Below are 121,896 nucleotides of genomic sequence, written 5' to 3' on the forward strand. Positions count from 1 at the left end.
TTTCACATAGTACTTGCAGTTGGTCCGTCTGTGTTGTATGTTTTTGTCTAAACAGTTTTCTAGCCTTTACTCACTTTGGCTGTGTAGTTTTTGTGTACAAACTCAAGAAACAAAAAGTGTTTAATGCTTACAGAATAAAGAAATGCAATTCTCTGTATATGCTGACTCAAAAGCTCGTGTTCTCACAGGGATTATGCATATTGCTGATTACTAAGATATGGTTTGTTGTTATGTATATACACACTTATTCATCGCCCTCTTTGTATTCTTTGATTAAGGTCAGCTACGTCCAAAACTTGGCAATGAGGATGAAAAACTTATTGTAGCCTTGATCTAAGGCTGCAGAGGCCTCTCTATTTGTTCTTCAGACAGCAGAGTCAAAGGAATTTCTTCTCACTTGACCTTGTTATTAGCAAAATATATGCAGTACTTTTTTTCATTACTGCTGTGAATGCTGAACATCATTTAATCTGATATTTGAGCCTGGAGGACCATACTTGTGTTTTTGCATGTTTTAGTGCATTTACTGGAAATAATGCGCAACTATTAGGAACTTTAGCACTTTTCCTTTGCAGTCCTTATTGTTCCTGTGGTCAAGTGTCAACCCACTGCACGCCAGTTCTTACCCACCACCCTTGTATTAGTAAGGAATTATTACTCCTACACTCCAGAACCCATATCCCTCTGTTTACTCCCCTCTCTGCCATGCATCTGTCATAAATTTCATTTGTAATATTGTGTTTTTGCAGGATGAACATTTGTGGGAATGCTGCACACTAGAATAATAAAAATAGCCTGCCTACATAATGTGATCGTACTGCTACTCTTATGTTTTTATGTTATGTTATGATATGTTTCAGTGTACTTATTCAGGGAAAATGCTAGATATTGTTTTTATGATCACCTGGATGATAAAAAAAAATAGAGAGAGAGTTTAAGATTAATATATATCATTTTGGGGTTTTGGTGGTTTAACAACCTGTGCTAAGTAATGGACTCTTGGGCTAATGCATACTTTTTCTGCATTTAACCATTCCAGGGGAGATGAGCTGTGAACTCTAATTAGTACAGTGCTGAAGACTGAGGAGGGCTGAGAAACAGCAGTGAAGAAGTAAGTTTGACAAATTTTCTAATATGGTTGTCTTATACTGTACAGGATGGAAATTCAAATATACCTTGAAAATGGACTAAGAACCCATATATATTGCAGAAACCACAATGAAAAAAGGGATCGACAACATTTCTTAAAGAACAATTCAAACACTGATGACAGAAAGGAAAGCTTTATTGAGTACAGAAGTCAATACAAAACAAGGTACACAGTGTTTGTCTGGCCTGTGTCTAGCTAGTAGATGTGTCATCTCAAGGAAGATTGTTGTACTGTAATGTATATTACCTTATATACCTCATGTTGTTGGATACAGGAAGCAAAACATGATTTTCTTTACCAACAGGAAAATATTAGTTGCAAATCAGGAGTGGAAACTATGGGACAAGGGTACACAATCTCTTTCCTGAAGAAAGAGTTGAAATGAAGAAAATAATGGAAGAATGCAAAGAAATGGGAAATTTCAAAAAGAAATCAATGGGAGGTTTATGTACAAGACATGCAGCAGGTGGCAGGTGGATTATTTCTTCAATGTGACTCTTTCTCTGTGGTCTGTCCAAAGCCTGCACCACTCAGGAGGTGGTGGATCCAGCAGTGTGTATGCCTGGAGGCTGCAGTATTGCCTTTGTTAGCAAAAAATTCTTACCTTTGGCTTTTGAAGGGCAGTGTTTGAAAAAGAGACTAAAAAGTTCACAGTCCCTTCCTCCCTGTGGGGCAGTGGGGGGAGGACTGTGAAGGGAAGGGTGAGAGACTTAGCCAAGAGCCTGGTTTTCATACCGAGCTAACAAGGGCATGTTCATTATTTATGTCACCCAGTTTCCCACAACATTCCTGTAAACTATTCTTTGATTATTTTTGCATTATGGCCACCATAAAAAATCTGAAGGCCTGGCTGAATGCGCAACACTAAATCACAGAACAACATTTAATCTATAATCAACATTAATCTTGTCTTTATGTTGCATGGTTTCCATTTGACCACCCACACTAAACATCTGCATGCACTCATGAGACACCGTAAGGTGACTTGAATAAAAGCATATCCTTTAAATGAGATAATTCTTGACTAGAAGTTCTGCTGTCCATAGCAACAGAGATAAGACAGATAGAATCACGAATGATGTAATAACCTGGCCCCAGTGACTCCAGAATGGTTGCACTGACTTTACACTTACATTAAACAAGAAGGTACTGGAGATATGCAAGCTTCTCATGGCAAGGTAAATTATCATCTTATAAATCCATTTACTGATTGAGATTTTGATCATGCTGACCTAGGTATCATTTACCCTGTGGTTAAATAGGTAGTAATAAGTTATTAATATGTATGGACCTCAGATCTGACAGTGTAGAGGGACGGCTGAATCAAAATTCAAATTGAACACATTTTTTAAATTTTTATTTTGCCAGAGGTTTTGATTTAAGATATAAGTTTGGACCTGCTATAGGAGCTTAACTTGAGTTCCCCATGTATTTTGAGGCTGTGAAAGATTGATTTACATTTTAAATGCTTGTGATCACCAGAGCAAAATATTTGCATATGGTTCATTTTGTGGGTGCATTAAATTTCCTCTTTCCTCTCAGTAAATAATCACCAGTGTGAATATCCTGTGCAGAATTTAAAAAAAAAAGGGTGGTCTAATAAATTCATACATTTAACATAAAGTGGGTCGCTGTACGAAATGAGTGCTGTATCTCTTGTATCAAGTGTTTAGGCTTTCATGTGCGTCCAAGTGCACACCTGAATGCCACACATTTAGGGACAGAGTGTTATTACAATTACTATAACTTCACAGCATGTTAGTGCATATCAACAGTTGGTGGTAGTGATGCAACATGACGCAGGAATGCACCAATGAAAGAGAAGAAGAAGAGGACAACAAACCAATGAAAATATTGCAAGCTTTGAAAACAAAAATCAAAAAGTCTTTGCAAATGTTTTCTCATGTAGAACATGTATTTACCTTTTTAAGCCTAAAGGGGACACAGTGTGTTTTAGTGAGAAACTAAAGTGAAAAACTAAAATTTGTGAGTTGGGTCAATTATTCTGTAGTTTAGTAACTGTAGTGAATTCTAATAATAATTCAGACAATATTTTCTGACACTTTAAGACTCACTTCTTGATTTCAATGTGCTTTATCTGGTTTAGCATTAACAGCAACTATAAATAAGCAAGATTACAGTGTGTTTCACTTTAAAAGTTTAGTTAATCATTTTTACTTATTATTAATTATGTTACTAGGTGCTACTGGGATAAGAGCATGTGTCTCTTTAAACATCTGACTTGTTGATTTTGTCCCATGTGGTCTAATAACAATTCAAACGAAGGGGCACTGAGCGTTTGCCACTTTAAGAGTCGGTGTTTTTGATTTTAGTGGAGTGTTTGATTTGCTGCAGTAGTAACCGTGTAAATAAGTGAGATTGCAGTGTGTGTCGCTTTAAGAGTCAGTCTTCGGGTGGCTTCTTGATATTAATAGAGCTGCTGTGTCTTCCTCCTCTGACGTAATGCCCACAGCCTACAGAGAGAGACAGGCAGAGAGGTCCTGTCACAGCAAAGCGATAACACTAGTCTGAACAAAAAAAAAAAAAAAAAAAAAACAGATAACGAGCTGCTCTGCTTTGGTTTGCTGCGGCCAGCAAATCCGGGCTCTGGGCGGCTGAATAACATACTATAACATCGGAATATTGCAACACCAGAGCCAAACTCACTCACTCAGTAATCAGTCGGTGTTAGCCTAGTTTAATGTTGTTGCCGTGAAGCCTTAACTATCTCTCTTTCCCTCTCAGACCAAAGAAAAAAAAAAAAAGAGAAAGACAAGCCAAGACACAGTCACCCCGTCCGACATCATCAACAAACAAAAACCCCTCAAAGAGACGAACCAGCCAGCCAGCCAACCAGCCAGCCAGCCACCATCTTAACAGGCTGCTGAAAGAGACACACACAGAGAGAAAAGAGGCTAATGCTTATTTTGATCAACAGGTAAGCAGCACCAAAAAGAACACTAGCAACACAAATGCACACCATGCATACAGCCCTCTCTACTAGTTGGTGCAGTGGCATTGTAAACGGCAAAAAAAAAAGAGAGAGAAAACGCATCGGCGATGCACGGTTTGGAATTGTAGATGGCGAAATGCATGCTCTCGGACAAGTGGGAAGATGAAATTTGTTCGTCTTAAAAGGAAGCCGGGCTATCAATGCTGCGTTTGGGGGACAAAATAACGCTCTGTTAGGCGTTAGTAGTTTTACGACGGGCAGCAGTCGGTTTGCGTCTTATGTAACTAACGGCCTGAGCGGCGTCGGTGAGGAAAGAGGGATCTGCTGAATGAGAGGGAGGAAAGAGCAGCACCGCTTTGAATTCACATGGCAATTTACATTTAGGTTAGGACACCCAAACGCTACACAAATACAAATTGGGGGGCTACTGGGGGACGGCTACTGCTTTGATTTAAGACTGAGTTTGAAGCCAGCAGCAAGGGGACGTGGAGTGACTTAGTCGCCTCAAGTAGGTTTGTGTTTTCTATAAGTTTTGTTTCTTGTCTCTTTTTTTGGACACCAGTTCACGATAAGTGGCATCCTGACTGAGCTGCGAGAAGCCGGTGGCTTGGCGTAATTTTGTCGCCACAGTGTAGCGCTCCCGCAACTACTATGAGTTACTTTTTGTTATTTTCATTGATAACTTTTTCGATACTGTTCTAACTTGCAAACTTGATACTCAAGTTCAGATTTCTTGGTGACGCACGTCGTGGAGTGAGAGAGAGAGAGTGTGTGTGTGGGGGAAAGATGTTTATGCTGAAAGCTGAACACAGTTAGATGCTTGTAGTTTATTTGGGCTAAAAGTGGGAAACTGGTGTAACTCTGGATCAAAGAGACTGTGTTTATTAGGTGGGTTTACAGCCGATATGGCGCTGTTTTTGCACCTCTTTCATTGTTAGGAAGCTCGAGAGCGCATGGTGATGTGAATTGTCGTAAAAGATCACCGAACATCCTCTCTTATCAACTTAAAAGGAAAACCAAGTACTTATTAGGTCAGACATCGCTCGTTTATTTATTTGTTGTTGTTGTTGTTGTTCAACTTTTCATGAGTGATGCCGGGAAGCCTGAGTTGCATTTCCACTCGACTTTGAAAAAGTCCCCCCCCCCCGGTCGTAAGAAACTGTGATGTTCCTTTGAGATAAGGGAGCTGGGTAGGCATGACAACTCTGTGGGGAGAGCAGAGTATGTGAAGCCAGTACAATGAGGCACACACTGCAAGGAAGCTTTTTACATAGTCGTTCACAGCTCTCCAGTTCTGGCCCCCAAAGAACTGCTTATGTGTGGACCGACTTTTATTCAGCAGATAACCTCAGAATTTTTTTTTTTTTTTTAAAGCAGAGCAGGCCCGAGATTCTTCACCGTGACCCCACGATTGTGCACATCTGTTTGAAAAACCTGACACTCTGTGTTTTACTAACTAATTAATTAATGAATTCATTCATTCATTAGAAAATCTTGTGTAGCTGTAAATTTTATGCTGGCTATTTCTACAGTCCTTCAAGCAGAAAGCATGTCTATTCCAATGCCAAGCAGAAATTAGTACAAGCTATTTCACAGACTTTTTAAAAGCACTTTAAAAAGTAAACTTACGTCTTGGCTTTTAATTTGATATCTCAAACACTTAGTTAAAGTTCCTCCTTCCTTTGTTACCTTTAAAGTTTTTCCCCGACAAGTAGTAGTTCTTTTGCAACTTTTGCAAGTTTTGTGTCCTTGGCCACAGCAGCAGGAGGAATTTATGCACGCATCTCTTCAATTCATAAAACTGTGGGGATCGCTTGAGTTAAAATACAAATGAACAAAATGATTTATGAAACTTTCAAGGTGTAGTTTACTTTGCAGTTTTGCAGTCAGCATTCCAACGCAGTCTACCTCTGAAGCTTTAAGCACGGAGTATTTTTTTCGAGCACATAACACCACTGAATCTTAAATGAAGGATAGACAGGAGTGTAAGCCACATGTCTTCTGTAGGATTTATGATCATGGCATATTGTTATTTTTATGAGTTCTTTGAAATGAAAACACTTTACAAAGTCACAAAAACTCTGTCAGCATTTAATCAAGTTTCTAAAGTTTTGCCATGGACGTTTTGGATATTTGTCTCAGTTAGAGTTCAGTATATTTGTGACGTGTGTAACTTTTTCTAACAGAGTTTGAACATCTGCTTTGCATGCATAATGGTGACATATTTCTTAATAGATCCACAAAGTCCTATAGATGTAATCAAGTTTTTCTGTTGCTTTTTTTATTTTTTGTGATCTAACATAGATGATATCGATTCAGTAGTTTGATGCTGATCACGCCATCTCAAGGCACTCTGCAAGTAAATCAGGATCAAGTGCCTTTTAACAGCCATCCACTTTTCATTTAGTCGGGAATAGTTTTTTGACAGCGTTTTGCTGCCCTGTTCTGTCCGTCTTGCCCGTTAATGTTTTGTGTGATATCACACACTCCAGCCTTGAGTGTAGTTGTTCTTAAGCTATGAATGGTTGTATGTCCAAATGACACGTTCTTATATCTAAAGATCATCATGCATGTAATATGCCTTTGTTAAACTTTTATGAAGTTTGAACAAGTTTCTATAAAATTTGCAAAAAAAAAAAAAAAAGATCTAGCAATGTATCAGTCTAGCTCTGTAACTTTTAAATTCTCCTCTTTCCAGACACTGGATATTATTGTATCTTATGGCCTTGTTCGTAGCTGCTATTAAACGTCAAAACAGTTGACGACTTCCTAAAGAGAACCTCTGCTTGTAAAACTCTTTCCTGTGTGTGTGTGTGAGACAGAGCGGGAGAGAGCACAGCACTTTTTCCTGTCTGTGTATGCGTGTGTGTGTGTGTGTGTCTCTGTATGGGCTGTGGAGACAGCCATGGCTTACTCATATGGCTGCAATATGTGAAGTCTCTGCGGTGGAATTGGGAAGAGAGAAAGTTTTGGGAGAGAGAGAAAGAAACGGAACGAGAGAGGGAGCGAGAACACATGGACTGAGGGAAGTCAGAAATGTCCTGTTCAACTAGCTGGAATGTATCTCCTGTGTTTTATTGATGGTTTGATGTTCTGTAAGACATGAGGAACAACTGTAGTGATTTTGTGGGCTGCCATGCATTTGTCTTTGGTTGTTTCAAAGTAGTACCGCGTTACACGGGAAGAAGGCCAGTTTGAGATGGAGTGTAAAAGGAGACTTCAACCCAGTTTAAGCTGCTTTTTTGGGGGGAAAATTGTAGTGATTTCGTTGGTAGACACGTGATTCATTTTGCTGCCTCAAAGTCGTGAAGGGATTTGAAAAAGAATGAGCCATGGAAATGTTTGTTATGCACCATAATTGTCTTTAAAAGTCTTTAACTGTAGTTGTCATAGTTGATAATTATCTAAGAGTTTGCTTTTTGATTGAAGACTTTCTCTGGAAATTTGATTAATATCAGTATAAAGAGGCAAAGTTATCTTATATTTAAAAAAAAGGGAAATAACTGTAGTAACTGTATAAAATAACTGTAGTTAAAGTATATATAGTTTGGAACACAGACGTTTTTGGTCGGTCAAGATTTAAAGATGTTGTAAAAACCTGATGTGACTGTGAATTTTACACAGTGAAGTCAATAATCTGACCTACGGCAGATAAGACCCCATTCATCAAAAAAAAAAAAAAAAAAACTTAACAGTTTGTAAAAGTTTTGCAAAACCTCTCCTGTTTCTTCTCTACATCATCCAGTAGAAGTATTGGAGTGAGTTGAGGTGTGTATATATATATATATATGTATATAAAAAACGGAATGCACTGAATACTTCCTGCTATAACCTTTGCTAGGTTGTTGCTGTTTCTCTCCTTCTGGTCCAGACTGACGTGTGTCCTTTCTCAGAGCTTTTTGTTTTATTCCATCTCTTTAAAATGCATGACACAGCATGAGAACTGACTTCATCTTGGCTTGTTATTGCTGTCACATAATAACTGGTATTCTGTAGGTAGATTGGATATTTAGATGCTAGAAAATTAAGTAATGTCATTCACAAGTCTGTTGCCCGCCACAGATCAGTCTTTGAAGGAGATAACAACCCTCTAAAAATCTGTTGAGCTGAATGATTAAGACAGTTTAGAAATGAATTGTTAGTTACTACTGGAGTGACTGAGCTGGAATCAGGAGCAAGAGGTTTTTCAAATCAAAACTTTGATTTTACTGTTTAAGTTTTGAGTGCTACTTTTGACTTTTTTCTGGGTACATTTTGATGTGTCTAGTAATTAAACATATGGAAAGCCTTGCTTAAATATCACAGCATAAGTGTTCACAGGTGACATTTATTTTACATCGCCATGCCTCCAAATTAACCATATTGTTTAAACACAAGAAGATCAGATGAGGTAGAATTATTTTCCTCAGAGTTTTCTTTGCTTTTTATGGACACAGGAATCCTATTTATTTTTAATTTCTAATCCCATTTATTTTTAATAAATGTGAACTGTCTTAACTTTCACTGTTTCCAATAAGCAGGAAAAGATAGCATCTATTAGAGCAATCAGCCGTTATTCATCTCAACCCTGCCTGCAGTTCAGATAAAGGAAAACATCCATTTGTCACGGATAGTTTATTTAAAGAAAAAACCTTTTTGCAAGGCTTCTGGGTCTCTTGGCTCATAGCTCTGTAGCTAGCGCTCCTTTATTACCCGGTTTCTTGTTTTGCTCATATCCCAAGGACACAATTGTTTTTAACTTATTTTACTGTCTGGACACATTGTTTTGGCTCTTTCATTGCTCTATATTAGCTGCTTGTAACGTCGGTGATACAGGGATTTGAGCTTATTCTCCTGTTGCAGTTACTGGAAGTCAGTCTGGAAAAGAGTGTCTGCTAAATGCCCAAAATGTCATCCCCACTCTCTGTCTGTGGTTAGTACAGCCTTGTTTAGGCTTGAGTTTGTCTCTAATGTCTTTGGTCTATTTTAGACTTTTAAGTCTGTCTTTTAGACAGCCTTCTTCAGATAACGAGCACATGGTCCTGGTTTAGGGTGAAATGATTCCCCACCCCCCCGCCCTTTTTTTTTTTTTAGCTTTTTTGGGGACATACAAATCCTAAATATGGGACAGTTTTTCTTCCTTTGATCTGAGAGAGCAAATAATCCTTCTGTCACGATACAGTGCAGACTGATAAAGTGGTGGTTGAGCGGATTTAGGCATATACCAGTAGAAGGTGGTGACACAGGCAGCAGTAAAGCCTTGTGGTTACAGAGACTCTCTTGTTACCAAAAGGTTGTATTGTTCAAACTGCACAACACTAGCTTGCTCCTTGTAAATTACTGAGTATCCGCTAAATCCCTAAAATGTACAGTGGATAACATTGTTTCTCAAAGGGCACATATTGTATTATATGATAGCAGATTTTGAGACCATTTTTAATCTTCATTTAACACAACTTTGGCTTCTGAGTGAGTGAATGAACGCTCTCTTGTCTGAGAAACCTGCTGGCTTGTTATGTGATGTGTTATGAGTTGCGAGTTCTGACTGCTTTGACTCAGCAGCGTACCTATCACGCTGATGCTTCCTGTGCACCCAGACATTCAGTTATCAATCACTGTGCATGTGAGTTTTGACCTTGTGTAAAACACAGTGAATGATTTGCTCCAATGCTGTGTTCAATTAACTTTCAAATAAATCATGTCCTAATTGAAAATGAATCAATGCTCATTTGCACAGTTGTGAGCAAATGAATTGCAGTTGCAGTGAGAGAACTGTCTCATGGAAAGATCTTGTCACATTTACTACACAGTAGTTTTTTCTCATGTTCCATGTGTTTGACAAATTTGACTTTATGCTTTAATCATATAGATGTAAGTTGCAGATTTTCCACAAGATCTAGAGGTTGCGTGGCTTCGAATTGCGGCATGTCTTTCTCTGTGCTACAGGTGTTGTCGCAGGTTTGAAAGGTTTTGCAAAGGAAAAAGAGCTCAAATGCTGATGACTGTTTGTCATTAGGAAAGAAATGTGGCTTTTCTATAAAGAGTTGTCAGTGACTATCTTGAAACAAAATAGACAGAGTGCAGTTGGTGTTAGAAGCAAGATCAGATTAGTGTGAATAAAACAGACTCAGATGTGTTTTGCATGTTAGCATCACAGAGACCTTAATAAGAAAAGTTTAGAAGCCCTGGGCTCTTTGTATTAACTCTGCGTTATAAGATGATAGTAAATCGTTTTTTATTGAGACTCTGTAAATATAGTCTGTCAGCCTATTTACTCTCTGATGGTGCATTAAAAGTAAGTTTGATTTATGCTGTCCTCTGGCATTGTAGGTCTTGTTTTGATAATAGTCAATAAAACTTTCCACTTAATAATTTCACCTTTGAAAATGTGGTTCCACATTAAAAGGTAAAGGCCAATTACAGTAACTTGTGACAATATATATTGAGCCAAAACCTGCAGCAAAAATCATTAAGAGAGAATCAATTTTACATTGAGGTGAATTATTGGCGAATTGCCCTTTTTAAAGTTTTAATCCTTGCATAATGAATTTGAATGAGCTCCAATATTGCCTTTTCTCATAGCAATGGTATTTTATAAGACCGTAGTTGGTAGAGTAGACCAAAAATGCTTCAAGCTGTCCCATCAAGACCTTGCCTCATTTTTGAATTTTTTTTCACATTTTCTTTTTTTATCATTTGATATTATTTAGATATTTTTTGGTCCATACATGCAGAGTAACCAGGGTTTTTTTGCTTGTGTTGTTTCCTTAAATTGTTCGCCTGGTTTACAATACTCCAGGTGGTTTCAATAAACAGTCACAGTATCTCGGAGCTTGTTACCTTCAGAAAAGAGTCACTTGAAGTCATTTATTTTTTCACTGTGTATAAAACATCTTGAAATGACTTGAAAATAGTCAAGAGCAAGATAATCCATCATTTTGAGTTTTGCTTCATTGTGCCAGTTCACTGTTTACCTATTAGAGCACATACTGTTTATTATGTGACAGTTCGCCTGGTGTCAGTTACCTGACAGCAGCAGGGAGATGTGGAGCTGTGTGTCAGGATATAATAACCCAGAATATACCTTCTTAAAAACTTTATCACATTTGTATCTTTATAATTGGCATGTCGTTGTTGAAATGTTAAAAATGCAAATGGCATGCATTTCTAAATGACTGGGAGAGATCAGCTAGGCATATTAATGAATACATTTCTCCTTTTTTAAGAGGTCCAAATGTGAATTAAGAATTGAGAAGATGATTTTTTCAATATTATAGATATGTACATTCAAAGGCCGTTGTAGACACACAATTTTGTATACTTACTCTATTTCTGTGGTAGATCAGACAGTACAGTAATGAAGAGATGAAGAAGAGATTACAGAGAGTGTGACTGCGACATGCACTACAAGCTGTTAAAATGGATTTAAACTTGTAGCGTTATGAGTGCATTTGTATACTGTTCTCAAGTGTTCCCATGAGCACGACTCCATCTGTAATTTCTTACAGTTTTCACACAATACCCAGCAGGCAGACAGCGAAAATTAGCCACGGAAAATGTGACAGTGGCATAAGTGGCATGAATTTGGACGTGATTTATGTTGTAAGATTCTTTGTGTTGAAGCTGAAAAGGCTGTGCAACACACAGATGGAGAGAGTACTGAACCGTTTTCCTCAAGTACTGTATGCTTAATTCAGTGAGACTTTTCTCGAATAGAAGTGGTAAGGTTTTTTTTTTTTTTTGTTGTTTTTTTTTGGAGAAAGCTACTTGGACAAAAGTTGTCTCACTCCAAAGTGAGGACACAGTCGATTGATTCCAAATGAAATAAAGTCACTTGATTTTACGTGAACCACTGTGAAACAACATATCCACCTGTTGTTTTGCAGTAGAAAGTTGTAAGATCAAGCATTTTGCACTTTCCGTGGTTTCGCATTTGTATTCTATCAGCAAGTCATAACATGCACAACAGATGAGAGCTAAAATAACTATGTTTCATATAACATCACATTTCACTTAAGCTATTATCAGGCCTAATCTGAGTTATGAGTTTTCTGATGCATCATTATTTGGGTATTTTTGATGTGGCTGTTGTCTGTTCACAGGTCATTTGAATTCTCTGTGGTTCAATTCTTTTAAATCTTTTAAAATCAGAAATGCGCCACTTCTCATGGTTAGACTTTCAGTATTGCAGTGTTGGAGAATATTCATTTCCAGACAGCAGAGCATTGTTGATAGATTCTTATCAGTTATTCTAACAGTCTATCAGTACTTATCTCCCTTTGTTGAGGTCAGATCTGTCTCATTTTCTGCTCGGTTATGACTGAACTGACTCACTGATTGTTTATTTCTGTACTGAATGTTAACTGTCTTTCTTGTCACTAGTCAAACCAAGAACCTGCACACCCTTGCACACAGATTTCTGAGCTGATGAATTTGTTGCTTTCTTTCTGTCTATGTCACACTTTTTCCCTTTTCTCTTTATGGGCCTCTTTCTCTCTGTCTTTTTCTTTATCTCTAAATCTCTCTCTCTTATACTGTTAGCGTCACGTGTGCTTGATCATAGTGTAACCACTGTCAAAATACTCCATTTGCTTGCTCAGAGATTGCAATTAAGTTTCATTTCAAGTGTAAATACACACTGACATTTGTTTGCCATTGTGATCTTTCTCAGTCACAATAATATTTCTTCCAAGGTTTGATGTGGCACACTTTTCTGTAACAAACGTGCCTTTTCCCCTGTGCATGTCTTGCACTCATGCAGCATTATCACTTGCTAATACCTCTTTATTTCATGCATGGGTGTGTTTTCTGTGTGTGTGAAATGCATTTTTATATGGTCATGCAATATTAACCCTGCCAACTGCGATGGGTTTTAACAATATTTTATGAAACTGTCCTTTATATTTAGATCTGTGTTTTCTCTGTGTGTGTGTGTGTGTGTGTGTGTGTGCATGATAAAGTGTGAAATATGAAACAATTTGTTTAATTTCTGAACATGTACATGTAGCCCATGCAGCCTTGTTATTACTAAATATGTGCAGTAGAAGGGGACCCATTTTGGCTGCTTTAAAAAGCACTGCGCTTGCTCGCCTTCTCTCTCTTGCACACACACACACGTACAGCCCCATTAGTATTGTAGTCTGGGTTCTGGCTAAAACATCTGGTGGCTGAGTAACTTTTCAAAGTAGTCTTTGTCCTCACTCTGTGTGCATGCATGCGTGTGTCTGTCAGTGTGAGCTTTCGTCTGTGTGTTTGTATGTCTGTGTATTAAGGGGCAGACTTTTTACGGCGTCCCGTCAAATTAAAACTGTGATTTAAATGACTAACATGTACATTCTTTTTTTTCCATCTTGTCCTAAAACAAATAGCCTCTGCTGATTTTTTTTTTGCGTGTGCCTCTGGTTGTGTGGACTGTTTAAAAAACATTAGAATAAAGATTAAGCATGGATATAGTAACTGTAATTAATGAAGTCAGGCCCCTTGTGTTTTATTTTATCCATGTAACCCTGGCTGGGCCGCTCCATAACAGGGAGACAGCAGAAAGAAAGCAGAGGCTCCTCCACCTTCCCTCTGGTCCAGCTTGACATTTGTGCCCGAATCTGAAAGAACCAGTAAAATCTAGTTTGATACAGTGAAACTGTCTCACCTGTTCTCTGCAAGATGGGGCTGGGCTCGGTTACTCATACTTTTAAATAATCCTGCAGTTGCAGCTTTGGGCTTTGGAGGGTACAGACCTGCAGACAGTTTTAGCTGATGCCCTCAGGGCTTCACTTCAAACCACATAAACTTAGAAAGGAGCAGGGATTCATCTTCTCTTAGAGCAGTTAATTTTCTCTTACGCAGCATTTTTAAAGGTGTAGCATCTTGTCTTGGTGCAGGAACTTTAGTTTAATGTGTGTATCACATATGATGCAGGAAATTCTTTGGCGTAAAATGAAACAGTTGACTTTGGGCAGAAAGCCACAACCTTGGCTAGGGGGCCAAGGTAGATTTTATTTTTAAATTCAGTGGCACTCAGTCCTCAGATTAATGCCAATGATGGGGTTATCTTGGTGGTTGCATAACACTCTTGAATGGTTTCGAAAAGTGATCAAATCACATTTCGACACCTTCAGCCCTGTGATGAGGTGTCACTGTGTTGCAAGGAGGGCTGGTATCAATATCAAGTATCAGTTTTGTCTTAGCAACACGTGCCCCAATAATCAATTTATGACTTTGTGTTTGTGATAAAACACAACTCCATGAAATGTGACAGTTTCCTAAAGCTCGAGGTTTGGGAAAGAGTGATGGGTATTTTTCTGTATTTTGTGACACTTTATAGACCAATGAATCAACGAAGTGAGAAAATAATCAACAGATTAACTGATAATCTTTTTTTGCAGACTCTCACAGTGGTCCTCCTATATATATAAGTCATAACATTGTTTTTTGTAACTTTTTGATAATTTTTTTAAACCTAGTTTTTGCAGATTATTGTTTAAAGTAGTAAACCACATACTTTTTATAACACTATCCAAGTTGCCTGCAGTGATTATCTCCTCAGAACTCACCTTTGGGTCCTGAACCAGCATTTGAATACCACAGAGATTCATGATATTTGTTACCATCAGCATGTTCCTTCTTATGGATAAATAATACATTTTTGATGGTCAGCATATTTTTAAAAAGTGTCACTGAAAGGGGAAGTCTTCTGGTTGTACTGATAATATACGACCAGAAGACTTAACACTCTAGCACTCTCCTTTAAAGGATCAGATAAGTGACATTTGTCATGGTTAGCGTGTTTTATATTTATATATATATATATAGTCTTTCATGAGAAAGGAAAAAGTAAACTTGCTGATATGTGTTTGTGTATGTGTAACAGTGTGCTTTTGAAGTGTCTGCTGTGTGTGTGTAGAAGTGGATGCATGGATAGATAGATGATGGAGGGAGGGAGATGGTTCTTTTTTGAAATGGAAATTAAGGGGGCACACATCTGGGGGTCTTTGAGACTTTTGGAGGTGGGGGGGGGGGGGGGGTAAGGTGGGTGTCAGAGGCCCACAGTCAGAAGTGTGTATGTGTATGTGTGTGTGGATAGTGGGGGGTGGTGCTTTAGGAAGAATGGATGAAAAAGAGGAAAGGGTAGTTTCTCATTTCTGGAGAGATAGGAGGGAGGAGATAAGGAATGGAGGACAAACAGGGGGTGTCTGTGGTCAATCTTGGCCTGTGGAGTGAGGAGACAGAAAGAGAAAGTGAGAGAAGGGAGGGGTGGATGGATGGATGGATGGATGAAAATTTCACAGGAAGCAAAATAAAGGATAAGGAAAGTTACTGAAAAGAGGCTGTGACAGAGAAGAGCAGAGACGGAAAGAGCATCTGAAACATTTTCAGGCAAACAATGAGGGAGCATGAAGGAAAAAATAAAGTCAGAAAGGAAGTGTAGAGGGAAGGAAGGAAGGAAGGATAGATGAATGGACAGAAGGACAGACGAGGAACTAATTTACATAGACACAGGAGTGGGAGGAGGAAAAGTGGAGAGAGAAAAGGGGGCAAGAGATCACTTGCTATAGTCGAAAACTTTACGGCTGACAGTTAAATTTACTTAGGGCCTGTGTGTGTGAGCGTGCTTGTGTGTGTGTGTATGTTGCGGTGGGTGGAATAGCACAGTGGGGTGCGTGGCGTTTGTTCTGCAACATGGCTTTTGGGCTTTTTAGTGCTTCACACACAAGTGGTCTTCTCCCTTTTCTTTAGAGGCTGATTTCACCTAGCTGTGAGAACCTCTCTCACTCTCTCACACTGTTTCTCTCTCTCTTTTTCTCCCTCTTGCTCTTTTAGACGAGTCAGGGGGTGAGTTAAATTATTAGTTTAAATTCCCATCCCATATTAAAATATCAGTTTAGTGTTGGGACTTTATTGGTTGATCTTGTGTTTTTTCAGTTGTGAACAATGATAACAACTTTTAAACCTGTGTAACATAATAGAAAGGTGTGCTCTCACATACGTGACATGCACTTTATTCACCTTTACCAAATTTAAATAAAACCTCAGGGGATGTGCCTGTTGTGAGATAAGATAAAACAAGTGCTCCTCATATTTTTGTTTTTCAAACAATAAAAATGTTCAGGATTAGTTGTGAAGGAAGAGAATACTGTAGATTTGTCTTGCCAGGCACTTAAAACAGCCTTAAAATTGGAGTCATGTCTTGAAGGATAAGATAAAACAAGTGCTTCTTACTTTGCTTTTCAAATATATTCTGGTTGAATCCCAGTAATATTGCACCATGGGCCAACGACGTCCCTTAGACTATACATGTGGGTTTATGAAGCAAAATGTCTCCAAGAGTTCTGAGGATGTAAAAAGTCTCTCCTGAATAACACTTTGGAGTTAGGCAGCTTTGACTGAGTCCAATTTTACACATGAAAATGGAGGAGATGGGAAAGAAGGAAATATGGAAAGAAAAGAGAGTGAAGAAAAACAGCATTTGGTGTGAGAAGTGACAGATCTTACCAGATGAGTTAGCAGCAGTGATTGAAAAAGTGGAGCACAAATGTTTGGGGTACCGCACTGTTCTTAAAAGTCACTACAAACCATCATGTAAATGTAATGCGTACAGTCATTAATGGGTTGCTGTGCTGCCAAAATCTAGGGCAGATCCTTTTGAATAGATTCAATTTTCAGGTCTTTGCACATTACCTGGAGATCGGTCCTGTGCTTTAGAAAGAGGAACATTTAGAAAGGATCTAGAGTGATGAGGTCTGGGGCACACTGCTTTAGTCTGAGCCTTCTTCATGCTGTAATATCATACTACGGGGTCCAGACTGCTGCTTTGTATGTGATGCCTTGTTATTCTTTGACCAACAAGCAGTACTTCCAAATGTATCGGATGACTTTCCCTACTAATGCGCACACACTCCTCATAACCCTGTTGTGTGCCGTTAAGTGAATATGAACTGACTATGATCAGTGGAGAATTGAGAGTTCACAGTTAAAATTGGTTGTTAAATTTGCTGCAGGTGTGTTTTTTAAAATGAGTGGTTTGTGGAATCTGAATAATAAACCGAGATTATGTAAGGAATGATATGGCTCCAGGGCACTAATTCAGTTTCCCTATCTTTTTGCAGCAGTCATTATAGAAACCATTCCTTGCTACAGTCTAGGAAAGTGCGACATGCTTTGGCATCAGTCACAAGATCAGTTTTCGGGCTTTACAGAAGATTCAAATCAAAGGAAAGTTAATAGCTCTTAGGCACTACGAGTATCTTTGATTGTGACACTGAGAAATATTAAAGCGTGTATTCATTGCTGTGAAAATTGTGCATGAAAGAAATTACAGTGACTCACTGTGATTCTATGATCGTATTTGGCTTTGAATTTTGATTAAAGTCCAGTTTTTGATTGGAGCCCAGCCCTGCATTGACATCACTGAGGCCCTGAAACCTCCTAGTCCTGCTTCCCGATAGTGTTCAACAGGGAAACGCTGCTTCACTTGGCCAGTGTGCCGATAGAAGGGCTCTGGAAAGGAATATAAAGTCAACATTGTGGGTTGAAAATGTTCCGTTGTGTGTCTGTACGCAAACGTGTGTGTGCGCGCGTGCGTCTTAAGTTTGTCCAGACATTTTTCCCGTCGGGCCAGCCGCTCGCAGGAAACGTCCGATTCTCCAGGAGTGGAAAGTGTGTGTGTGCATGTGTGTGTATACACTGCCGGTCAAAGGTTTTAGAACACCTCGATTTTTCCAGCTGTTATTTAAATTTGCATAATTCAGTGTCTCAGTGTTTCTGAAATTAAAGCAAAGAACAAATAAACAATTGGAGATTAGAAAAAATGGAATCATGGGACCTTAAGTCCTAAATTTAATCTAAATTTTTGACCCATCCAGCAGCTGAACACCGGCGCGGCATTCTTTCTACAAGAGAAACAAATATTATTCAGAAAGTTTGTCCAGCCACTGTTACAGAACTTCCCGAATGTGTTCCGCTTGCAGCCTTCACTTTCTGTCCAGTTCATCCCAGACCAGCTCCGTGGAGTTTAACCCTCCTGTTGACTCGAAGACAACAGGAGGGTTAAGTCCGGACACTGTGCTGGTCTTCCATCGTTTGAAGCCACTGTCTAGTTCTTTTCTTCTAATGCTTTGGGTGATTATCTTGCTGTAGGATGAACCCTTGACCAACCAGTCTGTCTTCCTTTGTTAAACACCTTTTTCTCACCATTCTGATAGCAAAATATAAAATATTACTTCCTGCAGTACAATATTGTCCTAATAATGCATCAGAGGGTGCAGTAGCATAGTTTGTTCCAACACTGCCTTTGTACAGACAGAGGGTTTGTATGTTGGGGCACATATAATACTTGTTTGCATTAAGCTTCAAAGCTTCATTTACTCCCATAGCTGTAGGAAAGCTGTAAGCTGTAAACTAATTTCTTTAGCCATGAAAAAGGCCTGTTTTCTATGAAATTTACATAATTTTCCAGTTTTTGGTGACCCAAACTTTTGGGGAGTTTATTGCTTACCTTATTGAATTGAACTGCCTACATTAAAAAAAAAAAAAAAGGAAAAATGGGAGTGTCCTAAAACTTGACCGGTAGAGTACATGAGCAAGAGTTGTCTTGACTTGTGTGACAAGTGTGTAGCAGTGTGTCCATGGCCTACTGTATCAGCCTGTTTCTTTCTGTGGATGTGTGTGTGTGTGTGTCTGACTGACGTAATGTTTGAGCTTACCCAGACACAGACAAACCAAACCATCAGACACACATAGGGGTGTGTGCATGCATACGTGTGTGTGTTTAGAATCATCAGATATGTCTTGCAGACTTGGGCAGGCGGGTGAGATCTATGTGTGTGTGTGTGTTTCTGGCAGAGCTGTAGTTTGTTTTCCGTATTTTGGGGAAAAAGACAGCTAGGCAAGAGTCAACAATCAACATGTTGATTTATGCAGCTACTAGTTCCTTCCATTACGCCTACAACTACCACTGAAGCAGAGTTTGTTCTCCATTATTTTTGATGTATGAGAGTCTTAGCTGTGGAGAGCAAGGTCAAAATCAACAGTCCCGTGTTGATTTATGCAGCTCCTGGTTTCCTGCTACTATCGTACATCAAGGCAGGACATTAACACCATCCACAGGCTAATGCAGATATTGTCTTGACTGTAGTTGGTAGGTTTGTCTCCTCTGTCAGCCACAGCAGCAGTTTACCAATCATCATTTTGGTTTTACTGTAAAAACAAATTTAGATTTGAAATCTTGTTTGCTGAAATTTCCTGGATTTAGCACCAGCCTTTTACCAGCAGCCCTTAAAGTTTTCTTTTCTGGTTTGCAAATTGTAAATCTTTAATAAGTCCTTTAGAGATGTATTTGTTCCATTGCCTATATGTGTGCAGTTTAATTGAATGAATATACTGTAAAATAACAGTTTTAGATGTGCAAATTATGATCAGAATACAATAATTGTTGTTAAGCATGCATAATTGTATTCCTTGCACTGTTAGGGTTTCAAGTGGAAGCGGACTGATATTATTCCTTTGATAGTTTATTTAAGAACGAAGAGGAACATATCATTTATGGGGAAGTGGCAGTGTGTCAGTAACTTTCACGTGCATCTGTGTCACAGCAAAACTTGAAAGTTCTGGGCGTTGCTTACAGTTATGAATAGACAGACCGCTCCCTCAGTTTTAACCTCCTCATCTGAAAGATCTGGTTGATCAAGGTTGCTGACTGACGTTCCTGTGAAATCACTGACATGATCCTGTTATGACAGTGTGTCCTTGTCTCGTGACAGACTTGATGAAGAAGTTTCTGCTTTGTTCTGTGGTTGTTCATCCCTTCTGATGCACAGGTAGCAGCAACTTAACATGACACCAGCCAACCAAATCTGTGCGCACAATGTTAGTTGGATAAAAAAAAGTATATAGAAACTTATATAATTACAAATGTAGTTACTAATTGGAAGGATGCACAACATACAGGCTCATTTTATGAAAAAAAGAACTGACAAAATCACTCTACACAAGACAACAGTTGTAGTGTGATTTCGGCTTTATTTTCTTGTAAAATGATCGCTCAGAGAAAACTGGAAGCTCATTCACTTCTATGTCAGCTGCCGTGTGGACAAATTGAATGGGACCATCTCTGTGCCTGACCTCACTCTTGGGGCAACACCTGTGACTCTCTTCTATGGAAAGTAGCTAAGGGTTGTCCAAAAAAATTGCTAGGTGCTTCTTTGAAAAAAGTCGCTAAACCCTGTAAACGCCTTTAAACGCCCCCTCAGTGACTGTTCACACCAGTTCATTTTGAAAGAGCAACAGCCAATAGGGAAACTCCAACACTCAACCAGCCAACCAGTGGCGTAACTTCATCAGTCAGCCAATCACTCAGCGGCTGACATTTGCGTTGTTTGCTGGCCCAGCTGTTGTGATCCGGCCAAAAAAACAACCAGAACTCCAAAATATTCAGTTTCCTATCAAAGAGGTCAAAGTAAAGCAGCAAATCTTCACACTGGAGAATCTGGAACTAGTGCATTGTTGAAAATTTTGCTTGAAAAATAACTTAAAACAAGTAATCAATTGTAAAAATTGTTGCCGACTAGATGTCTGAGGATCAAATGTGACTCTAAACTTACTGGTGACTCTAAACTGTGAGGTTAGAGTCATTAGACAAAAGGAATTCATTAGGAACAGTGAAATATTCTGGATGTAATCATAGACAGTCATCGGGACACCGTTTTGACACGGACATCAGCAGTTAGTGTCAGCTGCTCCTCAACTGCTCATAGCAGGGTCCGTTTTCTGACATGTCCTCCGCTGGGAGCTATCATGTTAGTTTTTTCTAGCCAAGGGATAAAAACCGTATTGTTTCATTTATTTCTGCTTCATCAGGCCATTTCACAGAAGGAGAAGAGGAGTTGTCACTAACTGACTGGACGTGGCATCTGTGTCACGCCTGGGGGACAGTATAATAACAACAGACTTGGCTCTTCATGAAGGTGGGGTTAAACTGTAGTCAATTTAAGAATAATTTAATATTTAACTTTTTTTTTTTAAACTCATAACATCAGGCAATTTCAGGCTCATTTTTTAAAGGCTTCTGGTAATTAGATAGTATGTTTAAACGAGGAATGAGGAACAGATGTATCTCCTTTTCCTGTTGTTTGCCTGCTCTTTTGTCTCTTATTCAGCTTTTGACATTAAATCCAGTAGTGATGAGTCAAAAACTAGGAAAAAAGAGACCTGTTTTCTGTCTGTGTATCCAGGGCGGACATAGTTGTGCCTTAACTTCAATTTAGTCATCCTATTTTTAGCATTCAAAACATAAAAAAACAATTACAACCAGTTAAAAACTTTAAGACATTGTTTACAAAGGGAAATAAATGCAAATGTACTTTTATTAGCTGCTATATGTGTTTGGAATGTGAGCACAGTAGGTGATGAATTAGTTAAATCATGCTATTTTCAGATGGTGTTTGCTGTGCGGTTCAATTACTTTACTAGGTCAAAGTTAACCCAAAATTTTATAACTATTATAAACCATTGAAAAATCTGCTTGCCAAAGCCGTCTGTTTGCTTGTGTTATCTGATTTTCTGTCTGTCTTAGATATTTCTGAGAGCTTTTGAACATCACACTTTGTGAATTTAAAATCTAAACGACCAAAACAACAGAATAAACCTATAATTTTCAGATGTAGCTTTTGAATAAAAAAAAAACATTGTGGTTTCCTGTCTGTCCGATGTGTAATTGATGGAATGTGGAACTAAACTCAGTCTACATGACATCTAAAAACAAACCAATAGGCATCAGAAGAGGCCCTCATATCTGTCTGTTGGCCAGTCTATTTGTTTGTGTTGATACAAGATAGTTTTATTAGTACATGCGAACATCAGCGTTTTGTATTTTAAATCCAAACATCAAAACTGACTAAAATAATCCATTTCAGATGGAAGAGTTGAGTTGGGTTGAATATGAAACAATGTGTTCTCTGTGCTGTAATTGGTGGAACATGGAGCTTAACTCTGTCTACATAATGTCTAAAAACGCAGTGAGACACATCAAAAAGGCCTTTCAAAGACAATCATTTTCCCGGGGACAGAGGGGAAAAATCACTGAAACACGAGGAAGAAACAAGCATAATTAGTTTGACCACCATGTCATTTGAAACGGCATTAGCAATAACAAATCAAAAAACAATAAAAGATGAGAACAATGATAAATTAAAGGGCTTGTGTTTCATGGTAAAAATGATTGAGAATGAATTTGAGTTTGCCTGGTTGTGAGTGTGTGTGTAAAGTATGTGTGTGTAGAGTGTGTAGAGTATGTAGAGTGTGTGTGTGTGTGTGTGTGTGTGTGTGTGTGTGTGTGTGTGTGTGTGTGTGTGGTTAGGTGGCGATGAGACCGCTTCACATATGTATTGGTACTGTGACCGTGTGTATGTGTGTGTGAGTGAGGGAGAGTTAGCGAGTGGGTATTTGTGTGTAATCATGTACGTCAGGCCGTCATGAATGGTGTGTTTGAGACAGAGCGGAGTGTGGAGTTCCTCGGGCTGGACCAAATTGGAAACAGAAAAACAAACATTCCCTAGGAACCCCCGCTCTCCACCCCCACCTCCGCCACCCCCCTCGTCTGCCGGCTAGTGGAGCAGTCCAACCTGTCTGGGACAATGTAACGGTCTATAGTCGGACTGGACCACACGCATTCGTGCAGGGGGGTCGGAGTGCAGGAGGCAGCGGCTGTGGTGGGGAGAGTTGCAAGGGGGTGGGGGGGCTCAGCCACAATGACAGTTGGAAAAACAGACAGAAGAAGCATATGAATATGACAGAGAGCTCAGTGATGGATTGATGGGAAAGATGGAGAGATGGAGGGAGAGAGAGAGGAAAAATGAGATGGAGAGTTTAACATTGATGGACATGAGATGTAGAAATGTGAGTTGTAATAATGAGAAAAAGAGAGTCGGGAATAAAAAAATATGAGATAAGTCATTGTGGAGGAATAAAGAAAAAAGAGGAGGATGAGGAGAAAAACAGAGGGGCAGGGAAAGACAGTGATTGAGTAAATGAATAAGCAGCAGCTCCACTGAGTCAGAGTTCCACAGGGAAAATATTTAGAGTCACACTCACCCTTTAACTAAAAGAAAACTTTTTCTCCCTTCGCTTTTCCTGTTGTGAATACTGCTAATGAGTAAGCCGCCCTCCAGTTTTTCTTTTTCTGTCTTTCATTTCCAAAAAGAACTTTCTTGTTTTTTTTTTCCAGCTCTAATAGCTAATGCTATTATGTGGTCAATCATGTAATAACCGGAAGCATGTGTGTGTATGTGCTGAGTGTAATTTCACAGTTAGAATTTTACCGCCTGGAGGAAACATCAGAATGTATAACTGTGATCTTTGTGTTTGTGTGTGTGTGTGTGTGTTATAGTGTTTTAAGCAAGGGATCATTAAAATCAGTGTTCATTTAAAGCAGAGAAATATCAGATCTTTCCATTAAGGACACCTCAATATTACCTTGGAGAAATTTTGGGTTACCTGGGGGAGATGTGACAGTTTCATCCCAAATGCCTACCTGGAAATCATCAACCACTTTTTCAAAAACATGTTTATATTCTCAAAAACATTACTGTTTTAGATGGGAGGGTCTTTAAAATGACTCATAATTTCAGTAATGACTCATAATGTTCTTTACTCCTCATGCCAGCAATCTCTTTTTTTTTCTTTTTAAACAGCAGATATCTCTTTTCAGATAATGATGCACTCAAGTTCTCAAATGTCTGTTGTGTTAATTTTCTGTCTATAGTCCAAACAAAGTTAGAACTGCATGAGGATGTGGTCGGGACCTCACTGGGCCAGGTAAACCACTGAACAGGTATCCTGGGATATGAAAGCCCAGTGTGTCTCCCAGGCTGAGGAGTCAGTTGTGGTGGTGGGTAGCGCTGTGTGTGTCCGATGTGCATGCAGAGACTCACACAGTTTAGAGGGGGAGAGTATAACTTAGGTTATTTTCTGTAGCTGCAATTTACAGATGTTTCCTAAAAGCCTCACATGCAGACTATCAGTAGACGCTAGAATTTACAGATGTTCCCTAAAAGCCTCGCTTCCAGACAGCATCTGTAGACTAGGTAGGTGGCTGTGCACAGAGAATCCTCTATCCCCTGCTCAGTCGGTCCAGTGAACACAACTCAGACAGGTGTGTGGCCAAAAATGTGTTAGTTTGAAAAGAGAGAAATACGGTGTGATGTGAGATTTACCTAAACTGAAACCAAGTGATTTTATCTTCCTGGGCGGGCCGCCCACGTAGAGCTTATGTATGGGAAATGCTGTATCTATTTCAGCTTTTTTGCTCCTTTGCTTTTTTTTACATACATTTAAACTTCAAGCACAGAAGTGAAACTCATAGTGGGAATGTAAAAATAAGTAGTTCTGTTACACTCAAAGAAAGACGGGTTAATGTGCATGGCCTCAGCCTGTCTACCTTATCAAAGAAAATGAAACAGTGGCTTTATAAGCAACTACGATACAAGTTCCAAATGTAGACTCTGCTCTGAATTGTGCTTGTGTGTACGTGTGAAGACTTCAGATTTCTGTCTTATCCTCCACTGATACACGCACACCTACATGCATACACACACTAGACAAACTGACCCAAGGAAGCTTTGTATAAATACAGACTCAGATTTAGATTTGCGGTAAGAGGGAGAGAGAGGCAAGATGGATGGAAAGAAGAAGAAGGGGTGGCAGAGAGAGAGAGAGAGAGAGAGAGAGAGGAGTGGTACAGACAGAGAGGGTGGAGTGATTTTTGTGGTTGGGGCAACAAAAGGGGGAACTGAGAACTGGAGAGTCTGACATTTAACACTAGAATTACCAAATAAAGACAATATAATTGTCAACGGTTAGAGCCACCGGATATGTGATATGCAGTCATTTATTTTATTTATTAATACCTGGAAATTGCTTAGCAATGACTCCTTTGTTCTGGTTTATAAAGTGATCGATTTTGAAATAGAGCGAATAATAATTGTAAAAAGAGAGAAAGAGATTTAATGCCAGTGCCACTGATTGCCACCAAAGTCTGTAATGGGTTGCTAATTAATTCCTTGTGGTATTATTAGTGGCTTTTTTTTGTCACCAGTGTATTGGCAGCAAACTGTGCTGAATACTTTGTTCAGAGTATTTTTTTGCTGACTGTGTGCGTTACTGATATGCTTGTTTTATAGATAGCTGTCATTAGACTGTGCCCACTTCTGTAACGTCCCCTTCCTTCCACACACACACATACTAGAGGTATTTGCTTTTAATTGTGCCCCCTTGAGCATGGCCTTCCACACTAACTTTTTTTTTTTTTTTTTTAAGATGGATGGGACACAGTTTTCAAACAAATTTGTTTCACCATTCATAATCGCAGATTTTATTGGAAAATGTGAAAGAAATAAATTGCTAATGCACTGATGCCAGTTGATAATTATCCTTGTCAATAGCACACACATTTGGTGATGTGCATTATCAGTGGCTTGACTTTATCCCAGGGCCTTAAAACAATCTTCACATGTGAAATGTATTGTCAGCTGTCAAATCTGGTGATAAAACAAAATTGGTACCATTACAGTTTGACTGGCCAAGGTCTCAGGAGGGCACTAAATATTTTTACTTATTGTGTAACTGAATAGCTGGTCAATTTGGACATTTGAAGTCTGGATGAAATTGTTCCCTGTAAACGTTAAATATGGACAAAATGAAGTCAAATAGGTTCCAGTAAATGTTGCAGAATGTGCTAGTTTCTAATGTTATTTGTCTTTCTGTCATTTTCCAGGTTGTTGAGGTGATGGTGACAGGGAGAAAGGCAGCCTGCATTATACTTGTTACACGGATCTACAACACGCTTGATCAAACTCAAAACTGTGCTGCCCAGCTGTAAAGCATAAGAGGAGAGACAGCCCTGGACCAAAGGTAGCTGATGCTACGTGGAGTTTAAGACCTACTTAAACTTCAGTCAAAGAAGCTGAAAAGTGGCCTGTGGAGTTAACGTGGACCTGATAAAGAAATGGAGGGATATTAGTTTGGACCTGGCGCCTGGTTTCTGCTTTCCATTACAGCGTGGAGTACGGAGGGCCAGTAGCCGAACTGTGCTGCTGGACGGACCGTTGCGGCGCAGGGTCGAATCGAGCCGCTTCAACAGAACTGATGCCAAAGCGAGGAGTCAGCCATGATGTTTTTATAACCTGATGATCAGCAGAGGTAGGACATATTTATATTTTAATCCATCTAGTCATTTCTGTTCTCATTAATCTCTCAGTATGATGGTTAATTTCCTGATTAAGTAATATCCATTGCTAGGATTATATGAAATAAATCACTTGACAAAAAAAACAAAACAAACTTTTAATGACTTTACTGTGCATAAAATACAAAATAATTTATAATAATTTATTTTCATGTGTTAAATCTTACATGTTTAAGTAACATTTAGTAATTCGATCATAACCCTTATAGTGTATTTTATTAATACTTTATCATTAATTATTATTTTTTAATATATTATTTTTTAGGTTTTTAGTTTTTTTTGGGCTACATTTCAAAGTCTTATTCATCATCTGAGGGAATTTGAGGGAATACCCATGTGTGAGGGAATACACACGTGTGCATTTTTGTGTGGGTGTGCATGACTATTGTTGTTTAGTTCTGTGAGTCATGATTTTGTTTAAACTAAAAAAAAAACAAATAAACACAAAACTACATGCATAGTTGCTTTAGACGAGAGAAAAAGGTTTTGATCAACATCCCTGCCTCTTAAAGTCTCGACCAGTTTGTGGGTCTTGGTAGATTAACGTTATTGCCTTAAGCCAGAATGTGAACAGGGGGTAGTTTACTGAGACTGACTGCTGATGAGATGGCGTTTAGGCAGAGAAACAGTGCTCTGAGAAGTATTATAAGAACTGCTCTTAGTCATCACAGTTGGAGGAAGTGACTGTGTGTTGCCTTGAAATACTACCCATATGCTGTGGTCGTAAGATTTAGCTGCTTTGCTTGTGAGGGTGCTGAAGAATGTCTTGTGTGTACATTGTGTGACATTATGGAGCGACTGAGTCTTCGCCAAACATTACCTGCTCCTCCATCGTGCCTACTTTGTTGCACTCTGGTTCAGTATACCTCATTAGCAGAGCTCATTAGTTCCTCACACACATTAAAGTTTAGTGGTAGCAACTTGGTCAGTTGTTTAATCGACTGGGTAAAATTATGTAAGTAATTGTTACCAGCCGTGTCTTGTTAACCGAACCTTTCTGACATGACTGTTTTGATTTTGCCTTTCACATTCTGTAAATACACTGCTAAACTTTTACTCCACCACTACAGTGGTAGTAATGTTGGTAAGTACTAGTGGAATAAAAAACATTGCTGAAGCCAACCTGCTACATAGACTGGTAAGGGTGAGCCTGCAATTACAGGATGATGATGTGTAACTGGACATTTCTGTGTGTGTGTGGAGTGAACGCAGGATCGATGTTTTTAAGTGTTTGAATGGAACAGGCCCCTTTTTCTGTTGCTGCATGCATTAACCCATTCAGGAGCGGCGTTCACACATATGCAGCAAATGCAAATACCTACAGTTGAGGTTATTATGTAAGCGTACGTGCAAACTGCAGTGGTTTGTGGTGTGGGTACTTTACAATTATAACGCTGTGAATATGAAATTGTGTGCATGTGTAAAGGAAAAGTTTTTGTGAGTGGAGTCATTTTGTTGAGTCCGTACTGTTAATGCAGAATCCTTATTTATGTACTTGTTGGTGTTTTTGTATGTATAAGAAACAGGGACTGACTTTTGATTTTAGTAAAGTAAGCAGTTGTATATATAATATATACTGTATCATCTGGTGATGTGTAGTATGGTTCACTTTGCACTGTATTGTGCTGGTTCAGGGTTATTGCAAAACTGTGCATTTAAGGTGCACACTCATACACAGACAGGTTGAAATATCAGAATTTGTTCAGGCCTGCATCCATTTTTCCCCAGTCATCAGTTGTACAAAGTACACACACACACACACACACACACACACACACAAACAACTGCTGTACTCTACTCCTACACCTGTGTCACCACACATGCTGAAGAACACGGTTTCCTTTTTCCCACACACACACGCTCATTCTCGTTTTTTTTCTTGCTGTCTCAACAGTTTTCATTATGAAATGTTTTTACCGAGGGGGAAAAAAAGAAGACTGTCCACAGTGAGGGTTCTGTATTATCTGAGTTATTGGGACGTTATTTCTGGAAAGATAAATTTGGTAGGGGGGAGAAGAATTAGTGGAGAATTTCCCCAAAATCCCCTCCTCTAAAATTTAAAGGCTTTAACATCAATCGGACCAAGTGGGACCTTTTTTTGTGTGTGTAATTGGGTAAATATACCCTTTAAGAACAAATGCAGAATTTATCTGTTTGTGTGCGTCTGTGCTCATGTGTGTATGATCACTACACGGTATCAGTTAGCCTGTTACTCAAATGTGTTCGTATAGCTTAATGATTAGTGCAAGCTTTAGTAAATGGGACTGGGTATGTACATATGAGGCCTTTTGCGCACATGAGTTCATATGTGTGCGCTTGTTTATATATGTGTGTTTGTGTATGTTTTTCATTATGTGGTATGGTGGCTTTGCTTGGTGATGTTATTCAGCAGGGCGGATTGCTTTGAGCTGCTTGATGCTTTTAGCTGTGGTCTGTGTCTGTCTGTGTGTTTGTGTGTGTCCAGCTGTGTCTTCACATGTTCATGTTTGCATGCTCTTCAACTGCGTATATACACATATCCATGCGCGCACGCTTGTATGCACGTATGTATGTGTTGTGGTATTATGTAGTCTTTGATGTGCTAGTCAGATTTTTTAAGAGTTTTAGAAAACTGAGGAATGTTGAGTAGATACAATTCATTCAGGCCCACAAGCAAGTTTGACTCTCATGCTACACACAAACACACTTACACACACAAACACACACATTATGAAAAGATTCAGAAGTTTATTTCTGTGATGTAGTGGCCCACAAATGAGTTTCGCTCCTCTGAGGCAGTGAATCCTCATGTGTCTCAGTAGATCTCTTTCTCTCTTTGTCATCCTCTCGATGTCTGTCTCTGTGTGTGACTCTGGCTCTTCCTCCACACACACACACACACACACACACACACACACACACACACACACACACACACACACACACACACACACACACACACATAAATACCAAAAGTCACAGTAGAACGCAGCTCGGTTGAAAATGTGTGAACGTACATATACAAGCTACGTGTTGACCTATTTGCCCAAAATGGGTCACCCAGTAGTTCATTGTGTGTGTGATGATCTCATCTTCTCACAACTGTGCAACAGGATGTACCACTATTAGTTTTCATACTCAGACAAACAAGCACATGCACACACTCGGGTTTTTGTGTCAGTGTTTCAGTTTGCGTGGGACAGTAACAAATACCCATTCATCATTCTGTACAGAGGGTATTACACCTCTAACCCTCCTACAAACACACACACACACGCTCACACATGCATACAGCAGGTATTTCTCTTTGTCCCCCAATTCCCAAACAACAATTAATTCTAATTAATTCCAATTAAGGCTTATTAATTATGCAGACAAATATTAATAAAAGAGGTGTCACTAGCTGTCATGGCAACTAATGACTTAATTTGTTAGTTTGTTAACAATCGACTTGTTTAAAGGACATAGAATCAATCAAAGATCAAACAGCTGTGTCTGTCTCATTCTCTGTGTGGGTTTCTGTGCCGTGTGTGTCTGTTTGCATCCTTTTATTGTAGTTATTTGTCACTAGTGCGACTCTGAGACAGCAAACCTTTTTGGATCATCACTATTATCTCATGTTCTCTTCATCTTAAATTCAATCTGCCACAGGTAATTCTCAATGGGGCTTTAAATCAGTGTGACATCACTAATTAGTGGGTGGGATATAGTGTTCTGTTTTGCTGTTAACTGATTGTTGATTGCCTCTCATGCACTGATTAAATTTGGGCTCAGCACTGAGCTATATTAGCAACTAGCTTCCAAACCTGGCGTTGGTTTACAATAATGCAGTGCATCATTTTTATCACTGCCTAGTGTTTATCAGTGTGTGACACATGTTTGTGTCTGTGCATAGTGGGAACTAGAGCTCAGAGAGTAAAATAATTGATCTTTCAGTTGACAGAAAATTAATCAGCTTATATTTTAATTATTACTTTATTGTTGCAGTCGTTATTAAAAGTTTCGGACTGGTTTTCTCAGCTTTCTATGAAAAGAATCTAAAAAAAGAAATATATTTGGATTTTGGAGCGCTTGACAGAATCAACAGAAACAATCAGATGACGTGACCATGGGCTCTGGAGAGCTGCGATGAATAGTTTTAAATTTTTTCCTTACATTTTATAGACAAAACAGTCAGTTCATCAAGAAAAATATTTGACAGATTGTTCAGCACTGAATGCAATCATTAGTTGCAGCCCAACGAGGAACATACCCTGAAGATCAGCTTTTTCACTCTGTCTCAGTAGATTCATGATAAATAGCTATTCAAGTGATTGGATATTTTGATCCAAGTGTGCTCAAGCCTTTTCTGAATCTTGGGTTATTCCATTTGCACTTAAATTTGAACTTAAAGCTACCCCCGAGCACCGCTACCTGGAGCTCGCTCTCTGTCCCAAGTTTGCATCCCCAACACCTTGTGTGATCTGGCAGCCATATATGGGCCAGACATGGCTCATAATGTCTGTGGATGGAACAAAACTGAGTACACCGACTCTCAGCCCAGTTGGCCCAGATTGGCTTCTGATTTGCTCTGTGACTGATGATCAATCAGTATAAAGTTTCAGTAGCTAGTTAGCCAATATTAGTCTCTGGCTTATCGTCTAATAGCATAGCGTGATCAAGTGAAGCCACTTTGCTGGCTAGATGACATGTCAGCACTAATGGAAGCAAAATTGCACATACCACACAATTCCAGAAAGATAACTGTAAAAAAAAAGGTTTTGGAGTCGTACATATGTTTTGATTTAAAAACAAAACATAAACTTTTCATTATTTGTGTAGCGATGTGTATAGAGAAGACAAGTTAACGCCTGATAGTAACCAAAATGTGGGAAACACTAAATCAGATACTAAGCCTGAGCCTGAGTTGACCCTGCTGTCATGGCAGGAACTTAAAAAAAAAAAAAAAAAAAGGTTTTATTGCGAGTTTCATTTAAACACCTCTCAAATCCACCTGTCAGTGCAGTTTGTCTGCTGGGACAACTTTACACAGCCAAAACTGACTAGCATTTGTTGGCTGCTTGGTGTGTTAATTTTCCACTGCTGGTTTCAAGAGTGCTTTTTTTTGTCCAGTCGTTCTGAGGAAAAAATCCATTAATCAGATTAAGAACGGTAACCAGGCAAAACAGGGGCAATGGGCCCAACCTAGTTTTCAAAGCTTCTACCAATTTATCTTCCTCTCTGTCTGTTTCTGTGTTTGTAGCAGAATTGGGGTTGAAATCCATTAATCAGATTAGGTTAGCAACTGACCACATAGCTAGAGGGAGACCAGACCCCAACTAGTGGTTCAGCATTTCAGTGTTATGATACCACAGAGTTACACTCCAGGCCTGTGTGTGTGTGTGTGTGTGTGTGTGTGTGTGTGTGTGTGTGTGTGTGTGTGTGTGTGTGTGTGTGTGTGTGTGTGTGTGTGTGTGTGTGTGCCTGAGCCTGAGGAAGAGACAGCATCTGCATCTATGTGCATATGAGACTGCAACACAGTTGATATACAAAGTGCTTAGGTGTAATACCACATAAGTATTCAAACACACACACACACATGTAAATGTACATCACCAGATCGAGTTTTTGTTAATTACTAACACACATGCTACTTACTCCGTATCAAAAGCTTTCCCCCACTGTTTGTCTGTGTGCATGTTTGTGAGTGCTTTCCAAGTCATTAGACCTGCGTGTGTGTCACTACTTGCTTCCACAGTAACCCGCGCTGCAGCCATTCACCTACGAATTTACTCTTAAAGGATGTTTGCTTGTGTGTGAGGCTACCTGTTTTTGTTTGTGTGCATGCAGCTTGCATGTGTGACTATGTCTGGGTGTGTGCAGATGTGGGTGTGTGTTTTTTTGTTCAGTTTGGCTGCAACTGAGTGCTGTAGCCAAGTGAACAAGTGTTAACAAGCTCTGTGCAGACTGTATTTATTTAATCCATATGCTGGTGAACTATACAGCTGTGTGCTGCTCCTGGTATGTCTGGAAAGAAAAATCACTCTGCAGTCGCAGCCTTGTCTGAGGTACTGAAATTATTGTTAAGTCAGCTTCAATGTGGCTGCTCATATTGACAAAAGGTTGTGCTGTGATTTTTTTTTTTTTTTTTTTTGGCTTAAAGGAGTGATTTGCTGATTTTCTTTTAACCATGTATTAGTCACAGGGGTGACATACATTTACTGGCAGTACTTGTGGATGCCATCTGTACCACTGTGGCCAACTCTAGTAACTTTCACCCTTCACTTATATATTCTGACATCATAGAAATTTTGCAGCCAACTTAGACTTAGACATAAACAATGGATTTTATGGGTTACCTCACATTTTATAACATGTTGTCGGATTGGATTTTCAGAAGTGCAGCAAAGAAAGACAGAGGCTCAGGCTGCTGCTGATAGCACTGCTGCCAGGTCGGAAGCAGCAGCACCGCTACCCGAGACGATAAAGACAGAGCTGCTGGGAGCCGACAGGCTAGTGGATAGTGGTGGTGCTGCAGCTAGCATCCAGCTCGACCAGCTGAACCAGCCAGGGTGCCTGGCAGCGGCAGAACAACTTGCCAGAACAATAAAAACAGAGTAGCTGGGAGCTGAGAGATAGTTCCAACTGGTAATTTTTTTTAAGTCCAGGTGCCCACCAAAGCCAAACGCGAACGACTCAGTCACCATGCTGCAGTGGGTTTCACAGTAGACTGCTGTGTTTGTTTGGCTGTGCTGCTAATGCCAAAGCAGAGGGAATGATGGTGTGTGGAACAGTGCCGGCACAGCATTGTCATCAGAGATGCACAGGAAGGAAAACAACACTGCCAACAAGGAACAAGAGAGATGTTGACTGAGTATTTCTGTAAACATATGCTGTGTCTGTATATGTCCAGTAATACATTGTTTGTTGATGTCATAATGTTGGTTGTTTCTTTGCAATACGTAGGGATGATTTCAGCTCTTGGGGACAGAACGGGGGTTTTAAAAGAGTTGTGCTCACTTTGTTGAAATTAAAGCTAAAGATATTTAATCCATGTTGTAAGGCATCTTAAAGATATTGTACTTAAAATTGTCTGCATTCTATTAAGGCTTTTCCATGCAGACATGAGGATGGATGGTTTTGCTGATAATATTGGTCAGTGTCCATTGTGCACTTGCAGGTGCACCTTTTGTACTTGAATGTAAATGAGTGTGTTGTCTGGTGTGTATGATATAAGATTTCTGTATATTTAATTCTCTGTGTTATAACTACATTTCACATTCAAGTGCTGTTACATTACTGGACATACATAATGTAGATACATAGTATGAATTCCCATTACTTACAGTATCAGTTAGTGGTGTTGTCTAGTGGTACATCTAATAGCACATTAATTCAGAAATACAGACTAGATTAATAGATTAATAGAGTAACTGAAAATGAAAAATAAATGTTACTTTAGTATTTGTGATGCTAACTTTTATATGCAAGAGAGACTGCTTTAGAATAGAATAGAATAGAATAGAATTTTATTGTCTGATACAAGTGTAACAGAAATTTGCCTTTGACAGGGCTCAGTAGCACATTTACAGATAGTAAAAACACATAGTAAAAAACTCACATACAGACATACTAAGACCACATAAATGTAAAAAATAACTAAAATCCCGCTGATAATAAAACGTGATCAGGTTATTGCACCTTTGCTGTTCAGGGCATTGACTGCTGTTGGGATGAATGATTTTTTGTGGACTGTTTTTCTGGCTAGTGGGACTTTGTATCTCCTGCCAGATGGAAGAAGACTGAAGGAGTGGTGGAGGGGGTGAGAGGGTTCCTCTGTGATCAGGGTGGCTTTCCTGATCACAGAGCGTTTGTACAGGTGGGACAGTGGAGTTTGTGGTGATCCAATTATTTTGCTGGCTTGATTTGTGATCCGTGACAGTTTTGTCTTCTGTTTGCTAGTGAGGAGGTTGTACCAGGATGTGATGTTAAAGGTGAGAATGGATTCTATGAGTGACCTGTATACCATGGTTAGGATTTTTTTACTGACATTAAAGTACCTGAGTTTTCTAAGGAGATGGAGGCGCTGAAGCGCTTTATTGTAGATTGAGTCCGAGTGTGTTTGGAATGATAGGCGGGTGTCTATCTGTGTCCCCAGATATTTAAAACACTCCACCTGCTCAACCTGCTCCCCGTGAATGCTAAGTGGTTTAAAAAGCGGGATATTTGCAGCTGTATATTTGCTCACACAGCACAACTCCTTTGTTTTTGAAATATTTAATTCCAGTGATTTCTCACTGAAGGTTTTTACCAGGTTATCTACCGCTGTTTGGTACTGTGTGACAGCCTCCATACTGACCATGTGGGCTACTAGGGCCATGTCATCAGCATATTTTAAAAGACTCATTCCCTCCCTGCTACAGGTGATGTTGTTGGTGTAGACAGAGAACAGAAGGGGAGATAAAACACAGCCTTGTGGAAGACCTGTGCTTAAAACCAGTTTACTGGATTTAAAACCATTTAAAAACACCTGCTGTGGTCTGTCTGTTAAAAAGTCTCTAATCCATAAAAGCATCAATGGGTGGATCTGTAAGTCCAGGAGGCAGTACAGCAGAGTGTCCGGGTTTACAGTGTTAAAAGCAGAAGAAAAGTCCATAAATAAAATCCGAGTATGTGGTTGTGCAGAGTCCATATTTTGTGCAACAGTGTTTAAAAGAGTCAAACTTGCATCCTCTACACCTCGTTTGGCCTTATAGGCAAACTGGAGAGGATCTAGTTTTCCTGAGATTGTGTGAGACATCATATTACACACAACTTTCTCCATGCATTTGCAAAGCACTGATGTGAGGGCCACAGGCCTGAAGTCTTTTGTGTCTTTTGCATGGGCCTTTTTGGGGATGGGAATTATGGAGGACTCCTTCCATTGACTGGGAACACAGCCGCAATCTAAAAGAAGCTGAAACAGCCTGGTGAAGACTAGACCCAACTGTGCAGCACAGCCTTTGAGCACCCTGCCCCTGAGCCTGTCAGGGCCAGGGGCTTTGTGTGGGTTCACCTTCTGTAAGATGGAGGTCACCAGCTGCTCATCCACAGTAAGGGTTTCGTTGTTGGTCTGACTGTTAAAAGCAAAGTTTCTTGGTGTTTTGTCTTGGTTGTACCGACTGAAGAAGGTGTTCAGTTCTTCCACAAATGAGGCAGGGTCTGTGCAGCTAGTTGCAGCTGGTTTGGTGGCACGGCCCATCATGATGTTCAGTCCTTGCCATGCCTCCCTCACATTCCCAGATGTTAACTTGTCCTCTACCTTTTTCCTATAATTGTTTTTTGCAAGGGCAGACTGTCTCCTGAACTCCCTCTCCAGCTCTCTCACTCTCTGCTTGTCCCCCTGAAGAAATGCTTTTTTCTTCTGGGTTAGGCAGAGTTTCATGTCTTTGCTGAACCATTCTTTATTGTTTGGGTAGATGGTTATGGTTTTTGTGGGAGTAACAGTGTCTTCACAGAATAAAATATATGAAGTCAGGACATCTGTCAAAGAATTCAGATCCCCATTACAGTCATTAAAAAACAAGTCCCAGTCTGTGAGTTCAAGGCAACCCCTGAGTGTGTCTGTTGCTTCATTATTACTTGTATATTATACTTTCAACAGTATATTATATGTAATTTCTTCCCTGTTCTTATGAAAGGAGGCTTTCCTCTGAGTGAGATGACTCGTTGCTCTCTTCCTCTGCGTCATGTCTTGCAGAAGTCACTTATGTGGCCTTAATGAATCAGTGCTGAGTAAGTAGAACTGGAAAATCGGACGTTTTTGTCTCCAGCTGCTTTGAGTCCCTCAGATACATTTGACTGCAATAACAAACACTGGTGAATTTGACTCCTGAATCCTTTCAGGGCCAATTGTCAGTAATGGAACATGTTCCATGTTGTTTCTTGTTCCATATTAAGAGTATCTGAGGACCTGCTGTGTCTTTGACTACATGAGGAAAAAGGGACATTGAGATATTGGCAGAAAAATGGATTTAACTACTGTCAGAGAAAATAAAGCTGTGACTCAAAGATTGAATTTTTTTTTTAAACATTATTACTGTTAATTAGTTCCAAAGCATTGGCAGTAAAATGCAGTGATAGAAATGCCAAGAAAGACTGCACTGAGTTGAACTGAGAGTAAGACACAGGAAGAGAGATGCAAGACAGAATGTATCACCATCCGATTAATGTTATGATGATCTCAGCGCAGACTTAATAAGGAGGTGCCTGTGCTTTGTTTAGCTGAGTTCTGCTTAGGTTTGGCATGTGGTTCTTCTTCAGAGCTGCTGCTGCGTGAGTTGTCATATTGCGATTTTTAACTCTAAACTTTGCTGTTGGGTCACTTTTTATTGTATACCTGCTTGTTTAAAATTTTGAAATCTCAGAGTGGGAGATAGCAATCCATGATGACCCTCAGCAAAGCGTACTTGCCAATTTGACTTGGCATAAGTGTAAAAATCAACTTTACCAGTTGTTTATCTTGTTGCCTAGCATGGTGCTAATCGTTCTATACATCTATGAATCTATAAATATTTCCCTTTCTCTTTGTCATACTATTAGCTAATCACTGCAGATCCCTGAACAAAGATATATTTTCATTCTAAACGTAGGTCCCACTTTATCAGAGCACTGCGAGCAGAAACAATTTGAAGAAGCACTGGGAGCAGACCAGTCAGGTGCTGATAGAAGTGGCGTTTAGCTTTTGATAGCACTGTTGTCTGATGCCAGACAAGTCAAATATTAAATTAGCCAGTATAACTGGTCAAGCTCCATTCTGTGGTCCTGCAGTGTTCCAGCTTTTCGCAGACATCTGCCCCAGCTGCTTAAAAGAGTAGATTTATAACTGCCTCTGCTGGAATATTAAGTTGAATACCTACTTTTAGAGTGGGGAAAATAACTAACCTCTCTAATGGATAAGTGCCCTAGAATGCTTAATGCTGAGCTTTTGCGTGTGTGTGTTTGAAAGTGTGTGTATGTGTGTGTGGTAATCTTCATGGCAGGTTCCTTGCCATTAGTGCACTACTGAACAAGGCAGCAATTCATTCAGCAGATTTAACTGTCTGGTGTGTGTGTGTGTGTGTGTGTCTGTGTGTGTGTGTGACAGAAAGAAAATCTGTGTATGTGGTGTGTGTATGTGTGAGTACGTGTGGCTGTGTGGCAGGTTTCTAAGTGCAGAGTGTGTGTTGTTTTTAGAGAATTGTTTCCGTGCGCCTGTCTGCACCATATGGCCCAATGTGGAAAAAGGCCCCTTTAGGGGTCTGTGTGTGTGGGTATATGTATGTATGTATGTTCTTGTGTGTGTGTGTGTGTGTGTGTGTAATATGTGTATATGTTCGTTCTGGTCTGCCCAGAGTGAAGCTGTAAAAACAAAAACGTCTTGAGAAAAGGAGCAAAAAAAGACTTACATAGGAGCAGTGATGTCAAATACTACCCCATTCTGTCTCTCTCTCTTTCTCACTCACTGTCTCTCTCTTTCTCATACACACACTGACAAATGCATGGCCTCTGTCGTGCTGTTCTTTCTTTTCAACTTATTTGACCTCCTATTATTTTGTTTCTCTCCTCTGGTTTTGAAAAAACAGTTTTTTGTTTTCTCTTCCTACTTTTGTCATTTTTTTTCTTTTTAGTTGTGTCTTTATTTGTATTGGTTCTAATTGTCAAGTCTAATGTGGTCTTTTACCCCAGTGATCTCTACTTTCACTTCAGTGACACAATGATAACTTTCTTTTCAGCAACTGTTTTCTGACTCTCTAGAGTCATTTTAATGTTTTTTTTGTGTGTGAAAATAATCTCTTTAATTTTTCTGTCAGTAATCACTTTCTGTTTTCTTCTTGTTTTTATTTGTCTGTTTTTGTTTTTCGCTTGTCGTTTGTTTTGACTAATTGGCACAAACCTCAGGGCTGTGGTAATGACTTCTGAGGTTAACGAGCTTCTGCTAACAATCACTCGCTCACGTGCATGCGCGCGCGCACACACACATGCACAAGCGCACACTTATGCTGCCATGCATACACTCGTGCACTCTTAAGTAACCATGTATATACTGTACCAGTTTCAAACACATTCAAGGATGAAAACACACACAAACACCATCAACTTTAACGCACAGTTTTGAGACCACCTTATGAAATCTGCAAGTACTAACATACAAAAAAAAGCTGTCACATTTGATTCATGATACGTGCTGACAGCTTAAGTTTGAGTGGGATCTCAGTTGAGGTGTCATGTTTCAATAAATAATGCGTGCTGGCTTTTTCTCAAACATACATACCTTCATTCTGAAATACCTCAGCTGCAAAATCAGGTTCATAAAAAGATCAACATCACTGTTTTAAAGTAGAACGAGTTCATTTGAAAATCAAGGAAGGATTGACTGAGAACAGGAGAAGAAGAGTGTTTACCAGCTTTTTAGGTGTAAAGTTCCTTATAAAATTGGCTGACTAACTAGGTCACCAACATCCAATCACTTAGCAAAGACAATAGGTTTTGACTTTCCCACTGCTCTGATTCAGGCCTCTCATTAGCTTCTTCTACAGCTGAGAGCTGAAATAATTAAATCTAGTGGCCTTAACATTATGTTACTGTAAATTTATCTATGAGACTTCTGTGTTTTTATGTTGAGGAAGAAACATTTGAACTGAGAATTAAGATTACAAATGTCTGTAAGTTCATTGCTGCAACCAGGATCATCGACTATCCTGTCATTTTAGTTCTTTCCCTAAAAATAAAGCAGGAGCATCTGCGAGTATTGAGTTGCCACTAAAATGTTGGCTGTTAGCATGAAGCCGTGAAGGGACTGAGCTACACAGGTGTCTGATACATCCCACTGATCAGTCTTCTCAAAACTTGGTGCATTCCCTTAAACTCAGCAACACATTTAGGATTTTGGATGTATAGCCCCGAGATGCTAAATTCCACTAAGCCTTATTGATGACTGGAATCTGACTTGAGTCTTGACTGCAGTCTCCTGCTAGTTCTCCTGGTGTGAGCTCTTTAATCTCTCTCTCTCTCTCTCTCTCTCTCTCTCTCTCTCTCTCTCTCTCTCTCTCTCTCTCTCTCTCTCTCTCTCTCTCTCTCTTGCTCTCTCTGGTATCTTGATATGGTCTGTGTTCTGCAGGGACTTCTAAACATTTACATTTCTGCTTTCAAGTGCTGTTTATATATGGCTCTTATCTGCTATCTAGCACACACACACACACATGAGCGCACATTCAGACGGGGACAGGCGGTGAATCAAACCTTTGGTCGTCCTGACAGTAACACTGTTGCTATGTCCATAATAGGACAGGAGGAGAGAGAAAGAGGAAGGCAGTAAGAGAAAAGAGTGCCACATAGACAGAGGGAGGGGGAGGCAGATAATTTGCCACCAGAGTGTTTTGTGGTGAGGTGAGGCGTGGAACTTTGGTGACTTTAGCTCACAGGCCTTTTTGTGATACTCCACTGATCCCCTGTAGTGAAATTTCTCTTTTCATCCCTCCCTTAGACTGCAGCCTCCACTACAGTCCCCTGGGACTGGCAGGGGTTCGGTGTCTTGCTCAAGGACACTTTAGCAGGGCGGATTCTTACAGTCATAAGGGAGATAACTTGGCCTTCTTGATGAAGGATGCTTTAGTCGCCCTGCCACCCTGCCCTGCTACCCTTGGCTTGTGTGCTTGAACCCTGCCCTATCTTGATTAACTCTCGACAACTTTCCAGTGTGGAAAAAACACCTCTCGGACCAGTGGCTCCACCCTATTCTTCACTCTGTAGGACAGGACAGAAAAGGTACCAGCTTCTCATTTGTGGACATTTTATCCCTAAAACTTAAAATATTTGGGTTTTGGGCTGTTATCCAGACAAAACAAGACGTTTGAATACGTTGTGTGGACCAGAGAAAAAAAAAATTATCCAGCAATTCATGCAAAAAGCAATGATTAAACAAAAAGTGAAACTGAAAAAAGAAAAAGTAGCTTTCCTCTCCTGTTAATCATCTTGCCACCCCCTGAGATTTATCTTATGACCCATGATCATTTTAAAGGACCAGCACTGCACCTGGTTTAAGAGTCAGCTTCTGACATGGCTTTGAGTATGTCACTGAGTCCCTGATGGCTCCAAAGGTGCTGCTCAGAGCTGACCCTGACATTTGATCTTCCCTTTTGAACCAGCCAGAGATGAGACAATTGTGCTACAGGGATCAGTGGAGTATCACAGCAGACAGGACTCCTTTTCATGTGATCAGCAAGTGACACATTGTCAGATGGCTAGAAATCGACAGTGTGTTTGTTGCTAAGTCTATTTGACAGCTCTAATCTGTTTTCTTTTATTGAGGTTAGTTGAATTTATTGCTTCAGGGAGATGCGCCATGAATGGCAGGATGATAGAGCAAGGAAGGCTTGGGGAGAAGGAGAGGGAGTGACAGAAGGCCTTGTTACAGTGAAATTATGGTGAGAGAGTAGAAAGGGGTAATGCATTGAGAGAGTGAGGGAGAGAGACGGGAGAGGGAGGAAATGACACATAGGTGGAAAGAATCTCATCCCTGCTTCTGTCTCACACTGGCTTTCTCTTTCTCTGTCGGTGACACATTTGCACACTTTAACACGCACAGGCACACACACACACATGCACACCATAATTGAACAGTAATTGAACACTTCTTATCTGCTTATCTGTCCAAAGAGGTTCAAAGTAAAGATTCATGAATCATGTGTGTGCGGGCGCGCACGTGTGCATGTGTCGTCTGATTCTTATCACACTGTTTGACTCAGAGCTGCTTTTAAGGCAATGAATTCACATCTCGTCCTCCTTCTGTCTCCCCATCTCTTCCCTTTCGGCCTGTCTTTCCAAATCTCTCCCATTCCCCTCCTGTGTGTTAATCTCCCTCTTTTCTCTCTCTCTCTCTCTTTATGTCTGACTCCCTGTCTTTCTCTAAAGGCAACATTTATTGTCCATTTTCATTGCCAGAATGAAAGACAGCAGCCGCAACAACAAAATGTGACTAAAAGATGTTCAGTTTTCTATGTGACATAAAATGAAACCGAATGAAATCTGTCTGTCTGTCTGTCTGTCTGTCTGTCTCTCACATGGTTATATATTTCTGTAGAGACTGTGCCTGTGTAAATTTGTGTCCAGAAACATGTAGAGTTTCAGGTTTGACAAGTTAAAAGATAATAGATAACAACTTTGCTGGTGAAGACTGCAGGAGTTTATATTCTTCCCTGTCTCTCTTTGTTTTGACATTATGAAGTATGTTAATTTTTGGACAGATCTGGGCAAAGTTTTGGGAGCTTCTCACAAGGCACAAGACATAAAGATGAGTTGATTAGACTTTAGAGGTGATAATGTCTCATGTCAGAGACCCTCAGGCCACCTGCCAAATAGCCTTGATGTTTTCAATGCAAAATCAGTCCCAGAGGATAAGCTGGTCTGAATTGTCAAGCACTTTCAGAGTTTTTAGTTTTGCATGTCTTCAAGTGCTTGAATTGGTGCCAGAATTGTGGTTTGTTATGTTTGGCTCACGCTTAACTGGAGTTTAATGGTGCACGTACAAATATTGCATAGAGACAACAGGTATTGAGTGATGACGCTGGGGATAGCCGAGAGGCAGATAGAGGGGAACAGTCAGTTGTACCTCTGGCTAAATTACCCATTGATGTCCATGTATATTTCACATTTTACAATATGCTATCTGTGGTTTGGCCCCAGGGCTCCAGAAACCATTATTGAACATGAAGAAGACACTTTATGCTGTCAATTGTAGTAAAAATTGAACATGGAAAAATGGAAGAAAGTGTTACAACACACCAGGGGTATGGTGTTTGTTTTTTTTTTTGTCTTTTTTTCTTTTTTTAATGTCATTCATCAGTGGTGTAGATCAGAGAGAGATTAGAGAGAAGAATAAAATGAGATGAAAAGAACAGAACGACAGAGGGAGGGGCTGAGTATAAAATAAGAGATGAAAGGATTTAGGGTGTAGTAACAGCTAGATAGGTTTAAGCACTAAACTCTTGTGTGTTTGTGCACGTCCATGCTTGTATTCGTGTGTATGTATGTGGATTTTTAAGGGTGTACCAGCAGTTAGATGGGTGTGAGAACTAAAGATTACATACCTGTGCTCTTATTACTGATCCACACCTGAATGTCTTGTAAATCTTTGACCTACTTAAGGTGCCCTGATCTAGAGGAGGTCGCATGACTTATCCTCAGCACGCACTTTAGAGAGACTGATAAGTTCTGACAGAACAGGCAAGATAGGGTGTGTTAAGCTTCATGTTTTTCTAACGTGACCATGTCATTATTTTTAGGCCTGGCGAGCTGATAGCTTACGCATACTGGATGTCACGCCCTCAGAATAAAGGCCTCCCTAGATGAGATGAAGAATTCTGCCAGCGTCATTGGAAATCACGTGCAAAGACTTGACCATTCCTCTGAGTGACAGACAGTGATTCATCAGTCATTTTTCCAGATTTATCTTTGGATTTTTACAACTAACAAACACTGTATGTGGCTATAGTTCATATTCAGGATCCTAATTACTTAATTTGATTGGTAAGATAAATATACAGGAATACTGAAAGAAGGTACAGACACACACAAAGGGCTGTTTTGACCTTTACATAGAGCCAAAGCACAGTAAAACTGTCAGAGATCTGTATCTGTAATCCTACATGATGAACTGAGCATGTTATGTGTATTAGACAAGGCAGGTGTAATGGTGTCTCTGCCTGCAGGTCAGAATATGGTAAAAACCTGACTCAAGTCAAAAGTGAATTTCCAGAGCAGGTGTTTACAGGGGTCTCTGTTTACATGGCCACCGCATGCTCTTTTTTTCAGTTGTTATCCAAAGTGCATTGCAGAGGGGATGCTGGCGCCTGCTCCACAATACACGATCGATACCATTCTGTCGATACTTCAGTCAGAGGACCCATGTAAAGGCAACACTCGCCACTTTCATCCCACTTACAAAGCCTCTGCTCCTCTCTCCTCCATAAAATCATCCAGAACATGTCGAGGGACATAATCACAAGTGATTGATTTCAGTTTATCACGTTGAAGAATGCAGAGTTAGATGAAATCAAAGTATGTTATGTTCACCTACTTGGTGTGAACGATCAGCTGTGCAGTTTGATGTACAGCCTACGGTAACCACATCATTTTAGGCGAATCCAAGGTAACAACTGAAACTCAAAATACATGAGGCAAAACAGCCACACTTTCTTTGGTGCATGCTTTCAGAATATTCAGAAGTTATGTATATGCTCGTCTTATGTGTCAAGCTACTGTAATGTGTTTCACTTTGATGCGTTGCTTTTCCTGTGGGTTTAGGAAGCTGATTGTGTAATCATAACAGTCTTGGTTCGAGTCTCGGGATCTTTGTTTCGTATCATCTGCCACCCCCCTCCCTTCATTTTCTGTTAATTCACAACTGTCTACTACATGAAAAAAGACTGAAAAAATAGTCTGCAATGATGGAGAAAGTTAGTGACAGATTTTTAGCTATATCTATTGCAAATTTTAAGATCTCTGGAAACTACATTAGCTGAATGTGTTGGTGGTGCTGTTGAGACTTTCTTTTACAGTACAGCTACATAAGTGAGGAGGCGATACTTTAGAGCACAAGCCTGTTTCATGTGTTAAGAGCGTACATTAGCTGCTTTACTTCGATCTTAACTCACCCACTGATTTTGACTATTATAGGAACATTACCTGCCCTTTAAAGCCAAAGAGCATTGGAGTGATTGCCTGGATGGTTAAAGTGATTCAAAAATTTATTTCCCATCCTGGCCAAATTTTTATTTAATTATTATTTAGTTGAGTTTTTAAACAAGAAATCAAATGTCTTGTCCAGGCCTTTAACCTTAAAAAAAAAGAGGCAGATAATGATCTTCACCTCTGCAGTGATGTGTAACGATGTGTGACATGTTTGACGTGTCTGTGGGGCACACACACATATCAGACACTGTACCTCAGTGCTTTGAAAGAAGTCATAATGCGGTCAATTTACTCATGATTATAATGGTGTTGGGTTTACTTGGTGTAGGTGTATGTCTCTGTAATCTTTTTTCTGTAGAAAAGACTGACTTCATTGCATTTTGTTTACACACCGCTGGAATTCTCAGTACAGCAGGATGCATATACAGATACATATGCTAGTAACAACTCTTCTAAAAGAATTATAAAAATTCAATTTATTCTTAAAAACCCTATTATGATAAAAATAAACAAAAGTCTTCAACTAAATCCACAATGTGTGTGTGTGTGTGTGTTTGTGTGTTACAGAGTTTTTATCTCAGACTCTGATGTCGCAACGACCTGCAACTTCCCCTTGCACAGGAAAGCTCACTGTCTGTGCGTTAGACTTTGTGTGTGTGTGTGTGTGTGTGAGGAAAGTAGAGATGAAAACGAGAGAGAAAACGATGTGTGGCTGTAGTGCAGGAGAGATGGATGTGAACTCAGAAAAAAAAAACTCATGGGCCTTTTTTTTTTTTGGCAAACCTTCTCCATCACTGTACAGCTGGGCGACAGAGTAGCAGCTTTAATTAGGAAAAGAACTTTTATCGCTTCTAAGAGGAAGAGAAGATGATATTCCTTAAAGTTTCCTGAGGTATCTGCCTTGTGAAAAATGTTACCCCTGCTCTTGTAGAAAGAGTGATAGCCTGAAGTTATAACAAAAACTTGACACTTCGTAAAGAATTTTAGGTGCCTTCAGACTTTGCCTGACAATTGAACGCCACTCTGTGTCTTCTGCTACTCATAGAAATTCAAAGTTAAAGCTTTAGGTATTGCCTTTTTAGCCCAAAAGCTATAAAATGGATGCACAGTGATTTGCCTTTTGGTGGTCTCGCATGCATCATTATCATAACATTGCAGGTATTACCGTTTTAGCCCTAATTGTCGCAAAATAGTCATAAAATAGTTTCTATTTTGTTAGTGCTGTAACGTTTCTAGTTCATTTTCATGCCAAGCAAAATGATTACTTCTCAGTCTGTCTTGTTGAAAAGGCTCTTGATTGTTTTAGTGCAGAATGGGGTTGTGTAGTAATTCTCTTAGAGCTAGTTGTCTACCTCTGTAGTCCCTCTGGGCAGGCCAAAGTCTCATAACCATCCGCTCTCTGAGTGTATCTGTGTGCATGTGTATCTGTCAGTTGTTTTGCAGGATAGAGGAAATGAAAGCTCAGACTGAGCCCCAAGGCTTTCTAAACTGTCTCAGTGTCCTTCACATGCATGTGCTTTTGTCTGTGTGAGTTTGTGTGTGTGTGTGTGTGTGTGCGTGTGCGTGTGCGTGTGCGTGTGCATGTGCATGTGTACGTGCGTGCGGGGCTGAGCACATCTGCTGCCATAAGTAAGTGTGTGAGGAAACACGAGTTGGTGCCGAAAATGAGGAAAGAACACACTAATTTGCTGTCACTGTCCTTCTCTGTTATACTCAAGTGATCACTTGAGCGCGCGCACACACACACACACACACACACAAATACATATGCATATACTATATTCACACAGTGAAAGGAAGTGATTGAATCTCAGCTTTTATTGTGAAATACTGGGCAGTGCTGCCACCTCCTTCCCCTTTTTTGTTCTTTGTGTGTGCCTGTATGTGTTCTTTAGCTAAAGTTTGTGTGTATTGTGTATGATTTTAAACTCTCTTCCCTAGAACTGACAATTGCTTACACTGTGGACACAGTGTGCAATGTATTACATCATACAGGTGCTAGCTGTTATTACTTGTGTGTGTTGTAAAGTAATATCTTTTCAACGAAAATGTCAGTATTTAGTTAAACAGCATTTTACTTTAAGGTTTTTCTATTCACAGACTTAAAAACACATTTATTGATTGTTCAGTCTCCTCTCATTTAATTCCTAAAACAACCCTGTTTGTGTGTGTGTGTGTGTGTGCAATTTCCTGGTTGTCCCCCAGCAACCCTTGAGCTCTGATCACAGGAAGTTGAGAGGAAGTTGTCGGGTCTCCGCTACACAAACAAACGCACGCTCACACACACACATGCGTACGTCTACCTCCTCCCACGCTGTCACACCAGTAGGAGATATGGTGGTGGGGGGAGAATATAAGTGAAGAGGAGTGAGAGAGAAGGGGAGGGGGCAGTGTTCAGGTGTAATAGTCTTGTTTTCATGTGGGGCTCTCTTTCTTTGTCAAGTGTGAAAAGTATGTTCGTTTCTACACCACCATCTCACACGCTCACATCTTTTCTTTTTTGCTCAGTCCTTCTCTGTGAGGCATCTGCTACTCCTCAGCAATCTAAGAACGTGTATTTTAAATACTCTTTAATAATCTGGTTATTTACTGGTTATTTTATAATCTGTTCACTGCCCGTGGCCTGATTTGTAAAGGAGACAGGAGAAAGGCATTAAAAGAAAACCTGGTTAATAAAGGTGGATCCCTGCTGGAGAAACGTGATTTTGTGGCCACGTACTATGTGGTGAACTGAGTTTCTGATAGTGATTTAACATGTACACATGCACATGACAAAGACCAGGACCAGGGGAAATATTACTTTGACAGCAGCGTGGTGGGATGAAAGGAAACACACTATATCCACACTAATTAAATCCTTAAAAAGTAAGCCAGTTTCCACAGCTGAACTGCAGATAATTTGTAAAGTCCAACAACTACAGTTGCAGTTGTCTGTGGTGCAGGAAAACCTGTGCCACAGACATGATATACAGATTTGAAAGGCAACTTTGAAACAGCATCCTGTGTTTGTGTCCTCAGTGTGTACAGCCAAACGCTTCCTGGCTGTTACAGTCAGTGTTTGTTAAGTGTGTGTGCCCTCTCAGTGTGCCAAATTAAACTGTTTCTGATAGTTTCACACTAAATGAATATTCTGAGACAGACTCCATCACTCTGTCGTTGAAGACAAGCAGAGAAAGTCTGGGCCTCTTTTGAAACTTAAAACAATATCGGGTTACCCACTAAAACGGTTGTTTCAGGGGATTTAGATATTATAAGTTGTGTGTCCTTCAGCTGTGCGTAATCGTCAGACCAAAGTACAATATGTATATTTGCATAAAAAGGCTAATTGTTGGCTGTTTCAGCAGTTGTGTGGTGTGATGCTGATATTGTGGTTTGTTCTTTATTCTTTTTTTTTTTCCTACAGCTGTGGTTTTGAGATGTGTAGTCTCCATGGACATTTTCCTCTCTCTCCTCTTTCATACATACTTTGTCCTTTTTACTCTTTGTTTAAAAAAGGCTTTTCAAAACAGACACTTCTTTAATACAATATTTCTAGGATTTGGAGGACACCTTTTAATTTTTTATCAGACACTGCTTTTGATGTACTTTTCATTTGTGTGTATATGATGCACTTGTATTGTGTATCTCTGTGTGCTGTCAGTGTGTTTACTTTGGTATTAAGGCTGCGATTTAATACTTTTATCATAGCGTTTTTTTTAGTTTGAAGAATTGCATTTCAGCCTATTTCCCCAGAAACAAAAACCCCTCAGTTTATTGTTTACTCAGTTTGCTCTAGTACAGAAACAGTAGATTTCAAAGTGGTGAGTGGGGGTTGTGTGTGTGTGTGTGTGTGTGTGTGTGTGTGTGTGTGTGTGTGTGGTGCTAAGTTGATGTGGAGGAAGAAACTAAATGAGGATTTAATGAAGTTGGATTATTTTTAAATAATGTAAATGATTAGATGCAAATGGTGGAACTAATCTTCTAATGTGGTCATATTACACTGGTTTTTATCATTAATTATGATCGTGTATAAATCAGTGAGATGTAATTGTTCAGTTGATCAATCTGTGTTGTAGGATTGTGTGAATGTGTGTGTATATTTGCTGAAGTGGAGGACTTGTTTCTTCATGTTTATGTAAGTGTATAATATGTGCCTTTACAACTTTTTCTTTTTTTTTAAATCTCTGTGAGGCTCTTTCTTGTAAAAGTAAACTTTTAAAAATATGATTTTGTATTTTGACATGTGTTTTTGCTTTCTGTGAGTGTGTGTGATCCATAAGGATCTTTTCTCATTGCCAACCTCTGTCTCCTGAAAGCCAGTTTAACAATAAGTAATTACACACACTCCTCGCTGTCTGTCTGTGTGCGTCTTTTCCGTACTCCTGCATATGTGAAACCGTCCTCCCTCATGACAGTTATGTGATTTAGCCCTGAACTTATAAATGAGATTTTACACACATACCCTCACAGACACACACAACAAGTAACTGTTGACCACAATTTGCTCGCCGCAAGAACTGGTTGAGGTGACGTCGTCAGTGATGGTGAGAGATCCATTTTTAAAGGAGCTTTCTTAGACGTGACCACACACACATGGTATGCTCCACACACACATTCACACACAGACAGAGTATGCTCTAAGGACCATAGCTGGGGAGCTGTGTCTGTATCTCAGCGTGTGTGTGTGTGTATGTGTATGTGTGTGTGTGTGTGTAAAGTTAAAATCCAGACAGCCATTCCAGAGGCCAGACTATTGAGTCTTATAAACTCTCAGGTCACAGATTATTGAAATAGCAGAAGAGATATATAGTCTGTGCCTGTGTGTGTCTTCTGTTCCACTATTTCACTAAAACATCACAAATTGCTGAGAAGACCCAGAAATCCAGACACACAAATGAACACACACCTGCACATGTACATATTTATGGACATATGTATGTATTTAATGAAATAACATAAGTGTGTGTGAGATTTGGATGTAGTTGTGTATGCCAGTATTTCAGCCTGGATATGTGTGTGTGTGTGTGTGTGTGTGTTGTAATACTGATTTATTTCAGCATCATTTATAGTCCCATTGGGAACAGAACCAGCAACCTCCTGGCAGCTATTTCATTATAATAGTCTAAAATACACACAGACAGTCTTTTGTGTAGGCTCATCTAACAAAATGTACCTCGTTTTAACCTGTTAACCTCCCGTGATTTGACAAGGAATACTTTGACAGCCTAATAAGTTCATACTGATTCCTTCAGAGAAACTGAGTAACCTGTTTTTATACTGCTCTGACCCACCTGTGGGCCTTGACACACACACTTCAAAATAAAGTTTTATAGACCGTGGGTCCCAGGGTGTTACCCTAGCACTTTCAGATTTGCCTTTGCAGATGAAAACAGCTAGTTTGTGTCATGCTGCGTAAGTCACAGTTGGAAAACTGGGTTTCTGTCGCTTGTTACCTTTTCTGTTTGAGCGGCTTTGTGTGAGTTGTAAAGTTTAAAGAGTCAATTGAGCTTGAAAGCAAAAATTCAGCTGTTTCAATTTGTAGACCAGTTCAGAGAATCTCCCTTGGTGACTTGAGAAATGCTCTTCTCTTTATCTCAGTAATGTCTAAGGTGCATTTGAACAGAGGTCTGAACCCCAAGCGGTTCTAAAGCGAAAGGACCAGTGTTATACTGGACAGCTCCCACTTATGTGTGTGTGTGTCTGCATGTGGTGTTAACCAGTGGTCTTCTTTGACTTCCTTAAGGGGTAAATAGCCCTCCTGCAGAGAAATACACACACACACAAACAAACACAAAACCACACGAGGAGTACAGTGCTTCCCAGACCCTGTGTGGTGCAGTAATCCAATGTAGTTATTCAAGGTCAGACTCCCTTAATAGACTTTTAATAAAGTTTGCGAGGTGGGGGGTGGGGTGGGAGTGTGTGGGTACGTGTATTTGTGTGCATTCAGGATAGATGCGGCCATCTACGGGGAGGGGGTCTGTGCATTTTTTGTTAAGTAGTGTGTCCAATGCGATTTCTGCAGAGCAGTTGTGAACATTGTGTGCACAATATAGCTGTTTCTTTGTTTTCTTTTATCAAATGGAAACATTACCTCTGATTTGTGACAGCCACGTGTCAAAATAAATAAAAACAAATCAACCAAGCTACATATAGTAGATGTTTGACTTGTTGTTTGCTTGAATGAGAATCTGCAGGAGTGATTGTGTTTCCTGCTGCCATGCTCACATGGTCATCAAAGTCAGTGTTGTACTTTGTGAAAAGTGGTACCGATGGACTGTGGAATGTTGTTATGACTAGACATATGGTTTTTGATCAGCCTTTAGAACATGTTTTTGGAAGTTGTATTCAGCTACACTTTAAAATATTCAGAGAAAAACCTGGTAAAGTGACATCTTGCAGTAAGAAATTGAGTAAATTTGAAGGAATAGTGTGATGTACTATTTGAAAGCTGTCTCTGTGAAGAAGCTAAAATGAAAGAAAATAGCAGCTTTTGCTTCTACACTTATACACACTGGCACACACACACATGCTTGTTCAATTTTTTCAACATTTCTTCACTGTGATTCATGAATAGATATCTCTCTGTCTGTCGTGTGGAGTGATTGAAGCTGCGCTTTCGACGCCTTTACATACACACACACACCTACAAGCACATCAAGGTTCATGTAAGGATAAGGTTAGAAGTAAGGGGGGCAGCGAAATAGAGATTGAGAAGACGACAGAAACAGCGAGGAGGGAGGGGAATGGGTGGATGGGAGCGAGAGATTAATTGACGGAGAGCTAGATGAAAGATGGACAGATAGGGAGAGGAACGGAGGAGCAGAGCGGGTTCATAACATCAGTTTGGTGTGTGTGAGCAAGAAAAGAGACCAATATAGAGACTAGCAAGCAGAGGGAGGGAGCTAAAGAGTGAAGGAGTAGAAACAGAGGCAGGGAGGCTCATAATGAGAGAGAGGTATTGAAACGTGAACCTCTGATTAAGTTTGACATTTAAGATGACATATTTTGCATGCTGTTACCCCATTACAAATGAGTCCTACACTCTGGGAGAGTGTGTCTGCATGTGAGTCTATATGTGTGTGTGTGTGTGTGTGTGATTTGCTTGATCCGTGGCAGGAATGAATTGGGCCCCCGCTACACAGCAGATGAAGTGTGTGTGTGTGTGTGTGTAAGTAAGAGCTCTGGCATTGATTAGGGGCCTTGCAGGCAACTGAAAGCTTTTAGTCTTAAAATGGCAGGTGGACTCAGTCTCACAGTGATTTTATGTTGCTCTCCTCTCTCTCCCTCCTTCTGTTTCTCTCTTGACCCTACGTTCAATTAGACTCCTGCCTCTGCAAAATCAATTCCAAGCTGTTACTCGTCCCCCCAAAACAGAAATCCTCTCTTCAGCTGACTCTTTCCTTCCCCCGTCCCCTTGTTTCGACACACCCGTGCTCCCATCCAGCGCTCGGACTGAGCACCACATAGCGGCGTGTACTTGTGGCCGGTTCCGATTATAATCCCACCACCCCGAAATAGGCTTGGTTTCACGGACTGATCTGTTTTGTCTGTGTGGGTGCTCAAAGGGTCACGTTCGCGCTTTCAGTAATATTTTCTTCATCTGCTTTCATTCACTGATTCGTAACCTAAAGCTACAAGCCATTTCGGCGTGACTGCCATTTTGTGCATCAGTGGCCTTCCTAGAGGTAACGATCTGTGACATTTTCATATAAATAAATGAGTGCTGAGTGAAAGCTTTAACATTTGCACCAACAAGAGCTGGTGTCTACCTGGTCTTTCCAGGGAAGCTCCTTTTATAGATAAGGAAGTGACGTGTTTCAAGTTTCTGGCAGCTGCTTCAATGGTATTTATTGGGAGTAAATAAAAATGTACTCAAAGAAGATTAAGTTATTGGAAAATCAAATTAAAATGTGCCACAACCACTTACATGATGGATCATAACCCATTATTCAAGTCATTTTTCAAACAAAATGACAAACATTTGGTGATTCCTGCTCAAATGTGAAAATTTGATGCATTTTTTTCATTTCAGTAATATCTTTGGGCTTTGAACTATTTGTCTGACCAAATAAGCAATTTGAAGTCATGGACATGGGCTTTGGGCATTGTGATGGACAAAGTGTAATTGAGAAAATAATTGAAAATTAAAATTATTAGCTGCAGCCCTAAATTATTTCCTTTTTTTGCCCTCCTGCTCACACATCCAACCTGTTCATTAAGGAGAATGTAAGGAGGAATGTTGAAATATGTTACACAGTCAATTTGCTCTCACATTAATTCAGCTACTTAAAGTATTTTATACTTGCAGTGAATTCATTTAATTTAGCACAGGGCCATTTGGTCAGGACAGCTCACACCAACATGTCCACACTCACTGTCAGTGGCTTTCTCTCTTCCACTTCCCCATCACCTTAAAAGAAATTCAGAACATGACATCTGGTAAAGAACTGTTTTATTATATTAGTCACAATAAACCAGGAACCTCACTGTGGGTGGCAGAATTGGTTCCACCAGCTATTATACTGCAGCTTTTTCAATGGACAACCAACTGGACGCCTGACCTGGCGCACGACTCATTCACCCAAAATGTGCAAGAATGTGCTGAAGAGATTTAAATAAAAGGAAGCTTAAAGAACATTGTTTTTTCCAATGGAAATTTGCTATAACAGTAACTTTGAAGGATGCGAAGAGGTTAACATGTCATGAGGTGACATGGCCCCTCTCCAGTATCTCAGTTTTCACAAATAAACACTGTGTTTTTCCCATTTTCCGTTTCCCAATTTAAACTCTCTTTGGACATTTGGGGAAGTTTTAATGTAGATCAAACACAAGTCATCCTGTTTTTTCTGGATTACTTATTAGTATGTGCAGCTTATCTGCTCTTTGCCTTCTGCCTTTTGTCTGTCCTTCTGCACTTTCTTCCTCTGCTCCTTCTTTCAATAAGAGAAAAAGTCTTTTCTGTTTAAAGAAAGAAGTAAATGTATTCTTTCCTTGATAAAAAACAAAGGTCTTCTGCGATCCAAAGTGCCTGTCCTCCTTCCCTCCTTCCTCTTACCCCCTCACTCACTGTCATTATTGGGTTTCTGGCTAGACCATAACAGTGGGGCCAGTCCTATGAGCGTGAATGTTTGCCGCTGACTGACTGAGTGATGAAGTTACACCAGTGGTTGGTCGGCAGAGTGTTTCCCTATTGGCTGTTGCTCTTTCAAAATGAACAGGCACAAACAGTTTTTATTACATCATCAGACGGGCATTTACAGGCATCTTCTCTTCTTTGCTGCTAAATTTACCGACTTTTCAAACCCCTTTAGTGACTTGTCTTTTTCACAAATGCACCTAGTGACAAATTTAACAACTTTCAAAAACCTTAGCTACTTTCTGTAGAAGGGAATCAAACCAGGAGCGAGAGGTTGGGCTTTCCCTCCACAAACATACCTGTCTATGGTTTTCATTCAGCTGACTGCACGACAGGTGACAAACACATCAGTAAGCTTCTAGCGCTCTCTCTGAGTGATCACTTAACAAGTAAATGTTGCCAAAATCACAACTGAAACAGAAAAAAAGCGTGTAAATGAGAGCAGCTTCACTGGGAATTTAGCTTTCTTAAAATGCTGTGTGAGTGAGCACAGAAAGCAGGAGAGAACCAAACAGAGGGCCTAGCTCGCGTTGACGTGATGAATATGCTAATTAGTGTGTTACATCGTTTAGCAACATTTAGCAAGTTTTTGAGCAGGTTCTAGCTACTTTCCACTACATGTAGTTGTTTACACCGGTTCCACAACAGTTTTCAACTACGTCCTCAGTTTTGCACATGGAAAATATGTGGTCCAGCCATGTCCTAGAGTTTGACCTGGTCTTGTTTTTGTTAGTTACAGGTTGTTCTTAGCTTACTTTACTTTTGTTCTCACTCCTTCTCTCGCCCTGTCTTAACCATACCTCCTCAGTGTACCCTGAAGCTTCTCAAACTTAAAAACAACACAGGGAATCAGAGGCAGAGAGATGGCAACAAAAGAAAAAAGTAAGGACAGATGATGAGGAGCAGGAAATGCAGGGACAAAGACTGAGAGGATAATATGAAGAGACAGAATGACGCAGATCGAGAGAAGAGAGAAAAGTCAGAGAGAGATCTCTCTGTAACAAGACCTTGCCTTTAGCATTATTTCTTCATATGTTGCACATTAATTCTTTGTTTATGAAAGATGGAGATGCCAACTACATGTGTCCCACAGGGAGGGGAAGAGCACAGATATCTGAAGAGAGCAGAAATATGTGGATGTGTTTTGGTACCAGTATCAAACCCATCCATCACATCGACTTAATGATAATAAGACAGTGGGTAAAACAGTTGACGTGTTACCCGTACACATCAACTGTTGTTTTCCATTAGTGAGATCTAACTTTGTTCTCTGAATGAAAAAAGACTTTCTCTGATTTCTTTTGACTTACAGGAATGTCAGAGTCATCTGGTGTTAAATGATGATCCTGTACATATCATGTGGTTGAGTTGGAGTAACAAGTTGCTCGTAAACACAATATAATCAACACATCAAGACCCTTATAAATGCATGATGAATGACCGGTTCAACATCCTTTGTCGTTTATAATGTTCAAACAATTAGTCCATTAATTAGGTCTGTGTGTGTGAGTGAGAAATAGAATGGAAGAGTAAAATTAATTGGCAACAATTTTAATCATCAATTAATCACTGAAGTCATTTAACAAGGAAAAAAAAGTTCCAATTCTCAAATGTGGAGATTTGTTGTATTTGTATGTGTTTGAGTTTTGGACTGTTGGTCAGTTAATCTGAACTCTGTGAAGTTATGATTTTTTAACTTTTTTTAATGATATTTTATAGACTTAATGATACATTTAATAAACTAATTGATAATAATTTCCTTAATAACTGATATGGAAATATACATGTGCATCCCGGTCAGTTGCTGGTCATAAACACCAGCTGGTTTTATTAATAAGCAGAAGCTGGAAAACCACTTGTTGTGATAATGAAACGACTTTTCGAGGGTTGATATACAGTTCGACTGAATGAAAAATAAAATTCACAATAAAATTCTTTGATAAAATTCATATGGTAACACATAGTAAAATTAAAATTCTCTAGTATAGTTTCCCCGTCTCCTCCCTGCCTGTTATCTCCCATATACTACAGACACTTACCATACCACTCTCGCCCGTCCTTCAGCAGTTGTCTTTGGGTGATAATTGACAATTTCAGATAAAAGCTCTTCTGGCGTTGGGGCTAATTGTAGTTGATGGAAATGATTAACTGTCGCATTTATCCTCGCTGTGGTATTGAGGCCATTGTGGTGTATAGGGGCTAATTGTAGCTAGTAGCAGTAGTTGTTATGCGGTATGTTGTGGTGGGTTGTACCTAATTGTAGCTGATAGTAATGGTTCCAGCCTGTGTATACAGCCTGAAGCAGACAAAGGCTTTACTGCGACACTGAGACACACTCACACACACACACACACACACACACACACACAGATGCATACACTCAGAAACAGACGCACACAGTATAGCCTTTTAACACACACACCTCTTCTTCTTGCCCACATCCTGGAGCATGCAAGCGCGCCTAAAGTATGCAAATGAACAAGTGATGCCATTCTATATAAATAACATGATGTTGGGACCCAGTGATGTTATAATTCCCGATCTGTTGATTTCTTACTTCAGCCAAATTATTCAGAATTTTGTTATTGTCATTTTGATTAACTTTTTAAGTCACCGCTGAAATCATACAGGGCAGATGGAAACACAGTTAGGTCAGTCAGTGCTTCTTAGGTTGGGATTTCAGCTTCATTGCTTTACCACAACGATCTGTAGTTTTCCACTGTGTGTGTGTGTGTGTGTGTGTGTGTGTGTGTGTGTGTGTGTGTGTGTGTGTGTGTGTGTGTGTGTGTGTGTGTGTGTGTGTGTGTGTGAGAGCGTGAGAGCGTGAGAGCGAGTGCATGCGTGTACGTGTGTGTGTATATATGTGTATGTGTGTGTGCGTGCGTTTGTGCGTTTGTATGTGTGCTAGTGAATGATGAATTCTGACTGGGTGTGGTGAACATCAGATGAGATTTTCCTCTGCTCCCTGCACTCTCTCACTCTCCCTCTCTCTCTCTCTCTCTCTCTCTCTCTCTCTCACACACACACACACACACACATACGCACACACACACAGACACACACAGTGAGTGCCAGGGCTGGTCTAGGCGTGGGCCCTTGCAGACATAAATTGCTTTATTTTAATAGTTGTATGGTAGAGAAAGAGGGAGAGAAAAAAATGGTAAAACACTAGAAAGGCCATAGAGAGAAAATTGGATTCAACAAAGAAAGCAGGTTTCTCTCTGTGTGTCTTTTTCTTCTCCTTTTCTCTGTGTCTGGGTTTTATTTTGTCTTTCTTCCTAATCCTCTAGAATACATTACAGGGCTGTTAAAATATGGCCCTTTTAAATCTGTTTACGTGTATCTACATGTGTTTGTTTATGGTCATTTGATTATCTGTTTTCAACTACATTCCCTTTTGCTTCTCTTTCTTTAGAAGTGTGTATGTATGTGTATGTGTGTGTGTGTGTGTGTGTTGATTCCCTCATAGTTTACGTGTGTGGTTTTCTATTGCTATCACTAAATAACAATAAGTATAACAAATTTATCTCTCAGACTAACAGACTTACTTGCTGGGGCACATGAGTGCTATCTCTCATGCTATCTCTCTTCCACACACATCATCAAACTGCATTATCCACACACAAAAACATACAGACACACACACACACACTCACACATGCTCACACAGTGTCTTTCCCCTCATATTGCATTGATCTAAAAGTGATCAGAATTTGGCGTCTATCAGACGTCTTTTTGGTTTGACTGTGTTTATGACCGAAGACACACACACACACACATACAAACACAGCGTATGGGTCAATGGGTTGACTGTGTTTACGACTGAATATGAACTGAACGACCACAAATAAACACACGCTGGCACGCGCGCGCACTCACACATGCTCGCAAAAACACACGCAGTATCTCTCTGTCACGACTGTTGTGAACAGAACGACCACAATTGTTCTCTTTTCAAACAAAAGAAAGATTATGGTTTAACATAAAACACATGGTTGGTTATTTGATGGCTCTGTATAGTGATTATAAGGGAGGGAGGGCAGGGATGCTGGGAGAGGGGGAACGACAGGGGGAGGGAGAGGGCAGGATCAGAAAGAAAAATTTTAATGATGGAATTGCTTAAATTATTGTAGCAATTATTCTTGCATGTGAAAGAGGGCAACAGAGAATAAAAAAATGCAAGGGAAATGCATTGATAAGTGCTTTTTTGTTTGATACAGGTATTTTACACTGAATACAAATGAACATGGTGGCGAGAAAGACAAGGAAAGGGATGAAAGGTTGAGGGAGAGAAATAGGAGGTGTGTGTGTGGGGGGGGGGTGTCAAAGTAAAATGGGACATGAAATGAGAAAGAAAAGCAGACAAAAAGAGAATAAAGAAGAAGGAGGACACCAAGGACAAGAGGTGACGCAGACAGAGCGCAAGAGGCAGCGAGAGATGGGAAAAAGAGATTTTGGGAACCAGAAAATAAATGAAAAGCTCGCAGAAAGAGATGCAAAAGAGAAAGAGAAATTCGGAGTGCTGGAGGGGATGAATTGCAGCCTGCCGCCTCCCTCATCCATCTTTCTGATATGGGGTGTGTGGTTTGATGTGGTTGAGTGTTGGCCATTCTCCCTGTCTCTCTCTCCTCCCTCCGTCTCCCCCATTTCTCTCTGTGCCTCACCCTCTGTCTACCACCCCTCTCAGTCTCTCTGATATGGTTTGGGTTTTGATGTGGTCATGTGTTGAAGATTCTCACGGATGGTTTCCATAACGATAAAAAGATTCACTCCCTGGATTGAAAAAAAAAAAAGGCAAAAAATCGCGCTTAAGGATGCAACGAACATCCCAACACACAACCCTGAAAAATCTCTCACAGCTAAGATGTTTCTGATTTGTTGGGGCTGTTTTTCTTTGACGAGGTTTGTGGTTGAGGATCGTCACAGATTTCAGCGTTCAAAGAAGTTTATAAATTGAATCAAAGCTGCTCTGTACACATACATCATTGTAAGAAAATTATATTTGTGTGCGTGCATGTGTGTGCGCATGTAATCCACAGTATATCATTTGTGTCCTGCAGACACCTTGTATCTCTTAATGTCTTGATTTTAAGGGATTATGTAAATCTGCTTGATATTTTCGTCTCCCACATCCTGCATCTATTCATACGCAATACATAGTTTATGTGTTTTAGATAATCTAATCATATCAGTTGAACAATAAAGTAAAAACTAGTGTGCATGCAAAGCAATGCGCCACTAATAATAAAAAAAAACTTTTCTGTCTCTCTCCACACTCTTTTCAGAGATGGTGAGGAAGAAGAATCCCCCTATCCGGAGTGTGGGAGGTGAAGAGGAGGAGGAAGAAGAGGGGAGGAGGCCAGCAGGAGAAGAAGAAGAAGAGGGAGAGGAAGAGGGGAGAGTAGGAGCAGAGGCCGAACGAATAAACCGACCCTCTGAACCAGAGTCCTCCGACCGGGTCAGAGGTGATGAGGAGCAGGAGGAGGAGGAGGGAGAAAGCGAGTGTGTTTCGTCATCCGTCTCTCCCTCATCAGTTGGTGATCGCTACAGTAATGAGGAGAGAGGGGGGAGGAGAGGAGGAGGGGGGAGAGCCAAACAAGGAGGAGCCGCATTGACTGACAGACCTGAGAGCCAGTCGGACCCTGAGGATGGGGAGAAGGGGGTAGAGGATCATCTCACTCCTCCTCTCCTCTCTGCCACCCACCTCCTCCCCAGACAGGAAGGAGGGGAGGAGTCGGCAAACGACACCCCTGCACTTTCCTCCAGCCCCTCTCCTAAACTTCAGGACTTCAAGTGCAACGTGTGCGGTTACGGCTACTATGGCAACGACCCCGCTGACCTGGTGAAGCACTTTAGGAAGTATCACCTGGGTCTGCACAACCGTACACGGCAGGATGCTGCTCTTGACACACACATCCTGGCCCTTCACAACATGGCCCCCCAACACACACCTCTAGGTAAAACAGCTCTCAGATGAATGTATTTGAGTTAATATATTAAGTGTGGCTGTGTACCTGACCCCTTCTTGTATTTCTGCTCCCAGACATACAGACAGGACAAGGGCAGAGGAACCAAGCCAAAGAGTTGGGGAAGACAAGGCCAGATATGCACAATCAACAGCATAGGGCAGTTATGATGAATGGCACATATGACGTACAGGTAAGAGCATACAAATATGTAACAAATATGTTAAAAAGATTTAACATATACATAACACACACATGCCATACATACGTTTGAAAGAAATAGACTAAAAAAACGTGTAAAGAAGCAGTAATAGTCACCTGCGATAAATAAAGCTACAAAAAGCTACACAAAGCATTTTGCAGTGAAGCACCCTTGAGTTAATTGGAAGGAAAGCAAAGTTTTTGATGGGTAGAACAAAGACTTACCAGTTCTGCAAACCTTTCGTTTTATTTCCTCCCCAGTCCTTTGAAAAGCCTGCCTTAAAGGACCCGATCCTCCTGGGTAGTAGTCGCAGTTTGACGGTCCTTTTTTTACTGTCACTGTCACCATAACTGAGGGTTTCCACTTGGGGCAGTTGCTGTCTGATTATTTATCCATCAACCTTTTTCTGTAAGAGAATCATGTTCTCAGATTTGGTGAAAACTCATCCTGTCAGCATCACATTTAGCTGCCAACAGCCTCTGTGTTCACTGGAGTTCATGGTCCACTGAGGCCAAAAGGGCATCAAAATTCACAAAAAATAGACATAATGGACCCCCCTGGTGTCGCCACACTGGTCTCATGGCAACAGAGTGCAACAGGAAAGGTGACAGGGTCCACCATTGTTCAGTGCTCATTTTGAACGTATTTGACTTAATGTCAGGGTTCCCATCCTGGCTCTTGTTTCAAGTGTGCAAAGAAGCAATAGACAGTGTGTGTAATCTTGCCTGTCTCTTTTTTTAGTACTTGTTACTTGTCTGTGTGTATGGATGTCTTGGCCTTTAGTCATCTCTCTACACTGTCTCCAAAGCACACTGATACTGTAATTTTTATGTGATTTATGTCTAGAACTCTGATAGGTCATGAATTTTTCACTACTCTTATGTACTTCTAGCTAGAACGCTGAAACTTCAGAATGTTTCAAAAGGTACATTACAGATCTACAGATGTAGATTCAACGGAGTACTAATGCATGTACTTTTGCATTAGCTTTACATCTTTTCATCTTTCACGAAAAGGATGTGTATCTCTAAGAAAGAAAACCTAGTCCATTCATTTCAAAGTTAAAATTAAACAGACTTATGTACTTCTGAAATGTATTGAACATTTCCAGTGATTCACATTTTTTATGTCTGGGGACTTTAAAACGAGTATTCACAGTATTCACAATGCTACAAGAACTTGACTACTGCAAATCTGACATTGTGTATCAGAAAGGTTTAAAGTCATCAGTCAGTTAGAAACTTTGATCCAAAGCAGGTAACACATTGATGTATTTAACAATGCACTTTAATCATTAGTTGTAAATTGTAAATTTAGGCCCATAACTGAACTGAATAATTTATTGGGTTGAACAATCTGCTACTAATTTGTAACTTAGGACGTGTGTGTTTTGGACAGTGAAGCATTGTGTTGCAAGTTATAAAATTTTATAGACCGATAGATGGATAGACACAGAAAAGGAGACAAATAGGGCACCTGGCAGTCAGGCTGCATATATGTGTCCATGCGAGCTGAAGCACACACAAACAGGTGGGTGTACTGTCTGTTACACACATCACAAAGGCAATGCATACATGCACACACATTTGCATAACAGTATTTTAAATAGTGGCTATTAAATACATATCCTGCACTAATCCCTCATATTCGGTGCTCAGTTTGTAAAAATTTTAACAAGGACTAACATCTGGTGGGAGCTAAGGAATTGAAGGATGAAGAGTTCGTAATCCCCCCCACAAGATAAATGTTGTTCACATACTTAAAGATGATTGAATTTTACCTTGTATTTATACACAATCAGGGGACATTAAAAAGCCTGATGTAATTTGCACCTGTAGTCTCAATATCCAATAGATCAGCCATTCAGTTTGAGGATAAAATGTCTTTAGTTACTTAGTTTTAATGAATTACACTTTAAATCAGGAGATACTAATCAGAGAAATGAACAGCTATAGCTCGGCATTGGTTGGCTGTTCTCATTATACTACACATTAGCTTCAGATACTCATGTGGCAGCTATGTTTACTTTGAAGGTAGTTTGAGAGGCAGTCACATAACTCAGAAGTCACATTTTTGAACTGCCAGTATCCCGAACAACAAATAATTTTCCCTGCACTGCGATTCAATGAAATACCTAGAAATAATTTTGTTATATTTCAGATGTAATATTTCATTCATAAGGCATATTTACAATACTTCTTTTAAAAATGAATGTCAGTCATACTCATGCATGTTTTTTAAAAAAAAGCTCTTAAACTGTAATTTCGTCATACTTGATTGTCTTTTTCTGCATTATGATTCCAGTTTTGGTAACAACTGGGTCAAGGATTAGGACTTTTAGTGTGCAGGAACAGAAGGGTTTTGTCTGGAAGCTTTGAACAAGATGATCTAATAAACGTGTGTGTGTTCGAGTGTGTATGAGGAATTGTCAAGGAGTTTCATTTCATTTGAACCAGCAGTCTGTAATGGCCGTAAGTCACGTAATGGACACAGACACACACATACACACAGTAGTCAAACACACATACACACCGAGTCAGAAATAGAAAATCCAGTGGGCTTAAGTCGTCATTATGAAGAAAAAGTGAAAGTAAAAAAAAAATCGAATGAAAGGGGTCTCTATTCTCTTCATCCCTCACTCGCTTTTCCTCTCTCCCGCCCACGTTTGGAAAATTCCATGTTGTCATTTGCTAAGACAAGGTGGCCTGTCAGCCAATGAGATTGCAAGAAAAAAGACCCAGGGAGGAGAGGGACGCTGAAAAGAAGGAAAGAGAGATAGAGATTGAGGAGGAAAGGAGAGAAGGGAGTGAAAGAGACAGACAGGGGAAGGCTTTGAAAGCAGTGGTTATAATCAGCTGTTATGCAGTGTAATGAAACAGCTGTCAGACATATTTAACTTTCTTTGTCTCTCTCTGTTCGCCAGTTGTCTCTCTCATCATATGTCTTTGTCTTCACCTTCACGTCCAGTCTGCCTTTTTTTAAATCTTTTCTCATTCCTTCTGAGTGTAATCCTTCTTTTCTCCACCTTCTCAATTTGCTTTTCATCTATGTCTCACCTCTTTCCTCTGCCCACCACTGTTCCTCATCTGACACACTTTTCCCTCAACTTGTCCTCCTTGCCCTCTGTCTCCTTTCCATCCCTCTCTTCCCCTCTCACATCCACCTTTGTGTCACTCTGTCCATTCTGCTTTCTAAAATGACTTGGATGTTTGGCTCTCTTCTGATTGCCTGGGCAGGGTCTGTGGGTCATGACGATTGGATGATTGCTGTTGTGAGATCACACACTGTAATAGCCTTCATTTAGCTTTCTGAATGTATTCTCTTCAGTGAAGCTGAAATGTACCATCTTTCACTTCTGTAACCTTCTTTTTTTATTGAATATTTCTTTCCCTGCTCTTTTTTAGTATCCATAAATGTTTTGTCTTACCATGTTAAACTGTGTCTATTTTCCTGATTCCTATTTTTTTAAATATCTGGGCTCAGGCGATAGGAGTTAATGAATGTAAATTCCTTTTCATTGTCCTCCCCACTAAAAGAAACAGCGAGACGTTTAATAGCCAAAGTTTAACTGTGGAAAAGAGGAAAACAAAGCTTCACAGTGTTTCTCTGTGTTATTCTCCAAAAATCAAAGTCTGATGACCTGGATGGCAAGAATGAATGAACACAAGATTTACTGTGAGAATATGTTTATGTTTCAAAACAAAATTAAGTTGAGAATTAGGACTAAAATTAAAACGTGTTTATTAAATTAAAATGCTGATCTTTATTATAACTGTAAAAATAAAGCTAAATGTTCTGGAATGGAAAAAAATATGAAACTATATTTTTGCTCACTTAAAATGTAGCTTATCAGTTGCATTTTGTTCTTGCTAAAGCTCTGTTAACAGACTGTCAGCGTCAAACTGCATATGTGCAAAGGGGCAAATCCATATTTTACGCTTGTGTGTCTCATGTCAGGTTGTCTGCTCACCTATATAGCCAGCAGCATGCTATAATCCCTTGCAGTCTAGGGCCTAATCTAATAAAAAAACAGACGAGTGTCAGGTTGCTCGCTTAGTAATGCAAAATGTTGGCTTCATATAGTGCATTCTACAGTAGAGCCTGGTAGAATGTGGAGATAGGTCGCTTAGTTAGAGTTAGGGCAGCCTTTTAATTGTCTACAGTTACATACAGAAAGTGATGGATTGCATTTGCTGTGAGCTAAAAGCAGCTGAGGCACAGTTTTCCAAATTTGCAGTAGCACAGCTCAGTGACTGAAGGCTTATGTCATGTATCCCAAAAATACCTGCTGCATATGAATTAAAAATAAAAAACTTATATCAAATTTCTCATGCGTATTAGTTTTAGATTCAGTGGACAAGGTATACTAGGTAAAGTATACCTAAGTATTTGAGTTTGGGTTAAGCTGCATTTTAGTGAATCTCTTCAAATCCCTTATTAAATCTAATAAGGTTAAATCCCCAATATTTGTGGGCAACTGAAGTTATAAACAACGGAAACTTAAAGATCTCTATTGAGCTTTGTCTACCAAGAAGACTTAAGTCGATTTAATTTGACAGTTTAATTTTTAGAGTCTACATAACAATCTTTTTTTTAAAAATTCATTTAAAAAAAATTACATATTAGATATATTAGATAATGTGGATTAATTCATTTGATATACTGAAATAATGTGTAATTTACTTGCTTACAGCTCTTATTTTTCACAAGCTACATGCCAGATTTTATCATTTTTATAGAGAAAAACTGCCTTTTTTTTTTTGTATTGTTTGTTTTTATAGAGTGTTGCTGCAGAGTCCTGCTTCTTTGAGCTCACACATGGGTTTTGGCCAAGTATAGACACCAGACCAGACTCAGTATTCACAATATTTCTCTAATTAGATGACATAATCTGCCACCCAAAGAGACATTAAGCAAGGACGTTTTAACACATTGCTCTTTGCTCTTTGGGGTTAAAATACTAAAATAGAGGTTTGCTAGCTTTGGAGGTTATCCTTTTATTTTGCCAGCCAAAATGGAGTAAGCTATTGTTGGCATCATTAGTAAGACCTAACAAACTGCTCTACCTTCTAATCAAATTGAAATCAAACGGTTTCATTCACCTGTATGACTATGAGTAGTGTGTCCTCATGTACAGAAAAATATGTTCAGTGTTGATGTAAAAAAACCTTTTGTGTCTTTTTCTCTCTTCTCTGGTTGTCAACAGGTGACGTTGGGCAGCACGTTAATTGGGATTGGCCGGAAGACCTCTGATTGCCAGGGGAACACTAAGTACTTTCGCTGCAAATTCTGCAACTTCACGTACATGGGCAGTAATTCCTTAGAACTTGAACAACACTTCCTGTCCTCACATCCAAATAAAGTCAAAACACCGCCAACCACACCGCTTCTGGCCACCAACAACCTGGCAACGCACGACAACCAGGCGAAGGGAAGGAGTCAGATTATAGACGGGGTGGAGCGAGTGGCAGTGAGAGCGGAAGACGATTCCTTGGTCGGGTACTCCATCCCAGTCAGGGCATGTTCAGATTCGTCAGGCTGGACAGGGGAGCCAGCTCGAGGCGCTGTGCAGGCATATTATTGGTGTAAATTCTGTAGCTGGAGTTGTGAGTGGTCGGGGGGCTCGGCGAAGCTTTTAGAGCACTATGAACAAAGACATAGAATGAGCATGGGAGGTACTATGAGCCCCAACAACTCTAATCCAGGGGTGCTGGACAGAGAGAGGGAGAGAGGAGGAAGAAGAGAAGGCGGAGAAAGAGACCATATCACATCCAAAAGCCGCAAAGATCTATCTTCCAACCCATCCAGCACCAGCCAAGGTAATGAAATGGGAGAAAGTATGGTGAAATGTGGTGGTGAATTGCTTTAAGTGTTTTTTCTGTAGAAGGAAGCTACTTTTATGGAGAACAAGATTAATGATCAAAATTAAATGGAATTTAATGATTTTTGCTTCTTGTGGTATTATGATTCTGCTTGACTTTGCTCTTCTTTCAGACTTTAGACACTGCTGGCCTCTACTTATTTGCTTTTACCAGTACTACAATACTGTTTGACCCCTTCTTTTATATTGTTTTGAATGTTATGATACTACTTGACCCTCCTTGTTTGCTTGCCTTGGGCATACTGATACAGTTAACCATTCTTTGAATTCCTGACATGCTCCTGTTTTTCTACTCCAAGACCCAAACAGACCTTTGCTCTGTGTTCTGCCCACAGGAGACCCAAACAGCAGCGATCCAGAAGCAGTCGTGACCAGTTATAACTGTCAGTTGTGTGATTTCCGGTACTCAATGGCCCACAGTGCAGATGTGATCGTAGTAGCACCGTTACTACTGCACTATCAGCACAACCACTCCATCCACAGATGCTGCATTCAGCACTGCATGTATTGTCCACAGGGCCTCTGTCAGCCGCATAAACACCTGGGGGAGGTGAGATTAATAAAATGTTGAAATGTTTTTTTGCTTGTTGTTTTGGTGTTTGCTTGGCAATTAGAAGAAAAAAAATGGTCTGTTTTGTAAGCACATGCAATATATGAACAAGTGTAGAGTTAATTGTTTTAATTTCCAGCCTAGTTAAAATTCCCTTGCTTCCCCCAGTCCACCCACTCACAGTCCCCACCCTCATTTGTGCCAGCTGCCAAACAGTGTGGCTCTTAAAAATGCAAAAAGGATGGTTAACAGCCAAAATTGAGGGTGGCATCATTCGGTTAATACAACAACTGCTGACTTCCACCTTTTAGATAGCACCTTGCATTGACAAAATACAATTACATCACAGCACCAAAGTGAGAGACACAGCAGGAGGAAAATCTCAGATTCAAATTAATCATACAAATGAGCAGTAATATCAGTAATAACCAGAGTATAAGTATGGAATCATTCATATCATTGTTCCACCAAACTTCAACTGATTTTTCTCAATAGGTTTCCCATCCCTTTGCTTGTCGGAAGCCCAATTGTCCTAAATGCTGTTCCAAGTTTCCTCAGTCCACCAAACAGCAGGACCCAGTCAGTTCGAAACCTGCCACCACCACCTCACCCAGCATGACCCCTCCTAATCCGAGAGGTGACCCAGGTGGGATTTCTGGTTCCACCTTTCACCCCTCTAATCCTGCCCATCCTGTTGTCACACAAGGTATTTAAAGGCATAGGTCATCGTGCAAGAATATAAGAAAAATATAATATTTTTTGTCAGAATATTTGCAAATTTTCAAGCTTTCAGACTGTTCACTGAGCCACCAATATTACCTGTCTTGTTTTTTTTTTTCAAGTCATAGAGCTGTAATTATGCCTCAATTGTGCCTTGATTGATTGACCCTTTTTTAAATGTTGTTTTCTTGACCCTAATTTGTGCTGCTTTTCTGATCCTAGGTGTCACCCACTTGTGTGACCAGTGCGCGTTTGCCACCACCGACATCGATGTGTTGCTACAACACTATGAAAGCTGCCATACCCTGATCAACCTAAAGGGCGCTTCCCCACACGTCAAGGCTGAGGAAGAGATTGGGGTAGACAAGGAAGGCGGGAGAGGGGCAGGAGGAGAGAGGGAATACTCTTGTACAAAGTGTCACTTCATCACAGAAGTGGAAGAAGAGATTTTTAGACACTACAGGTAAGAGAGAGTTGGGAGGAGCGATGTTAAATATTATTTGATATTATGTGTTTTTTCTTGCAGGGTTGATTCTCCGACATCAAAGGGTATTGAAAATTCATCAAAGATTAAACATACAAGGAAATCTGCCTTTTAGTCAATATGGTATCATACTGAAAAAGTAAAAAGGAATGCTAATAGATAGGAATGTGTTCGTGCATTTTCAGAAGATTGAAAAAAAAAATCAGCTTATTCACAGTGACCCATTCATTTTTTCTGTAAAACCCATGATTTGGTGCCATGCGTTCACAGAGTAACTGAGTATGGCATCAAGTGACTGCACAGATGTGAATTATCCAAAGAGTCAATGTTCCAGTTAGAGTTCATGAGTAAAAGTTCCAGTAAGTGGATGCCTGTGTATTAAAAAAAAATCACTCTCGAGTCAAGCATATGATAAAGTATTGCTTGTGTTGGGATTCAAACCCCTGTAATTCTCTTTTTTTTTTGCACTCAGTTATCCAGGAAATGTTGACTGAGCACACTCATTTTCAGCAACCACCCATTTAAAAAAATACACACACTCATTTAGACATTCATACCTGGAAGCTTGAAGAGCTTTAGAGTTAGAAATCCAGCAAACCCTTCTAGTTTAGATAATAACAATGGTGAAACCAGTCTCTGGAACTTATTTTGCCCCTTTTTCAGTCTCTGATTTACAACATTATCCATTGTCAGGGTGAGAATGAAGTACATTTCAGATACTTGTAGTTTGAATCTGGTAGGGGGATGAAAGTGTATCTTTCAGCTAATTTTGTACTACAGCATCAGCACCAGGTCCCCTTACCTGCTGAATTAGCAAGGACTCAAACTTAAACTACTCTATTTAAGTGAGCTGCCAGTTGTTTGCTATATTTTCCATTTACTACAACTACAAGTGATCAATCAGTGTTGCGCTGCCCTCATATATCGTCAGGCTCATGACTCATTGACAGCAAAAACAAAACCAGAGGTGCTGTTTTTCCGTTTACTCTTCCTCCTTTTCAAAATCGATCGCCTACATTACCCACAATACAGCGCTTTAGCCTCAAGCACAGATGAAGAGCGGCCTACAGAGGTCTGGTAAACTAACTCAGCATCCCCCAGATTTTTTTCATTTTCAGACTTTTTTAGCCCCAACTGATGAAATCTGATTTTGCACAGCTTCCTCTTAAACAACCTTTTTTTCAGCTATATAGCATGGAAATAGACTTAGATGTTAAAATCGTTGGAATTCCCCTGTAATTATGATGACAACTAATATTTTACTGACTATCCTTCCTGAAGCAGCCTGGATCAGCCCGTCAATATGGAACCAAATATTTACAATGTACAGAGATTTTTTTTGTTTTCATTATAGTCTTTAATTTTGTTTTTGCTTGCACATACAAATGTCTCTGTTTTACAGACCCAAAATCCTGGAGAGGTCAGAGTAGACCCCACAGCCAGTTTGTTGTCTACACAGGCAGAAACAGCAACACACACACACGCACACACACACACTTTCACTGGGGTTTCAGTGACAGAGCCAGCAAATGATAGAGAGAGCTAGAGTTAGGGTGGGAAAGAGAGAGAGGGGTGGTGTGGGAAAGTTGGGGCTGAAGAAAACAGAGATACAGAGAGAGATACACAGAACTTGAGATAGTTATGTGAAATGTTTTTGACAATTTAAGTATTGATCTTGATTTCTGATCTGAATTACTTCTTGATATATGCACACAAACAAGCTCACATACACGGGTTGCTCTTTCTTCTGACACACACACACACACATATACACTAAATTACAGTCTGACAGATCCATCTTAGCAAGATTTCTGCTGCAAATCAATGAAAAGTTTAAAAGTCTGATTCATTTTAGGCTGAGAGTAGAGACAAGATGAGGGAAAAAGAAAAAGAGAAGAGGAATGGAGTGACAGAAAGGACAGAAGAAAGAAAAAAGGAATAGACATGACACTGAATGAGGAGAATGGAAGACAAAGAAGCAGAGGAAGACAGTTAAAGAAAGGCAGAGAGGAAAGTTGAGAGAAAAGGGAGAGAAGGTGACAAAGCGATTGAGGGAGAAAGAGAGTGTGGAGGGGATTTAACAGTCTGCTCACGTCCTTAACAGAATCTAAGCTTTGAATCTTGGAACTCAAATCAAATAAAACTGAACTAAAGAAAGTTTAGTTCCACCACTAAAATCAACCAAACCTAAAAGGATTCCAAGGCCTTAATTATAGCATGCACAAAAAAAAGGCCCACAGTGTTATGGGAAAAAAAAATTACCAGCCAAAACAACCTAATCAATCTCACAGCAACTTTTACACCTAAACACTCTCACCTATGTGCTGACACATAGGTGAGAAATACCAGCCTCCTTATACAGGTGTAATTTCAGCTTACTATCTTCAAATCAATAATTTAATAAATATATTTTGGTGTTGCAAAGAACCCAAGAAATAGTCATATTTAAAGACAGAGCATAAAACCAGTTATATAATACTAAATGTATTATAAAGTCCCTTTTCTTATTTTCCATAGGAAAAAATCTAATTCAGTGCAGGTGGGATAGATGCTGCTGTTGACAGCATCCAGGGGGAAATCGGATTAGATCAGTACATGTGTAGAATGAATGATATAAACTTCATATATCATGTTTGTCCATGTGAGAGAGAAAAAAGTAACAGAGCAAGAGAGTGAATGAGTCAGTAAGCGCACCGGTCCATGTGTGCATGCATGTACGTGTGGTGTGTGTGTGCATGGTGATGACAAACAGAGAGGCCACTCTGTCTTTGTTCAGCATCTGGAGATATTTAAGTCCACTAGGCACAAGGTGTACTTTTGCACACACACATTTTCCCAAATTTCTAGTTTTTCATCTTCTGGACATGCAGTTCAAAGACCCAACTTGAACCTGTCATTGCCCAGGACATCTCCCAGGACAGAGTAGATGCACAGAGTTGCACAGAATATATATTTTAAATTTATGTATTTCATTTTTTTTTTAAAGCCACATGTCACATTACCATTTCACTCCCATCAATCATGCATAAATCATACTGCTGACAAATAAGAAGGTTGTTGTATGTATTCTTTGAAATGATAATTCTGGGTGTATTCTTTACGTGTGTGTGGGTCTTCATTGGTTGTTTTAGTTCTTGTTTTTGTATTTTCTGCACGGAAAATTGTTGTGGCAGGTTCCTAAGCAGCATCCACAGGCACAAGAGGTGCTAGAACAGAAAAATCTTAGATGTTTCCAAGTTCTTGGTAAAGAGGGTCGGTTGATTTTGCTCGTTTGGTCTGCACAGGAAGCCCAGGAACTGTTTTCTAAGCCAGGAAAACTCCCTGTGTTGTGTACTGTATGTACTGCGGGTCACTCAGGGCCTCACCAACAGGAAATGAAGGTGGTTTGTTGATGGGTGATTCATTTCTTGTCATTCAGATTCATTTACATTCCTCACAGTTTTGCCTTAATTCATTGTGATTTAGTGGAACACTGAGTCACTTTTTGGCCATGGGGCTCAGTGAAATTGTACCTGAGTGGTCGGAGGAAATCAACCTGGGCCTAATGCACTTTAAATTGTGTTTTTTTAAATACATGTCACATCCTGCCCATTAAAAGCTGTTTGGAATGAATGCTTTTTTTACATTTAATCGATGAATTGACTCTGGCTTTGAAAAGGAAACAAACCCAGTTACTTGAATCTTTATTTTTATGCTCAGTCTTGTTGGTTTTACTGTTCTGACTTCAGTGTGACTTACTGTCAAACTGAAGATAAACCTTAGTGACAAAATCTATTTTTCAACACGTCATGTTGGAGTGCAGTGGTATTGTCCAGACAGGATCTGACAAACCCAAGAATATACTGTCTGTGCATATATTTAAGCACAATTATTCTATGATTGTGAACTCACTTCCTCTGTTTTAAAAATGTTTTGCTCATTCTAATTCAAGTTATTTTATTTATGTCTGTAATTCACTCTGTGCTTTTTTCTCTCTGCAGGCGTGTCCACGCGTGTTGCCGTTGTCGACGCTGTGACTTCACGGCTCCAGATTCATCAGCCCTCCTCGACCATTTTAACTCTGTCCACTGTCACGACTCCTCTCCCTCGTTAAGCTCATCCTTACCCACCTCACTGACAACCTCACTGACACCTTCATTATCAGTCTCAGCCAATGGCTGCTCAGCTCCATCTACCTTAGCCATTAAAGAAGAGAGCAAGGGGGATCTTCGCCTCCTCTACTCCCTTGCACCGCCTGAGGGACGGTTGGCAGAAGGAGGCAGAGAAGAGGCAGGAGGAGTGGTAAAAAGTGAAGGAGGTGAGGAGAAAGAAAGAGAACGGGAGAAAGGCTGGGTTCTTGGTGAGACACGAGGAATAGGAGAAAGAGGAGGTGAGCAGGCCCACGGTTTACTCTGGGTGCCCAAGGAGCGAATGGGGCCCGAAAGAGGAGCAGAAAGAGGGGCAGGAGGTGGGAGCCCCTCTCTTTTCCCCTCCCCCCTCCCATTGTCTTTTGTTTCAGCCAATCATGAGGCCTCGCAGCAGAAAAGAGGTGTGGCCTCGCCTAGCATGGTTTACCTGGGAGACACCAAGTCATTTTTGGGAGATACCAAGTCGTTTTTGGGAGACGCCAAGCTGTACGGAGGAGGAAGGCCAGGAGGAGCCCCTACAGGTGGAGGTGGAGGGGAGAAGCAGAGCCAGATGCCCCCTCAGCAGTACACAGGAGGAGGAGGAGGAAGTGGAGGTGGTGGAGGACAGGAGGGGAAAGGAGGAGCTGCTAAAGAGGAATCCCAGTCCCTGCTACGGGTAAGGTGGAACATGTGCGCAGCCTCCTACCTTCTTCTGTTTCACATTCACCTCATTCTCTCATTTAGCCAAATCTTCCATCTCATTTACTCCCTGATCTTAGCTTTTAGCTGTGAATGAAAGCCTTTGTATCCAGATCCTACCTGCTGAGAGCATTAGTTGTCAAAGTAATGCTATTAATACGCCTGCGTCTGCGTTTCCTTTGAATCACATGTGGGGATTAGACCACATGCAGCGAGCAGCTACAATGAAATCTGTAATACTTCCATCATACTTTTAGAGTACTTTTTTTTTTGCTGTGCAGATTTCTGTTGGCGAACAAAGTTTGTACGGGTGTCCCCACTTGGTTGTGTGTGTTCATATTGTTTGAGCTTTTGTCCATGTGTGTAGGATTCCATGATTCCATTTTCTTTTCCATGAGTTGCATTCATTTTTTCTTTAAATTAAATTTTAACTCACAACACTGAGAAACTTGCCTGTTGCTTTGGCGACAGAGAGGCAAACTGACATTCCCATGGTTACCACCTGTCAGTCAGTTCCCTCACCCTGCTTTTTGGCCCACAGTGCTTTTCACTTCACAGTGATGTCATGGACTGGCAGGAACAGATTGTGGTTTGCCTGCACCGCAGAGCTTATTGGCAATGATCACATTAGATCAGAATAGACGGAACTGTGTGTGCATGCGTGCGTGTGTGTGTGTGTGTGTGGTGTCAGGGCACTGACATGGGTCTATGTAAGTGGTAGTATGGAGTGTGAGAGTGGTGAGAGTGGTGTGTGTATGCACATATCAATGTGTAGGCTAAGTTGAGTGTATGGCTCCTTTGTACAAGTTGTGGGTTGGCCTATTGCATGTGTGTGTATGTGTATGCATGTGCGTGTGTGTGTGTGTGTGTGTGAGGTGTTGGCAGTAACTTGGCAGACCGGGCAGGGTGGGGCAGCAAGAGGTTTACTCATTATCGTGGGTGGGGCAGTGTGTGTCTGTCAGAGAGCGAGAGAGAGAGACTACATGCGTGAGAGAGAGAGCGAGGGAGGAAAACTAAGATGAAGAAAGGAGATAGGGAGGGTCAGATAGAGATACAAGTGTGGAGCATTAAAAGTTAACCCCTCGACATACAGTTTGTCCCTTCTGTCCTCCTCAAACAAAGAAATAGTTGAAGAAATATTTGTCATAACTCCCCTGAAAATCACAACAAATTTAAATTTTTACATTACTGTTTGTGTGCAGATTGAACAAATAAGATGCGATGTGTGAATAACTGCGATTTGGAGATGTTGGTAGGCAGGGTGGGCTTACTGTTACCCCCTGCTCCCAGTCTTTATGCTCAGCTAGGCTAAACACGTCCTGACCTCACAAATAAGCACATTTCCCAAAGTGTTCAATTATTCCTTGAAGTCACTTTGAAGTTGAAAAACAGGATCTCACTCCTCAGTCTGATAGTATGACGTGTATTCTTCAGCTGTTTATTGTTATGCAGTGTTTACACTGAGTGAAATATTCAAACCCAAGACTCTTTTTATAGCTACGCCATTCCATCAAAGGGAAATATTAAAAATTTAGTTCTGTCAGTTTAAACAATGTTTGGCTGCACATCATGAGTTTTTCATTTTCGTACCCACAAATGTTCTTTTGCTTTCACTAGAGTCTGAAATCTGCATAGAGAAGAGTAGTGTAAACCTTGTCCCAGTGTTATGGAAAACCACATCTGCTGTCCTTATCTCTTTTAGAGTCCATCAGGGCCTTAAGGAGTTAAAGTGTTTGGTAAGTGTGTGTGTGTGTGTGTAAAGGTGAGAAGAAGAAAGAGGAAGAGAGGGAGGGAAGAGACAAACAATTTAACAATTTATTACAGAGCAGAAACTGAACATGACTCATTACTTTAATGGCTTCATAAGATATGGCCTTTGCTGCTATCTTTCTCCCTCCTCTCACAACAATATTTATTCTCAGTTTCCATGGCATGCATTGACACGGCACACGCAAACACAAATATACCACACACACTCACACACACACTCACACATGCAGTACACACACATTCTGGGGTTGACTCATCACTGGGCAGGGCTAGGGAGGGGCACTAATGCAAAGGATCATCTGAAATAGCTCAGTGCACACACACATACACACAGGCGTTTAGTTCAATTTAAATATGGCCTTTGACGCAACAGGGCAGAGTCGGAATTGTAAAAGGTGAATCCACCCAAAATACAAATTGACTCTTTGTAAATGGCAAGTGAAAAGTAGAAGGAGAGGATGGAGGAGGAGGAAGAGCAATGATGGAAGGATGCAGGGAGTGGGATAGTAGGGAGGAAGCAAAGGATTAAAAAGAGACAAAAGCAGAAACAAATGGTCAGAGTCATATTTTATCTAAACGCCTGTGTGTGCATGGTTTTTTTTTTTCCTTTTGTCAGTGTGTGCAGTTCTACACTGGTGTGTGTTTTCCTCATCCTCACTTGTTCTTTCTGTTCTCCTTGGCATCGATCTGTCTCTCCCCTTTTCTTTTCATTCTTTTTCTCTTTCATTTCCCTTCTTTTCTTCAAAGGACAACTCACCTGATACACAGGGATCGATACACACCTCACACACTCACATACACACACAGAAAGAGTTCTTAGTATTCTTTTTGGTTTGTAGAGGGGGGAGAATATTTTCTTTTGAAAGGCCTGATCTGTAATTGCTGCGCAGTGTTGCCTTGTTGAGACATTGCCCCGCTACTGGCTTTGTTTTCATAGTGATTTATTACATTGAAGATATTTTCTCACTCCGAAATTTGATTTTCTGGCTATTTGACTGACTGTATGAGACAAGGATAGAAAGCGTATGAGGTTGAGAGATGAAATTAAAGTAAAAGCTTGGTTGATGTTTTAGTTTAGAAATGGAATGAGACAGACTTTGCGTAATGGTGGTTTTTCGAGTTAAGCGGGGCGGAGAAGGGTCCACATCTGAGCCAAACATATGTGAACACATGTGAACATACCCAAACATCATGTGTATCAACCCAAAATTTAGATCATCTAATATATCCCAGATTGAGTTCAAAGGGTACCCCACCTCAAGGACAGCAGAGAAGAGTAGACAAATGGATGCAAGCAGGGAGAGGAAGAAACGACAGACTTGACCTTACAAACACAATATGATTGTGTTCATCTTATGTGGTCATAATGCTGTATTGAAATGTGAACCTTCGGGGTTTTAAAAGTCCCATGCGTGACATTCAATTCCATTTGAGTCGAGAGACAGACGGAGAAAATAGAGAGACGAACTGAGAGTGATAAACGGGAATGTGTGCTTTCAGTAGATCAGAGAAGAGTTTCATTAAAGTTTTTCTCGTTTACATTTCTGCCCAACGGAGCTAATTATGTTTAAAAGACACACACACACACACACACACACACACACACAACACACGCACACACAGCTGTGTCTTTACAACTGTAAAGTTCTCATTACTTAGCGTCCTATTTCCCTTCTTCCCTATTTCCGTGCATAAATTCATGTGTGTCAGTAGACATGTTCATCTGTGCGACTGTGTGCACGCTCTCCACTGCTTGTGTACTTAATTATGCGCGATGTGTCTGCATTTGCATTCTATCTGTGTGTGTGAGTGTGTGAGAGTGTATGTGGTTTGTAAGGAAATTAAAGCATGAATTTAACTTATTTTCCGTGCTGATAATTTAACATCGTTTTATATCCGCTACAGGAAACTATGGAGCTTATGCTCCACTCAGTCTGTGTGTGTATCACTATATGTTTGTGTGTTTAATGCTTTTTTTAAAGACAAAAAACAGGAGAAAAAAAAAAAACCTTTAATGTGTAATTGTGTTTTTTACAGTTTCTTCTGTGGGCCTTATATTCCTTTGTTACGTCCTTTGTTAGGATCCCCTCAGGCTAGAAAAGTGCTCTCAAAATAAAATATAGTGATAATGTTATTTGTTTCAAAGCCTGGAAAAGTTATTCTGGAAGCAACAGAAAACTGATAAACATTTGGTGAAAACACTTGGGCCTCACCGATATATCATTTTTGGCATGTAAGTCAACTGACAGGTAACCAACAACTGTAGTACAGAAATGCCAACAGTATATTCAAAGTCATGTCTGTTTATGTTATGTTTTAATTTGTTTATAACGAGAGCACTTAACTCTCAGATATTGATATCAGACTGGGAGGTTGCTCAGTAGTTGGGCTTTTGACGTGACCTTCTTAGGCATCTGCACAGTGCTGGCAGAAGTGCACAGTGATCTATCAAGTCAAGCCTTTTGACCTTTTTTTCTTTATTTGCTGATCTGGGGAATTTGGCTGGAGCTGAGTTTAGGTGACAGTGCACTGAGGCGTTGCTCTGTTTCGACGCTTTAAATGCTGAAATATGAGCCACAGGTAGGTTTCAGCTGCTCCTACAGCATTTAAACATCAGTGCGGTAGAACAGTTATGAGCAGTCTGAGCTCAAAGGTGCATTTTTTGCAGGCATCTTTATAAATGGAGCTCATATACGCAGATGCTCTGCTAAAGAGAGGTAGCATCCTACATGCAGTCCCTTATGGAAAAGGTGAAAAGAACTGGCTTTATTCTTTTTAGTCACTGAGGTGTAGCTTGTCTGTGTTTGCACATGGATGTTTGTGTATCGATGTATCTGTGTGTGTGCGTGTGTGTCTGTTGGAAAAAGGAAGACATTCTGATATTCGCCAAACTGCTCCTCTCCCACTCTCTCTCTCTCTCTCTCTCTCTCTCTCTCTCTCTCTCTCTCTCTCTCTCTCTCTCTCTCTCTCTCTCTCTCTCCCTCTCGCTTGCAAACACACATGCACTCATACACAAGCACACACACAGACAGACAGACAGAGTTGTCTGTTCTGGGCTGTTCCATTTGTTTGTGTAGCAGTCACATTTCCCATCAGGACACAGACTCAAATAAACACAGCCATGCTGGAAAGAAAAAAAAAAAGTGTGCATGTGTGGTAGTGTGTGTTAGCGTGTATGTGTGGTAGTGGGCCTTGTGTGTAAAATCCAGGCTGTGTTTAGTGTAACAGAAACATAATCAGACAACCTGTTTGCTGTAATTTTGACCTGTGTCTGTCTGTCTGTGGAAATACTGGTGGATAAGCTTGTGTTTAAGAGTGCGTGCGTCATGTGTGTTTCTGTTTGATGGGAGTGTGTGTGTGTGTGTGTGTCACAGTTATGACCCGTGTGTGGCTTTACGCTGTGTGACAGTCCACAGCAGTCTCATTGTCTGCTAGGAATATTACATTTGGCTTGCAAAACAAATTACACCATTTTAACCACATTTAAACCCATTTTGGCTATTCCACACATGCCACGCTCACACACACATTACGGCTGAAAACATGCGTAGGGGGAAGGTGACAGCTTGGCATTTTTGGCTCACGCAAATCAAAAATTAGCTTATTTGCCTGACTATATCTTGGCTCATGTTTGGATGTTAATCCTCTTTTCAAGGGTGCTTGAAATTGTTTGACTGACTGGTTCCGACTCGGGTTTATATATTTTTTTAAATCAAATGTTCCTTCTCAACCTGCATGGGAAACATATTTTTTTTTGTTCATCAGTCAAAGAAAAGTACACAAAATTGACTTTAAAATCCCGGGATCTGCCGGTGCGGTTTTTCTTTGGGTTAGTTTTTGGCAGCAGGGAAGTACAGTGATCAGTCAGATGTCCCCTCAGCTAGAAAGCTCAGGCTCAGTCCCCTGTGTCTGAAGTGGCTTTCCTGCTTGAGTGTCCTTGAGCAGGAACGTTGAATCCCTGTTTGCTCCAGGGCTTCTGCTGGGTAGCTGACCCTGCAGTCCGACCTTCCTGTGGAGGGGAGGCAGCAAGATAAGGAATTGCTCCTTCTGGGATTACTGGACTATAAAAAAGACTTTCCTGTGATTATCTAAACTTTACTGGCACTCAGTGAAATGTCCTATTTATGATAAACCGCACGAATCTGGCACGAAAGTTGGAAAAACCATTAGAAGTATTCATATAGTTTTTTGCACCGGCCTCTAGATTAAGTATGATTATGCAAGAGTCTGGATCTAAAATCATTTATAGAACAAATAGAGCCGACTGGCTTTATTTTTTTTTCGGAACAGTTTAAATCATAATATCATGCAATGTGATATAATGAGTTTGACTTGAGCCTAACATGCCTTCTATTCAGATATCTTCTCCTTCCTGTGAGTATTTCATTGGTTCAGGCACACATCGCTTACACACACAGCCTTTTCATTGGTTCAGCTGGGCGCCCATGACACAGATGTTCCACCCTCCCCGCCAGTGAACCAACCAGGTGTTTTTCATCATGTCGACATGGCAACGGTAAAACACAGTGGTTATTTTAGCTCCTAGCTGTAATTTAGACGTTTACATCAATTACTGTTACAATCAGCTTACACACACACACACACACACTACTGGAAGTGTGTGCGTGTGTGTATGCATGTGTGCATATGTGCGTTCTTTTTATATTTCTCAGTATTTTGCTGCTGTGGCTTTCACATTACAGTCCCTCAGTCCTTGTATGTTTCTCCTTCTCTCTCTCTTTTTTTTTGTGTAAGGCGGGAGCAATTCACCACAGGCTTAATGTTTGTGTGCACATGTGCATGTGTACGCACATGCAGACGTGCATATGCGTGTGTGTTCACACATGGAACTAATATTGAGGCCAGATGTTCATTTTGCTACAACAAGAACTCTACACGCAATGCTAGCCAGCTACACACACACACACACACACACTCAGAAATGCATAGGGTACACCATTCTGGCAGCACTTGTGTAATTAGGAAGCTGATTGGTTAGATTAAATGTCCATCTGACCCCTGACCAATAGTTAATTTGAAAACCCTGCCAGCCTTCTCCTTTCCTCTGTCTCCTGGCTGGTCTCCCCTTCCTTTCCCTCATCTCTTCTTTTAATCTGAGGTTCTTTCACACAATCAGGCCTTTTGCCTCCGTAATGGTGACTGATGTAATTTGACAAAACAAGAGAAAAGAGGCTGGAGAAAATGATGGTGAATAGTTTGTGTAAAACTGCTTCCAGTAGATGACTGAAAGTAGATTGACAAATGAGTACAAATGACTTTTTTCTGTTTTTATTCAGTAGTGTCTCCAGGCCGTGTAATGTAAAAATATCCTGCTTAGCAGAAAGGCCTAATGAAGAACAATGTGCATCTGTTTAGCATACAGTATCAGGTGAAAGAGTTTCTTGTCTTTAATTTTTGAACTTTCTTTTCTTTTTTTTTTCTTTGCTTCATGGAGCTTATTCTCTTCTGTCTTAGATATTCAGAGAAACACTTTTGAACAACACATATTTCAGTGGAAGGATGCAACTTCTACCATGAAGGGCCATTTGTCACAACATGCAGGGTGAAAAAAAGATTGAAAAGTGTTTTAAGTTTAACGGGGCCACAGTTCAGATCACCTGCTGTCAGTTGCCAGTCATCTCTCATGTATCGCAACACATGCGATACATGAGAGAAAGATGATGCATCTTTAATGCATCTTGCATTTTGGCCAAGTTTTGAATATGTGAGATGGGAGCCATCATCACAGCGGCACACCTCCTTCACTGCGACAAGAAAGTCAATGTATTAAAGAATCTAAAGGTGCAGTGCACGTGCGCGCGCACACACACACACACACACACACACACACACACACACACACACACACACACACACACACACACACACACAGGCTTGACCAGTCATCTTGACACTTTAATCCACTTCACTTTAGGACACCTAGACACACCCTGCTCTAGTGTGTATATATGTATGTATGTGTGTGAGAGAAAAAGAGTGAGAAAGTGTGTGTGTGACATTAAAACCAGTAACTGGTTTTAATGTTGTGGCTGATCGGTGAATGTCTGTGTGTTTGTGAGTGAGCAATGCCATGGCAACCTTGGCGATCCAAGGCCCTCTTGGCAAGGTAGCAAGATTGCCCTGGGCACGTGCGTGTGCAGCAGACTGTGCCATCCCTGTGTGTGCATGATTGTGTGTGTGTATGTGTCTGCGTGTGCGCGCGGACGCATGCACGCATATGCGTGTGTGAGAGGAATGTAAAGTGGAGATTTCCACTTATAACTTCTCTCAGTGGAAACACACATCCACCATTAAACTCATAATACACTCACACCACGCACTCCTAGTGCCACACATACTTGAAGCTAGAGGAGGGTACATCAGTTTTCTTCCTTCTCCCTCTGTCTGTCTCTCTGTTTTTCCCTTAACTCCTCCCTTTCTCTCTGTCTGTCTCCCTTTGCGTGTCCCTTGTGAGGTCTTCACTCATTAGGAATTCTCCACTAGTGTGTGTGTGTGTGTCTCTGTGCAAGTGTGTTTATGAATTCTGCTCCACTGGCATGATGCATCTTGTATACTCAATTTCCCTTAAGACCATTTCTCTTTTGTTCTCTCTCTCTCTCTCTCTCTGGCTGTACAACACAACACAGGACCCAACACAGCTCAGCACAGCTTCAACTGTTCAAGACTTGTTTGGTCCTAGAGTATATCGACTGGTATTGTGTTCCTGTGGTCCTGTGTAACTCCGTGGATAGTGCCAAAGCTGAAGATATTATAGCCTGGTAGAGCTGCAAGAGCCTTGTTTTTGTTCTATCTGTACAGCTAAGAAGTTTTGATGAGAGCCATAGAGAGATTGAGTTTTGCTCAAGTTACATTTTGGGCTTCGTGCCACTGTTTCTTCAGTACATCTGTGGGCAACACTCTCATTTTGTCAATATTGAATATGCACAAAATAGGGCCTGAAGATTGACAACACAGTTTTCGCACTTGTGGAAACTTCTTGGAGACTGTGAGAAATGGCGACACTGATGGAACAAAAAGAACTGTCATAAAGCCATGCATACTTAATTTTACTCCGTATCAAATTACACAGCTCTTTAATAATTATACCCTGTATTTTGTCAAATGTGAAACCCAGACCTGAACACAGTTTTAGGTTTGTTTTTAGAAACCTTTCTCATCGGAGACAAAGGTTAAAGGTCCTCATAGCCGGGATTGCGTTGAAATTCAATCAGGTTGGCATTTTTCACCCCAAATCAGAGTCTGCGCTGCGTGTTTGTATTGGCTTGTCCTTGCATTGCTACCATTCCCTGACACAGTGGTGCTAGAAGAGGCAGTCATCATAAAGCAAACTACAGAGATCTAATAACAAAACAACAAAAGGATGTGTGATTCCATAGTAACAGTTCAAAATAGTTTTAAATATCTGTATTGACACAAGCCTGGTTTTTGGGTTGTGAGCACTTAAGAAAGTTCCAGAAGGTTATTTTCCATCTGGGGTTCAAACTTGAAGTGAATACAACGGAAAGGTGTAATAACCAATTAAATTACAGCATGTAATTAATTAAACAAGCATTTCTCTTTTTCCATCTTTTTCACACTGCACTCTGCAGTTAGTTAAAATCCTGTTTTTACTATATAGTCATGTTCATAGTCTTTAACTTGGTAATCTGATCTGTATGTGTGATGTGACTGACACATGGGAGTTTTTGAGAATGGTATTTTTATAAAGATATAAAATTTGTTTTGAAGGGAATGACGGGAGAGGGGATTTTATTGAGATAAAGAGACAAAAGGTGAGAGGGTACTCTGAATATGTTAAACATCAGTTTAATAATGGCATGTTTTGTGTGTGTGTTTGCGTGGTGTGTGTACTGTTAACTTGTGCTGTTACTTGAAGATACGTCATTGCTGCAGATGTTTGGCTTCTGAGGTTGTACAGACGCACACAAATGAACGCACACACACACAGACACACACTCACACTCTGACACAAACATTCACACAGTCAGGTCCCCTAGTCCCATCTATCCTGTTCCTTAATAGACCAGGTGCAGCCAAACAATGGGTGTGTGCACACATGACCCTGTTTGGGTGTGTGTGTGTGTGTGTGTGTGTGTCACTCTGAGCTGCTGCTGTGCTCACATGTCCTTGAGCATGTTTTTTTTTCCCAAATTGTCTTTATGATTTTACTGCATAAACATCTAACAACGAGATATAACTTATGAAAGTGGGTCTCACAAAGCACGCACACATTTACTCACACTGTGTTTATTGAGTCTGGCTGTATCTGTAGTCTATGTTTATGTTTCCCATTAGAAGAAAACATAGCAACTGGCCTCGTGTCCATTCGCAGTAGATCAACGCAATTACAACACTGTAATCTCCTCTCTTCTCAGAAATCTTGGAACAACGATCCATCTTTCTAACTGTAACAGGATATTCTTGTGTTATTTAAGCCAACTCTGATAACATCCACATTCAGTCCTACGTTTATTCCTTTATTTTGGGTTCAGGTCACTGAGATAACCAAAGGCATTTTAAAGAGAAAATCCTCTCTGAAAGTGGACCAGTGTTATTCCTCTGATCTAACACAGCTCACTGATTAACAACAACTCTCTCTCTCTCTCTCTCTCTCTCTCTCTCTCTCTCTCTCTCTCTCTCTCTCTCTTCTCAAAGCCACGCACCTGAGAGTTGTTGTTTTAATGTGTGATGCTACAGAGAGAACGCTGACAATAAATAGTGACAGGAAAAACAGAAGTGATGTATTTTTTTTACGTCTAATTGCTCTTATAAGATAATTTAGGTTTTATCACTACTTGGATAATATTTCCATAGGCTTTGTCACCATTTCTATCAACAATAATAACACTATACTTACTCACCAAGTTCATTTCTGAGCTTTTTGCTAAAAATAAGTCCCGACATGTCAAGAAATATGAACAGTTCAATGATCATACAAATTTTAAACAAAGCCCCAGGTTAGTCAGATGTATTTTGAAGAAGTAGATAAATGGTAGAATTATCACTCAAACTGTCTGTTTGAATCATCCAACACAGTTTTCAGACAGACTTTGAGGTTCAGCTTTGACCTACCACCTTACTTACTGAAGTGCACAGACAGTTTTCCGGTGTAATGAGGTTTTTCTGACAATATTTCTTCTTCCTTTCACTTTTTCTTAGTTTACCACCTATCTGCTCATCTGAGTGCTCACATTTCTTGCCTTGGTTAGTAATGTTGCAGTGGAATTTTCTTGCAATTCAATAAAAGCTATGTTTGTATTCAGTGTTTTTTTTTCACCAAAATGAATAACCTATATCTATGAGTTCATTTCTTCCCTGTTAAACATTTTTTTAAATATTTAAAATAAGGCATCGTTTAAATCCATATTTCCTAGCTAGCAGTCTTCTTCTTCACTGCCTTTGTTAGTGCATTGTTAGTTAGCACCACCAGCTGCTAGTTAGTGCGATGGCAGAAACTCAGCGGCAGAAGGTAAATCGCAACACCCAACACAAACAAAACGGGCCAACTCATAAGAACATGGCTCCATAGCGCAAGTCCAGTTCTAGGTCTGCCTTTGACACTAACCACAAACACGACAATGCTACATGGTAAACAGTTAATTAGTGAGTTAATTATGTCTCATGCTGTATGCAGTTACATACAGATGAAAATGCATGAAGCATTCAAACACACACACAAACATTCACCCTCTCGCACACCTTGCAAACATATGTGAAAGATCATCATTATTTAAAGCCCCTTATTTGCAGATCAACCAGGAAACAAGTGTTACATTACCTCAGGACCACCGAGTGAGCGAGCAGTAGACAGAGGGGGGGAGAGAGAGAGAGATTTAAAGGAGAGTGCCAAAGGAGTAAGAGCAAGAGTCAGAGAGACAGAAAGAGCAGGGAGAGATGACAAAGACAGGAAGATGAGAGAGAAGACGAAGGGAGAAAGAGTAGAGAGAAATAAAGGCAGACAGAGAGAGAAAGGGTAGCAGCTGCCAAGCTCTGAGTGGGGTTAAGCATCACCACAAGTACAACCTAATAAGGTCTGAAAGTGTGCGCACATGCACACACGCACACACACACACAGACTTGGCCAGTTTTCAAATCAGTGTTTCTGCAGTAAGCAACAGTAAGCAGTAACTCACATCTGCCCCCAGAGCCTGTAAAGCTGTTGTGAATACTATTGTGATGCATAATGTTGGAATCTTGTGGAGGAGTTTTCCTGTACTGACCTTACACTACATGATATTTGAAGCCATTGCATCTGTAGCCTCATTTCCTAGTCCAGTAGTTACTCCGTCAGGCCTGTCTTTTTTTTTTTCATATTGCTGTTCTGATAGTATAAAACACTAACATAAGTCTTCAGTGGAACAAAATATGAGTGATTAGTGAAAAAACAAATCAGTTTACACTCTGCAATCAACTACTACTGGGTGCCACTGTCTATTCTGTCTGCCTGAAAGTGTGACCAACAGATGCAACATCTTTATGAGTTAAAATGGTTATGACTCTGCTCAGATTTTGTCTCGAACATTGATTGCTGCAGGATGTGTTGCAACATCAGCAGGTATCCTGTCCGCTGTTTTCGCTATGTTAGCTTGCTATCTACCAAGGTACGCTTGAGCTGGAGATTGCTATCTTGCTGTCACCCTCTGTGCCCGCACTGTGTGTGGTTATACATTCAGTTATATATTGCTATATATTGTGTGCAGTGTTTTCTTGGCGAGGTACACTGTAATTGTGAAGACGTGTGTGCGTCTTCCTTATGCCTAGTTTTTTTTAATTTTTTTTGTTATTATTTTGCATCTGAAGAGTGTGTAATTTGTAATTTCAGTCTGCACAACAAAAAACTGTAACCTGTAGATGATTGTTATGAAATGTGAGAGCGTCAGATGCATGGTAGACACTAGTTAAGTTAGTCTTTTGAAACAAAGGAATCAAAGTAAATGAAGTACTAATGTCTTTGTGTCAGCAACATTTTACTTCATCAGTATAAGACCATTCCATCCATACCAAGTCTACATCAAATAACACTGTAGCTGTGAGTTCATTCCCCAGGTAGTTCTTGCCTGTTAAGTTCTTAGACAGGTGCTGGTTATGACATGTTGGTTCACAGTGTGTCTGCACTGAGTCATAGAAAACTATTTAAGAGATAGCATCATGCAGTTTTCTGGACGTCATCTGAATTGCAATTATGCAGTAAACAAATGTCGTTGGTTAAGGTGGAGTAGACTCAGAAATATTTTAATTCATCTTTTGTAAACTGTCAGAACTGGACATTTGAGTGAGAATATTGTGCATTTCTGTGACTTAGATCTCCAAACCCTCTATTTAGTGCTTACATTCTGTTTAAAGATTATTAAACCCCAGCAGCATATTACACCTGTTACACTTAAGTTGATACCCAAAATGTACTGACTCCATAATCAGGTGCAAATCACATTATCTGGTCTGATAAGCAATAAAAAACTGCAATAAGCAGTGATCTACTTTTGAAGGGTAAGAGAAAGTACAAGGGTAAGTGATTCCCTGTTATTAGACAGTTCTTGATTTAATTTGAGGTCTTTAATGTTGTAATGTGCACAGTTTAGGTTACACTTTTCACCACCTCTGTTTATTTATTTATTTTTTTTAGTTAGGTATTTCAAAATGTTAAAATTTGAAACAGTTATACAGTTATAGTTTACAAACAATGGCCAAAGGATGAAATTATAATGTTTTGGTGGTGATCCATATCTGTGATTTCCACCTTTTACATATTATCATTTTGAGCCACAAGTAGTATGTGTTGTGAGTGTTCATGTGCTGGATGAAAGGATCTGACACACAGGACTTCAATCGTTGCTTGTTATTCTAGCTACCACGTGCTATTTGTGTTGGATAGACAACACTTCGTGAAAACTATAAAACAAACATGAACGTCACAGAGGCAGCTTTGCATATTGGACAGCAACAATACTGTGAAAGGTCTAAACAAACTCAGCAAGTCAACCATTCCAAGCTAAATAATAGCTGTTGAGTCTTTTGCAAGCACTAAGTGAGGAATGAACGTTGACATTGCTGCCTGCAACGCAGCCCTCCTAAATAACCCAACAAGCCAAAATGAAAATTGTCAACTCCCACCGTATTCAGACAATAAAAATTAAATCACACATACACACCCACACACACATGTAAACTAAAGTAGACAACTCTTGCTCGCTTGCTCCCTCTGCCCCCCGGAGGCAGGGAAGAAGCAAAGGAGCCTTGCAAAACAAAATGAATAATGGGAGGAGGGAGAGATAGGGGATAACTTTGTGTCTGCCCTCTCTCACTGAGCGGTTATCACTTTCTCTCACTGAGTGCACATTCTCTCTCTTTCTCTCTCTCTCTTTCTCTCTCTCTCTCTCCCCCCTTCTCTGCTGAAGGGAGATTAAAAGCTGATAGGAGATTGCAAAGACATGTTGCACTCCTGTTCTGACACACACACACACACACACACATGCATACAGATGGTAACATTAGCTCTTGTATAGCTGGGAGCTCTTGATGTAAAACACATGTTCCTGCCTCGGCAGTGTGTGCCGGTGTGTCTACGGCTGTTTAAACCAACTTTATCGCTCCATCAGTTCAGAGACAAGGAACGATTCATTCAGAGAGGGGGGTGGGGGGAGAGAGAGAGAGGAGGAGGAGGGTGGAATAGAGGAGTGTGTGAGTGTAGATGTGTGTTTGGGAGACAGTGATTGACAGATTTTTTTTCTATTTTACCCTTCTGTATTAATCAAACCTTTGGCTGTTATGCTATGGATTATCACAAAAATCCAGCGCTGTACATGCATGATACCTTTTAATGACAGATGACATTGGCTCCTATGTGTAGTAAATGTTTGACTGACTGTGAGTACTCATAAATACATGTCCTTCAATGGCTACACTATTTTTTAACAAAAAGTAATTCCACAGGTGAAATATACTAGTTCTAAGAACTGTTTGTGTTTCTTTTTTCAAAACCTGTCCTTAAATTAAAATCCAGCGCTGTACATGCATGATACCTTTTAATGACAGATGACATTGGCTCCTATGTGTAGTAAATGTTTGACTGACTGTGAGTACTCATAAATACATGTCCTTCAATGGCTACACTATTTTTTAACAAAAAGTAATTCCACAGGTGAAATATACTAGTTCTAAGAACTGTTTGTGTTTCTTTTTTCAAAACCTGTCCTTAAATTAGACATAATTGGGTGTATTTGCCGCATGCACTTTACCAAGATATCAAGAAGCTGGTTAAGAACCCCGGGACTTTACTTGCATCTGTCCTACCATGTCATTCCTCTGCAGTAGTTCTAGGTGCCACCAAAGCAGTCCCTGCTCTGCAGCTAGTAATTGAACAGAGCTATCTGGTCAAACACAGACTTTGTGGCGGCTACATCTTGTGTTCAGTTTTATTCACAACATCTAGAGACAGGTGCTCTGGAATGTTTAGTCTCTTTTTCCACCTCCGTATGTCTCTTAATTAATTATTTCAATACATGCATTAAAACATGAGTTGTGCAACAGTAAATGCTATTTGTCTGAAAATGACGTTTTGATTTTTGCTGTCTTTTTTTTTTTAACCCATTATCAGGCAAAGGGATTTTTGGTTCCCTGAGTGTAAATCCTTGGGTTCTTTGTACCTGGAACTGTTCAGTCAGAAAGTGCGGGAAGTTGATTCATGTCACTTAAATTGTTACTGTGGAAGTGATCTGGAAAAGAACAACAGCACCAACGTAGTGTCTGCTTTTGGTTAACCACCAACATGGGTTTAGTCTAGTTGAAAAGTAAAAATACGGGTGACTTCAGCGTCCACACATACTTTACACTTGGCTCTGTGTTGCATCAGACTTCAAATTATCCCATTCTGCTCCTAACAGAATTAAAGAAGAAAGAAAGAAATAACAGAGACGGCTACATCCTGGAAAGGTATTATCCATCCAAGACGAATCGGCAAATGAATGAATGAAGCATTTATGTGATGGCCTTGGTTTAGTTATATTTTCGTTCTCTGCAGTTTGACTATAGTATGCTACTGAAGCAGAACTGGATCAGAACTGTAGTCACATTTTAACTAAATTGTGGAGTGCTGTGAAATTAAAGCTACAAAGCACACATGTCGATAACATTTTGGTAAACCGATTGATAGGATGGTCAACCGCGCAAAGTGAAATAACAGAAAACAAATAGATTTGCTTGATAAAGGTTTCTTCTTGCCGCCAGTCGTTCTAGCAGACTGAACTCATCTACATTTAGATTCACTGGCCAATGTGTGTGGTCATCCGTGCCTTTGATTTAGAGTGTGTGTATTCGTGTATATGCGGGTGTGTGTGTGAGCTTTATTGACCGGCAGATGAAGGCTGTGTGTGTGATGAAAAGCAGGCGACCAGATGGACTTATGGGAAATAAAAACCTTTTATTTATTTATACCATTTGATTAAATGGCATTTGTTTCTGTCTCTTGGTGTGTGTGTGTGTGTGTGTCCATGTGTTGTTATGTCTGTCTCTGTGTGTGTGTGTGCCTTGTATCTAATGACAAATAGAATAGAGGGATCAGAGCAATCAGGTTTGAATGATTACTATGGGAACGAGGGAGAGAGACTGATAGGGAGAGAGAAAAAGAGAAAGAAAAGAGACAAAGTCAGATTACAGAATCAACTAATTCTTACGCATTAGAACAAGACTGAAAATATTGCTTCTGTTTGTTGATCTCTCTCTCTCTCTCTCTCTCTCTCTCTCTCTCTCTCTCTCTCTCTCTCTCTCTCTCTCTCTCTCTCTCTCTCTCTCTCTCTCTAATTCTTTCCACCTCGCCTCCCTGTGAGCTGGATACCAGTTTTTCCGCACTTCTTTCTACTATTCCTTCGTCTCTCTGCTCCCCTTTCCCTTTTTCCTTCTCTTTTCCTCTCACACCTATCAATATCTTTCTCTGCATCTGTGCTTCTGTAATAGTACCATTAATTACAACTTTTATTTATTATTTAAAAAAGCTTTTACAATATTGCCTCTGGATATTTTTCTGTTTTCTGTTAATACCTATTCATCCTGTATAAGCCAACCAGCCAACCAACTAGGGCTGCAGTGAACGATTATTGCCATCACTGATGAACCTGCAGGTTATTGTCTTGATTACTTTGAATTGAATAGGTCAATAAATCATTAAAAAAACAGAGAAAAAGGGCCATCACAATTTTCTGAAGCCCGATGTAACTTCAGATAATAAATAATCCATTTACAACAATATAAGACTGAGAAAAGCAGAACATTTTTTGTATTTAAAAAGGTGAGATTATCAAATATTTTTAAATTACGTAAACAATTAATCAATTTATAGAATAATTTATCAGTTAATTAATTTATTGAAACAGTTGTTGATTAATTTTGTCAATCAACCAATCAGTTAATCAACTAATTGTTGCAGCAGCTCCAAATCATCATATTTCATCTTCAATGATACAACAAACAGAGAAGTTTCTCACTCATGTTAATTACTTCATAATTAATCAATAATCAGAATCTCATTTTCTGCTGCTTATTGTTTCAGCTCTAATGGTCACTGTGGGTGCTCGTAACACATATCAGTACTTACTGCAGTGCAGCCTCACCTATGCTCAGATTTATTTTAAACAGGTGTCAAGTGCATACGTCTGGGTGAAAGACACTTATTTGGTAAATAAAGGTCACCATCCATTCTTGCCAGTTCATAAATATTTGGTGTACATTAATTCCAGGTTGGGACTGAGATGTTTTTAATGCACCTTCCTCATTAGTCTGAGTCGAGCTGTAACTGAAATGGCATCTTTTTTTATACAAGGTGAAAAATGTGCAGTCGTGAGATTTAATTCCACACTTGACACTGGTATTTTTTAAGCAGCACAACACATAACAACGACAGGTTTATCTAACTAGTACCAACATTTAACCACAGTAAGAGAAACTTCAGTTAATTAAATGTTAAAATGGTGACTATTACATTTGGTAATAAAATTCTTGGTTGTTCATTAAAAGTCTTCAGTGTAGTTTAATTTGTTTTGACTGTAAGTTTCATGGTAGGTAGGGGACTGACAGCTGGATTGAATTCTGTGTCCTCATGTCTATATTTAAGTTGTAGCAGCAGAAGCTGTAGCACACAGTGCATGTTTAATAGATGACAGTTTTTGCATATATCATTTCAGAAACGCTAACATGAGAAGAAACTACCAGCAAATGTTTTTGCAACTCAACTCAGTGTGGTCCTTTTTATGTAAATGTAAAAACACAGCGATGATCAAAGTAAAGAAACAGTAAACCCCCGAAGAATTAGGTTGGTCGCAATGTTTTTGTGTGATTTTTAGAAAAAGCTGTGGTATTCTTTTGTTTTGGTTGATTTTTCTCATTAAGATAATTTTAGGTTGGATGCTTTTCTTGTCAAGTTTTTTGGATCGTAACTGAAATGATTTAGAAATGTGGCTCCCCAGAGAAGCTGAATGTAACTTAGCCTGCCAGTATGCTGTGTGTGTGTGTGTGTGTGTGTGTGTGTGTGTGTGTGTGTGTGTGTGTGTGTGTGTGTGTGTGCGTGTGCGTGTGCGTGTGTGCGCGTGCGCGCGTGTGCGTGTGTGGTTTGTGTGCGGTACAGTTCATGTGTAATGGCTGTAACTTACAGACGATGTAGTGTGTAACTTCACAGTGTATATCTGTCTACTGAACACTGACTAACAACCTGCAGCCTGCTAGACACACTCGGTTTGGTGAAGGAGTGTGATCTGTTGTGTTCGTGTGTATGGGTGTGTGTGTGTGTTTGTGCGTGTGTTTGTGTTCTAGAAAGTACGAACGAAAGACAAAGAGTGTCTACATATGTTCCAGCACAGATTCCAACCTCATAAATCACTTCAACTAGTGTTCAACAGTCAATCTCTCTCTCTCCTTCTCTCCTCGTCTCTTTTCCCCCTCTCTCTGTCTTTCTCTCTCTCTCCCTCACACTCAGTAGAAACATGCTGTTCTTCCTCTGCCAACAGGGAGATTTGTGTTCTGTGTCTCTGTCGTATAGGATTAGAGAATAGACAGAAAGAACAGAAGGAAGGAGAGAGGGAGACTGAGGAGGAAATAGATAGAAAGAGGGATAAAACAGAGGGAAGAGGGAAGACAGAGAGGGAGAGAGAGAGAGGGGAACAAGAGTTTTGCCTTTTTCTTGGCCGTGTGTGTGTGTGTGTGCTCTCTTTTGGCCATCTCTCTTCTTCGACATCATCTCTGTTCTTCTCGCTTACTCTGCTTGTGTGTCTGTGTATGCGCGTGTCTTTATCTGTGCCTGTGTGTCCTGATGTTATCCAGATGTGCAGCTACAGTGGGCTGTAAAACTCAGAGTTATTGTCATAACATTGTTGCTCACTGTGTGTGTGTGTGTGTGTGTGTGCGTGTGTGTGTGTGTGCGTGCGTGCGTGCGTGCGTGCGTGCGTGCGTGCGTGCGTGCGTGCGTGTGTGTGTGTGTGTGTAGATGGGGGGGGTATGGGTTGGTTACAGTCTATGGTTGGTTAGTGGGTGTGTGCATGTGTGTGTGTTGCTTCCTGTCATCGTCCTAACACTTTATTACCCAGCTGATGGAGGGCCAACACATGGACACACACCCCGTCTCACACACACGCAGACTTTACACACATGCACATACTGTATGAGCAAACACAAGAGTCGGTTTTCTGCAGTGTAATTGGTTCCAGTATATATTTACAGACTCTTTACTCCATCTGTGTCCATGATGTCCAGCTCCTGCTCTATTTGCTCATCTGTGCTGGTAGAGTTAAGATAGCTGGCCGTGATTTGGAATCAATAGCCTGTTGTCTTTTGTAGCAAGGCTCTGTCAGAGAGTGGATACACAGTATGTGCCATGAAGGCTCGAGCGATTTGTCGTTTCTACTTCACAACTGCACTTTGAAAGAGCGCAAATTTGAAATTGCAAGATTTTAATTATAACTGATACGTGAGGGTATATCATATATCATGATACATACAAAATGCAAAACAATAAATAATTTAAATGACTATTTCTAAATCGTTGTTTCCACCACTTTATTTTTATTTTTTATATTTATGTCATGCCTGCTGATATCCGCCTACAGTCGGCACAGCCAGAGTTATGACAGTTAATTTTCTGACTTTCAGAAGAAAACGAAGTAAAGCCGTCATTTGCTGCTTGCGTTCACATTCAGTACAAAAAAGAGTTTGCAGTGACTAATCATCCATCACATGGAGCCTTAATGTGGTTCTGTTTCAGTTTCTGCACAGATTTTTTTTTCCTTTCTTTCCACAACGCCCCATTCTGCTTACTGTCAATCACCTGACACAGCAAGAAATAGAAAGTCTTTGCCAAGAAATAATCCCCCGAAAATGTGTTGCTTTACAAATGTTATTGTACACCCACTGGTGACATTGTTGTTAAAAAAAAAAGGCAGATAATCTCAGCTTTTTTGGTCACCTTGAAGGCTGTCATTTAAAGAAAATGTTTCACAATGCTTGCAATGCACAGTTGTGGACATTTAAAACCAGGGAGAGTCATAATATCACGGCTTATTACGCATCCGTGTCTGGGATATTCCCACACACGCACACACCGTCCTCTGGCCTCCTGCATAAGGTTTTAAACCTGTGTCGTGGGAGGGAGGTGGCTCTTCATCCACGTCGGTACATCTCTAAATGAAGCTCTGAGCCACTAGAGGGAGCATCGAGCTGTGGCTTCCTGCACAAATGTATAAAACTAATATCTCATGTTTACAAAATTGCATGCACTTTGTTTATAGAGAGAAAGAAAGAGGAACTGATGCAAGCTGTGTCATCGGTGTGACGCCAGACACGTCTGTATTTGCATCGTTTTTTTTTTTTGTTTTGTTTTTTTATTATCCCTAACCCTTCCCTTTTACTCATGCAGCCCGTCCGTTCTGCTCTGCATAATAACACTCATGACACTATGAGCAATGGACACACAGAAGGAGAGGTTGACCAACTGCTCTGGATTTCAGCTGCAGTCTGCCTGTGCTGTATTTCTGTGGCACAGCTACTGTTGGAAATGATCAGTATCTCTCCTCCACTCCCTTCTGTTTACTCCACTCCGACCAGTAGTGTCTCTATTGTTTTTATTTGTTTTCTCACTGTGAAGAAATGAAAGATATAGCAGGAGATAAAATAATGAAAGAAAAACAGGGAAAAAAAGAAGGAAAAAGGAAATCTCAGCTGTGGACTCCAACCAGAAACATCTCCCCTCCACTGTTTCACTCTCTCTTTCTGTGAATGTTTTTTATCTTTAATATTCTTCCCCTCCCTCTCTCTCTCTAACCCCTGTCTACCTTGATCACCCTCTTTCTCTTCCTGTCTCTCTCTCCCCCTTTTTTCTTTCTTTTCTTTCAGTAATGACTAGGTGCTAACTATCACTTTGAAGGTCATGATATTTGCTAGCTGTAGGTGTCTTTAGTGAGTGTACAAGCGTGTGTGTCTGTATCTATGTGTTTCATTATGAGAGTGTGTGTAGCAGTGTGAGGAGAAGAAGTCAGCCCTCAGGCTGTATCTAGATGAATGATAGTGTGTATATGTGTGTGTCGGTGTGGGTATGGTGGATAATATCAAGCTGTTAGTACAAAATCTTTTTCACTAGCAGTAATTTGTTCACTCTCTTTCCTTGTTTCTATCCCTCACTTTGCCTCTTGTTCTTCCTCTGCCTTTCTCTGTATCTCTCTCTCTCTCTCTCTCTCTCTCTCTCTCTCTCTCTCTCTGTTTCTCTTTCAAACAGATTGCTTTCTGCAGGGGTGGTAGAGAAGAAGAGATAGACAGAAAGAAAAATTGAGATTCCTTGTCCTTGAGTGACCCAGTTCCATTTCTTGTTGAAAATGAAAAAGTCTGCTTTGTAGTTCTCTTCAACCAGAGTTTCTGTTACAAGGATTTTTGTTATTGGCTTTTTGAATTTAATAAATTTTGCTGTTTGGCTTTTTTTTCTCTTTTTACCTCCCCTGAACAATTCAAACAGCCAGTGGTTTTTGGTGCTTGAGATAAATCCAGGATATTGACTTACATATTGTTATGGCTACTGACAGAGGAGCAAAATAGTACAGTTATAAGATTGTGATATACAGTATAATATTATGCTCTTTTAAAATATGTGTACTTTGTCTCATGTAGTTGTTTTAGCCCTCAGACTAATGACAAGAGGTAATTTCTGCAGCTGATTTAACAGTACATCAAACACGCAAGAAACACACAAAACAATTTACAATCAGTTTATGTCTAGTATTAAAGCATGTCTAGTTTGAATTTATTACATTCTGGAATTTATTTAATTGACTTAACACACTTCTTTAAAAATACATAAATCTGTACCATGCAGAGTTTCCCCCAATACACTTGTGACATGGCCTGTAAAAGAACATATTTATTTGCATTTTCATGTAAAACCATTAGAGATGAGGAAGTGTTTCGAGGCTGGAGCTGTGGCTTCATTGACAATTATGTCATCTGCAAAAGCTGCATATTGCAGAGACATACTTAAATATAAATAGTGCATCGGGCCTAAATTTAGCTAAGGTCTCCGGATCTGGCTTTTACTGTAGCTTTAGTACACTGCCTGTGGAGGTGTCAGGAGCAGAGCTTGATTCTAGGCCAGGTTTCAAACCTGTTGATAGGCCTGAGTGTTTGGCAGGGGCTGTGTGCCATGTGTGAAATGACACCTATTTTTTTTTAAAGTCTAATTAAGGCCTCAGACAAAGTGGCAGCTAGTTTTTGAAGCCAGATAGGACGCGTTTTAGTGTTGACGCTGTTTTCTCAGTGGATGGAGGGTTGCGTGAAGTACAATATGAAAATGTCCCAACAAATAGGATGTCAGGTGATATTCCCTAAGCAACCATTTCTCTCTCTTTTTCTCTGATAACATGAGGGTTATCATACATGGTGCTGTCTGGAGCAAATGGAACAAAGATGAGACATCGATTACACACGCAGTCTCATACGCGTGCACACACACTCCTTGGAGGATAGCTGATCTGCTCGGTTCCTCTTGACAGCTAGAGCATGGCCATCAGCGCCCCGAAAATGTGTGTATGTGTGTCTTTTCTTTGAGCCTGTGTTTGTGAGTGTCGATGTGTGGCCCCAGTGCAGCGAAAGGACTTTGAGAAAGAAAGAGGGATGAAGGGAGGAAGGGCTGGAGAAGGGGTTAGAGTAATTCAGATATTGATGTGTTAAGCTCTAACTCCACCCTGAGGGCCTGTCTAGGTGGAAAATGTCAAACGAGCTCTAGGCTGGTCACACCACTTAGCGATACTGGCGCCTCGGTGGTGGCACAGAACAAACAAAGAACCACATATGGTTAAAAATTAAAATATATATATATACTCAAAGGTGCAAGGGCACTGAAATTAAAACACACGGATATACTACAACACACATTTTCAATGCTACACCCCCACACAACTTTCATAGCTAAGTCAGTTATATCTATACAACCCAAAATCAAAAATGTTCATTAAAGGGCTTTGCAATCTACATAACATAAGATACTCTCCCTTAAACCCACAGTATGGATGAGGAAAAACTGGGACAATTTTTTTTATAACAGTAACTAAACTAAGTTTTTACAGCAGAATGTAATCCACTTCTTTTCCGTACCTAAACTATCTCAGAAATACTGAGAAGTAGTAGTAGTGAATTGACAAGAAAAACATGAATAGAAAATTTACCAACAATTTTGATAATTGATTTATCAAACTAAAAGTCCAAATATTTTCTATTTCCAGCTTCTCACATGTGATATGTGCTATATATACAAATAAGTATAAAGCACAATCATCTGCTCAGATTTTACTTTGTTCAAAACTTTGGTATGTAACTAAATACCTGCAAAACTATTGGCATTCCCATTTTTTTAAAGTGTTAATTAGCAAATGTCACATGCTAAATTAAGATGATGAACACGGGGTTACGTTTAACATCAGCATTTCAGCATTGTCATTATCAGTAGGTTGCCATGCTCACATCAGTATCTGATGTCTTGTTATAGAATAAACTAATAATTTACAGATTAATTAATAATGAAAATAATTGATAGTCCGATAGGATTTTGGAACAACAAGTGGCCCTGCGGAAAACTTTTATGTAAATTGATCATATGAAGCCAACTTTAAATGGCCAGCTTTTCATGTGCAAGCATTGTAAAGTGCCTAGACATGCTGTATGCTTTCCAGCATGTGTCTCTGTATACATACAGGAAGGCTGTGGACTCTTCCAGAGATCTGTCTCTCGCTCTCAGTAAGAAGTGTAGTAGTGTCACCATCTCCGAGTCCCACCCCATAAATAATAATATAGCCTTATCTTGAGCCCTGCATGCACACATTTCTACCTTGCTGTGAATTCACATGTACAAACACACACACACACACCTAAACCTGGTCGATCATACGAAGCAGCACCTACTCAACAGACTGACTTCTCCATCATCGACACTGCACAGGGACAATGTCAGCATACAGTCAACAGCACTCTGCAATATTCTGAAGGATCGTATTGAGGCTTGCAGAATGAAATGCTACTGCTCTGTCAGTTCCACAGTAATGATGGTTAAAGGTCACAGTATTTCATTAATTTCAGGCACTCTTTATCACTGGCGGTAGTGCTCTTGGGTGTGAATTGCTTCCACCACGGAGTGAATATGGAGGGAAAACTCGGTGGGTAGATGGAGATGGAGCCATCAGGAGACAGACAGTGATCCAGAAGGAGAGATTTGCATAGACAGAGGAGTGAAGAGGTAGAAAAATGGTATTGCCTTGGTTTTAACCATGCTCCTATCAGTCAAAATCTTGGCATGACCCCTTAGTAGAAATTTGATTACTAAATTCATCTTCTTCTTCCCTTAGGGCTCAAGTCTTTTTATACACTTGCATTTAAATAAAAGCTTGTTTCTGCTGTCATTATGCTGTGGAAGTATTGTCCAATACGGCCTCTGCATTTCAATGAGTTGGCCTGAGCTGGCTAGCCTTATCGTTCATCCTTTTGGCTTCAGTTTGATGGTGCACTTTGAAGTTGCTGAACTGCTTATTTGGTTTTGGATATATTTGCGTTCTCGCTCTGATGGCTGAATACTTGGAATGTTTTTTGGAAAACCACTGTGGTAAATATTGGTTTTGGAATAATTCATACGCACTGTTTATTCCCAGATTTCTACAGAAGTATGTGTTGAAAGTTTTCAAGACAGCTAAAGAACAGTTTACTGTGAATTTCAAATCTGTTTTTCACCATGGGTATTAAGTTTTTTATATTTCAGTACCAGTACCTATCTCTGTGTGTGTTTGTGTGTGTTTCCTCATGTCTTTCTCTACTCAGCGTCCACCTTGACCTCTGTGCTCACTCAGTGTTACTCATTTGACCTCTGACACTAACACACACACTCACATATACAGCAGAAAAGAAAAAAAAATACACAATTTACCAGACTGAGGCTGAGAGAGACTAATTTTTCTGTTTTTTTTGCTATCGTTTTTTTCCCCCCATTTATTTATTTATTTTTATTTTACTTAATGAAGTACATTCTTTTTTTATTTCCTCATCTCACTGTGTATTAACCTTGACACCTTGGCAGTATTGTTCACCTGACATTCATGGCAATATACTGAATTGAATTGAATTAACCTGAAAATGTTTGTCAGAGAGGTGCACCATCCAGACTCCTCTAACTCGTCTTCTCTCTCTTTTTTTTTTTTTTTTGTTTAACAGACAGGCAGGTCACCAGGTGGGTGAATAGGTGAGCAAACAGCTAAATTGGGTGACAGGCAGACAGAGTGATTGGTGAATGTAAAAGTGCATTCTAATAATTTATTCAACCGTGTAAGGACATCAATTAAAACCTAGCAACAAGAGCTTTTTTCAGAACTCCTGTGGAATTTAAAATGTAAAAAATGGCAGCCATGTTGAGAAGATTTTCCTTGTTACTTGTCGTTTCACTATTCTTACCTTCTCCTCTCCCCATCACCCATAGCCTCCCCGTCTTCTCCCCCACTTACTCTTCTCCACTAGTGCTAATTGGAGAGATAAAGTCATTTGGCAAGGCAGTGTCTGTGTGTGTGTTGGTATGTGTGAGGTCGTTTAGAGGTGTAATACTCTGAAGTGCCATCAATTATGCCGTTTGGGTGGGATTACACTCCTCCTTCTCTTTCTCCCTCTTCTTTCCTCTTTCTTTTCCTCTCAGTCATTTTTACATCTTCCTCCTCTCTCCATTTTTGGTCTTCTTTTCTTTCTTTTTGTCCCTCTTTTTCCTTATCGTTCTCCATTTCTTTCCTCAATTAGGCAAATCGTGCCTGTCCAAGGTCGTTTGGCAATTAAGATGTATTGCCAGTGTGTGTGTGTGTATTAGTGCACATCCTTACCTTGTTTAAATTAAAACGATATCAAACAATTAGCTCCACAGCTGTTACCCTCTGTCCAGAATGGAAATTTAAGAAATTAGGAAACAGGTTGTTTTCACATCAGTGTTAACACAAAGAAATTTGTTTGTGCATGTTTGCGTCCTTTTAGTTTTTACGCATCCACAGTTTATTGCTTGTCAGGTTTAGTGATGGGCGAAGCAATTCTTTTCTTAGTGCTTGACTGTCCCACTCACTGAACTGAAACACAGCTCAGCGTTGAATTCAGCTTGCTAACTAGTGAACTGCCATTTGTGAGGAATGAACCAGTGAGGTAAGAATTCAGTGGAATAAAGTTCTCTATTATATCCAGCAGGTATATTTTCAGGACACCTAATTATTAAATAGAATATTTGGTACTTCAAGACATGAGAGGGAGGGAGACAGAGAAAATCAGGCTTGAGCGACTCAGCCTCTTTCTGTGACAGTGAACAAACATAGCGTTCCCTCAGAGTGAAAGGATCTGAGAGGTTTTATATGACAGGTTTCACTACACTACAAATCACTCGCTCATTTTTTGTTCTATTGCTACTTGTTTCTGTACGCTACCTGTGACATGTTGTGTTTTACTGTGCAAGTAATTTACCTCTGGGATCAATCAAATCTACCTACTGACCTTGTCTGTAAGCTATGTACCAGGTCCTCAGGTTACAATCACCATAGGGCTGATAAGTTCACGTAGAATAAAGCAGAAAACTGGCCATGTTGAGCCTGGCTAGTGAAATGCTTTGAAGTGGGACACTACCTTGTATTCTGAGAAACATTTCTGTTTATCATATACAGAAACACACAAACACTTTCATATTATTGTACACTGATGAAAGAATGATTACACCAAACACAAGTTGCTGCTAAAAATTAAGGGAAAGGAGGAGGTTTTGTGTCTGAAAGGTGTCTGCTTTGTTTCCTAGTCGTAAACATTCTGAAAATTATGAAATGTGTAGCCTCATCATTCCTCCTCAACCGTTCAGAAATTCTCATTGATGAACAGGCGTCTGTTTCTCTAATTAGAAGGCGCAGTTTAGTGTTTTAGGTTTCCATTCGACTCCCAGTGTTGTAGCAGTATTGATTTCAACACCTTACACAAGCAGTTTTACTGGGGAGCAATGCCAGTGAGTTAGCTTCTAGCCTGACAGTACCTGAATGGGTCGTGTGGGTCTGTCTTGTGTGGGAATCAGCCCACTGAACCATTCTCAGATAAACAATAAAACAGTCTAAGACAGTTAATAAGACACTTAATACCAATGGATAAGACCGCAGGTATTAAGGATGCACATTATAATAACTCTCTCTCTCTTTCTCTCTCTCTCTCTCTCTCTCTGTATGTTTCCCTCTGTCTCTTGCTCTCTCTCTGTTTCTCTCTTTTCCTCTGGGCAGTGGGGTGAGTTAAGGTTTCAGTGTCCTGGTTTCCACACCAGATTATGTGCTAGTTACGTGTGTGTGTGCGCATGCATGTTGCCGCAAAGTGCGTTAATGTCAACCTACAGGGCCTTCCCATAAAGACACACACACACACTGACATGGTGCTTTACTGGTCAGTGTGAAGTGAGTCACTGCTCTCCAGTCACAAATATAAAAAAGTTTTCTAAGGGAGGAAATATAATTTTAGATAAGGAAAATAACTTTTAACCAAGGAAATGCACATGTAGCTTTTTAGTACAGAAAACGTATTACGCAGAACCAGATAAAAACATACAAATTATCAGTTATAGTGGAAAAGCAGAGTGTTTTTTTTTTTTTTATTATTTATAATGGGAATTCAGCTTAATTTCTTTGAATACTGAATGACTGTAGTTTGACATAAGTTGTGAGTTGTGGAAAAAAGCTGATTTTTTTGATTGTATCATTAGGAGGAATATTAGATGCTTGAGGGGGGTGACTTTAGAGTATTTCATAAGAAAAAAAGCTCCAAATAGAGAAATGTGAAACATACAGTAAAACAGAAAGCATCTGGTGACCTCTCAGATCCATAGGTGCCCTTTTATGGTTCCAGCCCCCTAGGTTGGGAACCACTGCTCTGGATGAGTAATTCTCCGTTCTTTCAGCTCGCTGTCCTTTTCACTTAGTGAACAAGGTGTAAACACAAAGAGTTTCAATACAGAATATTGCTGATTGGTTTCTGTGTCAGGTTAATTATGTGAACTTGAGAAAAACAATCTGGGAGCTCTGAGGCCTTGCCCTCTGTTTCTCAGTCCTCTCAGTGTATTATATGCTCTATCACTGCACAAAGAAAGTCCAAGGTTGAATCAGGAAGACTTCTATTACAGGAAGAAGAAAATACACACACGGTCACACACACACACATGCACACATGCTGTACATCTTATACTATCTTATCAAAATGATAAGTTTTAGCTTTATAGAATCAGTTTCTTGATAAACACAAACCCACATAACTGGTTATCAGTAGTTCAGACACAGACACACACAGGAAAGAGACACATAAAAACACATTAGAACACATACACAACTGTGGTCTCCAGGTCCATGGACTCCAAGTCCTGCATGCATTGAGGCTGTTTATCAAAATTAGATCAACGTGAAACGATTTCCCTTTTTCTCTGTTTGCTAATGTGCCTCTCTCACACTCTCTCTCTCTCCCCCTCTCCCTCTCCCCCATAGTTCACTGGTTATCAAGCATTTACCCAGAACACATAACTGTGAAGTCGATGCAACCTCGATCGTTTATCAAAATTAGATCAATGAGAATAGGATTTTACTTAAGTCTGTGTTTGTGTACGAAGTTGTGCACATTTTCTGCTGCACGCAAACTGAGACTCTCAATGCTGCGCGACAAAAAGGAGCAACTACTGTATGAACCGAAAGCAGGAAGGATGAAAAGACCAAGGAAGTGAGAGGAAAAAAGGCCGGAAGAGAGTGATAGCAAAGGGTGAAAGAATGAAAGAAGGTTGAAAGAAGGGAAGTGGGCCACACTGTGTGGCCCACATCTGTGTGTGTGTGTGTGTGTGTGTGTCTGTGTGTGTGTGTGTGTGTGTGTGTGTGTGTGTGTGTGTGTGTGTGTGTGTGTGAGGAGGGGGAGGGGCACTGACCTCACTCTCCTTTTGTGCCAGGTGGAAACGTGTGTGTATCATGGTGATGTCATCTTGTTCCGGCGTTTTCTGCTGCTTTTCTTTAGACACTCATCTGTCACTACCTCACTCTTTTCACATGCGCACACACACACACACGTGCATAGACGTGCACACAGAATGACAGGCCTGTTGTGAAAGCTGACACCTTCTATTTTACTCTGACACATAGCTGAATCTGCGTGTGTGTGTTTGTGTGTGTAATGTAGTATCTTATTAACAAAGGATCTGGGTTGCCGTGTCTTCTGCTACCTTATCCAGCCCCTCCACTGTGCAGAGACTATCACTGTTTTTTTGGAGCAGCTGCCTTCGTATATTTGCAATATTCTCTTTGCACTGTTATCATAACCCAGCACATAACACACTCATCAAGTTTCAGTTTCAACTTTATTTTTTGTCCCAGTGGGCAATTGGTTTTGCAGCAGCTCTTAAAAGCAACTTGCATAAAACTTGGAAGACTAAGAGACAAGAGCAGACAGCTACCAATACAAGGTGCTGATTCAGAGTTTGAGGCCAGCAGCATGAGACAAATTACTATCGTCATCGTTATCACGGTCTCTGTGGCCATCAACACCGATCAATGTCAAGCAATCATCACCTTCCTCTTGCTTATACTGTCACGTACAGGCCTAAGGCAGGAAGGATAAAGGGGTTTTTAGACCAGATTTTCTCAGCAGAAGTGAAACTGACTAATTTGTGGCTAGTCTCCCTGACCAGCTGATTTATGATAAGTTATTTATTTTTACTCATTGTGACTTGACTGGTGTTATTAAGATGAAACAATTTCACCTGAACGTGACCTATTCTGTATTATATCAAGGAAGATGTAGTTGCTTAAAGAAAACTTTTCAGTCGCTATACATACACCCTGTCAGTTCAAGCCTTTTCCTCAAACACTATTACATCATCACTGTATATAAAATGTTCAGACCTTATGATTGATTCAGAGCAGGGAATGCCCTTGTGTGTGTAATTGTGTGTAGAAGCCTACAAATCCAGCATCTTAACACAGCACAAGAACCTTCCAGCTCCTCGGCTGCTCGCTGCATAGTTAATGTCTGAAGACGGATTTTATTCTGTGAGCTTTTCTCGTGATTCCTCTTTTAAATAGTCTCATATCATCACCAAGCTTTTTTATTACCCTGAAATTTGATTTTCTCTGAGTTCTGTCACCGCAGCCTCTTAAGAGGGAAAACACTGCTAAATGTGCTGCACTGATAACGGTGTGCTGGAAGTGTGAGGGCTGCAGGAGCAGACTGTTAGAGGAGAGCTGCAGGCTGTGTGCAGAGGGGAGCTCCAAGCAGTCGCACACTGAGCTGAAGGTCATGCTCAGTGTGACCGGGCAGTAGGCTAGGTGCTATGTTAGGACACAGACTGGCCATTTCCCGTCTAGCAACAGTTTTATTCTGTCAAGCCTCTGTCAAGCTTTTCTCATTTGTTTTCACATAGCGTTGAAGTTTTACTGCCGCAGAAATCCATATGACATCTTGATAATGCCTTGACATGCTGCTACAAAACATCGCTGTTTTTGTGACATTCCGTTTGCTTATTGAGAATTCAGTAGGAGAACTCTGCATGCTTAGAAGCACAACACGTTTGTTGTTTTTCTGTGTGATTTGCTTATTGTGTGATTGTTTGTGCTGAACCTTAAGCTAAAGCTTACTGGTTAATTGTAAGTTGTTATAATTAGAGTATTTCCTCTATGGGTGTTTACAGGATTGAGTTTTAGGATTTGAGTTATTAATTTTGCAAGTAATTTTGAAAGCAGAATGAAATCACAAATTGTATGTCTTTATTCACATTTATTTTCATTACCTTTGAACTTGTAAACCATGTTGCATTCAGGCTAGGTGGCTAATGGATGTAGATCAGATTTTGCTACAGTATGTTATCATTATCCTTTTTTCTTTCAAAGTCTGTTGATTCCTGAAGGGATAATTAGTCATTCACAGAGTTACCAGAGGCAGGGCCTTTCTGGAAGTCTGCAGCAGCTCTAGTGTCTCCCCACCTCACTGCTAATGTCATCTGAGTAGATAATCAGCAGGAAATGCAGCCTCCATTGCAGGTCACAGCTGGACTGTGTCCATTTTGCCCACTGAAAAAAAGAACTATTCTAGAAGAGCCTAGAGCTTTAGCTCTTAATTACCGCCCCCCAATCTTTTGCATCTCATCTCACTTTTACAATCTTTAACTATTTCACTTATTCTCACTGTTGTTGTTGGTTTTTGTTTCTCCTTGTTGAATAAGAATAAACTTGTAGAATAAATTTCAGTCAGTTCAACTTAAATTTATTCAACTCAAACCCAATTATTCTATTAGGAGAAGCAATTTAAATGCACACAGTAGTCTGAGAGTGAGCCACACAGATGGACTTCTGCAGCCATATGCGTAACACGTATGCCACGCGCACACACACAAATAGTTGATGGTTGGTAGCACCTATGGAGGGGGGTGGTGTTTCTGTAAGATTGGTTCCAGATTGTTTTACACTGTGTGTGTGTGTGTGTGTGTGTGTGTGTGTGTGTGTGTGTTGGATGGATTAATTTGGTGAATCTTTTGAAAATATCCCTGTATCATTGTGTGCTGGTCTATTTCTTCCTTGTCTCTTTGTGTGTGTGTGTGTGTGTGCGTGTGTGTGTGTGTGTGTGTGTGTGTGTGTGTGTGTGTGTGTGTGTGTGTGTGTGTGTGTGTGTGTGTGTGCATGTGTGTGCATGCATTAGGGGGAGAGCAAGAGACTGATCCAGTGTATAGGATATTGAACTTGGCAGTATAGAATTTAGTTAATTTCTCCAGCTAGTCTTCTAGCTTGATTAAATAATCGCTGATTTAATGCAAGTCAGTGCATGTATCAATGTAATTGTGTGTGTGTGTGTGTGTGTGCACGCACGTGTGCACGCGTTTGTGTGTTAAAAGCAGGGCTGACTTACTCTTTAAGTGAATTAAATGTAATTTCATTTTGAAAGACTTTGTTTAGAGAGCCCACTTTTTTCATTTATTTTAGACCGCAGGGCTCCTCAATCTGTTTCTTTCTTCTCTTTCTCACTCTGTTTCTCGCTCCATTCATTCCCTGTGACTACGTCTATTTTGACACACAACTCCAAGGATTTCAGCAACTTTAAATTTGAATTTTTTTTCTGTGCGTTTAGTTTTCTTTCACTATACTCATTGCTCAAAATGAAAAGCCTGTGTTTTTTTGTTGTAAAATGAGATTTGCACAATGAGAAAAATTTGGACCCTGCTGATAGAAAGTGGCTTTTTTTCCCCAAAGTTAACAATATTACTCCAATGTGTGTTAAAACAAGTTACTGTGAAATGCTGTCTGACTAGCGAAGTCCTTGACAACAAGATATTTTAATAAGCTCAGAGATTAGCACAAACTTGAGTTTGATTTTTTTTTAAATGGACATAAAGTATTTAGACACACAGCAGCTCATGTGTAGGCCAGCAGTCAACCTCCTCAGCTTATTTCAAGTAAAGCCACACCACCAGTTTAAAGACGGCACTGCACATTGGTTGCAGATGGCAGCTGTAACATCAGGGGTAATGAAAGTAAATTTGAAGGACCCACTGTTGCTGCAGAACCAAACCAGTGGATGCTTATCTATTCAAGCCAGCTCTTCCATAAAGATCTAAAAGACCGTGCAGTGTAAACAGTTTGTATAACATCTGTAAATTTACGGCTTCAAGAGAATCTCTGAGTGGACTCAAACCCACAGCTGAGGGGGGTTCAGCCACTGTGTGGTTACCCCATATGTTTTCATGTTGAATAAAAATCAGAGTCTCGAGAATGAAGTTATAATTTATTAGTGCATTTTATGAGCAGAGTCACGAAAAAGTCACTGAGAACAGCCCATAACTTCTGTTTGAATTTAAAGGATAGCAATCACTTTAACCCATTTAATGGAAAGTTGGCAGTTAGCAGTATAAACCCATAAAAGTCTAAAAACAAAATTAAAATCAGGGAATTGGAGTTGTTCACAAACATGGAAGGGAGAAAACGTGTAATAGAAAGTGTAGCCTATTTTCAAAGTGCTTTTTTTTTTTTTCCAAATAAACAACGGTCAGGTCATGTAGCCTCTTTTATGCATTCTGGCATTAAATTTGCCACCACATGGGGAAGAAGGCTCTCTATTAGAGCCGTTGTGAATTAGAGCAGAGAAAGTGACCAAACTGATTGTGAAAGTTATTAAACCAATAAATGTTATTTTATGTGCAGCCTGCCACTGAGTAGATAGTATTCTTAATTTCTGCTGGCCTTGTCATGGCCTTTATGAGTTTGATAAAAAAAAAAACTGCACACACTGTCAGCTTGTCAGTGTTGTATTTCTGATGTACACTCATTGTTTATACTGATCTTTTCTTCAAAAGATCAAATTATCTGTCTTTTATCTACATGTTTGAGTACTCAAGAAGAAAGAAAATTCCACATAGCTGCATGTTTTGTTCAACAGAAAAATAGACATCTATCAGCTGCAGAGAATAGATGTGCTCAGAATGAGGCCTGGGGATAATAGAGCTGTGTTTACACTGGTTACTCAAATATACTCTTTACTTAAGAAACTTAACTTTGTATCTAAACATCAACTTTAAAGTTTATTTGTTGGCTTGGATTTGGCTTGATGAGGAGGAAGTTGATAAAGAGTTTAATTTCCTGACTAATGAATGTGTTCGTGTTTTTGTGTGTGTGTGCGCCTCTGCATGTACACTCCGCATGCGTGCGTGTCAGAGGGCGTTGTCGGTGGTGCTAATTGAACGGTATCATGGGCCGCAGATAAATAGATGTCATTAAGACCCAGAGCTCTAATTACCAGCAGCCCTCCTCTGCAGGCTGAGGTGAGTGGGAGAGGCCAGGTATCAGTAATCAATCAGAAAAACATGCACTGATACACACACACACACACACATTCGGCAGATACACACCAGTACACCAAGCACACAAACACAGTCACAAAGCCACTAAGAGATGTAGTCACACGTAAACCTGTGTTAAAGAATGTAAATATAGAACTGAGTGTGTTTGTATGTGTGTGTGTGCATGTATGTAAGCAAGCTATGTGCCAAGCCAACCAGCTGGTGATTGAAAAGGAAGTTGGAGACCATGAGCCAAATTTTGCGTGTGTGTATGTGTGTGTTTTGGAAGGTGGTGGGGGCTATTTCTGTACTTTCCTGTGTAATTGACACTTGAACTTCTCTCCCACACAGACACACATACACACACACAAACATATGTAATATCCTTGTAGTGTAGTTTTGGAGTAGCTAAGACACCCCCAACACACACACACACACACACACACACACACACACACACACACACACACACACACACACACACACACACACACACACACACACACTTCTTGGATTGCAGCTTCTCATCCAAATCTAGCTTGCCTTCATTAGCCAGTGGAAGCAAATATTTTCAGGTGTGTGTACGTGCGCGCGCGCGTGTGTGTGTGCATGTGTACTGCGATGAGGGGCAGCTGTGGGGCCATATGTGAGTGATTTGGGTGCTCGGAGGGAAACTGAATTCTGATGACAGACACACTGTTTGGCTTGCAATACTAGACACACACACACATACACACACACACAGAGACACAGGAAGCGTACATCAATCAATCACCTGGCTCTGTCTCTCTGCATGTGGTGACCGTATGGTGTGCGCAACATACACACATAGGCAGACGCACACAGACACACACAGACTTTGGCTCAGTTTGCCACTGTGAGGATTTGATCATGTAAGCGTTCTGCTGTCTGATGTCAGACGGACAAAAACACACGTACCATAAATACTCTAATATTAGCTCAGGTGTTTATTGCATACAACATTATTGGAAACAGGATGTTTTATTATACACACATTAAGACTGAGACACAAAGTTTTTCCCATATAAATAAACACATCATTGGTGTTCCTTTGTGTTCAACCTCTGAACAGTCTAAAACTTTGATTTTCTTGCCTGATTCAGACAGGATGAAGAATGTCATTGTAAATGTCTGTTTATGAGCTAAAATTACAACAAGGAAACAAAAGCGCTATTAAACCACTTTTCACTGGCAACAGAATTTAACGTCTAATCTTTCAACACTGTCAGGCACAGATGTTTAATCAGTTCCTGATCCGGTGATATTTTTGTGGTCTCATATATATAAGTGTGTGTGCGTGTGTGCGCGAGAATAGATCTATATCTATATCTATATATCTCTATATCTATATATCTATATATATCTATATCTATATCTATATATCTATATATCTATATATATCTATATCTATATATCTATCTATCTATCTATCTATCTATCTATCTATCTATATATATATATATATATATATATATATATATATATATATATATATATATATATATATATATATATATATATATATATATATATATATATATATATATGAGCCCACAATAAATAAATAAATAAAATAAAATAAAATAAAATAAAATAATATAATATAATATAATATAATATAATATAATATAATATAATATATAATTTTTTCAATTTATTGATTTTTTTTTCATTTATTAGAGGAAGGTACAACCTTCCTGTGCACAACACAGGAAGGTTGACTTTTCACAGTCACTGTACTGATTCATTCTTACCTGAGCTACACAAACTGACAAATGATATTCTTCAAATGCATCTGCGCTGTGTTACCCAGGCCATATACATGCATGCATGTGTGTAGTGTGTGTTCCCAGAAAATTGTAAAATGGTTAATTGTGCTGTGATCTTGCAGTATGTTAGACAGTGCTGTGCCCACTGGGCTCCTCTGCTTTTAGCTGGCAGCACGAAACAGATGCTCAGTGGACGTGCTGGTAGTGACTCCATCTGTAGCTCTGAGACTACAGAAAGCCCGATTGTAGTGCAGCGCTCTTTTGTGAAAAGTTGAAATGTTTTTAACTTTTAGCACTGGGTGCTCTGAGCCCCCCCAAAAAATATGCTAAGCACTCAGCACTGTCATGAACATAAAACAACAAGAAGGCAGTGCTGACAGGAGAAGGTCCCAGTGGACACAAAGTCCATGATGGAGGGAAGAGGGAGGGAACAGATTGGGATCACACTGAGAAAACAAGACGGAGGGAAAAATGGCAGACACACATAAGGTACATTGTGGATTTTAGTGAGCTATACCAATAGGCACATACAGTATACAGACATTTTCTAACGCAAGCAGGGTCAGATCAGCAGCTGCTGCTACTGTGATGACAACACAAAAGACAAAGAGAGACACAGAAGTGCACACAACGCACAGGTCAAATAAGCATACAAAAATTAAATGCTTGTACCTTTTGATCATGCAGATATCCTTTGTATATACATCAGTAAAACTCCGTGAAGCAAAAAAATAAAACCAAAGAGGGATGCAACAGGACTGGAAAGACTGAGACGTGAGGAGAAAAGAGAGGATAGCAACAATGGGAGGATGAAAAGTTAAAGACGAAACAGAGAGAGAAAAGGGAATGGTTGGAAAGACATGCAGATAGAGAGAGAATAGACAGACTCATGGAGGAGAAAGATGAGGTATGCTGTCCTCTCAGGGTCATAAAGGTGGTGAATGGGGCCAGAGACTTAATGGGATGGAGAAACGTTGTGATTGGCTCATTACTGTGATGGAGCACATTGCCATGACAATTGGCCTTTTCACCCCCCCCCACCCTTCCTTGCGCACACTACTTTTCTATGCACCACTGCTCTGTGAACTGCAGAGGTGTGTGTGTGTGTATGTGTGTGTGTGTGTGTGTGTGTGTATGAGACTAATACAGTAAAGCCAAACACTTGCCTGTAAAGTACCTGCTGCAGTTCAGATAAACACTAAAGCACTTTATGCTACAAGGTGAAAGCATAACTCGTCTCTTTCCACGTCTGTCGAGTAGTACTTGACAAAATTGCTGCAGTATCTCACGTCTCTGTTGGAAGAGCCCAAGTTCTCTCTGAGACGTACTCACATTTAAAACACACACCAGTTAATCAGATTCACCAGATCATTTTGTTTTCACTGAAGTATGTTTTGGTGGTTTTATTAACCTTGTTCTATACTGAGAAAATCAGTGTAGAGGAAAACAGCATTCTCAATAGGATTTCCCATTAGGCATGATAAATGAGAGCACATCATCTCTCTGCCACCAAGCCAATCTGTTTTCTCCCTCTCTTTCTCTGTCTCCTAACCTTACTACCAATCCACTGTTCTTGATTGATGTAAAAATTAAAAAGGTATCAAAACTTAAGTCCACATTTTCTTTCTTTTTTCTCTTTCTTTTCTTTCTCTGACTTGACACATTTCTTATGCTCCCCAAGTTTATTAATCCATCTATATTTTTACGTTCGCTCTCTAATGTTGTCTGTTTTTCTCTGTCCATAGCGGCGCAGAGGTAGTGGCGTCTTCTGCGCAAACTGTCTGACCACCAAGACATCATTGTGGAGGAAGAATGCTAATGGAGGCTACGTCTGCAACGCATGTGGTTTATACCAAAAACTGCATTCGGTAAGTCATAAACAGGCAGGTAAACAGATGCTGTGTATACGCCAGCTGTACATTACACCACTGATTACTCTAAACAAACCGTAGACCTGTGAGATAAATAGACATACCTGTGTAGTAGTTGTACCAGATGTGATGTTATTCCAGTTTTCTTTCAAACAAATTAGGAGAGTGACAACAGAAGAGCGTTACACTTCAAAAACACTTTAAATGCAGCAAGACAGACCAGAAGGCAAATCTTATACCTACAAGTGGTGTATCATCATACAAATATTTAATTCACAGTCCTTGACTCCTCTCCACTCATAGAAAACCTACATATAGTATCTTATAAAGGTTGTATTGGATCAGGAACCCAGTGCTTTGGACTATTTTATAGACTCTGCTGCATTTTAGGACGTCTACAGGGTGGTTTTGACCACTAATTAGCATTCCTTCGGTCTGGCCGATTAGCATATGATGCAAATGAAATGGTGCATACTGCAGTTAAATTCTTGTATATATTCTGTGAATCCCGCTGTGAAAAAGTAATATTGTGGAAAAAAGTATATTTGATTTGGTGGGTGCTGGGAGTTACAGACCATTTCAGCAGTCACAGTAAGCCAGTTCCATGGAGTGAGAAATATGATGGAATGAATCAACTTTACCATCTAAGCCTGGGGAAAGTCTATGGAAATCCCAAATTTAATTAGACTGCATGAATTACAGATGAGATAAAGACCCGGCCTGGAATTTAGTTCACTTCAGAATATTGAGCTTTCTTACCTCAGATATGTTTTCAAGGGCTTTCAGCTCATTTAACACTTCAATATACCTATTTAACTAAAGGGTTTACAAATATTTCCAATGTGAAACAAGCCTTCAGAGCCTTAACGTATATATATCTAGACTCACGTTCACATATTGGCTTTTTTAAGATCTGGTTGTAAAATTTCAAAGTGAACAAAAATGGTTCAGTCTAATAAATCTCAGCGTTAATAAATGGATCAGTGGGGTGACTGTGTTACAACCCAGGCTGCTGTGCTGCAATTATCGAATGGGGCTTTAAAGACCTTTTAGAGGATGACGAGCTATCGCAGTTTACTCCTTCTTGCCCCTGCAGATGTCCTTGGTTCAACCCGTTCATCTCATCTGCTGCTCCAATCACGTTCCAGCTCCCTCTACTCTTGGCAATCTTCACGACAACCATATTTTATATCCCATAATAAAAGTTTTATACGCTCTACACACATTATTAGAGAGGATAGCAGCTAGTAAAACACTTGAGAGTGAGAGAGGGGAAGGGAGAGTTATGAATACAGAGGGAGAAAAAGGTAGACGGAAGAGGGAGAGAGAAAGGAAGGGAGAAAGACAAACAAAAAGAGAGAAAAGGGAGGAAGGCAAAGAGAGAGGAAAAGATTAAAGTAAAGAGTGAGGACGGAGATAATGAAGGTGGAGGGTGTGTATCAAGAGTGAGAGATGAATGGAGACAGAGATTAGGAGAGGGGACATCCAGGAAGAGAAGGAGAGACAGAAAGATAGATAGATAGAAGGGGAGTTATGTGTACTGCCAGTAATGCAGCCCTGGTATTTTATCAAGCCATAAATGTGTACAGCATTACAGCTACGTTGAGTGTGTGTGTCTGTGTGTATGTGTTTGGTTGGTGGTTTAGGTGTCCTACACACACAGGAACATAAAAACAAAAATCCTTTAAATGATGAACATCTTACTATTTATGTACATGTCCAGTTAATTAGGCCAACTGCTTCCATTATCTTGTATACATTAAATGAACAAATAAATAACTGACTTTTCTACAATGTTTTTAAAAACATGGTTGGATTCCACAGACATCATGTAGTCCCACCCAAGAAACATGAATGTAAACCAGCAAGGTAAAGAAGAGGATTAAATTGAGAGCCAGACAAGAAGGAATGCCAAGAAAGGAAAGGTCTGAGTAAAGCATGCTAAACTTCTTACCAAAGCAGAGAGAGGAACAGTAAAACACTGAGAAAGTCTATCAGGCTATCGGACAAACTGGAGACAATATGAACTAACAACTGTTTTTGCAGCTGGGATCCAAGAAATCATCCTTCTTTACTCTTCCATACTACAGTGAGACTGATACGGTATTTGTGCCACTGGGTGTCACAGACTCAAACTGTGTTTTTAAAATAGCACTGACATTATTCTTAACACATAAACAGCAAAATGTTTTGTTTTTTGTTTTGTTTTTTTATATTGTAGTTATTTTTTGTTTTCTGAGGTTTTTGACCACATCCACCATCCATTCCCCCCTTCCATGTTTCCTGTGCATTGCATTGTGGGACAATAGTGCCACACAATAGCAGACTCACAAGTACTAGTATGCCTACTGACTTTATTCACTTTTCCAGTGTCAACAGATCAAATCCTGCTTAGAATTAGTTTGTAGTAAGGAACTGGGACACAGCTTTGGACTGTCTCTATTTCTATTGCTGTTCTTTTTTTCCTCTGTCATCCTTTACTCAGTAACTCCTGTCCCTCCCTTCTTCCTGTTGCTTTTCATGTCCTGTCCCTCAGCCTCTTCCTCCTATGTTCACCATATTTTACTCTCCAGCTTCCCTCATTTATCTGACCTCTTTCTCTCCCCTTTACTCGTCTTTCCATTTTCTTCTCCCGTTCTCCTCTCTCCTCTTTAAGTAGAAGCACAAACACCTGAGGGGCATAAAGAGTAAGGAAAACTTCCGTCATTTGACTGCCATAATTTTGTCAATGTAGAAGCTGTCAGTCTTCTCAGTGATTGACTTTTGTACGGTAATGATCCAGGCTGCTGAGGGAAGGCACTGGTCTGAAAATGTATGTGCATTTCTATGTCATTAAAACCAGAGCACTGAGCCACATCAGGATTTCTGTGCAAGTGTTTTGGACACATAGATACATGTTGATTATTTGTCAAAATATTTATGTTCCAAATGTTGCAGAACATCCCTGGATCTGTGCTACAAATGACTCTTCTCTCCTTAAATAATTTTAGTAGCTGCGAACAAAGACTAACACACCCCACACACAGTGTTTGTCCTTTTCACACACACAGACAGATACACAAGCATGCTTTAATGTACATACTTTGAGAGACACACATTCTCAGATATCCACATAGGTACACACAGAACCATAAAGATATACAGAGGGATAAATCGTTCTACAGGATTCCAGCACAGTCATAGCAAAAATTTTAAAGGCAGGAGAAGTTTATTGCTTTTTTTTTTTAATTAGAAATCTTCGCCTCCTTTCTTTTTGCTTTTTATCCTCTTAAACACATCTTTGATTCCTCCATATTGCTCCATCGTAATCGCTCACTATCTCTTTTCTAGCTTGGTCCTCTGTGTATCTTTTTGTGATTGGTTTTCATCTGCCACCATGCATGTCAAAAGCCCTACATCGCTTAGACACATGCAGGTGAAGCAGAGAATCTTTAGACATGCACTAATAATTTCAACCTGCATGGCAGTGTAACTTTAAATAAACTGAAAGTATTTTTGAAGCTCTGAGGAGCAGTTTTCTTTATACTAGTTGAATTTGACTTTGTTTTCAGTTAAAGCTGTGTGGAGGTCGCTGTTTATAATGTGGATGTAGAGGGGAGGAATGAGTGAAGTTGGTTCTTCAATAATGAAAGGGTAGAAAGTTGTTAGTTTTAACTTGAAGTGTAGACAGTTTAAAAGATACTTTAAACTGTACTGTTTATTTTACTTCCAGGAAAGAAAATCTTTCACTAATTTGCCTGGAAATGCTTTTGACTGTTGTGATTTTTTTGGCACATATTTAGGAATAAAACATCAAAAAATTTTCATCATCTTTGTAAGTACTTTATTAATCCCAATGGGAATTTGAATAAGTGAGGAGTGCTTCAGAAATTGTGTGTTACGGATGTTAATGAGCAGTTGTTATTTTTTTGAATTCTGCTTGACTTCTGCCTTTTAATCAGTTTATTTAAGGCTCTTAAAACCTATTTACTTTTATGTTTTTTATTGTCTAGTTTGTGTTTAACAAAAATATATCGTAGGAAGCTACCATATACTTTGACTGAGAGAGATTATGTGATGATAGCTGAGACATAAATGAAAGCATATGTTCACGTTTGTTAGAGATCTGTTGATGAAGTGAAAGTTGAGTCTTCAAGGCAAACTCCATTTACATCAGATGTAAGCGCTCCCCCTTGTGGTTTGGGCAAAAACCACAGTCCTCAGGATGGATATGTTCCTGTCTGGTTTTTTTTATTTTTATTTTTTTACATGTCACACTTAATTATACTCAAGTCAAACCCATATGAATTGAGACTTTTAAAACTTTGACCTACAATTTGCAATAGTAAGAAACAGTAGTTACAGTTGTAGTTCTTCAGTCAGCCATTGAGCAACTTCTTCATCACTAATGTGTTTGAATAGTTAACAAAATATAAAATGCTTTTTTGTTCAGACAGGTAGTTTCTTGGTCTGACAGTAAGTTCAGATAAAGTCTTTGTATTAATTCTATTGTTACAGTTTGAATTTCAGCACAGTCACATAATGCTGAGCTATGTATGCTCCACATTATTAGTCAGGTCACATAAGCAACCTTAAATAATTTATGAGAAAATCTTCAAACAGGAGACTGATCACAATATTTAATACTAAATGTTTTCTAACCTGTTTCTTTTTTCCATGTCCTTCTTTATTTTCTTTGTCTTCTAGACACCCAGACCTCTAAACATCATAAAGCAGAACAACGGTGAACAAATTATAAGACGCAGAACCCGAAAGCGCCTCAACCCTGACTCACTGGCGTCTGAAAACCCCGCCCCCAAGCAACAACGAATCTCCAGTGAGGAACGCATGAATGGGGAGGAGTCAGACCGAAGCTGTGCGTCGATCAAAAACCAGCAGCCTTCCCCTCGCTCACGCTCACCCCGATCCACTCAAGCCTTCTTAGCCAACCAAACATTGGAGATCCACAGACGCATGACTCCTCTTCTCCTCTCTTCACATCCCCCATCCTCACTGGTAGTTGAGGGCAATGGGGGCATTGCAGAGGGAGGGATAACATCAAAGGTAGAGGGAGGTAAAGGAGGAGGGGGATCAGAAAGAGGCAGTCCGATTGAAAAATATATGCGTCCATCCAAACCGTCTAGTTATTCGCCTCCTGGTTCACCCATTGAAAAATATCAGTATCCCCTTTTCTCTTTACCCCTACCGTTAACCCTCTCACCTGATTTGACCCCTGAGTCAGATTGGCTCAGATTCTGGACCAAGTACAAGATGGCAGCCACCTCTGGGGTTCCTGGTAGCATCAGTAATCTAAGCAGCCCTGGTAGCCTTGGAAATAACGCTCATTATCTCGGTGCAATGGTGACTCCAGTACAGCATCATCAACAAAGCTACACGGTGCCTTACTGCGCCTCTCCCTACTCTCCTCTTCCACCTCCTCCAGCTCCTCCTCACTATCCTCCTCCTCCTCTTCATCCACAAACATCCTCCTCATCATCTTCATTAGAAAATGATGCTCCTTTGGATCTTGCAATAAGACAAAGAGATACAAGTGCTGCAAACACACACGTGTCAACAAATGGTGCAGAGAGGAGAAGGCATGAGTCGCCGCCAGCCGAGAGGCTGAGAGAGAACTGGAAAGGAGAGAAAGAGGAGGAGGAGAGGACTGATGGCGGAGGGAACCAGAGGGAGGAGATAGGAAAGGAAGAAAAAGATCATTTGACAAAAAGCCAGTCAAGTGTTTCATTGAATCGCACAATGGTGGAAGTGGCCACACAGGATGACCTGACCAATCGCTGCATCCACTGCGGGATCTACTTCCTTGATGAAGTTATGTATGCCCTGCACATGAGTTGCCACGGTGACCAGGGACCATACCAGTGCAGTTTTTGCCTCCACGTGTGCGTGGATCGCTATGATTTCACCACACACATACAGAGGGGCTTACACAGGTACACAGACAAAACGTCACAGCAGAAGGGTCACATGCAAGACGGCAAAATTCAGAGCATCGCGTTGATGTCCGAGCACGAGTCTCGCAGGGTGACGCCAGAGGAGACGAAAGATGGAGGTGATCATGATGAGATCACATGTGAAAGCGATGATGTCATGGGAGCGCTTCATGATGATCGAGCAGAAGAAGTTACAGGCAGTGATGCCAATGATAAGGAAACAGGAGCTGAAATGGGGGAAATAGTAGAGAATCATGACGTAACAAACCAGGAATTAGGAGACAAAGTGGCGTCAGATGGTAGCGCTGACATCACAAAAACCATCGACATCGCAGAGAGTAATTAATCTGATGCCTTTGACTCACATAAAACTTTAAGAACACGCTTCATTGGATGAATAAGCTGTATGCCTTCATGTTCCTGGAGGCTAGCTCATGTCAAAATGGGCCTATCCTGGGCACTAAATGGAACACATCCTTATGCTGGAAGCACTCGGCTGTCAAATGGTCAAAAATCATTGTAGGATCCCGCTGAACTGCTGCGGGGACAGTTTGGAGAAATAGCCTGAATCCTGTTTTGAGTGACGGTCACTTGACAGCTCCGTGGCAAGAATTCAACAACGGAGTCCGGGCATGCAGCTGAAATCACCTTTAATAAACAGCCACTTATGTGCTTTCCAAATAAGAGGATTGGAAGCTCGACTGAAAGTTGGACTGGTCTCATTTAGGATGAGTCTGAGGAGCTCAGCACTTGCACAGCCACCATACAGCAGAGCAAAAAAAAAAATGCTAGAAGCAAAACACTTAAACTGAACTGAGTTGATCTGTTATGCACCGTGCTTAACTGAACCCCGAGCTGGCCCAAACTAGTCTGATGCATCATTCAGACTCTTTTATGTTGGTACAACCAGATGTGATCTGGTTAGAACTGCTTTGTTCTGGTCCAGAGCATGTGTTAAACTGTTTTTCCGCTGTGCAGATGGATCCAAAACCAAAACTTAACTTTGAAGAGGGAGAGTTCAGAGTTAAACCAGTTTGTTCTGGTGCCAGTACAGCTGGTGTTACATTGCTACAAAAGGATCAGTTGGCTTCTTTCACTCGTGCCCTGTTGTTACTGAAACTAACCGTATTCTTGGATCAATGCAAAATCACCACCTCTGCGAAGTGGCGCAGAATGGTAGACTGGTTTGGTTTGATTTGACCTTGACTTTTATGAACTCCATGAACTTCTTAAAGCCAGTGTCAGCTGGTAAAACCGGTGCGATACCGGACCGAAGTGTTCTCTTCATCCATTTGGATCGAACCAAGTGACATTATTTTCTACCTTCCTCCGTGCCATGATACTAGCTACGTGCCTGGCTGCCTGCCTAATAGAACAACCATCTATTAACCTGCTTAACATTTATATTAATAATAATAATGGTAATAATAATAATGATGATGTTATAGTTCAAAACATGCAATTTGCTACACTTTCCTATATAATATGTTATTTTGTAAAGGCAAATAATGCTTTTTTGCAGGAAATGGTACTATAAAAATTAGTCTATGCGACTTTCTTTCTCTTGTTTTTGAGCTATTTGTTGTTCGTGTTCTTAAGGAGACTTGTTACATTGTTAACAGCCGTCTAACAGAAATGGTACAGGAAAAGAGGGGGTTGTGGTGTGTATGTGTGCATTTTGTGTAATTGCGTTTATGTGTGTGAGGATCAAAGGATGTGTCCGTCCCCAAACGATGATGTAAACATAATGAAGGCTTGCGCTTGGTTTTTCAGTCCTCAGGGGTCACACGTGTTGCACACCAACCCACCTGTTTCATAGCATGTGACACATCATTTTTTTTTTTTTTTACATGTTAAATGGTCTAATGGTTTTAGCATGTTCTCTTACGTTCTCTTATATATGTTATGATGATCTTTATGTGTTAATAGATCAACATGGTCTTAGTATGTAACTTTTTTTCTGTATGTCTTTTAGATGTTGTTAGGTTACATTTACATGGTTTTCTAGAGAGACTTAGGAACTTAGAGGGATAAACCCTTTTTTTTCTCAAAAAGATCAATTATGTGGGTTAACTGTATAAACTTTAGCTCTGTACTGAGTCTACAGAGCCTCTTGCCTACAGTGTTTTATTCAGCTAATATCATATTGCTGAGAGTTTGGTAGGTTACCTCTATGTAGCATGTTAGCATCTTATAAAATCTGCAAAATGAGTTGCCTTTTCTAGGGATGGGAATTGTTACTTATTAGACTTAAATAATACTGAAGAAAACTCAAGATTGTAAAGTTACATTTTATAATTCAGTGAAGTAAAACGTTCATGTTGCTTTCAACTCCAGCTAACCCATCACAATTATTTGCAATTTATGACCCACTTCAGATCCATCTTTTAAACACGGTTAAGAAAAAGATGCACCTGCTCTTTGGAAACAGCATCTACAACTGAGTCTCTCTTTAAACCAAATTTTGCAATTCTCATAGCTCACTCTTGACACTGAGAGAATTGTGACCGTCAGCTCCTTGAAAGTCCCCCTGTTCTTTAAAATGGAGCAGCACGATGGCCAACTTGTTTATTTTTATAAAGAGAGAATCACTTCTCCAGCCTTGCTGCCTTAGTTGCTAGAAAACACACACACACAAAAAAAAAATCACCAAGGGACTCCTTTGAAGGAAATAATACAAGGCTGAATGATAATGAAAGACAGGAAGGCACATGCTAAAGAATAAGAAAAAGATATTTTTCTATACTTATCCTAAACACATGAATGAAAAATATTCCGCCTAGTGCCTGGTAACTTGTACAGTTTTTCTAATAGGTTTGTCTGAATGTGTCAACAGTTACGTACATTATGAGTCATGTCAGGCAGAGGTTGGGTAAACAAACTGCTATATTGATTCCCACGCACCAAGTTATCACAGTCATCGATTATGACATTTAATTTCAGCTTAGCCGTCTGATTGGTCAGATACCTGTTCAGACTTTTCATATGTGCAGCCCATGAGAAAGACCCACATGAGCTTTCAAAAAAATGGAATTGGTTGCCATGCCAACGGTTCATCATTAGTTAACCGTCTTTCATTTTCGAATGTATGTACACTACTCTGTAGAAATGTTGAGACAAATGCCTCGGTTGCTTTGGTGTGAAACACTTAACACCAGGATGTTTTTCACTGTGTATTTGGTTCATTTGGACAAGGAAGCTGAATTGCGGCATTTAGTCGTGTCACCAGTGTGTCCATATTATGGGATGGATAACAGTCATTCTACGGTGTGAAGGAGTGAGAAGGAGTTTCATCAATCTTTAAGGGGTTATCTGAAGACGGTTTTGTCAACAAAAGATCAAATTTCATTATTTTCTGAAACCAACAGTAAGATTTTTTTTCTTTTTTAGTACAACATGGCAACAAAGAATAAAATCAGATACATTTTCTAGTCTGCTCTATTAAATGAAATTGCTGAACTTTTCACCAGAGCAGTCGGTGTATTGTTGAGTGCTGGTTGCAGGTTAATACCTCTAGTCTTTCGAATAATTGGCTGTGATGCACAGTATACAAACAAAGCCTTTCAGTTTCTGTCCAAAGGGTCAAGGCATTTGCATCATACCTTAAATCCTTTACAGCAGAAAATGAAAAAAAAAAAAACACAAAAAAAAGCAAACTATCCAACTAGTGCTGAACATGTTTCATTATAACGCTAAGACACCTGCAAACTGTTTTTGCAACATATTTACACTGGAGTTGGACGTCTGGCTGATGGCAATCATTGCTGAGGAAAGACATCTTGCTGCTGCTGTGTAAATGAAACGAAATCAGTCTGTCAAGCAAGTGTGCCATCCTCCTATCTGACCTGCAACCCACTCTGCTGTCAAGTGCAGGACTTTTTGTTCTCTGTAGAGTTTATTTAACACCTTTATTATGTATGGCTCCACTATCCACATCACACCTGTAAGCGAAGGCATCTTAACTCCATTTGTTACATGTTTTAGAAGTACTTCTATCCTGAGGTTTGCCCTTTATTTGGTTAATAAGTCACATCATGTAAGGGCTGATAAGACAGATACAAAAAACATAATGTTTAAAAAAAATCAGTTTTATCAGTTTTTATACAAAAATTGATAAGCTAGTTTGAATTGTCCTTATTTTAGGAAATCTTTTGTGCTAACGTAAAGTTTTTAGAATTTACGTTTTTTGGGCTTCTCTTAAGGGGCTGCTAGCGTAATACAAACTGTTTACATTTGCAGATGTAGCAAAAAAAAGGAATGAAGCATCTCCTTCTTAAAAGACAGAACAAAGGGAAGGATGGAGAGACACCTGCTGAGATGGATGGATGGGTGCCTTTGAAGAATAAATGGAGAGAAAGTGGATGAATGGAGGGAGGACGGGATCAAATTAAACTTGCAGTGGCTGATAAAAAAGAGGTTTAGTTGATGTATCCATCCATCCCATTTCTTCTGTTTTGCTTTTCTTTACCGCCTTTCAACTTCTTTCTCATCCGTTGTCTTTAACTTGACATATACCTCTCTGTTTTTCTTTTTATCTCTCCAACTGTTCTGCCGTCCTCTGCCGCTCATCTCTCATGTATTCTTCCACTTTTCTGCCGTCTTTAGATGAAAATAATGATGGAGGCATTCTCACTTGGTAGACAGGTTGAGGGAGTTAAATGGAATTAGGTGATAGTTTCACCATGTTGTGCCCAAAAAGCTGATTTCAACTCTTGCCCCAGAACTGACAGGAACTGATCTGCTTATGTTGACTTGGCTTAGGTTGAATTTCTCTCCTACTTGAATGGGCTTTGAGTTTGTGTAAAGGAATCAATACCAGCAGTAAAACTGTCCGTGATTTGGGTTCATCCACTCTCCAGCGGGACTTGATAAGACTTTGATAAGAATTCAACTTCAATTCTCTTTTTTTCAAAGCAGTTCTTCGGTAATAGTTTTCAAAATTTGCTCCTGATTTCTAAGAAACAGTAGGAGGAAGGTTTGTGGGGGGTAAAAAAAAAAAAGGATGAACTACTTTTGCCTTTTTGGGTTAAGTCTGGTTTTACATCTCATCTTGATGAACCACAAGGATTTCTCAGTGGGCTGGAGACAAATTCTGATGCCAAAATGTTTGAATGGCTTTTAAAAGAAAATCCTTTCTCTGTACTCACTAAGTTGAGAGTAAAAAGAACACAACCTTGATGATAAAAACCTCTGTTCACGCACACTTTTCATTTTGTAAGTGCTCTGCAGAACCCTTTCCCATCCAAATATCTTCTTTTGTATATTTTCCAGCTTAGCGTTGTCTTCTATGTGTCATGTAAGGATGCTGTATTTCTAAAAACATAGATGTTAACGTTGACAGGAACATTGGGAGAGCATTTCAGCTGTCATTTATGGTTCAAAATAGGCAATTTAGGTATGAAATGAGGTTCTGCAGGACACACATGACATGACCTTATTTTATTTCAATATTGAATTGTATGTTTAAGGTTTGATGGCATTTCACATCAGCGTTTACATTGGGGGGCCTTAACAAGTGTTTTAATTTTCGTCTGTGTCAGAATGTGTTATAGAAAATGATGCTGTTGCTTGCACTCCGTTTATTATGGTCTTTATTGCCAAGGAAGGGACAACACACACGCACACACACTTTTACACACACACACGCACACACACATACACACAAAGACACATACAGACAGTGGTACGGATTGAGTGTACATTTTGGGATGTACAGTATTAATCATGGGAGACAAGTGAGGTAAAGGCCAGTTTATTATTGGTCAGACAAACACACACACACACACACACACACACACACACACATCAACTATGTACATTTAACCAATATATTTTAGTAGAATTTTTGTCTCTATTCAGTTGAATGGCTTTTATAGAAGAGATGGGATTTTTTTAGGTTATTTTCTTTTTCATGTTGTATTTTATTCTGCTACTTTTCTGTATGTTATTGTTTTTAGGTTTTATTTCATGCAAAAATGATATTTCAACAACATATTTTGACAGCCAAGAAAAGTTTGTTACACAGCTAAACTTGAAGAATAATGATGATGACGACGATGATAATAATTAATAAAAGTAATAACAAACATACTGAAAATGTACAATGGGTGTTTTATTCAAAAGCCAAACAAAGAAACAAGAAATATACCTTTTGTTCTATAAATCCTGAGTGAAACACATCCTACTAAATCCTCCTCAGGTGTTCAAAGGGTGTGTGGTCTAATCTGGGACAAACTGTGGACTTTTGGAGCATGAAGACATGGTGGCTGTGGACTGCTTTCATACCGTAGTCAGGTGGATTTTGGGGAAAGAAGCGGAATAGAAAAAAGTAAAACCTTCAAACATGCCTCCTGCTGTGCTCTCTGAATGTGGCCAGGAGCTCCACCACATTCATGTATTTCTGCTCTGATCTGTTCTTCACTGCTGTCTGCCTGCTGTTATCATTTTACAAGTATCAGATTATTTGT

General features: G+C 40.0%; 1 protein-coding gene across 3 annotated transcripts; it reads left to right on the forward strand.

The window, feature by feature from the left end:
• The first annotated feature begins 3,623 nt into the window (after window positions 1-3,623).
• Window positions 3,624-121,694, forward strand: trps1 (trichorhinophalangeal syndrome I). Of its 3 annotated transcripts, none has more exons than XM_041053151.1 (11): window positions 3,624-4,088; window positions 25,846-26,270; window positions 58,387-59,058; window positions 59,145-59,260; window positions 64,476-65,088; window positions 65,486-65,700; window positions 66,196-66,406; window positions 66,643-66,883; window positions 70,885-71,686; window positions 109,374-109,496; window positions 114,186-121,694. In XM_041053151.1, exons 2-11 carry the CDS (start codon window positions 26,258-26,260, stop codon window positions 115,773-115,775), a joined length of 4,596 nt encoding a protein of 1,531 aa, XP_040909085.1. In that variant the 5' UTR covers window positions 3,624-4,088; window positions 25,846-26,257; the 3' UTR covers window positions 115,776-121,694. The 3 variants fall into 3 exon arrangements, with proteins under 3 accessions (XP_040909085.1, XP_040909088.1, XP_040909087.1); XM_041053154.1 differs by lacking the exon at window positions 3,624-4,088 and adding an exon at window positions 4,501-4,615; XM_041053153.1 differs by lacking the exon at window positions 3,624-4,088 and adding an exon at window positions 4,501-4,611.
• The last annotated feature ends 202 nt before the right edge of the window (window positions 121,695-121,896 follow it).

This window comes from Toxotes jaculatrix, chromosome 13 (genome assembly GCF_017976425.1).
Source record: "Toxotes jaculatrix isolate fToxJac2 chromosome 13, fToxJac2.pri, whole genome shotgun sequence".
NCBI classification, from domain to species: Eukaryota; Metazoa; Chordata; class Actinopteri; family Toxotidae; genus Toxotes; species Toxotes jaculatrix.

Bases quoted from the DNA above. Each gene is read 5' to 3' on its own strand.
- trps1 (XM_041053151.1), top strand. The intron at 59,261-64,475 runs GTAAGAGCATAC...GGTTGTCAACAG, and splicing joins ATGGCACATATGACGTACAG to GTGACGTTGGGCAGCACGTT. The intron at 71,687-109,373 runs GTAAGGTGGAAC...CTCTGTCCATAG, and splicing joins AATCCCAGTCCCTGCTACGG to CGGCGCAGAGGTAGTGGCGT.